Raw genomic sequence first — 121503 nt, forward strand, 5'->3', positions numbered from 1 at the left:
GAAAAACGCCTGGGATAATGTGATAAATGGCTGTAACATGCTTAGGAATGGTCAGATGTAGACCAAAAAAAATCATACTGAAGTCTAAAACAACCAAGTATATCTTTTTAAATTATAGTTTAAAAAAAACTAAACTTCCTGAGTTCACTGAGGGGAAAAAACACTATATTTTGACTGCCATTTTTAAAGATTTTGTTAAATTTGTCCATTCTCAGACAAAGCAAATGTAAAAGTGGGACTTTATATGAGCCAGAATGAAACTTGAGCTTCTCCTGAATCAAATGATGTATGACACCTGATGCCGTCTGCTAAAATAGTGGAGGAAAAAACAAAGTAAGTACAGGAGAGTCAGGTGCCCCTAAATTTGTTCTAGGTCTTTGAGCGTAATGGGAAGGTACCTGCACAATACTTCACGTCAGTTCCTGAAGAGCGATAAAGCATGTAAACATGGGTGTTCAGGTGAATTTAACTGTAAATTCATTGTACCTTTAGATGTAATGTGTCACACCTCTGTAGTCTTTGTCCAAAATGTGTAAAGAAATGTAAGAAAACAAGTCCCTGAAGCTAGCATTTATTGTCATTTTTACATGTAATGTATTAGTTTTTTTAACTCTCAATACTCTCTAAAAATGTTATAAAAAATGTTTGAAAAAACAAGTTTGTGGAGCTTTCACTGAGCGCTAGTTGAGTTGAACAAATATTACGCAATACAAATATGACTTTTTAATATTTTTGGATGGTGTAATGTGTCTCTGCGCCATTTATCCATTCGTCTTTCAACTTCCCCCCCTTTTCTATTCATCTTTTAATCACTTAAGAATTTTATATTTTCAAAATGTTTTTATGTAATGGAGTTTTTTTGTGTTCATAATAGTAGCACACTTGCTTGTCACAAATTTCCTCTTCAGAGACGAGTGAAGTATTTTGGATTTAATTAAATTGATAATTTTGACTCTTGACTTTGATTTTTTTTTACGAAGGTGAGATTCTTGAATGGCTGCTGTTTGTTAAGAAAAAAATTACACAACAATTAATTTGAGGTATAGTGAGGTATTGAAAAACAAAGCACTGATTTGATGTCTTATATCGTAATGTTGAGTTATTGTTCAAAATGGATAGATGGACGTTAAAGCGATTAAATGTCACTTCTTGGAGAAAGGTAACCCAAAGCGACAATATTTAACAATCTGGGGAAGTTGCTTTAAAAAATAAAAATAAAAATTAGAATAAATCTCCAATTTAAGACAAACAGCTGAAGTCCTCTATGTCTGATTACTTTAAACTCACCTAAAAAAAGTCTTTGCAAAAAATTGTGGTTGATTAATGCCGTAAACGCCGACATTTATATATCCAAACAAATCATAATCTAAATTTATCAAGGCCATAGTTGCTGTGATTTCCAACAACAATGTGAGCTTAAGGCTTTGCACAAAGTCTCGCACTGTGCAGCCAGTATCCACTCTGACAGGCCGCATACATTCTCATGGAGCTGCAGCTGCTGGTTTTCCCCCCTGAGCTCTGTAGGTGTCACTCTAACTCTGTGATCTGCCACCTGTTGCTCCGCTGCATTTCTTCAACAGGTTCCTCCGTCTGTACTGAGCTCTCAATCTTATATCCGCAGAGGAAGACATTTGAACTTCGAATTTAGATTAAAAAATGTAAGAAAAAGTCAAGTCTTTTTATCTTGAATGAAAGATAAATGAATGAAAAACAATAGAGCTTGTGTATCTTACAAAACAATCAGTTTTCTTATTATTATGGGAGGTTAAACCAGTCATTCAACACATTTTTTCCTTTAATATTTCCTTTTCTATTCAGCACCTAATGAACCCTTTTTTCTGGCGCTCATGCCAGACTGAACTCTTTATAAGAAGTAAAAAAAATTAAAAAAAAACAGCCACTGTGCGCCCAACAAAACACCAGACACACTGTCAGTGTCTTTTGCCCCGTCTCCTGTAACGGCAGCTACATCACCGTCTCACAGTGATGATGTCAGGAGGGGAAGCCGTCTGCTGAACCCGGCACAAAGTGGCACAGACGGGGCCTGATCGCCGTCTCCGGGTCATGACAGGAGAGGAAGCGGGGTGTCTGGTCATGGTGGGCACACAGTGGCACTGTCTGCAGCTGAACACTGAACACACACACAGACTGGAGTTTACACAGATACATTCACACACACACACACACACACACACACACACACACACACACACACACACACAGTCAGCAGACTCTGGCCTGGCTGGCACAGCAGCTGACAGACTGATACTGATCGAGGCAGCTGTCTGTCTGTCTGTCTGTCGAGATGAGTATTATTTTTTAAAGAGCATAAATTAGCATAAATGTTGTTGTTGCACAAAAATTATCTGATTACCTCTCGCTCTTAAATCATAACTCGCTGTTCGCTCAGTCACCTCGACTTGATTGGTGCTTATTTTCTCTTCAGTAAAACGTCAGAGCTGATTTGTTCTTATCAGTGCAGAACATCATTTGACCTGATTGCAGACACACTCTGATTTCTCCTCAACGTTTGCTTTTAAATGCAATCACACATTCTCACTGTAGCAAAAAATACTAGTACCACACTGAATACAAGTAAAAGTAAAAGTATGTAAGAACCATCAGCACAATTATCTAAAGGATCGAAGTAAAAGAACTCATTATGCAATAAAATGTTCCCTGTTAGTGTTTTACTATTATATCTGATGTTTAAAGTTGAGCTCATTCTAACTCCTTTATACGTTAATTTAATCTAAAACAATGCCTCATATTGGATAAGATCATCATATGTTTGTCATGTCACAGTCCTTGAAGAACTCTAAAAACTCTCTTAAGTCACCGTCTCATAAGAAAAACAGCCCGTTTCCAGCTTTGTGACAATATTTTCCAGCTAATCCGAGAGGGATTTTAAATAATTCACTGAGTTTAAGCGGTAGGAGAATTTTCTCAAGACTTCATACTTCAAGATTTATAAGAAAAAGTCCCATTCAGAATCACTAAATTTGGAGATATATGGTTTTCACTGGGCAGTATGAAAAAATTGTAATCTGAAAAGTAACTAGTAACTAAAGCGGTCAGATAAATGTAGTGGAGTAAAAAAAAAAAATTTGCCTCTGAGATAAGCCTAAAATGTGAATGCTCAAGTACGATACAAGTATCACGAATTTGTACTCGAGTAAATATTAGTTACATTCAATCGCTTCATATTTTCATTTCTGTTTGATCGACAGTGATCTCAAATTTATATCAATTCTTTCCTAGAAATGAGCTCCAAGACGCCAAAGATTCAAATAATTATGTTTCTCAGAGGAGAGTTGGCAGCTGATCATTATGTGAGATTTATTATATAAATGCATAAACAACGAAAGATTTTAAATATGCTTCAAAAAAGGTAGCTGCGGACCCTCGAAGGGCAAAGGTCAAGACCAGGCTGGAACGAGGGCCTTATCTGGTTAGTTTAATAAATAAATGATTAGAGCTCATGTTGCCGCCTCATCTCAGTAAAAGTACTGACAGTACTGAGATGAAGCCGGTCACATCTTCTTCTCACGCTCACGTCTCTCTGTTCAGTTTTTCTCATCCTTCAAGTTCACTCTCCTCTCACAAGGCTACAGTCTCAGTGCAGCACATACCGACTGTGAGAGTGGATGTATTCAGGAATAAAAGGTCCATTTGAAATAAAATTCCTGCCTTTGAATTTGTATTAAATTGCAGTATTATCTGCAGAATGTACTCAAGTATAAGGAGAAAAAAAATAAGCACTCATTTTGTAGTATAGCCAAAATTGTATATTAATTGATTATTATTTCTGGTTCATTAACTGGTAATCAGAATTTGATTGTAGCTATTTTTCCATGAAAGTAAAATTATTTTTATATCACTAATACTTTATATGTGTGTGTATAAGTGTTAGATAATAGGTGAAAAAGGCCCTGGTAAGTCCTTAAAAGATCCTTATTAACATGAATAAAACTATTACGTTTATTACTAGATAATAAGACATTTATAAACACCTATAGGAAACTTTTTAATAGTTTATAGTTAGTTAAACTCAATAAATGTGTTTGTAATGTTTCAATTCTATAAACTGTTAACAAGTTTTCTTATAAACACCTTATAATCTACCAATAAACTTGTTTAATATTTAATTAAAAACACTAATAACTATAGATTTATTAATATAATATTGTTCATATGTATCTTATCAGGACATAAAGAGGACGGAAAAAGGGTGGTTTAATTTACAAGAAACGTACTTTTATAAGCTCATGAATTTTCTTTTTTTGTCGAGTGTTTTTTAATAGGTGAAAATACAGAAAGAGCACAATTGTTCTGTATTTAACACTTTTCATTTTTAAATTAATACTGACGAAAACCAAACAGACCATAAAATGACAAAATAGGACAAAAACAAATTTTAAAAAGCGAGAAAAAGGTAAAAATGTAAGAATTGTACAATGCACAAACCTTTAATATGAGCTCATGTATTTTCTAATTATCTAAATCTGCTATGTAACTAACAAATATAGTATCAAATATATAATACAGAAACATAAAATGGGAGTACAACTACTGAGCTTAAGCACAGCACTTGATTTAATGCAGATATCAGTATTTTTCACCCTGAAAGCATCCAAATCAATTACACTCAATTTATCTGACTTATTTATGTGCAACAGATGATTTTCATGCTGTACAGAGACCGTTGGCTGTCGAAGATTTGCAGCACTGATGGTCATGCTATGAAAATCTTTGCAATAAAGCTGTAAATTCAAGGTTAAAGGTGGAGACGTGATGACACCAGACCTGAAAAAAAATCTGTATTCATCACCAAGGCCACACCCATCCCTCCCCCTCTCTGTTTCTTTCTTTATCTGTCCATCCCGCCATCATACCATCACTCCTCCCTCTTTTATCACATCGCATACACAAACACCTTCTCATTTATGTTCTCTCTCTTCCATCCTTACCTTGCATGTCCTGTTGCTCATCCTCCCTCTGTCCCTCTTTCTGTCTATCCAAAATCCTCGTCCTTTGCTGTTTTCTGCTTTTCTTTTTCCAACTTTTCCCTTCTTAAAAATATGAGAGTTTACAGCTTGTCCTCCCTCGAGATTTCCATCCCTCCCACTCCAGCCCCTCCTCACTTCTTCTCCTCCCACTGTCTCCCAAATCTTCCTATCCATCCCTTTTTTCCCACCTCAGTCTTTATTCACTCTTCATCTTTTTTCCTCCCTCCTCCTCCTCCTCCTCCTCCTCCTCCTCGTCTCTGTGCAGCTGGTGGGGCCCTTCCATTAGTCCTGACATGCAGAGGCACTGATTCTGTAAAGGTCGTGACCCCTCGCAGCGGGCTTCGCCAGGGCTTAGTCCTGCACACTCACACATCTGCGTGCCCCGGGATGCCCGCTGCATGCATAACTCACCCTTTACACAACACACACACACACCAGTATATATACATAGTGACATAAAAATGCACAAACGTGGATATACACACATACACACACACACACAACTCTGGCCCGCTTTCATCATGCTGACAAGACTGAACCCCTCCCTCAATAGCACCAACTGACTGCACAGCTGCTGTGGTTGTAAGTGTGTGTGTGTGTGTGTGAGTGTGTGTGTGTGTGTGTGTGTGAGTCAGATGTGGAGTGGGAGAAATCCTGCTTAATTGGACTGCTGCAGGCTTGGGAAAGACCCACAGTCGCAGTTTTCTCACCCATCTATACCTCTTTTTTCATCAGTCACTGTCGTCCACCTGCGCTCGTATTATCTCGTGTTTATTCTGTGACCACCGCAGCGGTTGTACAGTATAGCTTCAGTGAATGCAGGTGTGCAGGAAGCTGTGTGTCCTTTCACAGGCGCAAATTGTTCACAATATAACTACATTATTACCTTTGTATCAGATGATCTTTGGAGACCGATTTCAACCATGACAGGAAACTTTTTTTTAAAAGCGAACAGATCAAAGCTGCAAATGACCAGAAGAAAAAATACTACAATTAAAAAACACACCCCAGCCTCAGTCTGTTCACCCTGCTGCCGTCTGGCAAAAGAAACAAAAGTATCTGCTGTCGTACCACCAGACTACACAGCAGCTTCACTCCTCAGGCTGTGAGACTCCTCAGTTCATCATCAGCACTTCATTTTCTAAAATAAATGTAGCACAAAGTTTAGTTTTTTAAGCCCTCGTGTTTTAAAAAATGATTCGAAATTTAGCTTGTAACCTTATACAGGGGCACTATGTAGTTTTGGAGAAGAAATTCAAACTCTGAATTTTTTTTTTTTTTTCTATAGCTGAATAAACAAGCTGTTCTCAGAGGAAAATAATGTCCCCAGAACACTGTTTGGAGCAAGGAAGGTGGCAGGGTCCACCACATTTAAGCAAAGTAAAACAGTCTGAAATTGGCTTGTCCTTTAAGGTCAGTTTGTTTATTCAGTTTATTCAGTCATGAAAACAAAGAGAGACTTGTTTGTTTAGTTTGGTTAGGCCTTAAAAAAAATCAGTTAATGAAGATCTTTCTCTTCTGATTAAAATTTCTGCACCAAAAAACTACAGTGTGTACCTATTAAAGTTGTTGAAATTCAACACATTCTGGTAAAATGTTGAACTCTTGTGCATTCAAATTGCCTGTTGTTCAAACTTTTACGTAATTGAGACTTTATGAAACCATATTTTGCATTCCTTGACACTTAAGGATATTAAATGTAATAACCTTTTTAATTAAATCAAAAAATTTCAATGTCCCTTAATAGAGTTAGTACATCTTCTACTGGACATAAAGTAAATAAAAACAATATCATAACTGGTAACACTTTATAACCATCATTAATTTAATTAATTTAATTCAATTATTAATTAATTAAATGGTAAATTTGTAGTAAATGCTTCATAAACCATTTATTAAGCTACATATCAGCTCAATAAATGGTTGGTAAAGCATTTAATTGTTTGTTAACAGGGACATGACTATTAACTAAAGTTTAATGAACTATAAATGTACTAATCATTTATTAATGATGGTTATTATAAAGTGGTTATATTACTATAATTACAAAGTAATTTGTCTGAATTAATTCAGTGTCGATTGTGCGTTAAGTCAGTTATACACTTGGGAAAAGGAAATTATAGTAATACAACATTAAATATTTTCCATGTGCACACATTTTAAATCATCTGTTGGATGTGTGGCACAATTATTTCTATTACGTTCCTTAAAGTGCTTTAACAACAAGTTAGTGTCTGGAGAAGTTATTTTTGTTTATTTAATTTCACGCTAAAGTTGTAATTTTATTCATCTTTTAGACAATCAATAAAGAAAAACCTCTGCATGTTCAAATACTGAATAAGCCACAAAAAGTGATGATGCATCTGATCTGAATGAAACCCAAACATTAACCTCACTAAACACACCTGTAGCCCTTCATAGTTATGTATTACTTTTAACTCTTTTATTCTTATTTTTCTTGTAAGTTGATGATCAGTATTGTACCAATCCAACAAAGCATCATCACACAGCTCTGTAATTGCTTTTTTTATTGATAGCTAACCACCACAATAATGTGAAATGCTGTTCGGTCTGAAAAGGCGATCTGTGGGGGTCTAACATATGTGCACCCATCTGAGTAAAAACCTTCTGCTTAACACATAAAGCTCCTGCTGTTTGTGAATGAAACCTGCAGACTCTGCACTTCCACACTGAAAACATATTTCCCTCCACAGTCTCGCCTCTTCCCGCCCCCCTTTTTCTTTCCTATCGTATGTCTTCATCTCATTTTACCACTGTTTTCCTCCTCTGAACATCTCCCCTTCCTCAGCTTTCCTCTTTCATCTCAGTCATCTCTCCCCTCCTCGTTTACTCCTCTTCCACCCTCACCCTCCATGACTCCCTCCTCCTGCTTCGAGCCCGTCTCTTCTCACTGTAACTGGCAACTTTGCTTCTCTCCCCTTTTGTGGTGGTGACAAAGGGGACCGGTGCCCTCTCGCAGGCTATGTTACAGGCTGTCACATGAGGCGGACACTCTGGGACGGCCCAGCGTTATCTGCTGTGACAACTCAGATTACTTCCACAGCCTCCCATCTGATCAGCACATCCAATTCAATTAGTGGCAATTAGTCCTGGTCCCCCTCCTCCTCCTCCTCCCTCCGCTGCCAACTCCCTCCTCACCCACCCGCTGCGTCTCTCCAAAAAAGCAAAGCTGCAAAGCTTTGAGCAACTCGCTCAACCTGGCAGCCTGGCTGGTGAACAACTTTGGAACGACTTGTAGCTTTCCCCCCCTCTTCATCCTCCAATTACCCCCCTACACACACACACACAATGACTCATTCACACATTCATACTCATACTCACTGCCAGAGCACATATTCAAAGTGACACATCAAATAGAAACCACAGTTTTCTGCACATAAACTCCCACAGATCCAATTCAGGAACCGCACAGGGGGATTTACATGAAAAAATGAGTGTAGAATCACACAAAATTAAAGCAGCCATAATCATTTTTATAATATCAAAGGATCAAATGAATATATCTGATGTGAAGGGTGTCGCTAGTAATGATTTCAAACACATAATTATGAGCTATTTGTAGTTCCTCTCGGCTCTATGGAGCATGTTAGCATCTTTCAGCTTGTTTTGGTTTTCTGGACAGGCAACTAGCTGGTGAACATAGTGGAACAGGGCTGTTCTTTGCTCTTCTTCTAATGAAATAAACTCTCCAGTGATATAACTGCAGGGGCCGGGGGGGCCAGAGCCTCTGATACGAATGTTGGCCATCCCACTGCCCCACCACTCGTAGGATTCTCAGTGGCCCCCTTAGAAACATTTCTGGGGGCGCCCCTGCTCTTGAGAAGCCGCCATTGTTGTTTTCAAACAAACACACTTTTCAAACAACATCACTTCTCCTGCTGGTCGTCGCATCTAAACCAGGCCCATAGCTGCCAGTAGTGGTTTGGCCACAAGTGCATATGTTAGCTTGAAGCCTTGCAAGATGGATCCCATAATCTAGCAAATCCACACCTCGCAATGTAAGTTAGCAGCTAAAGAACCACATGTTTCTCTCTACAGCTGGTGGAGACCAAAAACAGAGCTAAAAGAGAGTGAAGATTGGATTTACATTCACCAGGTGACCAGAAACTCTGCTTCTAAACGCTAAAATGCTAATGTTGCTCCTCATTTTATATGCTGGATGTGTAAATCTACAACTTTCAATTTTTGCATATCAAGTTAAAAGATGGCAACATTGTGATTCCCAATTGTTTTTCTTTGCACCTGAGTGGCCACAAACATCTCTTAATACAGGTTTAAGTGCACGTTATGTCATTTCTTACACTAGACATGTCTCAATCCAAACAATGAAAATAAAATAAGTAGTTTGTTAACGTCGTGACGTAGTGTGGGATCATAGGAGCCGTAGTCTGGATTGTTAAACAGCCACCATTGCAGATGAGGAGTACAATGTAAGTACACAACTCAACAGTCTTTAATTCAGCTCTTGTAGATGTTTTAATGGCGAAATGTTAATGTTATTATACGTTTAAGTCACTCATGTACAGTGTTTCCCACCATTTAAGGATGGGGAAGCCATTATAAAACAAACAAACCCTGGTCATTATCATGCTGGCAGTGACCAGTTCAACCAAAAAAATAATAAATTTAAGAGACCTAATGAGGTAAAATAATGAAAACATTCAGGTTTATCTTGTGACCCTCAGATTGTGATCACTGGTTAAGTGGTTCAATCATAAATACTAAATACTTTAGAGAATGTACGCGCAAATAGTTTGCACCAGTGCCCTCTGGACTGTGGGACCCCTTTGTGAGCCGCCTACCCTTTTTTCACCCGCGCTCACCCCTTTCCTCACCCATCCTCACCCCCCTTACTGCGGGTCCGCGCACACCTGGCCTTCGCAAATTAGGGCCCGGGAAAACCAGCGAGCGGAGAGAAAAGCGGGATGCATGGTGGAGCGAGGGGAAGGGAGGGGAGGGGAAGGGGGCGTTTGGTCGACGGGGTCTTTCAGCATTCCGATGGAGCAAAAAGTTAATGACGGCTCTATTGTGTTGTGAGAAAGCTGGCCGGAGGAGAAGTGTTACAGGGAATCACGGCCTGTGCCAGTGAGCAGTGACAAAAGGGGGCCGGCCATACGCTGCATTGAGTTTTTACCATATTTATATCGCTTACATGGTCGCTTTATGTCGTGCTGAAAAAGTGCACTCACTCATCCTCGCTTCTGCTAACAATGTAAATATATTTGGAGCGGCAAAGCGGCAAATAATGAGAGGACTTTGTTTTCCCTGAGACTAACACAACAAGACAAATGAGTTATTATAAAGGCCTGAATGAGCTCTTGGTGTTTTAGACTCCATAAGTAGAAAATCTTTTAATTTCTTGGAGACTTTTTAATCATATCCAATCACTTTCTCGCTCCTTAACTCCCTCTCTTGCCTCCCTCTTCATAAAAGCCGCCCTAACACGCCCGCCTTCCCTGCAGGCCTTAATGCATGCTGACAGCTTCCCTCCGTAATTGGTGATCACACCCAGATGGATGGTTCCTTAATTTGCTGTTCCCAATAAAGCCAGGCAGCTCAAGGGAAAAAGGGGCAGCAGGGGGAGTTGAGCTGTGGTGATGGTGGAGGTGGTGAGGGGGATCCTTGATTTGTTGGTTATAGATACAAGAGCAGTAAACACCCTAGGCTGCGGGCCCGACAGTTTGACCAGGCTTTTGTTCACACGTCCGTTGAAAAGCGGAGAGGGGCCCCCTGCTCTGCCTCAGCCCCCTCCTCCTCCTCCCTTCCTCTTCCCAAATAATCCCGTTCTGAGCCCCTGCTCCGTCTCTCTCACTAGCTCCCTCTGTTTTCGGTCCGGCCCGGAAACGCGCTGCATGAGCACTGAAGGATGTATGAGTGCATGTGTGTGTGTGTGTGTCTGTGTGTCTGTGTGTGTGTGTGTGTGTGTGTGGGCATCCTGGGTTTGAGCCGAGGGCAGGACGAGGAAATGATCTCTTGTGTGCATGTGTCTTTTCCCTTTTCATTGACTAAACGGATTGCTGGAGTCCGGGTGAATGGAGTCTGAATGGAGGCAAAGAACATAGTGAAGTTCCCGAGGTTATAGGTTACGGTCCGTGCAGGAACCTCGGTTCATGTGTGGTCGTTTTGGCTCTATTAGGGAGGACAAGAATAGGGTAATGGACTGGGTCGAGGTGGAGACCCCCTATTACTAATGAGGGCAACCTGCAGTGACCCCCTGGGTGCAGAGGGTCAAGCTGAGTCTGATGGGATGATCCAAGTGAAGGGTTGAAATCAAGATTTGAACACAAGACATGCACCATTTCAATATGTGATGCCAGCTGCTCTCACTAAATTAAAATACATCCTATTTTGGATCATCATTTAAATGCAGACATGATTAAAGGTACAGTACATACTAAAATACAACCATATTTGACAAGATGGCACATTTGTCTACATTCAAATCTTGTGGCTGAGAATTCATAACTGTATAAGTATGCTGTGGTAAGAAACAAACCAAAATATAAGAGCAAAAGTGCGAGGGATGGATTAATCTGTATGTTTGTCTGCTATAACGTAGCCTAAGCTAGAAATGTTAGCATGCCCAGCTAGTTTTACCTACACTAGAAACTAATTGCTAGGCTACAACTAAAGCCAAAAGGCTACATATCAGGGTTTATTTACTTTATGTAAGTGCCTATGCCCGGCTCCTTGTTTGGTTTTGGGAATTTTTACACACTGTAAAAGTGTTTAGTGCTTCTCCAAGTACACTAGCATCAACAGGGTTGGCTACAATACCGACTAACTAGCTCTGCACTGCAAAACAAGAACAACGTAGCTCCTTAATTGGGCCTACATCTCTTCTGCATGCATCATGACTTATGAAAATGCTAACTTTTTGCCTCACGTTAGCCTCAATCTTTTAGCACGCTAGCGGCATCATGTTGTTAGCTATCAAGTTTGTAATTGAACACTTTATTATACACCTAGATGTTCTTTTAAAACAGCTGTTAAAACGTCTGTCTGACAAAGAGAGTTTCCAGCCAACTTAGCATTATCAAAGCTAGTGTTATTGAATTAGCTTGCTACCGTTGGGATTTCAGCCAGCAAGACCATCAGCTGTGAGGTATAAATTTATAATCTGCCTTTGTTTTCCTCTGTGTGAAATTAGAGACTCAAATTAACTTGAGTTATGAGTGGTAAATATGCCGCTGCTACCTTTATAAACTGCTAATGCTCATGCTGTGTGAGAATCGAGAACAGTAGGGCCTACTTGACAGTTGATTGTTGCTCCTGGAAAAATCTGCCTAGAAGCATGGATAAAAGTATACATAAAGGACACAGTCACATGCTATGGACACAAAATATAGTCCACACATAATGCGGCACAATGACGGGAGCAGATGAAATTCTTAATCAAAACCAGGAACCACAATCATTCAAAATGCTTTAGAAATGAAGCAATGCACGATCAATATCTGACAAAACAGACAGTGAAAGCACACAAATATACCTAGAAAACTTCATTCATACGAGACGAGTGCCCTTAAGCTTTCAATGAGATACTTAAGACTCCAGTATAGCGACAAATGACTAACATTTAGACATACAAGGACATACACACACTTTAGCATTGTCTTACACAAAATCTTAAGTACTGTCTTTGCTCTTTCTTTCTGACTAAATGCTGCAATTCTCACCGCAGATTGCACTCTGCTCATCATCACCTCACCTGTTATATCTAAAAGCATTCTCTCGTGCCGATGAATACTAAATAACATATTCCTTCTGAGTTTCTCTGAAATGCAATTAGCTATTGTCGGTTTTTGAATGCTTCACTGGTGCGGTGAGCCTCGCAGTATGTGATGATAATAGAATATAAGAAGCTTTCTGCACAAAACCTTGCATTCATTAGTCGAGGAAGTACTCTGAATTACTCCTGTTGAGTAAAGGTAGAGGATGAAATTGAAAGAAGCTATGGAGGATTTAAAAGCAGAGTTTTTCCTGACGCATTTTACCTCAAGGTTTCCGGACTGTTTGCCGTGGTTAATGGCGAAAAGATCTTTGCTTCAGCGCCTGTGTTCATTGTGCTCCGGGAGACAAATGAAGGTGCCATCTTGTGTCCTTGAGGTGCTATCACTTTTTAAAAAACCACTGACCTAATCAAGGTAGATAAGCGCAGGAATGGCTGCTCGACAAAAGCAGCGTTTTAACCGAAGGCCGAAGTCAATCTACAGCTCCGTCCACTGATTCACAGCACAATACAAAACACCTCTGGAATGTTTGTGATGCACTTGTTGCTTGTTTCACATAATATCACAGCAGCGCTACCTGAATACAGGCCTAACAGTCAGAAATACTGAAGAAGAGGTAGAAATGTGTCTGGCTCGGGTGATTGGATGCACGGGCAAGACAAGAGAAGATGGAAAGCGTCCTTGAACCCTGCAACAACAGAAAAGTGTTAATCTAAGACTTTGGGTCTTGAAAAGGAGGAAGGGGTAGCAAAAGAGACAGCAGTCTCTCCTCCTGTTGCACCATCGCTCGGATTTATCCTGCAGAAGGGCAAAATACAACATGTAATCTTAACTTTTTTATTTCTTCAGCTGAGCTCCTATTGTATGCAGAGGCAACATTCATTCAGCTCTTTGAAAGGTTTAGAAATTGAAAATGGTAACAGCGCAATGATGTGTTGTGCATGAGTGATTCACAATGCTACAAAATACAACTATGATGGGTCATCCGCCATTCTTTGGTCTAAATGCTTGTTTGTCCACATGTTCAACCTTGATTCTGGTGTTTGCAGATGGGAATGAAAAGGATGCTTTTGAAATATTTTGATCCTGTGTTTGTTTGCACAAAAATGAGCAGACCTTCAGCATGTGTTTTGAAAAATACTCTGGCGATATAAAAGGAGAAGCTTTTTAAGACACTATATAAGATAATTGTGTTGTAAAATACTGAATGTTTTATCTAAAACCCTAATTGAAAAAACGGATATTTCTGAAGAATCAGACTCTCATGATTTGATGTAGAACTGCAACGTAACAACAATGTACTTTACATATTGTATACAGCAGTATAGACATATTTATGTGTAACGTTCGTTCCTGACCTTGGAAGACAAAAGCAAACTCAACATTTAACAGCTCTTCAGTCACCAGAATAAAAAATTGGCATTGTTGATACTGAATTTAGAGAGGTAAATCAGCCATACAGCAGAGTTAACATTATTAAACTTACTAGCTGCTAGTAGACTAACAGCCTTAGTCTTCCTCTGTGTGGAATTAGAGACACAAATTACTGTGGATTTACTGATATTTATGAAGGAAAATCAGGATATCTCTGGCCATGTTTGTGGAAACCACAAGCCAAAACATGATGTTTTCCTGACCCTAACCAAGTGTTTTTTGTGCCTAAACCTCACCAGATCATAAGCACACCACAAACCACACCAGGACCCTGAAACTGAAGCATCTTAATGGGATTCAACCATTTATTTTATTATTTACACCTGTGCTTTTGCTCCTGTAACAAGTCATAGTGTCTTCTATAAAAACAGGCTATAAAACCCAAGAACAATTTACCTTTCAATATTTAATATACTGTAAATGTTTAATGCACACATTTCACCGCCTTCCTTAACACGTTATGTCGTGTTCTTCCAAACAAATTAGCACCTCTTTCATCGTCTCATATCCGTCCTTTTTTAAAAAATTCCTTCGCACCATGTTTCCTCTCTCTCTCTCTCTCTCTCTCCCAGGAAGGTTTTCAGGGTTGGTTTGGTTCTCAGGAATGCAGCTGTGAATCTTTTTCGGCAAGCTTAAGCCCAACTCTTGTGTGAATCGTGTCAAAACAAGCAGACATCACTTAGTCCACGAGAGCTGAGAGGGGCAGGCAGGCTTGGGGCCTCCACTGAGCTGTCCGGGCCCTTAAGGTCACCTGGCAATTAGCCTCTGACCCCGTCCAGCATGTCCCCGCCCAAATTTCTCAGCGTGTCTTTCACTGTCATCTTACACTTCCTCCACGTTTCTCTGCATACTTTTGGACACTTTCACTTCGATGTTGCGGAGTTTTTGGCGTACTGTGACGACCATTTTAGACTTTTCACAATGTAAAGAAAACATCTGTTCATTCAATTTATATTTCTGTTTTGTTTTGTGTCACATGGTTGCTCAATAGCTGAGAAACTTCCTGAACAAAAACCCACTGACTCGTCCATTTTACCTTTTCTCTCATCTTGTTGCCTTCTCCGTCTGCTCAGTCAAACTAATCCAAACCCTCCCTCTCCTCTCCCCTCCCGAATACGCGACCCTTGACCCTGCGCACCTCTTTGAATGTCACATGACCGTGCAGGTGTGGAGGGGTCTCTGCCCCGGCCAACCCCCAATTAGTGACCCTAATTAGTGGAGGGGCCCCCCTGCTGGGCCGCTGAGCTGCTTTATAGGAGGAGGGGGGGAGAAGGAGAGCAGGGGGGAGGAAAGGTGGGGGTGGCAGGACAGTGATGCATTCCTAAAGGTCTGTGGACCCTCCAGAATCACACACAAACACATACGGTGCCTGTTAAAAGAGAAACTGAGAGTTCATTTGTTGATGCACAACAAACAGCTTCAGAGTGCTGATGTGGAATTGATCCGGTGCTCAGTTACACACAGTGAGAAGAGTGGGAAGCATCAGGTTCACATGACATCTCAAGCATCCTCTCATTTATTCAATTCTTCACTTGGTTTTACATTTTTTACTACAATTGTAATTTTGTTACTCTTTGTATATACATTTACTCTTCCCCCTGTAATTACTTTGGTTTGCACTGGTTGTTTTATCTTGTGAGCTGCATCAAGGTCAAATTTAATTGCCCTGTGATAGACAAGGAGTTTTTCTGATTCTAATAACTTCCACATAGGTTTTGTTTTTTTTATGTCAAGACGTAATAGGAAAGGAATTCATGAATGTAGTCACAAAGAGAGTCAAATATGATGATCCTATGATCTAATCCTATGTCCCTGTGTTAAATGTTAACTATCTCAGAAATACCCCCCTAGTTGGCATTTATGAGCTGAATATGAACATTTTATAAATGGTTTATAACACAATTCAAGTCAAGTTGATTTTATTTATACAGCAACAAATCACAAAAAAGTTATGTAATGAGATTTGACACCAACACCAACATGGCTGCCGCCTCGGCAAAAAAAAAAAAAAAAAGTATTAAAAAAGGTAATAAATCACAATAAATCTGTCCATACTGATGGCTGCAGCTATTAAAGGAGAGTTAGTAAGTTCTGTGACTTAGCTGATATACAGGACTGATGAGTTTTGGTGAACTTTAAAAGAGGTGACGTCACTTACATAACTGTTGGGTGTGTAGTCTTTCTAACTGCGTTTAATGACAAATTGCAAATCATGAGTTGAAAAAATAACTTTTAAATTGACAAACATCATGTGTACTTCATGAAACAATTCAAATGGGATAAAAACAAAATATTTGACTCTCTCACCATTCACTACCAGACATAGTTTTTTCTAAATAAGATCCCATGGTTGTCCACCAGAAGTGACTTTGCCCTCCTTTATGACACATTTATTGTCATTCATTATTTGCTTATTAACGACAAAGAGCTACAGTTGTTGACAAATATATTAATAAAGACTTAAAATGCATTTGACTTTCAGTGAAGAAGCAGATTTTAGTTTTTTAATATAGATATTGCAGTTGTCCACTGGCAGGCCCAACTGTTGCAGCATTAATATATATTGTGGTGTCATCGGCATATAATCTAACCTTTTTGCTTTTTGCTATAAACCTGATGTAGTTAATGCAATATAAATGTTACCTACAACTACATATGGGTTTGAATTATATATCGGCACCTTTAGGTTGATGTTATTTGATACTGAGTGATTGTACTGATGATTGCTTAGCATAATGGCTAATGCTAACACTAGCCTACTACTGTATTCCTCTAGTGAAGACGAGCAAGTAATTTTTTGTATTTTATTTTATTCTGTTCAATTTCATTTTATTTGATTATAAAAAAAACAAATATTCAAAGTATTGAGTTTAGAAAAATGTCTTTGTTAATCAAGCAAAAGGTTGTTGATTGTGTATAATTTCTCTGTTTGTAGCATAGTGAACGCTTTGTCTTGCAAGTCTGCTCTTTCCTGATTATTTTCTAATTTTTCCAAATTAGAAAATAGTTTCCAAGAAATAAATGTGTAATTTGAGATTCAATGCAGGTGCAGAATGAAGGTTGTTATACAGTTATTAGAATTTAGTCAGTTGTGTTGAGTTTCTAGGCAAATTTTTATTTCGAAAAGGAATTTACTCAAAATAACTCTGTCTATTGATTATTTAGTTAATATGTAAGTTCATATATACATTTGTTCTTCATATATGTGTAATTGTATACTTGAATTTTCTGCTAGCCTGCGCACCGACTAAAAGACTTATATAAATTGACAATAATTCATAAATTAGTAAAAAAAAAAAAACACTGTCTCAGTTTTCCTCATTATAATCATATTACATTTTAATTCCCAAGAACCTTCCTATAAAATTGTAGTTCAATCAGTCCCTTTCTAGAAAACCTTTAGGAAACAATGTAATGTAATAATGTAAAAGTAATGTAGGTAAAAAAAAATACATATTATTATTATTATTCCATTTTTACTGTGGCCACTGAGTTATACTTTGTACTTAAGGAAAATGCAGCTGCTGCTCGGTATTTCTCTCTCTGTTCTGCTGCACACACAGAGCTAAAGCACAATGTTAAACATTAAGCTGTTATTTTATTGGTTCATATTGCCACCGGTGAGATATTACTAATTAAAACCATCAATAAAATCTCTGTTGCACCTCACTGGAAGCTGTTTACCACCACAGCTTCTTCCTCTGCTGCAGGGCAGTTCCTCCTGTCCATCCCCTCCCTGCTCTCCTCCCCACCTCTAAAACAGGCCACCCATCTGGTCTCCTTTCTGCTGGTCCTCTCGCCTCTTCCTCGCTCAAATAAAGGTGCCAATCACTATAATTGGCACCCTGCAGGTCAATTGTCCCAGCTTGGAGCAGTGCCCCTCGCTGAAGTCTGGACTAACAGAGGGGAAATACAGTATGCAGTGTGTTACCTTTGCAGCTTAGTAAAAGCTACACGACTTGTTCTTTCTCTGCAGATTATTCTTCATTTGACATGTCATTAGTAGAGTTTTGGTAAGAAATCATCAGAGTGTGATTTGACTGACACATTTAAGGTTTGAATCAATGAGCTGAACTGTTTTTTGTCTTTTGAATAATCACTCAGAGAATCACACAGCCAGTTTCAGTCCAGGAAACATGTAGCCTTAACAGGCAAAAGACAAGTTTTTCTGCCTTACCTTATCATAATGAAGTAAATGTTGATTGCACAGTGTAATGACTACAGACACCAACTGCATTCAGATTAGTTCCCTATAAACCTCACTTTTTGTCCTATTCTGTCGTCCACTGGGCATGAAAGCTACTGAAAAATGAAGGTTGGCTGGTGATCCAGTCAAGCAGGCAGCCTGGCACCACTTCTATCTGCTTTTAAATCTCCATTATAGACTAAATGAATGAATAAACTCCCGTTTTTTTGTCCTGTGTTGTTGGTAACGAATGGAAACAGATGAAGATATAACCTCCTTGGCAGAAGTAATAGAATACACTTAAAGTGCCAAAAGTAAAAGGAACTCATAATACAGAATGGCCTTTTTCATAATAATAATAATGATGTATATTGTAATATTGGAAAAAAGACTAATTATTGATACATTTTGGGTATAATCACTTGTTGCAGCTGGTAAAGCTGGAGCTTTTATTACTTTATATACTGCTGGGAGGCTCTATATTCCCCCCAAGGGACAAATTACATCTTGCCTCATCTTAACCTAATAACATTATGATACATCAGAATGTATTTAGTGATTATTTTTTGAGATTTTAATCTTTTAAATCTGCAAAGACGCTTAAGTTATTAATGAATGCAGTAGAGTAAAAAGTACAATATTTACCTCTAGTAATATAGTGGAACAGGAGTGTAAAATAGCAGAAAATGGAAATACAAGTACAGCTACCTCAAAATGGTACTTAGGTACTTGAGTGAATATACTTTGTTACTTCCCACCACAGCTGAGGTAGTACTTTCTGGTGGTCCAGGAGCTTCCAGGAAAGAGTTTGGACTAGAGGCGGTATGTTTTTAAAGGCACAGTTTGAATTAAAAAGTGTGAAGAAATAACAATTATTTTATGACGTCTTTGTATTGTTGCAGAGACATCTACTGAAGTAAGCATGCTAACCAGCTAGCCCCGGCCCGTCCCGGTCCAAAGGTCCTGTCCTAGCGGTGTGAACACAAACACCTTTAGCACTCCGAGCTCACAGTCTGGACCACTAGATGCAAGGCTAACTGAGCTAACTGAGCTAACTATCTAACGGCAGCTACCATTAGCAGTGGTTAGCTGACACTGGTGATTTGCTTAACCCTAGTTTTTTTAAAATATGACTTCAACATCTGGCCAATTCTTACATATTGCACCTTTACTGATGTTTAAAGCATTGTTATACAGATGGCTTTGCATTCTCCCCGTTCTCTTCTTCTTATACAGTATGACCAGTTGAAACAACACAGTCACAACTCTAAAATAAAGAACAAAATGATGACTGTGTTGTCTTTTTTGACTCAGAAGTTCCTCTAAAATGAATATGAAGCCCCAAATCGATATTTGGTCAAAAGTGGCCATCACAAATGTTTAAATTCAAAGCAATTGTATCGGAAGTAAGATCAACAATGGCTTCTCATGGCCGTGCAGATGGTGTCCAGAGCAGACTGACTTTATATGAAGTCTATTAAACTTGTGGTTTAAGTTTAAGTTCTTTGACTAATTTTTCATTCTACTAAATCACTTATTTTATCATGACATTTCAGATTCAGGCAGAATAGCCTGAGTCACTCCACATTTTTGTCAAATATATTCTCATATTTTCATCCAATTAATGCTCCAAGGGCACAGCAATTCAGCCTTTGTGCAGAAACCAAAACAGAATGAAAAGTGCAAGGCATTTAAAGAGATTGCCTCGATAGAAAGACTTGAAAAGGTGAAATGTCCACTGCTTTGATGTTTTCGGGACAAAGACGCCAAGGTTTTTAATAAAGGCAATCCCAAAAACCTTCAGTGTGAATGGAAAGAGATGCAGATGTCAGTAATGTTTGTTGATTTGTTGACTGATTACAAAGACAAAGTCATAATTTCATGAATAATCCTCTGAAAGTAGTTTTTTGACTCATGTTACGCACATTTTTTGTGCTGTTATGAATATTGAAATAGCTTTTTTTCTTGATTAAGTCGAAAAAGATTTTAGTTTTCATGGAAATGAAGAGAACAGAAGACAGGAGGCAAATTACATAGACATATATTTATATGCATATGAATAAAAATACATATACATATTGTACAATATCTTGGCCGAGCGTGAAAACAGCTCTGTCAGCCCAGAAACAGAAGTAAGCCTCTTTAAATAAGTGCAAAATGTTAATGAGACAAAGAATTGTAAAGCATATATAAAGTCTTTTTTTCTGAATCTTCCTTCGACATTTTGTTTTTCCTGTTAAAATCACATGGAGCGGACATGGAGATAACTTGTGCAAAGACCCATTTATATATATTCATATATAAATTTATATATATGTACATAGAGTTTGTTCATCATAAGTAGTAGCTGGTGCCATTAGCTTGACATTAAGTAGCTTTTACTGCTCAAAGAAAAGAAGTTGCGGCCTATGCGGGGCCTTGGCTGTGCATAAAGAAAAAGTAAAACCAAGCAGAGTCTGTTCTTTTTTAAAAAATAAAGGAACATTTCAACATGACCTCAAAAGGACTTTTAGGAAAATCACGATGTGGCTGAGATTGCAGTAAGTGCACGATGTCACAGATTGCACAAAGCAACGCTCAGCAGGAAAGAAAAGAAACTGCCTGAAAATAAAAAGAAGATAAAGAAAGCAAAGGTGAAGAACCAAAGAAAATAGAAAGAAAAGGCTTTGTTTGACTGATGCAAGGCTTTACAAAGCGTCTTTCTGTTGCCTGGAAGAGAAGAGGAATCTCACTTCTTTCACTCAAGCTCTTCACGATACAGTAACTGCATTTACATTACGAAACACCAACGTACAGTGACAGAATATGGAGCCAGTGCTGCCTCTGAGTGTCGAAGGAAATGTGGAGCGTGTCTGCTTTTTAAACATCCGATATTCCTCTGACAAATAACTGAAAATCTGCTCAAATAAAAGAGGTTTAATAGCAGTTTTGCAAGCTCAAAAACCTTCAAGAAAAATGTCACTATCCCAGCTAAAAGAGGCGAATAAAGGCAGTGTTTTGCTTACAACACAGCAGGAAAGCAACAAGACCCTGTTGTGAGAAAAGAGGTTGTGAAAGGGCTTTACACAAGAAGCAAGCTTCCTGACCTCTCAGCTCCATCTCTCTGCTCAATATTTGATGCCGCAGCATGTGAATTATGGATGGTGCTTATAGAAAATAATACAGTGTTCAACAACAGCACAGGTGCGTCGTTGCAAAGAGCCATGAGTGGATGACAGGGGTTTCTGCAGCGCTGCCGGGGTCTGAACACAACAACAACAAATCACCTGCAACCAGCCGGTGCTACACGGGTGCAAAAAGGCCTGGTGAGGGAGTTTTCAGAGGTCAGAACCTCTCGGTGCACTCCACGGGAAATGTATCTGCAGCTGGAAACATGTTCAGCTGCTTCAGACGCAGCCTGGCCTTTACTCGTGAGCAGCTTTTTTAAATTGATGTCATGGGAGTGTCCGTTTTTTTCTCTAATAGATGTCGAGTCACCTTCGGCAAGCGTGAGAGAAAGGAATGGGGAAAACGTTATTAAACCTCACAATGAGACGAAACCCAGAAATGAATAGATACATGGGGAAATAAGAGGCGGAAATGAGAGGCGAGATACAAGTTATGAAAAGGAGTGATAACTCATCTGACACGCGCAAATTGAGGGCAATCTGTGGCGAATTGCAGGTTCTCGCAGGTGTGTTTTGATTTTCTTTGGGCGGCGAGGAAACCTGAACAAATGGCATCATGTGGGGGTGGAGAAAACTACAACAGCTGATGCTTTTTCTTTCCTCCCTCAGCCTGTCCTGCATGAATTTAACATGTGTTTATCAATCAACAACCGCAGAGAGATGTCTCAAAGTGAGCATGTCGGTTAAAATCAATCAATTTAAAATATAGCTGAAAGAGGGGGCTTTATTAAAAAAAAATACGTTTCTAAGAATAAACTGACTCTTGGTAACGCTGCTAACGTTTGGAGGTTTTTCAGTCTGTTCTCAATCATGGATTCAAGAGCAAAAAAGGAGAGGAAATACAGGAGGAAGTGTAAAAACCTACAAACATAAAGTGCTTTCATTGAGGGGCAAGCAGAGGGAATCTTTTCATTTAAGACGGGCCGAGGTGAAGACTAAAAGGTGGGAATATGTCTATCAAACAGGGAAGAGCAAACACAGATTTAAAGAAAAATAAAAATATCATTTAAAAGACTACATTTCACATGTGATGCTGCAGCTTATTGCATCCTAAGTTAAGTTTCCTGTGTAAAAATACATTTGTGATTATGGATATGACCTGATGAAACAGTTTCTTTAGATAAACCATAAAATGACTGACTTAAAATAGGAAGAGGAATAAAAGTATTTGGGGGAAAGAGCAGCAGATTCTACGAGTGTCATTGCTCATTTTCACATTACATTTTCGTCCTAAGTATGGCTGCAACATAACGATTAATTTCGTTGTCGATTAATCTGCCAATTATGTGCACGATTAATCGAGGCCACGATGAAAAGCAGTGAATCGTCACGTTTTAGAAAGCTGGAACCAGACAATGTTTGGTATTTCTGCTTGAAAAATGACCCAAAATATCTCAATAAATCAACGAGTGTTCACAGGTTTAGTAAAAATATATCAAGATTTCTTGTTTTTATGGATACGACCTGATGAAATTGTGATCTTGCAGACACAAAATCAACTTAAAAAAGGGAAGAGAAACGAAAGTATCGGGGTCAAACAGCAGTAGATCCTACGGGTGTCGTGGCTTATCGCATAACATTTTCGTCCTTACTAGGGCTGCAACGGTTTAATTATCGATTATCCGCCAATTATTTTGATAACGTCTATTAATTTGTTGTCATATATTATAAAGAAAACAGGAAATTGTTAAGTTTTAGAAGTTGGAACCAGAAAATGTTTTTTAGGCTTGAAAATGACCCAAAAAAACGTTTAACCGATTATCAAAATTGTTGCAGACTAAGTTTCTACTCATTTAATCAACTAGTTGTCACGGGGCTTGTAAAAATATATAAAGATTTCTTGTGTTTATGGATACGGGCTGATGATTCAGTGATCTTGCAAACCATAAAACAAAGAATAAAAGTATCGGGGTAAAAGAACAGCAGATTCTACAGGTGTCGTGGTGGCTCATCTTCACGTTATATATTCGTCCTAGCTAACGGTTATTTTCATTATCGGTTAATGTTGCAAATAATTTTCAGTCTGTTCAATTTACAGTCATATATGACAAAGAAAAAGAGAAAGTTGTAATGTTCTGGAAGCTGGAAGCAGACAATGTTTGGTATTTCTGCTGAAAAAATGACAAATGACGATTAAACGAAACTGTTGCAGAATCATTTTCTAGTCAACAAATCAATTCGTTGTTGCAGCTCTCGTCCCAAACACACCGAGAGAAAAGAGATGCGAAACAGAAATCTCTGGATCGACTCTGAAGAGCGGAACAACGCTTTCATCTCCGGTCGACACAAATCTGCTTCTGTAAATGAAAAATAGTTCAAAAGCTCGGCCAGATGTTGTTTGAAAACTCTTTTTGAACTCTCTCTCAGAGGTCTGCTCAAAGGGAAACTGTGACATGTGTGAACTAAAGGTTGAAAAGTTAATCCGGGTTCAAAAGGTCACTCCTCTGTTTGACCTTGACTTGCTTCAGTGATCGGAGGACTCAAGTGCGACACCTCCAAAGCTTAATCCACGAACACTTTGGCAGCTTTCTCACACAACTATTCCTCTTTCTATTCTCGTGTTCTTTTATATTAAACTATCGGATCTAGATATGTGATTTTTGCACCATTTCGTCCAGATCCTAACCACATATTATTTCATACACAAACACAACCAAATAAAGAATTTACAAAAACTACTGCTGGACACCAAACAGACTGATATTAAAATGCTACGATTCTTTTTTTTTTTTCAGTGTTTCTTCCATATTGTGAAAGCACATTAACTAAAATCAAACATGGCCACTTGTAACGGGAATATGTACCCAAATGTGTACAAACTGCTGTCTTTGAAATACCACTCAGACGCTGATTCAGTCTGAACTATCCATGTCAAGTATTTTTTTTTTTCCTGAACAGTAAATGAAGGCCTGTATAGAGAGAAAAAGCACACACACAAACTCACTGGACAAAAAAAGTGAAGAGTCACTTAAAACCACTGCGAAGAGAGTGGTGATAAAAACATCTGTCTGTCAGGATCACACAACATACACACACGGCATTTCTGCAAAAATTCACAAGTTTTTTCTTTTTTTATGTGGGAGAGTTTCCGTCACATCACGTCCTTTTCACCATTTGGTGTCAGTGTGCTCGACAGTGCTGTGGCACAAAATGGTGCCGCAAGGAGATCAACCTGGTGTCTTCCTTTTTCACATTTCTTACGATCCAGGATGCTTCATTTCTCCGTCCGCTCGAGTGTCAAACAGGCGGCTGAGTAGAAAAGCTCTTACAAAGTCCCCTGGTGTCCTTAAAGAGTGACACGTTTACTTAAGAAACCGTCTTCTTCCCTCCCAGATCTGCCTCCTTCCTGTCCAGCCGCATGTACGGCTCAAAAGCTGAAGAACCGCACCCGTAGGTGGAGGTCAGTTCATGATGAGCGCCCCCCAGCAGCGGCATGGAGAAGCAGAGGGAGTGTGGCGGTGGGACGCCCAGCCGCGGTGAAGGTGGGGTGCCGCCCAGCGAGGGCAGCGACAGCCCGAAAGTCCCCCCTGGTAGGGAGCTGGGAGGGGTGCTGCTGCTGATGCCTGGAGAGGTGGAGGAGCCTCCACCCGGGCTGCTCAGCAGGGAGCCGTTGTGTCCCGGGTGTGGAGGCCCCAGGAGGGAGTTAGGTGGCGGGACGGGGCCCGATAGGAGGCGGCCCTGCTCCAGGAGGCGCAGGATGTTGCAGGTGGCCAACGACTCATTTGTGGAGGAGGAACGTTTGTCTGAATCCTTGGTGGTGTCCTTCTTCTGTTTGGTCCGGCGGTTCTGGAACCACACCTTCACCTGCAGCAACACAACCAGGAAGAAAGAGTCACATGATCAGTTTTTATCTTTAACACACTTTGTCAGTGTTTAATGAGAAAACTTGGGAACACTGAAAACACTGGGACTGTGGTAGATGCAACATGATGACCATGTACAGCTGGTGCCCTTCTGATTTTTTTTAGCCCCTGCCCCTCAAATATCCTGAGGCCGCCACTGCTAGGGACCAACGACAACCATTAGACAATAATAGTGCATTGATTTGGTTTAGGTGGGCTCAAACGGCGTGGCGTGGTACACTAGAGAAGACCATGAGTGGACATAAGATTTTCAGTTTTACTCCATGATTACTAATAATCGTATCGGCCCTGACAAAACCATACTGTCAGTGCCACACGGCTTCTTCTGCTTACAGTCTTTGAGTTATACACACTGTTTTCTTCTCTTTAATATCATAACGTGTGCAGATCACTCGCTGTGACTCCACCTGATTGTATTATCCTACATCCTCTTTGCATGCCCAAAAGTTAAACGTGTGTGCAGCTGACTTCTTTGTGACCCCATCCATACTGTAGCACGCTCTGTAAGCTCACGGCTTGCGAGCGGTGAGGGCACGCAACACCTTAGCGGTGAACCAGTCATACACGCATAAATCCGTGCAGAAACAAGCAGAGATGCTGTAATCCCCTGGCACCAGCCATTGGATCAACTCTGTGTTGTTTTTCTCTGCACATTTGATCATGGCTGGTCCCACGCACTTTACCTCCTCTCACACTTCACGGCTCTCACGGGCTGGAGGACGTATGGAGGACGGGCGGTGATATCAGAGCGGAGTGGGAATATTAGTGCAGGTAGAAAAATAAACTCCCGTATGTGTGCAAACGTCGAGACATTACACAAATCAAGCTGTTTGCACACACCTAGTTGGATTTACAGGAAAATGAAAGCGAAAAAATACCAAATTAAAGAATTTAAATCAACATCTGCACCATCGTCCCCTCTCACGGCAGAGTTTCGCCACAGGAGCCATCACGCCACCGGCAGCGCATTGAGAAAAGCTCGCTGAACTCTGCCTGTCCTTGTCCGCCATGTTTAATTGATGCTCCGCAGCGCAGCTTTAATGTATAGCGTGTGGAAAAGTTGTGGCTGGGCGGGGCGTTGATTGGAGGGCACGGTGGGGTCACGGCAGATCGCTGCACGGAGAGCCACACATGAAAAATGTATACGAGCCTGACCGAGATTCACTGCAGGCTCACTGCCGTGTGGCATGACGGGCGGTGGGTTATACCGAGTGGGTTTGTCAACTTGTTGTCATCGGGGGGAATGTTAATGAAATGCTCATACAATCTTGTCGTCTGGATAAAAATCGCTCGCGAAATGAAATCGTAAACAGGTTTGTGAATCGTTGAAGTTGAATCGTTGCCCTGTTCATACTTTGCAGAGGAAACATCTGTGGAGAGTAATTTCTTTAACCCAGAAAATGAATTGTGAATTGTGTCTCGTAATGACATTTTTGCCCTTTCTCGACCTTTTCTTACATTACCCTCAAGGTAATTCTCTGGATGTGTGACAATAGTAAGCCTATAAGTCATTACAGTACAAGGTTAACATCTGAAGCACAATACAGACTCAGAGGCCGCTGTGTGAGGCTCATCTGTGGTTCAGAAAACTCGCCAGTTATGAAGCCAATCTGTTGTCTTTATTGTTAAACAACCTCCACTGCTGATGAAAATCTATCTACGCGACTCTGGTAGAAATGTTCATGAACGAGGTGTTACAGTTTAATTCACGTTACATCCTCATTCTCTGACTCTCACCTGGAGGTTGTAGCAACAAGTGAAACGCACTGTTTCCTTCAATACGGTTACAGATTTATCTGGTTTCAACATTGCTGGAAATATTCGGGTAAATATGTTAGTACACAATTCAACAAAATCTATGATTAAGGTCCCGTCATTTCATCCAATTTTTTCTTTCTGTTAAAAATAAATGAATAAACTAAATAAAGATTTATGCCACAAAGCACAAAATACATTTTTAACTAAACTTTACCATTTATCAATTATCCCTGTTTTCTGATGTGACTGACTTAATGAAACATAAGTTTAGAAGGTAACACTGAAGTAAACAAAAAAGATATTTGCAGATTTTTGTTTTATATTTTCTGACATTTTCTGACGAGGTGTATATCTAAAAAACTACAAGCACAGAGTCATTTGTTTCAACACAACTTAAAGATATATCATGTAACATTTCAGCATTAAAATGTCTAAAAAACGACTAGTATTTTATTTTTAAGCAGTTGTGTATTGTATTGTATTGCAGCAACTGATTTCTAACACGTCATACGTGGTTAATAAATACTGTGTAGTTTATCTATAAACATTATTTGAATGATTATAAAGTTGCAATTCATTATTATAAACTTTTACAACTGCTTGATAAATGGTTCACTGTTTGTTAACTGTGAAATAACTACTAACTAAAGTTTTACTAAACTCAGCTGAACAGTCGTCACAAGCGTGTTTATCTCTCCTCTTTATCAAACCTCCTCCATCCTAAAGTTCACCCAACACATCGGAAGTTATTCACACACACGACAGATTTCCCTTCGGCCTCTTCACGGCATTTCGTAGAAATCCAGTTATCTAATCCCTGATAAACTGGGATTGGCAGCAGATGATGTAAAGGAAATTCCTGTAACAGCAGACGTGTGTAATCCTGTGACGGTTAATTCAATGAAACGTTTCACAATCATTTGTTGATTTACACAACAGCCAGACGACACGTGTAAGTAAAATAAAGGATGCAAACGGAGCAGGAAGCTATGTGAGCACACACACATTCACAGAGGTCACATGTGTCCTGAACACGCGACAGTCACACATACGCACACACATTTTGCAGTGAGCCAATCTCTCACATGACCCCGTTCATCAGTAAGACCCACTGTTCTGTCCGTCCAGATCCTCGTCGCTGAGCGGGTGTAAAAAAAAGACAGTTTGGGGCTGATATCGCAAAGATTTTCAGGTTTCAGTTTCACAGACTTCAAATAGCGTCTTAACTTCACTTCAAAGGATCATCAAACACGCTGCGAGTCACTTCTTACAGTTTCATCTCCGCATGCTGCAGAGTTAGAGTCAGACAGGTGTAACAAAGCATCGACTTCTAGGAAAAGACTTTTTCCAGCTAAATCATGAGTCCAGGGGTTCAATATTTATCCGATTATTTCCTGTATTGTCCAACTCTCAAGTTGGCACACCAGCGTAACACTACTCACGACTTTAAAACTACTTTTCTGGTCTCTCCTCTCAGATTTTTGGCAACAAAAACGCACGGATTGTTCTGCAGAAGCTATTCAGAGAAAATATTTACATTTTCTTTGGAGCTGTGACCCGCATCACTGAAGTTTCTACTGAAATGAGACTAAAGTGAGTCTTTCTCAAGCTTACGTATTTCCACTTCTTTTCCTTTATTCACAGTGAAGACATGTTGGCGTCTTGGCGACACTTTTTCCAGAACAAAACCAACGATATTGAACAATTCTGCGCATGTATTGACTGTTTTCTTACTTTCAATGCCAAAGTCAGTAATGCAGCTATTACGGCTTCATTTACTATCAAAGTAAATGACAAAGAAAAGCAGCAAATCCTGACATTTACGAAGCTGGAACCAGCAAATGTTTGACAACTTTGCTTGAAAAATGACTGAAACGATCAATACATTATCAAAATAGTTGGCAGTTAATTTTTCTTTCCATCGACTGATCGATTTCAGCAAGATTGAACAGATAGCAACACTTGGGGTTAGCAGCTCAGGTCGGACGCCAACCCAAAGCACCAGTATCAACTATTTTTCTCCAGGAAGTTTCAGACGCCGAGGACCGCAGTTCAAGTCTGCATTGCGGCATTTGTAAGCGTGACACCTCTGGATTACGGCAGTTTTTGTAGCGACCACAACCGGATATTTTTCACAGGAAGTCGGGCCTTCCCCCAGCCGTGTTTGTGGCAACAGAACTGGATGTTTTGAAGAAGACCTCAGGACATTTCCAGTTGGGTTTATGGCAACCAAAACAGGTACTTTAAGCCAAACGATGATGTTTTCCTAAACCCTAACTAAGTGATTTATATGCCTGAACCTAACCAGAGCATAAGCACAGCGTTGCAGCACAAAGAAACGAAAGTATAAACTTATTCGTGTTTTGAGGCAGTGAACCTCTCTCCATCCTTGCTTGTGAGCGAAAAGATGCAAAAAAATCTGTATTTCAATTGAGTTTATGTCAAAAAAAGGATAAGCAAATGATCACATTCTGTTTTATTTATGATCTGCACATCGTCCCAACTTTATCTGGTTGTATTTCCATCAAGGGCACTTTATTGTTTCAGCATCAACACTTCACACTCTTAACTTTTCCAAAGATCGTCAGTGATTCCTCTGATCTCTCCTCGTCTGTGCACTCTCATAAAAAGGGGTTCATTAGGAGCCAATTTCTGTCCCCCAAGGTACAATCTAGACTCATTTACCCCCTCAGGCTAAATATTGGAGCTCAAGGTAACTATATGTATCCCTTTTTAAAAAGGTTGATTTTTGTTCCCTTAAATTAAGGTACAAACTTACCAGAGTTACAAAGGTACAAACCAGGTACAAATATAAACCGTCTTTTCTGACAGTGCAGCATGTTAACACAGCACCTTTGGCAGCTGACACCAGGCACCGGACTGACAAGGAGCTCGCCCAGTCGGGTGGCATGAGCCAAACGTAGCTGTGTTTATTGTGTGGAGGTAATCAGGCTGGTTGGTGTTAACTAAAGTATCGCTGCACTGCAAAGGCGGGCTCACCAGGGCCAGTGAGATCATAGTTTCAGCTCCTGACCACGACACAAATAATGAGATCGGAGCAGATCCCACAGCTCAGAGAGGAACACTGACACCAGCAAGTCTTACTGTAAACACCCGAAACAGGCACAGAGGCAGGGATAGTGGAGATGGATATAAGAGGGAGACACAGAGGGAGGGAGGGAGGGATAAGCAGCAGAAATTATCTCCATGTAGCTGCTTCTCCTTCCTCCCAGTCTATATTTAGTTGTCTCACACTCTTCCTCTCTTTGATCTCTCTCTCTCTCTTTTACTCATGCGCCAACGTCTGCCAAACATCTACATCCCACAAAAAGCTTTCACTACGGATGAAACTCCCAACCAATCCCTCTCCTTTATCCCCATGCCGCGGGCGTGGCTCCGTCCTGTTCACATCCCAGTCCGCCTATCCATCGCTGGGAATAAAAGCAGGGGAAGAAAAAGCTTGCTGGTGTTTTACAGGGATTTTATTAGAGAGGGGAAATGATGGGAAGAGAAGAAAGCAAAGCTGCCTTTGGTACATCTACACTATTGGATGTAAATCCTTTTTAATGGGATCCAGGGTTCAGAGCTGGGGCAGAGATTACCAAGGGAGATCTGAATCTGCCGTGACCTGCGTTTGCCCCGGCCTCGCCCTCTGGACCCCACCCTGCCTGGACGGGCGAGGCCGAGGCCGAGGCCGAGGCCGAGGCGAGGCCGGAGCAAGATGAGGAGGTTTGGACTGAGGTGAGGGTGGAGAAACCAAGACGGGTGGAGGAATAGGTGTGACGAGAACAACGCAAGAGGCCGACCTGACATATCCATAACATTGTGTTTATAGGCCGTCATCCATTAGATCAATATATAGAGGAAAATAGCGAGCAGTGCTCGTCCTCTTTTTACCGTCTTTTTGATAAATGTCGACGGATTGGACGCACTGACAAGAAAACAAGCTGCCATTTTACAAAAAGTCCAGTTATTTTGTATTTTTATCCCATAAAAACACCCAAATCTACAACATGTCTGTCTCTTAATATATACATATACATATATATATATATATATATATATATATATATATATATATATATATATACATATATATATATATACATATATATATATACATACATATATATTTGTGTTTAGTAAACATTACTCAAACAAGAGGAAACAGTGCATTTGTTGGGGACTATTTTCAGCCTTGGATGAATACACATTTGACGCTCTAGTGAATAAAGAAGAGGGTGTATGTGGAACTGTCTAAAAATAAACAGTGCCCATGTTTATAGTAATGAAGGGAGCATGCCAGACAATGCAGTACTGTGACTCAGTGATGTGTTTTTAATAGTTTTTTAACGTTTCAGTTTTATCTAACACAATCTACGATCAGAAAACATAACATTTTACGAGCCATGCGATTTAAACCAGCTGCTGCTTTTGTTAATTTGAATACATGAACTGTATCTGAGACAGCCAGACTGTGGCTGCTCATGTATTGATAATTGTCAGGTACATTTTTTATGATTTGCAAAGCAGCAGGAGGAGTGGCGGAGATTGTAGGTCTGGATGAAGGTTTTTTTTTACCCTTTTTCACCTTTTTTCTTTACAATTTTTATTAATTTCCACCCATTAGATAGTCGATGGTCTAAAATCTGTCAGTAGTTGTTATTTTTGCTTCACCCTGTAGTCCGACTGGCAGCTTAATTTTTTAAATTGGTGTCTCAGCCTATATAAGTGAATAATATTCATTGTTAAACTTTACAAATTATTAACTTTTATCATCTGTTTGTACTGTTTTTATACAACAGACAGTGTCTCGGTTAAGAAACACAACAATACAAAAAACAGTTACAAGACAACACATAATCACTATATAACAACGTCAGCAACCCGAACAACAATAACTTCAAAACATGAAAACCATACCACAATTACAAGAGTTCGTGAGATTAAGTGTTTAGGTTTTTACATGATGAGCATGATTTCAGCCAGAATTTCTTCTTAAATTTTAAATATTGTTATTGTTTAAAATTAAATTAAATTAAATTAAATTAAATTAAATCAAATTAAATTAAATTAAATGTGCCACTCTCGTAATTAAAGGTTGGTCACAAAAGAAAGAAAACAGCGTAACATTAGAATAAAAAGGTGTAAAGAGGAAAATAGACACAAAAAAAGTGGTTTAAATATGTACATTTTAGGATGTGATCAGTTAAACTGATATATATTTATAATTCAATTTTAGATTTTTTTAAAATTACTTTTTACAGCCCTGCATGGTTTGGCTCTTTTATATACAGTATATCTGATATATCAACGGCCTGATAACCAGGTGTTGTTAAAAGTTCAAGACAAATTATGTTTCCACTTTAATATCAGGTCAGCTGCTAAAAAACATATTAAAACCTCCCTGTTATTTTTCTATATTTGTTACGCGTTTATTTTATTTTGATTTAACCCTCCATATCTGACCGTTCCCGGTAAAAGTTTAATTTTATGGTATTTTTTTTTTTTTATGTTTGGGCATATTAATCACTTTAACTGTGGTTTTAAAATAGTTACTTAGGTAACTTACTTAATTACTCTCTGATAATTAAAAGTAAGGGTGGGAATTTTATTTGTGTGCATGGAAGTGTCAATGTTCCTTATTGTGTGTAGAAAAAAATACCAAAAACAGAAAACATTTAAATATTTAACAGTCACCTCCCTGTGTAAACGTAGGGATGTTTATAAAACTGCCAGGGATTTTTTTAAAAACCTCACACTTTCACATCTGCCATTAAATTCAACTGTCTTAATCGGATCCGCTTTTTATTTTGAAAGTCCCTCCCTTCCCATTTGTCCTGATTCAACTGGAAATACGTCACAATAAGGAAGCAACGATCATCCGTGAAGCGCAGAGGACAGAGAGGAGAGAGGTGGGACGTCACCGGACCAGACGAAGGATGAGGGCAACGAGACGCAAGGCGGGGGGATAAAAAAATGAAAGCATGGGGGGGGTAAAATGTACGCAGGGAGAGATGATCGGGCCGCCATGCATGAATACACAGGCCAGTCGGGCAGAGGTCAGCCAATCAGAGGCCTGCGCTGTGAATCCAGACAGCTGCAAACAGAGCGGCAGGCGGGCAAACTGGGCTAGAGGTAGAAAGGTTAAGCCAGATCAAGATCGAGTGTACAGATCAACCGGGCATCCATATGTGTCCGTTCAATAAATCAGTTCACCTCTGGCCCAACATGCCCCTGTGTCCAGTTTACAAACAAGAAACAGGAGAAAATATGAATAAAACCCGATCTGTTGTTATTATTCCGCCCCTTTTGTCTGATAAATATACATATCCTATACTGCATGCTGTTTTTAATCACCCCTGAGCTCTGCTGACCTAAGCTACAGCCACGGAGAGCATTAACCAAACATCTAAGTGATAAAACAAACCCCTCCCGCCGTCTATAATGCCCATAATGCAAAGTGAAATGCAGGATTGTGGCGATAAAGTCTTTAAGAAGGACGCTTGGTGACTGTCTTTCACACTTTCCGTGACCCCTCCAGCAGCTCGGTGCTCTCGCTGTGACCCGGTTCAGACCCCCTGATCCCAGGCATGTGATGAGCAGCAGCACACAATGAAAACTCTTTTCCGTGGAGGTTGTACCAGGCTGAACTGTACGCCACAGACCAGTGGATACTCAACTATACGTACTGTAACGGACCAATGGCAGCCAATGTGTGTTCAGCTGTATGTGACGGACCAGTGGGCACCATTACTGGAGAAACGAGGAAAATTAACAAGGAAACAATGATTAACTCAACTGTGTGTGACAGATCAATCAGCCTTTTATCAAATCTGTTAGAGATTAAATTAATGACCCTATTTCCAATTATTTACAATTAGAATGATTGTCTTTTATTGTGAAAGTTGGCTACTTTCAGGCCTTCATGCGTTTAGAAATAAGCTTTAAAAAGTTGGATTATTTATCGTTTTATTTTATTTGTGAAAGGTTTAATAGTAAAACAGATTTTTTCGCAATTTCATGTTTTGTACCAAAGTTAGCTCAAAGCTAATTTACATCTGAGGCCGCTTAGTAAGTCACAATTAAAACAAACACCAAAGTCATGTAACGTGTTTTTTCTAAATATATTTTTCAGTTTGTTAAAAATACTGAAATCAAGTAATTTAAAGAGCAAACTTCAAGTCATAAAAAAGTGTCAATCTTAAGCTAAATATGTGCCAACATTAACTTAATGCGATAAGGTTTTTTAACTGTATAATAGCCTCAAGTCTCTCTTGTCAGTCAACCAGTGTCTATGAAGAAGACTGCGCTGTAGTTTACATCTTTTTAATGGAAAATCCAATTCAGTTGACAATTTCTTTTTTTAAATGTTACACTTAAGTGATTTTCTATCCTAATTCTATTCTGTTGGTCTTGTTTTGTTGTTTTGTTGTCTATCATAATATACGGATCATTTTTATTGAATGCTCTTATTGTGAAAAATAGCTACAAGAGCTATTTCACCTCACAAAAAAATAAAACAGATTAAACAACACATTTTAAACAAATCAATGTAACTTTTTGTTTTTTGTTAGAGGAGTCTGCCCGGTCAAATTTAACCTTACGGCGGATCAATAACGGTCCATTTTGGCCCTGATTTAGACGATCAGGTCGAAAATGTGAAAAAACTACAGATATTTTCTGCGTTTCTAATCCAAATTTATCAGGCAGGTGGTGTGAAACTGAAGGAATTTGGACACATGACTATGACTCATAAATCTGTAGTTACTCACTTATATCCGATGGCTTAACACTTCAAAAAACGATTAAATGATTTAAACAACTTCATGGACTTTTATGGGTTCAAACAAGGAACTAATTGTGGCATAAATAAAAATATATTTATAGCAATAATGTATTAAAGGTAATCTACAGTGGCGCGTCCCTCTCTGCAGCAGTCGAGAGGACTGAAACTGGACCCCATGATGTTTGTTTTTTATAAATCCATGTTGACATCAGCGCTGCAGCCCTCCTCACTCTGATGTTTCACGTGAGATAAAACGACCTTCAACATCCATCCTCCTCCTCCCTCCATCGTCCCATCCTTCCTCGCATCCTCTCACTCTACACCCCTCAAAACCAGTCCCACCATCACATCCTACCTGACCCCTAAACCTCGAGGAACCCATCACCTAACCTCGCCCCGAGTAAACCCGATCTGGTGCTCCATCACCGCAGCACATGTCCAGCCAGGTTCAGCCAGGGGTTAACCCCGTCTTATAGAATCGCTGGTAGATATGGCTGCCTAATCCTCCTTAGCGCAAAAGCACTTGGGACTGTTATGAGGCCCACCTCCACGTCTCTCCCCCCTCTTCATCCCTCCACCCGTTCACCGCCCTCTCTCCCCGCCAGGTCCGGATAACAGCCGTTACCTCCCTCCTTCACACACTGTCGTGTTCGAGATGCGCGGCGCTCGTTCGCCAGAGAAGCCAGCAGGCGTTTGAATGTGGTCCATGACTTTTCTTTCATGTCACCCCGCAGTCGCTCCAATCACTGTTGGGTCTTTTTCTTACGCAGAGCTCCCAACAAGGACGTTCAGCTTTTTTGTTCTTTTAGGAATCACATTTGATTCGTTCGGTTGTTCTCACAGCTGCCAGCGAAGATTCAACAATTCAGCTTCCATATTTGAGATTTTCTGAAAGCGCATGACACTCTTATCCTTATATCACACGTCTGATCGTCCTGCTGCTCTTCCTGACACTTCTTCCTTTCTGTTAAAGGTTTTTTGGGGGAGTTTTTCCTCATCCAAAGGACAAAGAGTGTCGTACACTAAACACATAATAAAACCCTTTAAATGGTTCATTTGTAATTCAAGATTTTTACAGTGTTACAAGTGTTGTTGGAAATATTGTTTTACTCCCCTGAAATTATCGAAATTACAGTTATTTTTTCCATAAAATACATTGTTATAGACCTAATACTTAATAAAAAAGGCCCCTGATGCACCAAAGGAATGAATTACACTGTCCATACTGAGGTTTTTGTGTTTTTCACCAGCAAGCAAACAAATGATAAATAAACCAAGGCTACTCTCGCTTCTTTTGCTATCCCACAACCAGCAAAAGAATAAATAAAACACTCAAACCAAATCCTTCACTGTCGAATTAAATAAAATGTGTTTTATAAATATTAACGTCATTTTATGTAAATATCATGTAGAAGCAAGCTGAGAAAACCAGTTGAAAGTGTTGATGTGTGGCTTTCACGTAGTATCTCTAAGAGACTATTATAGTTTAATTTCTTACATTTTCTTCTGTATTTGTGAGTATAAATAGTGAATTATTGAGTGATTATGACTAAAAATGAGCACATTTTTGGATGTGTCCGTCTCATTTTTCATTTCTTTTGGTTTTCTGGCAGCTTTATACCACTTAAGATAGACAACATGACCTGGATGCACTGATTTTAAGAGGGCTGTCACAATATTAGATTTTCACTCCACGATTATTGTGGCCTAAAGAATTCACGATAACGATATTATCATCATATCTATAGAAAATGTTAAAAATATATGTATTGTTTATGTGTTTTTTCTCTTTTTTGGAAAATAAATTACAAAAGTGTGCAAAAAGAATGACACTTTTTCTGTTTTATAATAATCATATTATTAGTATTATTAACACAATATCAATATTTCAATTTAGAATATCACGATTATCGTTATATCGCAACACGTCTAATTATTAACAAATCAAAAAATATAATACATCCAGTAACATCTAATAGTTTTACTTCTGTTATTACTTCTTACTACCAGTACTTTTACTTTCTCTTGTAACAAAGTAGATTAATAAAGACTTTAGCATCAATGTTTTGTGGGAACATTGTGTGGGTTCGTCAGGTGTCTGTAAGCTCCCACGCAGGTAATCTGCCACTTTAATTGCATTACACATTTGTCTGATGAATGACACAAAGTGGCTGCGAGGACGACCTCCGACTACACCGACCGGTCTGGGAAACTTGGGGTCAGACTTGAGGCGCTCGGTGTGTGTGTGTGTGTGTGTGTGTGTGTGTGTGTGTGTGTGTGTGTGTGTGTGCGGTGTGTGTGTGTGTGTGTGTGTGTGTGTGTGTGTGTGATTATGTGTGAAAAGTGAAAACCTCTTGTATCCAATTTTGCTGATTTTCCTGTTTTCACCTCAGTTGAAGGATTACATGCTCCTCCATATGTTTGGAAAATTACACCGTCACACACACACACACACACACACACACACACACACACACACACACACACACACACACACACACACACACACTTACACTTCACTCTGCCAGAAGCTGATGAAACAAGTCAATTCAATCTGTGAGAGTGATTAAGGACAAAGGCAAATACGTCTTAATTGCTATTATGTTCTTCTGATTATCTAATCAGTTGATTAGATAATCAGAGCCTCGCGGGTCTCTTCCTGACCATCAGCCGGTTTTGGACAGAATTTCGGAGGGCGTCTCTCTCGCTTTAGGTCGCCGCAGAGTTCCTTTACAAGCCTGAACACTTTAACTGAAAGCACAAAGGCAGCGAGTGTCCGTCTGTCTGCCTGCGTCCTTTCCTATCTCTTTCTCCATTCGGAGTGTTTGGACAAACCCCGTACTGTGCGGCCGCCTCTCTGCTACATCTGCACAGCTATACGTCATGGCCGGGTCCTCTAGGCCCCAGACAAGTGGCCAGACAGCGTCTGTCTGGGCCGTCATGGAGAACAATACACACAAGGAGTACATTCACTGTACGGAGACACATAAACACAACTTGTCATCCTGTCTCCTCTCGCCTCAGCCGGGGAAACACACATAGACGTACAGCACTTTTTAGAGGAAGAGTTGAATTTTTCTCCCTTTCATTCAACCAAATAAAGTGCAAAATAATCTCCTGTGTCTATTTCCCACTATTGCAACTGTACTATCCTCAGATCATGTGATATAAACGCCTGTAAACGAAACAAATTGCACAAGCCAGGTTTCGTAAGAGGTCACAAAAGGGTCACCTAGTTTTTTTAAGCACCTGCCCACCTCTCTCAAAGATCCTCTACATGACACGTTAAAAAAGAAAGCTTAAAACATACTAAATATCAGCTCCAGGAGGGCTGGTCCATCCCTGACCTCTGACCCCGCTCGGGTATAGAAAGCAGCCACAAGGCAAAAAAAAAAAAACACGAGACAGCAACGAGAAGCATTGTCTAAAAGTGCTAAAGTTCGCCGGAGGCTGTTTGGGAAATCAGTGAATTTGTCCGTGTGTGAGAAAAGACAGCGGGCAGGACATGAGAGGAAGTGTGACGCTGATCTCAGACGACTTGCGCACACACCTGTCGGGAGGTCGGCTGTTGCGCATCGAGGTGAAGCAACTATCCGAGTACGTTAGCTAACATTCAAAAAAAAGTTTACTGCCAAATTTTAAAATCAAAGCTGAACATGTCGAAACTTTAGCGAGTGTTGATATATTCATATAAAATGAACATATCTGTATTCCAACAGCAGGTAAATCCTTTATTTTACTTTCACCTGAGTTGATTCAGATTCAGAAACCAAAACACTTAAAGGTGCACTATGTATTTACTGTATGTATTTTTTATGCCTAAATAAACTGAATAAACAAACTGACCTTAAAGGACGACACACTTTCATACTGTTTTACTTTGTTTATATGTGGCTGACCCTGCCACCTTTCTATCTTCAAACAGTGTTCTGGGACCTTATTTTCCTCTGAGAACAGCTTGAACAGTTATGGAAAAAATAATTATTTCTGAGTTTGTATTATTACCTCAGTAATATTAAAAATGTTATTCTGAGTTTGAATTTCTTCTCCAAAACTACGTATCGCCCCTTTAACTGGACTTTAGCAGCACCTTCACGATCAAACCGCCCTCAGCTCGAGTTGAGCTGCTTCACCTTTCATCATCATCCAGAAAACAGATCTACAACGACCTGATAGCCCCTTAAACAACAGGTCCAAAAATGACATTTTGTTTTAGCTCAACTGTGTGTGAGCTCCAACTCGTCTGAGCCTCGGTGTTAGCATGAAAATGACTCACACACACACACACACACACACACACACACACACACCCGTACTGTACACTCAAATACAAACACACACCTCTAACACACCAGGGCCTGGATAATGAAGTTATGGCTCTGCAGCTACAGGTACAGGACATTTTAACCCAACCACGTACAAACACAGATGGCTACATGCTGTAAATACTCATTGATGCACTTAATTATTTCAGAAATATAAATTTTAAAAGGTATCCATCAGCTTGTGAGCTAATTTTACACAACAAATTCTCATTTTGTTTAAAAATAGTCTATTTTATGTCCTATATTCTTTTTAGTTCCTGCAAAATGCAAGACATTGAATAGTAATTTCACTGCGTGGTACAGTAGGCAGCTTCATCACAGTCATGAATTATTGACATATTTTTTAGGCTACAGCTCGATATTGAAATTTTGTGCGATAAAATCACAATATTTTATATTTTACAGATACTTTGATATCGATATTGTTACATTATTGTAGGGATGATTATTGGTACTTTAACAAGATATTAACATAATGACAGTTTGGATAAATCATCATCAGTAATGTGGATATAATGACTTAGTGGGTAAAGACAAGTATTAGAACGAGTCTGCTAAGTTCAGAAAATGACATCACTTTACTGTAATTCAGCCTTTAAAACCAGGAGAAGACAACACTTTTGCCACATCACAATATAAAAATATACAAAATCTAAGCCAATATAAAGTCTCATATCATGATATGGATATAATATCAATATATTGCCCTGCCCTTTTATGAATAAAGACAATGAATCAATAAAAACCTTCACTTATCAACCTATCACTATATTTAAAACAACAAAATGACAAAAACTGTTTCGTTTTGGGGGTTTCACGTCTGAAAATCGTGTTTTCTTCTCTAAAAAAACAACAACACATTCCCTGATCGGACATTTCCTAAATTCCTGACAGCTAAATATTAACCCATTAGTGTTCACAGCTGATCTTAGCACAAATCCACTGAGATTTTTCAAATTTGAGGCAGCAGTGCACGTTTATCTTTATATTTTTTTGTCAAAAATCAAATGGGCGTTAAACCACCTTTTTGTGAGTGTTTTTTTCAAGATAATCAACAATTTCTACCAATAAAGACAACAAAAATGTTGATTTTGTGATGTATATTCACCTGCCTGCAGCTTCCACAGCTAATTTTGAATGTAGTTGTAAGTCATGAATGGGTTGTGGTTGTTAAAACACATTCAAACAGTCAGCACAAACATCCCACATGAAAGTGGAGTTATCTCCTCAGAAAAACAAATGGAAAATCATTTGCCCACATGTGTGCATTGCTTTGTCAGCTATACATTAAAGATTAAACATGACTCCCATCACTGAGCTCTCTCTCTCTCCCATTTTCTGCGGGATTAAACCAGTTTAACGCGGCCCGGAGACCATTAAATCCATAGCTTCTCCATGGAAGGGCTGCGAACAACAATGGACTGATACAATGGGCAGCGCATACGTCAGCTGCACTCAACTCAGGAGGACTGTGGAAGAGCTTAAAGTGACCACACAGCATGGTGTCCCAAAATCTCCTGAAGTCACACTGCCAAAACCAGTCCCAACAGGCAGGACACGACCAAGAATGTGTAACGCTGGTGTGCAAAGAGGGGAGAAGCTTTCAGAAAGAAGAAGCAGGGAGTAGAAGTGAAGTAAATCTGAACAAAAGAAGAGGAAAAAGCCTCCAAAATGCTCAAATAATAACTTGGAGATACACTTGAGAAGCCAGAAAGAAGCTAAAGATCACACAATATGTTGTGTGTTGTTGTTGGAGCTCTCTCTCTGGTCATTCACAGCAGATTCACACATTAATAAGTCCTAGAAATGCTGCCAAATGTTCCTCTCTCCACATTAAACACAACATACCTTCAAAATAAAAGCATCCGTGAACATGAATCCATGCAGTCCCTCTTTAATCTATAAATCATCCAGGAGCAAAACGACCATAAAGTAACTGAGATGCACCAGAGGCTGTCATTGTTTGTGTGTTTTGTGTACACTCTCTCCCTCTCTCACACACAGACCCTCCCGCTGTTATCCTGGAGCGGGGAGCCACCTGCCGGGATGAAGGGAGACAGAGCTGCGGGCTGGTAACGGACTACTCAGTAACGCGTTACAGCGGCGTGATTACTGGATGCAGGGAGGGTTGTGAGTGTCCCCTCAAGAGACAGACGCGCTTCTAAACACGCCTTTAAGACAGAAACTGGGATTATAGGTGTAATTTGGAGGAAAAGTGTCTCTTCTGATCTGAAGGTGGGACTTTTTTTGCCAATGGACGAAATTAATGATTAATTAAAGTCCATATTAAGAAGTATTGGAGGTTTCTACTAGAAAACGCAGGTTATTTTGCAGAATATCCAACACTAACATGAAGCAGTGGGTCGATTTTTCCACCAGGACCCCGGATAACACCGACTCCACCCAGGTTAAGACGCCTTTACGAGGCCTTTAATAACCCGTTTGCTTATATTTCCTCTTAAATAATGTTTTTGCTGAACGAGCTTTCGTCAGGAAAGAGAGGAACCCGTGCGTCTTCTTGTCCCTTTTATTTTGAAAATACCATACGTCACATCGCCACGATTTAAAAATATCGCGACTTCTGGATACTTTGAAGAAATGTGAGTATTTCTAATAATCATATAATTTATTTACTTCCAGCCACCAAGCCAGCAGTCTTTAAAAATGTTAAATAATAAAATATATGATTTTTGGGGCCTTGTTGCGTTTTGGGTGCGTCCCTGTGTGTGTGTCTGTGTGTGTCTATGTGTGTGTGTTTGTGGGTTTCCAATGTCTGCTGCCTCATTGCGTGATCAGTTTGAATACCTGACCAAACTAATTGGAGTTACAGCATGGGTCAATGACCAAATCCCCAAACATTGTTAAAAAACACTTAACGATCCAGCAGCCTCCCATGTTACTGTAATTAGTATTTGTGTTTTCAGTCAGTGATAAAGGAGGCCTGTCACGTTTACAAAAGGTTCGTAATAAAAGTGTGTGATACTGTTTTAATCCCGGTGTGGCTGAGATAAACTCCTCAAAATGTGGAGGTCAGTTTTGTGCGTGATCTTAAGCGAAGACGAGTGCAATGACGTGACTTTAACATCATTTTCTACTAAAAAACAGATGTAAATCTCCAATTTACAGTTTGTGTTGAATGTGAGATGACAAAAATTTAATAATATGGGGGAAAAGGGACACAGTTTTTGAGGGTATGTCTGTAAATGAGACAGATTTGTTTAGCGCCAGGCGAAAGCTCTGATTTAATGTGATGAAAAAGACTCAATTTCAGCAGGTTACATGTTAATATGTGGATTTAATTTCATTAATATCATCAAAATTAAGGAGGACGTGTTTGTGCTCGAACAAAAACATCGAAAAAAGGCCCAGAACTCGATTTTGTATTTAGATAGATAGATAGATAGATAGATAGATAGATAGATAGATAGATAGATAGATAGATAGATAGATAGAAAAGCTATAATGGAGCTGCTTTCATACCCAGCGGTCTTTAATATGAACATAAAAAATCAAATGACTTCTGTGAAACCTGTGAAAGCCTCGAGCAGCGGACTGAAAACATCAACAAACACAGTAAGTCACCCGAAAACCACCAAACAGCCCAAACAACTCGCTTTTTTAGTAAAAAAAAAAAAAAAAAAAAGAGGGACCTTAAACTTTCAGAGCTTCCATCTTCTTTTTTGTGTGTGTGTGTGTGTGTGTGTGTGTGTGTGTGTGTGTGTGTGTGTGTGTGTGTGTGTGTGTGATCAGCCTTGAATGGCGCCCATTTGCTTAAACATATGCAGGAAGAGGGTGATAATAAAAAAAAACAGACAGAAAGAAAAGAAAGAAAACTCCACTAATGCCAACTAAAAGCCTTTCGATCGCGCTTAAAAGCTGCCTCAATAGCAGCGTAAGCATTAAGAAATTTCACAGCAATGGGTTTAATATTTCACGCCATTACTGCGGGACACTTTTTATTATTTACATTTTGTTCTCACTCTGAAGGTCAGGCAGTTTTCAGACGGGCTCATTCAGCCAATCACCTGCCGCCCCTGCGCCTCCCCAGCAGCAGGAAGCTGAGGCCCTCCCATTAACACCCCTAGTGTCAGCACTAATGAGGGACACAGTGGCCGCTCTGTTCCCAAATCTGCACACACACAATCACACACACCTCCTTCCCCACCACCTTTATGTTTGAGTGCGTTTTTTGTTGCTTATGTTGGCGCACTCCACTGTGATGATGCGTAAAGTTCCTGCAACAAGTGTTTGTTTTTTTTTACGCAGGAAGCGCTTTGAAACCTGCAGCATCCTTGGCTTTATTGCAAAAATAAAACACATAGGCGAAGATTTAGGCATCCTCCTACTTTAGTTGTACGTTTTTGAAGCTTTGGAGACATTACAAGACCCCCTTTTTTATGATAAGTGTGGTCTACGGGGTTAATTACTTATAGGACGATCTGGCGACGCATATCCAACAGGCTCAAGACGTGTTTTACGATCTGTGCTTGAAGAATACGGCAATAAAAGTAAGGAAGTGTAGTCAAGAAGTGTCGGCAGGTTTTCAGTCGGACATAAAACTCAAGAGTTCAGGGGCTAGTCGTCTACAGGCCCACAGAGATGATAAAAAACAACTAGATTTACGCTTTTCACCACCAATGCGCACGTAAACCTACAGTGTGTTGACTTCTTGTTTGTGGAAGAATGCTGGTTTTAGTGGCTTCTGTTGTAATATTGTGTAAAACATTTGTTTTGTAATTTGTTGGCTTAAAAACGGATTAAATGTTGGTCTAGAAACCTTTAAAAAAAACTGCCATCCAGTGTGTTATTATTGCGTAAATATAGTCATACATGGGACAGGAAGACGCATTTTAATAAGAGGATGTGGTGCTGTAAGAGGACATTACAAGAGCTCATAAGCTCCTAGGGAAGATTTTGAATGAAGCGCGCAGGGTCGATGAGTGAGTGCCATGAAATGTCTGCGGTGTTCAGAGGAGCCCCGGATGAGCCGACAGGCCGATCTGCCGGCCAGCAACACATAGGCTCAACAGTTTCTCTCTCCAGCACACGAACACGACGCTGCTGAAGACAAAAATCTGATGATGATGACTGTTGGTGCTGCGCCGGAAGCAAAAACGCGTTTATTTCCTCTTTTTTTTTTAAGGACGTGAACGAATCAGATGCAACCATCCGGCCACGCATGAAGTGTGCTCCTTCTGTCACGCACATGTAGATACAGTGCGCAATTCAATCCAACAGCCCCATGGTGAAAAAAAAACGGCCTTTTTGGGGAGTGCTGATGATGAATTTTGTGTCTGATGTGTCAGAGAGGTCGTGACTCATCTGGTTCTGAGGCTGTGGTGTTGTACTCAGTGTTTGAAATAAAATGTTCATGGACGTGTGCACAAAATTGTACATTTTTTAAATGGACCATGGCTACATAAATTATCATAGCCTCTAGAAAAATACGCAATAAGTGTGCAAATGTAAGGATGGCCTACCAGCTGGAGGTGCCGAGGGGTCAGGCTATATAATGACGTCATAATAAACGGTGCGAGACATTTTTGCATTAATTTGATTGGCCAGGATAACACGTACCTTGATCGTCATTAACAATAATTTACAACAATTTGAGGACGTTTGGCAACACCAACAAATTACAGGTCAAAGCAGCCACATCAGCTACAGTCAACAACAGCAGGAGGAGGAGAGGGAGAGAAAATCCCCCAGACTCCCTTTGTAAAATCCTTCAATTTTGCGAGTTGTCGAGTTAGGAGGAACTTTATAAACTATGTGAAGCGACAAACTGACAAATTCTTAATTATTTGGGCCTTCTTGTAAATTCGGCGTATGTTATAGCCTCGTTTTGGGGGGTTGCTGCATCCCCCTCGGCACCCTTAGCTCCCGCATCCATGTATATACTACTGTAGCTGTGAGGCCATGGGCTTCGTGCTCATTAAGGCCTTTATTGGCGCGCGCTCAAACCTCGAGGGCCTATTTATGATTAATGTGTGACTTTTCCTCTCCTTGAATATATGGAGCATACATCTGAATTAAACAGTCCGCCTCTCTTGTCAGATTGTGAACATTTTCCGGCCTGCGGTGTTTTTTTTGGGGCGGGGCAGCTATTCGACTCCTGGCCTCTGATTGGCCGAGGAGCTAATTAAAGGAGACACCTGTGATGAAGTTATTTTTAATAGTAAGCTCATGTGAAAGGGGGTATTAATAAATAAAACTAATAAATAAACATATAATAGCATTATTATTAAAAAGGAAAAAAGAGAAGCTAAAGCGCTAACAAGCAACCGGTGGCTAGGCTGCTAGCATAGGTTGTTTTTCTAATTTTCCATTTTTTGTTTTTGTTTTTTTTGTTTTATTCTTACATCAGTTCATGACCCAAAACATTTGCACTTTTCTCTCTGGACACAGCACGTCCTCTCACCTGTGTTTCGGAGAGGTTTAGCTGCCTTGCTAGCTCGGTGCGTTCACGGCCCACGACGTACTGGCACCGCTGGAACTCGAGCTCCAGCCGGTACAGCTGCTCGGCCGTGAAGGAGGTCCGTGTGCGCTTGGGCCGGTCCAGGTCGAGGCCTTTCGGCAGCACGATCTCCCGGATTGTGCCTTTGGCGTCTGTCCAGGAAAAAAAAACAACAAAAAACATAAAGTCTCAGAATATTTTTCAAACAAGCTACTAAAACTTTTTTAGTAGTTTTGGGCTGAAATGTATTTTTTTTTTTTTTAAATAAAAGAAATAAAAGAAAAGACAAACACACCATTCTCTGAGGCTAAAGTGAAATAGGCTCACATTGTGCCAAACTTGATGTAATATTCATGAGCACGGCTATGGGCTAATGGCCTTAGAGTGAAAAAAAAAAAATGGATGCATGAGCGTCTGTGCGTAAAAGCAGCTATATGTTTGTTATTTTAAACACGAGACAGCTTATAACAAACCTGAATAAAAGCTTTATTTTCATTATAAAAAAGAACTGTGTGTTGAAAAATAACATATTAAACCAAAACGCTTCTCTGTAATTGTGCTCAAACTCGAGGCTGTCGAGAGAGAGCTCATAATAATAAAGGCAAACACGGCCCTCATCACTATAAGCCTATAATCCATACGCAGCATTTGTATGGGGTGTTTGAGGAAAGGTTAACGGTCTGTTGATTGAGTTTTCTTCCCTCATGAATCAATGTCCACAACTCGAAACGCGTAAATTAGCCTCGGACTGCCTTGCGTCACCGTCAGTAAATTGTGGATGCCGTGCTCCAAAAAATGAAAACGTCTCGTGTTTTCATTGACTGAAAGTCAAATTTAAAAATCCTCAAATTAGCACGAGGGCATGTAGAATTATTTATGGAAGACTTTATCGGAAATAGGGGCTGATGAAATATGCACACGGGGTGAATTCTTGCTCAGTCCTGCCCTAATTTCTCGTTTGACTCTGAAGCACTGAATATCTGTCCTGATTGTTAAACCACAGGTTCATTTTCTCTGCGTGAAGTTTATTTCACTCCGGAACTGGCTGGAAAGCTTTACACTCAACTGTTTACACTACAAATAGTATGTCTGTGCGTCATTACGCATCCACAACAACAACAACAACAACATAGTGTGTGGGTTCTTGGACAAACAGTCATTATATAGTGTATACATGGCGTGTGTCGACCTGTTGGTGCTTTTGTGCATTTTATTTATTTTCTATTTTACGTTTAGTTGAGACGTTTAAAAAATTCAAAAATGTTTGTTTGCAAATTTTTTTTTTTAGGAAAATCTGAACTAATTTAAATAGAAGAAAAACAATATATATATATATATTAAAAATGTAGATTATGGCAATTAAAATAACATAATATTAGATGTCCTGGATGCTGAGGGTCAGTTGTTGCACCCCGCCCTGGACCCAGAAGTCCTCAGGATATTGTCCAAAAGAAAAAAGACAAAAAGAAAAAAAGAAAAATCACAATTCGTTGCTTTAACAATCCTCTAAATCGTTGTATTTCTTGCTACAGTGTCCGAGAATATTTGTTCGTATTTATCGCATTCAGTGGCAGCGCTGGCCAGACACGACCTCCTCTTTGTCCGAGGTTTTGAAGTCATGAAATATGCAATCCAATAAAATATGAAGCCCCTTGAATTAAATATGAAACAAAACTGATTGAGCCATAGTGTTTCTATAGGTAGGCTACCGGCTAAAAAAAAAAACACACACAAGCGAAACACCGAGAGTTCAGACTGAAGTTGAATCATTTAAAGTCAGACTCGAGCAGCAGTTACGTGTTTGTTTTAAAAAAGCGTGGCAATGCAACGTAAACGCATCATTTGGCGTGGATAAAGTCACGCAGGGGAACAGATGACACAAACCAAGTAAACGCATCTTATACGTGCGTCCTGGTCTGTATGAAACACTTTAATCAGGCCTGAACAAGCCTCCATCTTTACGCACGCGTAAAGACAGTGCGTACCAAAGACACGAATATGCAGGCTCGCGGCGGTGTTGGTGCACGTTTACACGTTTTCTCGCAAGACGCAAGTGAAGCTGTGATGGAAAACATTTGCGGGGCGGAGGAGGGAAAACCTTGCGGCTGTACGCAGACCTGCTGACCTCTCGGTGACCCCGCGGCCTCTCTGCAGAAAAAAAAAAAAAAAAAAAACCCGAGCAACCAGACTTCAGAAAACATATCCTCACACTACAGGCGTCGATCGCTCAGTGCGAGCTGTGGGCCTCCAAGACCTCCACCACAAAAAAAACCCGCCTCACACACACACACACCTACACACACACACACACAGCGCTGTCCTGCTGCAGGCCTCTTCCTCCTCTTATAATGGACACTAATAACCAGCGACTGATGCAGCAGAGTAACGACTGTGTGTTTAACTGATTCACAGAGAGACTATGAACACTTTCCAGCTCAGATCTCACAGGAGACACGTCGGGATGTGACCAGAAGCAGGGAAATGGTATTAAAAACGGTGTAATGATCAACAATAAACGTACAAAGAACACGTTTACAGCCTTCTGCTACGACTGATCGGCGCCATGAAGAAGAAGAAGGCTGCTTTGGGTTGATTTATATTATTTATTTATTTATTTGCTCTGTAATCTCTCCCCCCTCTCTCTTCGCCATCTTTCTTCGCCTCCTCCGTCGTTCACCGGGGCCTGTTTAAACTCGGTCGTCGCCACATTAAATCCACTATTCTCCAGCTAAAGAAACTCAGAGGAGACGGCACGAGTCAACCTTTAATATAAAAAAAAAGAGAAATATATACCCACCAGTATTCATAATATCCACAGCTGGGTCCTACAGTCCTACAAGCGAGAAGTGATAGGCCGACATATTGATTCCGTCCACACATAAAAAACAGTTAGGGCCTGCATACCACTGCAAAAGATCCTGCACACAAATATTGAAAGCAAGCTTAAATTTAGCTTTTTCTTTATGGGGTTCTGAATGGGAGGAAATCCTGCTAAATCCTGACTTTTCTCTTATTCGCCTATTAAATACCCTTAATGCGGGGAACTTTAAATGTTCCTCACATAATATATTTTTTATTCTATTTTTTTTTCCCTCACTGAGCTCGTCTATAACAGTCTGTATGTTCAGGCCCGCGCGCTGGATATAATAATAACAAGCATCTTTAATGCGAATAACCTTAAATAACCTCCGAGTCGAGAGCGACAGGCCGATATACATGTGGTCTTTATGTCAGTGTCACTGGCGCTCTGTGCGCGTCCCTGCAACCAAACCACACACATTTTACTCAACTATTTAATTTACTATAATTTGACGTGCAGAAATTAATTAAACAGAAATTGTTTAGGGGTGTTTAGTCTTATAACACAACCACAGAACCCCCTCTACTCAATCAGTCAATAATTTACAATACAGAAGAATAAAAACGCAAATGCTAACAATTTTTTTAAACCCTATTCTGAGTGTTTTTGACTGCTGTGGTTTTCTCTTAATTTGCTGGATTTTTTAAAGAGGTCTGGTGTGGTGGGGAGGCTGCTGGCCTCCTGCAGGAGGGCGTGGACACCCGGCATAATATTGAATTAAATATTATTCTGACGTTCATTAACATAACGTTGGCACACAAAGGCAATCAGCGACCGACAAGTACACACACACACACACACACACACAGCTTTATAGTGGAGAGCTGTGTGTGTGTGTTGTTGTTGTTTTTTTTTCACTATCTGCCTCTTTGTTGATAAAAGCGACACAACAGCCTCGAGGGCTGAATGTCACCTGATTATCGTCAACAGTTTTCATTTTCTCTCTCTGACACACAACCTTCAGCACACACATGTCTAAGCTGACATACAAAGTGATTGTTTTGATTATCGATCCGAGCCGATCAATTCATATATGCTCACATTAAACAGCACGCGGCCAACACAAGCGTTTTATTTCATATGGCAACGTAATGTTTTATTTTAAATTAACCCTCGCGGGTGTGGTCCGGTGTCACATTAATTTGGGCATCACGGAAGTGCTATTGTTGCCCCAGCAGGAGCTGTTATCGCAGCCCACCCCTGCACCTGGGGTGTCGTATTGTTGAGCACTTTGTTTAGAAATTAACTTCCTGTTTCGGACGCGTTTTGACATCATGATAAATATATATTATTATTATTTTATAGCACCAAACACGCAACTCCACATTCAGCTCCTCGTTCAAACACATCTGTTGTTTATTTTAATCTGAACTCGTGTAATTGTTGTGACTCTCTGTTAGAAGTGATTATTCTCTAATTGGGACCATTTTGGATGAAATAACAGCGATGAACTTAAAATGGCCTCAGTTTCCTGGAAACTCTCGCACATTTCCAGTCTGAGAATTTCTGGTTTTTTTGCTTTGCTTCCGTCCACTTACCCCTCACTAATATCCTCCGGCAGTAGTCAGGGTCCACTCCCAAAAGTTTGTCGTGCCCGTCTTCGCTGGAGGACGTCGGGGTGGACGCTGATGTCCCCGGGGTGTCGGTGGAGCTCTGCACCGGGGACCGGCTCCCTATCTCGGCGCGGCACTTTGTCTCCATCCGGTCCGGGCACAGCGGGTTGGGTCCACAGCGGTGGTTCCCATCGCCCATAGTCGTGGCCTGATCAAACATCTACAAGTAAGTTAGACTCTCTGAGATGCTCCCTCCCTCTCCGTCTGTCGCTGCTGCTCACCCTCTTCTTTCTACTTTCTTCTCCTCTTTGCAAGTGTTCTCCAGAGACGAGGAGAGCATGCCCTCCTCTCCCTCCAAATAAAAAAGTAGATCCAGTTACAAAGGAACCATGCGGTCCTGGAACGGGACCGGGGTGCGCTTCAGGTGTCGCGGCATGACGCGCGGTCCGGAGTCCAAACCAAAGAAGAGAGGGGGAGAAAAACTCGGGATCCCTGCTCTAACTATAGTAGCGCAAGAAACGCATGGTGCAAGAGGGCAACCAGATCTATGGAGGAGCGGGGAGGTGCCACAACACTGCTCACCCACGTAGAAATAAAGTAAGAGGCGGGCGGTGCACAAAAAGAGCCCACACAGCAGCGGTCACAGTTCAGCGTGCACAGGCCAGGAGGAAAGTTTCTGCGGGTTTGTCCGAAAAAAGCAGCAGCCTGTTACTTCAGCCCCGGTCTGATCGGCTGCGTCTGCGGATCCGTGATTGGATGTGGTGAGATGGCCACATAAGGGGGTCGGTGGTCTTCTGCTTGTGGAGGGAGCCCACAAGAAAAGAAAACCCTGCAGGAGAGGGGCTGTCGGGAAAATGGGAAATGGTCACATTTGCTCTCAGATAGAGTCTCGAGCACTCTTGTCAGTTTGTATAATTTGCTTCACAGCTGAAACATCACGTCTGAGCGGGGCCGGCTCATACACCCTGCCTACACTACCAGAGGAGAGCTGTTGGTGTGTGGATAATATTTGTGGTGACACGGGCTGCACTTTACAGAGGCAGGAACCCCGCGCGTCACTTCCTGTCCACGCAGGGCTCGTCGCCGATTGGTCCGCGGGCAGGGCACGTTTTGACAAGAGGATGAGCGGCGCTGCAGACCGGGATCAGGGAAGGAGACATGAGACGATGGTTGTGTGCGCTATTCCCGCTCTGCGAACAGCCAAACGCAGCGCCGGACGGGCTTCCCCGCTCAGCAGCGGCGAAACCTCACATTTTCGTCGGGTTTATCGGCCGAAATCTGAGCTGCGATCCCCTAAAATCAGCGCCAAGTAGTAATTTACCAAGAGGGAGAAGCACTTCTGGCCCAGTGAGGCTAAACTTAAAGTAAAAATGCGTCACGATGTCACATCATATGCATCCCAAAATTCCTAATATGAAGAGAGGATCACTATATGCCTATAGGCCGATAAATCGCGGCCGATCTTGACGTTTTATTACATACTGCCTCGCCGCGTCAGCCTATCTGACTGGATCTCAGTTTCTACACACACAGAAAGCCTGAAGTCACGTTTAAATATTCTATTATAGCCATGTTTTCATGTTTAAGGTTTGCTCCGCTAATCCCATTTTTCATTAAAATGCCAGATGTGACCCAGGGTTTATCTTTTCTATCCGAATCAAGAGTCAACATTGTGATTTTGGGGGGCCACGAAAAGAAGATTTTAAATGATGATGTCCGTCTTCGCATGTGTAGACCGATTAATGGAGGCTAATGTTGAATTTTCTATGAATTTTCGGATATTAACGCCAAACGATCTGCTGTGATTTGTGTTTGTTTGTGAACAGAAAGCCTGCCGTCACATTTAAATGTCTGTTTTAAGTGTTTAGGTTATAGATTCTTCATTAAAAACACCTGACGTGGCCCCTAATTCAGATTTTCGTATCTACACGCAGTCTAAATATATATGAATAAGACAAAATTGTGATTTAGGGACCATTGAAAGAAAAATAAATTAAACATGTATGCATAGTCCGTTCTGGCCCTTATGTGTAGGCCACTATTTAAAGAAAAATAAAATAAAGTATAGATTTTTTTATTTAATTTTGGATAATCGTGTCAAATTTGATGTATTAAGGTTTCTATGTAAACGGATAACCTGCAGTCATATTTATATTTATTCCTCAAGTGCTCTTATAAACTCATTCTTCATTAAAATGTAACCCGGAGCTCAGCTTTGTCTTATCTGATCAAAGAATATAAATATGCGTCAGTAAGTAAAAATCGTGATTTGTGAGCCAAAGAAAAACCATTTCACTTGACTCACTCAGAGAGCCCGGTGCGTCATCGTGCCACAAAGAGCCATGAAGCCTAATTTCCATTTTTTTTTATTTCACCTGCGTCCATAAACGCTGTTCAAGAAGCTCATCCAGCAAAAATCCGGATCAAATCTAAAGAAAGTTTTATCAGATTTGTGCGTCAGATCCGCGCAAAACCATCAGGGCTACCTGTGGAAACCCAAAAATGAAGACATCGACCTCCAACAACCCGCGATGTGAAACACAAAACACACAACACGCTTCATAAAACGCGCTTTATTTAAAGCCTGAAAAGGAGCAACGAGTTGAATCTGAACGGAAGTTATTGGATTCAACAGGTGTTCCCGTTATTCTGTCCACCACCTCCTCCTCCTCCTCCTCCTCACGCACAGCCGGCCCTCCAGGCTTTTTTTTTTGTTTTTTGTTGGGGGGAGATGATGTTGCGGCCGTCGCCCCGCACTCCTCCTGCGTGGATCTGCGCGCTGAATGAGCTGTTAACACGCAGACGCACCTCGATCAAGCAGAAGCAGAAAAGTCAGCTTACTATTTGTCTTTTCACGCTCGCAGTCATTCGCTGCATATATGCAGAGACCGTCTCCATCGAGCCAGAGGCCCCATTTTGTGGCGCTGACGGCTGCAGCCTGCAGTTTGTTGTGATTGTGAGATAATTTCACTGGATTCTCCTCTTTACAGGTGAAACATCTTTTCAAAGCAACAACAACAACAACAAAAAATGAAGAGGGGGGGAGAAAAAAAGGGGATTTTTTTTTTTTTGAGCGAGATTATATAATTATAGTTTTGCCATGTGTGTTTTTTCTTATTTTTCTTATCCGAGGGGCCGTAATTACTGCTCACAGCCATGGGTCGTTACTCCTTTCAGCTGGCCTAATCTCACAGAGGATGAATAGAAACTGTCAATCAGACACCGCACTCAGCAGCGAGACAAGAGGGGACTGATTGCTGCTGCTGTGCTGCGACACACACACACACACACACACACACACACACACACACACACACACTTTTCCTTCCTCCCTGTGTTTTCACCCCTCTTCTCTGATGCACAACTAAAAACCCCCTCCAAAAAAAAAGCAGATTTTCTTCCACCATGTTTTACTTTTTCTTCTTCTTCTTCTTCTTCTAAAGACTGCTCACATTTTGATTTCAGTCTATTAAGAAACATTTTACTGTCATTCTGTCATTATAATATTTTAACCATTTTTGACTGCGTGCGTTTGTGCCAAATTGTGCCATTAAGCCTGTTTTGCTGCACTGACTGACACCTCACAGATAAAATAGACATTTTACGCCAATTTTACAAGCAAAGTATTGTTTTGGCACGTTTGGACTTCTATAACATTAGTGGTGTAACGTACAGTTACTCAAGTACTTAAGCAGTATTTACAGCTACTTGTACTCTATGTGAGTATTTCCATTTTTTGGCTACTTTATACTTTTACTCCGCTGCAGCTCAGAGGACAATATTCTACTTTCAGCTTCTCTGCGTTTATTTATTTTATTCAAAAAATACAAACAACAATCATCTTTATCTCTCTCTCTCTATATATATATATATATAGCCTATATATATATATATATATATATATATATATATATATCAATTTGTCATCTATGTTATTTAATTTTTAGATAAATCGAGACGGACTTCTATAAAATCAGCGGTGTAACGCACAGTTACTCAAGTACTTTTAAGCAGTATTTCCAGCTCCTCGTACTTGATTTGAGTATTTCCATTTCCTGCTACTTTACACTATTTCAATCGATAGGCAGATTTATTAAGAACTAATAATTGTTTTGGCCCTTTTCAACTTCCATACAATCTGTAGTGAAACGCAGTATACTTGGTGTACTGACGCAGTATTTCCATTTTCTGCTGCTACATACTTTTACTCCACTACATCTCAGAGGACAATATTCTACTTTAAGCTGCACTACGTTTATTTATTTTGTTCATAAAAATACAAAGAACAGTCATCTTTAACTCTCTGTATAGATACACATTTTGACAAGAGATTGTTTTACACTCGTTTAGAAGTAAGTATTGTTTTGTCAGTTTTGAACTTGTACAGTTACTCAAGTACTTTTAAGCAGTATTTCAAGGTTTTTTAAGTATTTCCATTTTCTGCTACTTTATACTACATAGATTGATTTAGAAGAAAGACTTGATTTGGCGCGATTCAACTTCTATAAAATCAGTAATGTAGTGAAATGCAGTGTACTTATTGTACTGAAGCAGTATTTCCATTTATTGGCTACTTTATACTTTTACTCCACTACATCTCAGAGGACAATATTCTGCTTTAAACTACTCTACATTTATTTATTTTGTTGCTCTCCTGTACACGACAATACAAAGGACACTTATATTTATCTCTCTCTATATAAATGTTTCTATTTTGACATCTGTGTTATTTAATTGTTTAATAAAAGACTGAACTAAGACAGATTTGCACTAATTTAGCTCTTTTGAACTTCTATAAATTAGTGGTATAATGTCCAGTTTCTCAAGTACTGTACTATACTGTCTATATATTTAGCTTGTTGTTTTGTTTGTTGTTCGTCAGTTTCTACTGATTCAGTTGCTATAATCTTCCATTAATATACACAAATATATATATAGGACATTATATAAATATATGTTAGTTATTTAATAAAGAAACAAAAACAATCTGAGGAGTGTAAAAGGATAAAAACTAAATATTAACAGTGAGCTTCTTCTCTCAGGCTGTGAGGCTCCTCAGCTCATCCTCAACATGCCAACATTGTGTTTTTTTGTCTTTCTCTCTCTTGTATGAAGCATAAAGAGACCTGAACTCACATCTCAGTGTTTTAAAATGACCATCACATGAACCTTTAACATTTAAAATAATAGATGAGACATTTACGTTACACCATGGTCAAAATGAGCTTCATCTCCATCAGCTGCAACATTTCAAAATGATGTTTACGCAGATGTTGAAGTCTGGAAATGATCTTTCTGCCTTTTTGATACTTTATTTTGCTGACAATACGTCTTTACTTTTCACCAAAGTAACATTTTAAAAGCAGGACTTTTACTTGGAACATGAATCCTAATGTGGCAACACTACTTTATATTTAAGGAAGAAGGATTTAGATCATTTAGTTGAGTAAAACCAACAAATCATACTCCAAAAATCCAATAAGTAAAAGCTAAAATGCAAAAAATACCTAAAGTAAAAGCACTTGTGTTGCAGAATGGCCCATTTCAGAATCACACACATTATATTATTTGATTATTTAATGTTGCAGCTGGAGCTAATTTCAATTACTTTTAACACAGCATCATTTATTATTTGTTTTAAATGTTTTATATTAATAATCAGAACATGCAAAAAGCTCCTGCCCGACCTCCTGACCCACAGCGTCAGTAATTTGACGAGACTCAAAAATCAACGTTTCTTACAAATGATCGGAGCTTTAAAATAAAAATACTGCGGAGTGCAGACAGACAGCAGCACAACACGGAAACCATCACTGAAGCAGAGCGCTTGAGTCCATTTATTTAGACTTTAATTCGCACATTCTCGTTAATCGTCATGTTATATAATTTATTTAATTATTTGTAGACGAACACTTCAGATCTCTTCTCTCTTCTTGAGGGATGTTTCCTATAAATTAATGTGATGATCGTGTAGTTTTGTGTTTTTTTTATCCCAACGCGATGATCTGAATGAACTTAAAGAGCGCAGTCAGGGGTGAAAACTGGGTTGTTGTTTTTTTCCTGTCAGGACGATGATTAAATCGAAACCCAGTTCGATTTGAATCAGACTTTCTGCCGCACTGGAAACTCCTCTTATTACCGCGCGTAAAAGACGCATATGTCCTGCCTCATGATACTGATCTGCCTCTGAATGCCTACAGGCCAGGAGGAGGAAGGGACAGGAAAAAAAAAAAAAGATTGTTTATTTGCACCACGCACCGACTGCCTCATCTGCTCCCCCTCCCTCCATCCATCCCTCCCTCCCTCCACCCGTGTGTGGCTGGATTGCGGCCTCGTGGAGATGAACCTGATCAATCAGATCAATCAACAGAGATTACTGTAATCCCAGAGGTCAGAGGGAGGGCACCGGGCCACTCAGAGTTCACACATCCCACACAAGCTCCAGACTAAATCTGTGCAGGAATGGCAAACATTTGTGAGCCGCGGTGCGATTCAAACATCCGACACTTTATTCACAAACACATGAATTAAAACACGCAGGTTCGGTTCTGGAGAAGCTTCTGGTTGGTTTTTCTGTGTCAGCGTTTTTTTTAAGGCTTTATAAGAAGCAGCGATGTTAAAAAACGCACCCGAGAACTCATTTATGTGCGTATGTTTAATAGAGGTTAGATGGTTTCGGTGATTATTGATGAAAATGCGCTGTTTGTTTTAGAAAGCAGCTGGAGCCTGAACTGCACACGGGCACGGCTGTGAGGCTGCAGGTGCGTTCACGGAGCTCTGTTTAAACAAAACGTGTGGACGGAAGAGGATGAATCTAAAATACACGCCTGACTTTTTAGCTTTACGCGCCGTTTATTATCTTGATCACCCGCATTAACAACACAGACAGGCCTCGAGTTTAAAACTAAATATGAGTGAGTGAAGTCAAGTCAGAATTTGGGGTCTTTAAGCGCAGTTTGACAGGATAAAATCATGTCTGGCTCCCAGAAGGTGCCAAACTTTTACTTTTGTTTGCAGGCGGTCCCTCGCAGTTTCCCTGCGTGTGAAGAAAAACCAAGAAAGGCCCGAGTGAATTAACGTTGCGCAGTTTATCCGCCCAATAAAGCAGATTACACAGGAAGTGAAAGCAAATATGTAGAATGTGTAATTTCGTTCAAACGAATCCACCAAAACACACCTGTGCCTTTTACGGGAGCGCCGTGCAGAACTGCATTTGATTTTAACGAAATTTAGGCCGTGTTAGAAAAACATGAATTGCTATTAGAAGACAATTAATTCTGAGATGCTACTAAGTGTTGCTAAAAAACTCGGCTTTGTTTTTAAAGCGTGCAGACTGAGTGTGATTATGATAATGAGCCGATCGAGTTGATTAGGAGCGGGAATTCATATTAACTGTCAGTCAGTGAAGCCTCAGTTTGAGAGCGGCCGATAAACACGATTTCTGTGAACAAGATGCCGATTAAAAGATTCAACTGCACGCTTTTAAATCGTATATACACCTGTAAAAAGTAATAAAATTAAAAGTCAATACAAAATATTGCATTAAAAGTGACTATTATTATTATTTCTCTATAATTTTATTTTAATTCTCCTCAAATTAACGCCTTTATAATAATATCTTCTCTCATTTGACCTCCTGCAGATCTCAGAGCTGAGCAACATTTATTACCACACGTGAATCAGTCACGCGCCCGCGCTTTAGTGCGCGTTTACTCCATATGAACCCCTACAAACACCAGCAGGCCTCACACTAACACTGTAATCAACACTCAAACAATTGTTTCGTCGCATCACAGGCTTTTTAAGACGATTTCCCCCAACGCCAGGATTTTAAAAAAAGCATTTGCAGGCTGAATTAACGCACATTAGTCGTTGAATTAAACCGCGCGCACTGTAATAGAGGCTGCGTGTGCGTAAAGAGAGGGAATGTGGGCAAAAAGGCCAAATAACGAGCACAATTATAAACATTTGTTCCTCTTGGCTCCATCGTTAAAAACACACTGCAAGCGAACATCCGACAGGTTTCCTCCCTGATGTCTGAGATCATCCAGGAGGAGCGGGAGACAAACACTTCCCTCAAACTCTCCTTTTTCATTCAGCCACCAGAAACTTTTTAATTTTTATCGTCCAGAAAAACCCACAAATAAACACTGAGTTTTTTTATCCAACTTTTCCATATATGAAGTGTTCATTCTCGTTTCAAACAGTCGTGATTATTAAAGATTTGTTATATAATACTGCACCAGTTTTCTCTCATTTTTTAGAAATTATTTTTGCATAAAAGCTCTGAGTTTTTCTTCCCCGGCCTCAAAGTGTTCAGATATATTCATAATTGTCTTTGTGATGTGGAAGCCAGCTAAAACTAAAACTTCTGTGTAGCCTGCCCTCTCCTGACAGAGTCCCATTCAACTGTTCTGGTTAAGTTTGAGTTCATTGCTGCACTTCATGTGTTATTTATCGGTCCAACAGTCCCAGCTGCTCACCGAGACCTCACAGATTTCATTGATGAGTTGTGTAACTGCTCTAAAGGCATTTTGTAGCTGTAATTTCCAGGGTGAACATAAAGTCTACCTGTATATAAGTGTGTAATGTAATTATTCACATCATTTTATTTCCTCCCTAACCCTAACCCTGCTTTACAAAGATGATGTCCAATACATCCATATTTTAAACTAACTGAAGGCTTAAAGAGGCAAATAAATACACTTAAATGACAACAAATCATTAAGAAATGGTTCATTCATAGTTAATTAAACTTAAGTTGATAGTTATTTCACTGTTAACAAACAATTAAATGTGTTGTAAACCTTTTGTTGAGCAATTGTTTATTGTAAAGTTGCACCTGATGTTTAAAAACCTTTACACCCACTAAACAAATTGTTTACAAAACATTTTGTTTGTTAACAGTGAAACAAATAAATAAACAAACTCTCTTTGTTTTCATAACTGAATAAACAAACTGACCTTAAAGGACAACACACTTTCATACTGTTTTACTTTGTTTATGGCGGACCCTGCCACCTTTCTAGCTTCAAACAGTGTTCTCGACCTTCATTTCCTCTGAGAACAGCTTGTTTATTCAGGAAAAAAATAAATATATTCTGCGTTTGTATTATTATCATATCAATATTTAAACATTACCTCTCTGAGTTTTTTGAATTTCTTTTCCAAAACTACAGAGTGCCCCTTTAATGGTGGTTATTGTAAAGTGTTGCCATGCAAGAACAACAACGTTAAGGGTTAAAGATTAAGAAGGTAACAAGTTTTTTGATTTTTTTAAATGTAGATGTTTTCAGTGCAAATCTTTCTCTAAAACAGCGAAGCAAAGTACTGTTTTATGATAATGGGGGGAAAAAAATCCAGAAATCAGAAGATAAAGTATAAAAGATATGTAGGATTTTCAAAAGAAGTAACACTTCTACTTATTTGTACCTCGATCCGAACAACAGGTTTAGAAAAACGGTTAAACATTAACAGATTCCCAAATGTCAAACCTTTAATATGAAGACGCCGACCACGTTATCGTCACCATCTTGTTGCTGCTGCTCGAAAATACACATCATGTTTATGTGTACATGTGTATAAATAAATATATTGTATGTGTTTGTGTAGCTTGAAGGAATTTACAACGCTAACTTTCATTTCGTTTTGCAACCCCGTGTTGTATGATGACAAATAAATCACCTTGAAGCTTGAATTCTCACATATCCGGGGCTGATTTTCGTCTCCTCACACACCAGTTGGATCCAACATGAAGTGTTTCCAGTAAGTTTGACTGATCATGTTAGTTTTTGCTCTTTAAACAGAACAGATTTGATGCTCTTGAGGTGAAACGACACCACACTCGGACCAGATAATTAACCGAATTAAACCCAAAGTAACGTCACGTTCATCTGAAACGTCGATGTGATTAATTCAAAGTAAAAACCCAAATGTTTTTCCTCTGACATGAAAAGATATTTTGTATAACAGAGCAGCGGTGCAGACTGCCACCAAGTGTTCCTGCCGTGAACTGACATGAGCCGAAAAACGAGTCCCAAAACTCAAACATACACACATTTTTATTCATTTTTGACATTACAAAATACAAATCACACACACGGGGGGGAGCAGATATCAACAAACACACTGCTACATTCTTGAAACAGTAACCTATCGAGCACTTTAGTTTTTTACACTAAGAAGAAACAAACCGGACTTTGACCTTTAATACACGCAAGCAAACATCAAATAAACCTATTTAATCTACACCAACTAGAGAAATTACACACAGAGTCCTTTCCTTTAAGGCTGATGTATTCAGTCGGGTAAAACAAAAACAAAACTGTTGATTCACACGGGAGGAAATGTCAAAGAAGAGGGTGAGATAGGGAGACAGTGCAGCCAGATCGTGGCACTTGCTCTATAAGTACAAATGAGTCAAGCAGAGCTGAGAGAGTGATCACTGATCTCTGATCTGCACTGAGATATAAGACCAATGAGTCAGATACACCTGTATGAAGGAAGCCAATGGAAGAATCAGGATTTAACACTGGAATGACAACAAACAGCTGGATGCTGGTTGTTATGGTCCATGTGGTCGTCTGGTTGGTAAAGTTAGTGTAGATGAGAAACAGGGCGGTACAATGAAAGGCACTTGAGTCGCGTGTGTCTTCTGAAGGCTTCATGAATTCAACCAAAAAGAAACAAATCCCTCCTGAACTCTTCTGGACGGGCTGCAGCAGGTTGTCTCAAAGGAAAAATCCACCCAAAAACGCTTCAATGCAAGATTATTACAACTATCGATCACTCTCATGATTATATTCTTGATTAGGTGATCAGTAGGTTGGTCCGAAAACACTGAAAAAATGTTATTACATGTATTAGTTGTCAAGTGTAAAGTTAATCGCTCACTGTTCTGATAATCGATCAATCGGTACGAGTAACTTTAAGAAAAATAAAAGTAAAAATTCTTTGATTCCAGCTTCTTAAATGTAAATATCTTCTGGTTTCTTTGCTCCTCTTTGACAGTAAACTGAATATCTTTGGGTTGTGGACAAAACAAGACATTTGAGGACGTCTGATTGACATTTTCACCATTTTCTGACATTTTATAGACCGAACAACCGTTAGCAGCCCTATCCCAAAGCTCAAAGTGACGTCTTTAAATGTCTTGTTTCTTCCAAAACCCAAAGATATTACATTTAAAAAGATAGAAAGTGCAGAAAATCCTCACATTTGCAAAGCTGTGATAAGGGAATGTTTGTCTCAAATCATTCATGTATTGTTTCAGTTCAGATTAATACCATCAAAAGCATCTATTGGTTGCATTTATGGTTCAATCAGTTTGGTTGCAGAAAAACATTTCAGCGTTCACAAGGATGGACATTAAACTTCAGATTTTGGTGTCCACTCCTTAGAATATAAGACAAAATGCTTCTTTCGAGATGCGCTAATTAACACAAATGTTCAATAATCACGCAGAGATCCATCACAGAAAAAAAAAGACACAGCTGGAACACATGTTTAGAGGCATTCTGGGAAAGTTCACACATGATATTTGGGATTTCCTTGAAAATACAGAGAAGAACTTCAGTTGTGGCGTTCAGGGCGGGTTGAGGAGAAAATAGGGAAGACAAAAAAGTAAACTACGCCTCATGAAATATTCGGATTTTTCCTTTAAATGGAGAACACTGCAGCAGCACTCCAGAAAAGCCTTCAGACAGGAGGAGCGGTACATACAGTGGTCTGCAGTGCCCCCTGATGGTGACACAGAGGTATTACAGTTCAACTCTTTTCCCTGAATTGTGCACATGTGTATTCCTTCCTATGGATCAACGTCAAGCTGCTTAATGAATGAAAGAGCCCTTGTTTACTCCCTCGGCTTTTAACTCCATGTTTGTACGTCAGGCAAAAAAGAGTGAACTGGAGCAGGAGAGGCGGTGAGAAAGGATCTGAGGCTGCACTGATTCAGAGATTCACAGAGCGCTGCCGCCCTCTAGAGGCTCAGTGAGGGAAACACAACAGGGAAACATCGAGGCGTAATCAGGAGAGCTGGAGGAGTCGAGGAAAGCAGATTGACGAACTGTCCATTCAGTGAGCGTCACAGCGGAGGAATGTTGAAGTCCATCTCCTCTGAATCCACAACCGAACACTGAATCACATGCTGTACAATACGTGGCACTAAATCATCTCTGTGTGTGTGTGTGTGTGTACTGTTTTCTATTCGGGAGAATGGCTGGTGTGTGTGGTATGTGTGTGTGTGACTCGGTAGGTGTACTGTTCTACGATGTGTGTATTTGTGTGTACTGTATGTGGAGCAGGAGCTTGAGCTTCAGTCAAACCCTTGCCAGTCGCTCTGTTCGGAGTCGTACTCCAGCTCCACGCCGATGCAGCGGACGCCCTCCAGCAGCATGGGAGTACCGTGGTGACGATCTGCGGAGCGCAAAGAGAGATGAATCAAAAAATGTAATTACAGAGGGAAATAATAAGTGATGAACATTCACGCGTGGAAAACTACACTGCTGAGCAGCCATTTTGCCTCCAAACTATTTATTTTGATTATATATTTCATCCAAAGTGCTTTTTTATAGGCAGCAGTGGGAATAATGTTTGTACACTACAACCATTAGTGTGTTTACTATCAGGAAATAAAAACTAATGAAAGTAATAAACTGTAATCAATTATTTAGGATCCCTAATTCCTTAAAGGGCTATAAATACGTTTATAGAGCAGGAACAGGCCCCACTCTGAACACACCTATAAAGTGCTTTGCAGTAACAATGAAAAACAGTCAAATGTGGTTAAATGATGAAACAATAAGATAAAAGAAATGACAAATAAAAGAAAGAAGCAGACAGAAAAACAGAGGGGACACTGTTGAGGAAATGGGTAAAATAAAAAGACTGGAAAAATATGAAAAAAGTGGTCAGATACCCCTTTTTCACCACAAAGGGTGATCTGATTTGCAGAAGTGGATAAAAAAACACAACATACAAGAGAATATGGGACATCATCATCATCATCAGCAGCAGCAGCAGCAGCAGCAGCAGCATACAACCAAGGAAAAACAAAATGTTTCTGTTTGTTAAAAAGAGTCAATCCATTGAAGTGGTAACAGTAATAAAGTGCTGCTGAGCAGTGCAGTCAAGCTTTTAAGGCATATTAAGTGCTTTTATGACACATCAAACCTATCGCTCTTTGCTCTGGGGAGGCTGCATCTCCAAACAGATGGGAGAAGAACAAATTCCTCCAAGAGGAGACAGTCAGAGGCGGCCGAGATCGACCTTGCCTTCTGCAAAATTTGTCTTTCGTGAATACCTGCCAAAGAAAGCCGCTGCTTGCCAATTATGTTGCTTGTGTGGACAAGCTTTCAGTTGAGACACGAATAAAGAAGAAAAACATGTTTCTTAAAATCTGTGAGGGTTGAAAATGACGCACATGTTCTGGCTCAACTGAACCAAACTTAGTTGTGTGTTTTCAAATGAGAGGTTACAGTCGAATACTGTCAAAACTGCAGGAATATAATCCATGCACCGGTGCACGGCGTGGGACAAAGAGCTGACTGAGACGGGCAGCGGTCCCCCTCGACCCCCTCCGACCAGGAAGTATCCGGTTACGTGCAGTGGAAGACCCTCCCATGTGGGCCACAGAAACCTCCCATTCACACGTCTTCACTCTCAAAAGCTGCAGAGCGCGACACAAGAAATGATCACTGGCGTTAAAACTATTCACTCTGTGCTGTTACAAGCAGATCAACCTCGTCAGCTCCTGTTCACAGTGACTCCTGAACACCAAATTAGGTAAATAACGAGTTTTACACAAACAAAAAACATTCGTTTTATATCCAGGAACCTTTCACAGTGATCTCAGGGCCGTAAACTGCCTAAATTGCAGTTTAAATGTTATTTTGTGCCTCTCTAATGCACTACTTTGAGCCTTAGTCACTATAAAATTTCCAGACTGCACCTTTAGTCTTCACAAATGCATTGGTGGTTCAGTGGTAGAATTCTCGCCTGCCACGCGGGAGGCCCGGGTTCGATTCCCGGCCAATGCAACACACTTTTTCCCCTCGTCCGTCGTGTACCAGACTGAGAGGAATCGCTGCACAGCTCAACATAAATATTTTCCAGATTTAATAAACCTCCTCACCATCATTAGGCCAACATCTGATGACTCTTTTCAGTATCAATTACTCACTCTGTTATTTTTCAATTAATTGTTTCATCTCTGAGATGTCGATAAATGGCGTAAACGCCCTTTAAAATGTCCAAATTAGCAGCAATCGTTGTTTTGTCCAACAAACAATCCAACACCCAAAAAATAGTTCCTTTACAATGATTTCAAACCTAGAGGAGCTGCAAATACTCACATTTGAGAAGCTGGAACTAGAGAAAATTTGGGTATTTTTGCTCGATGAAAGACTAAAAATGATTAAGCGACGATTGAAATACTTATTTTTTTCCCCGCAAAATAATTGATCTACCGCTTCAGAACTAATAATCACAATTAACACAACCTCAAAGATATTAAGAAGAAGAAATAAGGCTCCAACTAACGATTATTATCATTGACAATTAATCTGTTTATAATTTTCTTGATTAAACGTTTAGGTTTTTTTGGTTAGAAAAATGTCAGCAATGAAATTGGAGAAAAATGTCAGTAAGTGTTTCCAAAAAGCCCAGGATGACGTCCCCGAATGTCTTGTTTCGTCCGCAACCCAAAAATATTCAATTTAATGTGATAGAGGAGTAGACAGAGTGCTTTAACAGCGGTGTATTCAAACCATATTGAACAGCAGCAGTACAATGTCACTGATCTAAACGCAGCACTACAGCTAAGAGTAACAGCAGATGCGGAGGCAGAGCTTAATCTTTTGATCTGGTTGCCAGCCAGACCTCAATTACACACACGTACATCTGGACAGAAGATCAGGCTACGCTTTGTGTGTAAAAATAAAACACAACCACCGTTCATCCTCAAACACACACATGCATGCATGCACACGGGAAATGTACACACTGCTTGTACTATATTTACATACGGAGACGCCCCCTTTACCTAATTCTCCATCTGCTGACACAAATATGTCTTCCCGACACTGATTTAAGACGAGGAAATGCAAATTAATTAAAGGGAGCTTTCCTATGGCAGACAGCAGAACAAGAACCGTCTAAGAGAGCTGTTTTTTTACTGTCTTACACCTGAAAAGAAAAATATTTTTGAAGTGCACTACCAAGGATTTCATGCCTCCGTGGGGTACTGAAAAGATCAGCTGCACACTTTATGTTGCAGAGATTTTAAAACTAATTTTTATCTTGTGTTTTCATTGTAATAATGAACATAAACCACGTTTAGCTTCCAATTTTTAAGGGCTATCGGTGATAAACAACGTGCTGATGAAAGAGCACAGAGTCACCAGCAGGGGGCAGCAGCACACAAGAAGATAGTGACGGTTCTCACTTTAAATCTCAAAGAGGCAGAAATTAGAGACTCCAAGGTGTGCGGAGTCAGCTGTAGTAAACCTAAAGGGCTTCAAAATGCTGATTTTTAAAAAGTGAGATCCAATTAGTGTGAAAGACGTGCCGGTAAAGTGCAACAAAATCCATGTTGACATTAAAATGTGATTTCTCTGTAGACAAGGACAAAAAATCTCTAAAAAAACTATAAAGCAATGCTGAGATAAACAGTCGCTTTATCAATTTAGTTAAGTCATATTTGAAGAAAATATGACAAACGTTCTCTTGTTCCAGCTTTCCACTTGTATATTTAGGTTTTGGACTGTCTGTCACACAAAACAAGCAATTCATATCCATCAAAATATAGATTTTTCACTATTTTTTGACATTTTATAGACCAAGTGATTAACTGAGATAATTAATGTCAGATTAAAGGATGTGGTGTGGTTTTAAAAGGCACAAACATAACTTTGTATCACCATGGTCTCTTCTAAAGACTGTGTGGCTGCTTCAGATTTCACACTGAGCGTTCTTGTCTTTGGTCTCAGCCCTTGGCGTGGGTTAAATCTCCAAAAATGTAATGTATTCATTTGAAGGTTTTACAAGTTACAAGCCATTTAAATTCAGCTAACTGCTAAATTATTCTGTTTTTCTAATAAGGAGTCCCTGGCACTCTGAAGAAATGATAGACGTGATGAGGGATAATGGATCATCTGTTCAGTGCAATCAAAATTTTATGCATTGTGTAACTGAATAAAAGAAAGAAAAATCGGCAAAAGGAACTGCAAATTCACTTTTTTTTTTCATCTACTACTGTTAGGGGAATATGAGGAGTTGGCTCAATTGAGAAAAACAATTAGTGGCGCAGTTTTTTTGAGTTGGGTCCCATTAAACCACTGTTGAAGAAGAGGTGGCGTCATTAAACGAGCGCCGATCACATCTTAAAAGGTGGAAAACATAATGAAAATGTATAAATAGAATTGTAATGCTGCTTTAACATGGGGTTGTGTTAACTGTTTTCATGAAAGGAGTCCATATGAACGCCTCCGTCTTTGAGTATTAATGACTTCAAAGGTGGAAATTTTCTAAAAAGGTCCAAGTTCACGACTTGTGAACATGTGAATCGTGTTTGCTGAAAATTTCAGAAATGGTGGAGGCCTGGAAAGTTCATTTTTCAGTGGATGGTACGTCATTTTATTATAACTGTCGTATAGAGAGTTTCTTTATAATTTTACAGATTTCAGGGGAAATTGACACGATTTCCAACAGCTTCATCTGTTTTATACATTTGCATTTCTTGCTTACTGTTGGTGTCCTCACAATTTAACCACTTGAACACCAAACTTATCATGAACTCTGCTTCCCACTTTGTAACCACAAGCTCACAACTTCCATTTTATGTGTCATTTGTTTGTTTGTTGTTCTATTAATTTGAGGAAGCTAGCAGTCTCTCCATTGCACCACAGATCAGATGTCAAATTCATCTGCTGCTATTTTTCATCCCTTCAGTCGACGCATATTGTCATCATAGTGTTCCACCTCAGCTAAGAGTGAAACATTTTTGCAATATTAAACCTTTTTTTTAATTTATTTCCGTTTCCATTCAGTTTTTCTATACGCTAAGTGAAAGTACGCATGAAAGCAAGAGGTGTGGGAACCCACTCTCAGTGCCCCAACCGTCAAAAGAGATGAGAAAGGGTCATCTACAGGCTGCTGTGTGATGCAATGTGTACTCCACATACAGCCACAGAAACATGAGATTATTATCTTTTATCACACCGGTAAAGTAACCTCACCCATGACTCTGGCGTGAACTTTGACTTTAATACAGACGTCCTCGTTGGTCTCGCTCAGCAGCAGCACCTCCTCGCACAGAACTCCCTCCTGCTGGGCCATGTACTCGCACGTCACCTTCAGACCTCCTGAGAAACACAAACAGAAGGAAAAAAAAGGATAGGATTTCTTACTTTATTGCAGATTTGTTCTTTGTCTCCCTGTGTGAGGCGATGTTATGAATATGGATCAGACTGTAACCAGTGCAGTCAAGAGAAGAAAAAGTCAACATGATGGAAATTACTTTATCAAAGCCAAGAGATGAGTACAACATATGTTAAACACAACTAAACTCACACCAGACACACACACAGCTAGTAACATAAAGGGTGTGACAGTAAGTAAAGGTCAATAACCTGCTTAGGTTACAGGCCTTCAGTGGGCACGACTCCCAGAAACATTAGAGGATAACCTTTAGCCTAAATGAGCAGGTTTAGTGTTGGGAACTTTGCTGTTACTCTTCTGACAAAGTGCTTTTTTTTTTTAGCCGGGTCGGGTTCAAGGCATTTGGGGGGTTTACCACTTTTAACAGCACAACATGTGATAGGAATTCAATAGAAAAACATGAGGTTGAAAGTCAGTTTTGTTTTTATGAATCCTCAGAGACGGATTGCTGAGCTAACACTATCTGAACTGTCTGCGGCTCTAATCCTCGGCCATCTGGTACTCAGAGCAGCCAGAAACAATGACGCTGAGAGTAACTTGCAAAGTATTTCACTCAGGTCTGCCTGCAATAAAAACATACTAAACTTCTTTTTATATATGTCTATTAAAGCCTGAGCGAATGTTTTAACGTATGTAGCTGAGCAAGATCAGATAAAAACTTGTACTGAGGAGGGAATAGATCAAAAGGCAGCATACTTGCATCATAATATTGCAATGCCACATACATTTTGTACAAAGTGTGGGAGGGATTCAAGTCCAAAGTTCAGAGTATCTATATGATCTGTTACAGGGAAACTGGTTTGCAGCCACGTTAACACAAAAACATACAAAACAATGGTGGACGACCAACAAGCATCAGGACATCAGTGGACAGAGCGGGTCAGCAGGAGATCAATTGAGCGTCCAGGTCAAAGTACAACCAAACAATCAAAGCTATCTGTATGTATGAGCAATCTACAGACAACAGCTTTATATTATCTACCGGTGAATATGTGAATGACAGCAGGGATAAACGTAAGAGTCAAACTTTATTGTAGTTATCATATGAATTCTTGAGTTAAAGCCAAAAAATGTGTTTTGTGAGGTCACACTGGACGGATGGTTGCTCTGCTTAACATAATGTAGGCAAAAATGATGTATTGTCTCTTGGATGATTACAAAGGCAATGAAGGCACAAACAGAAAATATCAAGAAATGAGGAAGAAGACACGAATAAGCCTTTGTTCTTGCGGCTAAATCATTAAAACTGCAATCAATAAAAAACACACCATGTTTCAACTATAAGGTCTTCAAAGGCTTTTTAGTGCCTCCTTCCTCGTTTCTGGATATTTTCTTTTTTGGAGTGCCTGGATTGCCTTTTTTATATTGACAACATTGTTGAGCACTGTGCAAAAAACTACAGGTGTGCACAGAGGAGATGGATGCCCCTCTATAAGGGTTAGGTTTGCTGACCAGTCCACGGCCTTGACGTTGGAAAGCTGTTTTAAAGGCCAAACTTCAACTGTGTTTCCACCCAAGGTACCTGGAACATCTAGCCACAGCAACTACTTTTCAAGGAGCTAAAAGGCTCCTTCAGCACGTCGTTCTCTGCTTTCCTCTGTGATCTAAAGATTCGGCAAAGGGGAAATAATCTGCCGACGGCTGTTTTTACATGTCAACCGGCTCTCATCTGTTGTCTGCTGCCTTCTCTGACTCTAAGATGATGTGTTGACTCGAAGCACAATGAACAAAACACAAACTGGTTTATGGCTGCAGTTTTTAAAAAATGGTGGCTAAACTCCCAAAGTACCTGTTCTTTGGAAAGTACTACCCCCCGAGCAGGGACTTTTTGGGGCGTAAAGTAACGTCCCCAGAACTTAAATTAGACTCTGGTCCCTGTGGTGGAAACGCAGAGTTCCTTCAAAGGTCAGTCCCTGAAGAAAGTTCCTGCGTTTTCTTGTCTGTTTGAAATTTTCTGCTCTGCAACTTCTGAATTGTCACACACTGCTGATGTTTAGTTTGTCTCATTCCCTCATGATCTCTTACCCTCCGGTGCTGGTGTGATATCAGTGATCCGGAGGTGTGGACTGGGCACCGGTGCTGGACACACATCCTTCCCCAGTGCTGGGACCTCGGGCAGGGTGAACACTATTTCATACCGGTGCTGCGTCTTTAGGAAGCCAACCTACAGCGAGAGGGAGAGAGGTATTTAGAGAGTAGAGATTTAAACGATTAGGAGGGAAAAACAAGGGCTGTCTTTCTCTCTCCCACAAACTTCGGACTAATCCGACTGTGACTGGGAGAGAGGGATTTAAACAGAGGGGAACAGCTTCTGCTTGGCCTCACATCGCATGGTGTGAGTCTATTACAGCTCAATAAATAAAGGATTATTTTTTTATGAGTAACATGGATAAGTAATTCTCACAAGCACCATAATGTTGGGCTGAGTTTTCCTTGAGGGAAACCTCTCATTGAAACCATTAGTTGTTGCTCCGGTGATCTTAATCCCCGTCATCTTCTGCCAGATTGGCAATTTCAGCCTGACAGGGAAATAAAACTGAATCACCTTCTGGATTTCACCCAAATCTTCCAATAATACTAATCCCATGTGAATAGATTTGTCAGCAATTTAAGAGCTAAATCGTATTTATGGTAACATGACATTCAGAGTTTGTAAAGAAAGAAAACATAGCATAAAAATAGGAAGTTGGTGTGGATTTTCTGTGGTAGCAAAGAACAAGTTCATCTGCAGCTATTTTTGATCATTAATTCACAGTTTATGTAATTTTTCAAGCAACTGCTTAATGTTCTATGATTTCATCTTTTTAAATCTAAGATGTTCTCTGTTTTATATCATTATAAACAGGATATCTTTAGGTTTTGGACTGTTATTATGACAGAAAGGGCAATTTGAAGACGCCGAGCCTGATCTACAATGTCTACTGTCTACTGTTCCATTGAGTAAACCTTCATTGACCATACTCTTACTTACAGCCATCATCTATTATCATTAGGGCTGCCAACTAACAATTAGATTAATTATTTAGTCTATTAAATGTCAAAAATTGTGAAAAATAGTTACCACAACTTCCCTGAGCCCAAAGTGACTTCAAATTGCTTCTTTGTCCAACCAGCAGTCACAAACCCAAAGACTCTTCACTTATTGTCACAAATAACGAAGAAAAGCAGAAAATTGTTGAATTTAAGAAGCTGAAACCATCGAACGTTTCACATTTTTGCTTGAAAAATGACTGAAACAACTAATCGGTTATCAAAGTAGTTGGCGATTGACTTCATTACAATTGATTAACTGATTAATCTACCAATTGTTGCAGCTCCAATTACCATAAATAATTCAATTTTAAAGGGATTTCTAGCGACAAAAACATAGTTCAGGAAATTAACGCCAACCATTTTCACAGTTGATTAAATAGTCACAGTTTTGTCATTTATTAAGCGAAAAAACCAAACATTATCTAGTTCAAGCTTTTATGTGTTGAACGATTAACTGATCAAATAAAAAATATATAAATAGATTGATTGCTAATGAAATCAATGAGATGCATCCCTGTTAAGATAATCTATCAGATTGTACCTGAATTTTCTGACTGACTTGAATTATTTGTTGCATTCATAACTAATGAAACCAAACATAACACTGTCTTATCTCCTGCTTCCAGCACAATTCACACTTTTTCAACTCATACTGCCTGTAAGCAAAAATTTTGAAGCTGACTATGAGGCAGGCAAGTGAGAGAAAGAGAAAGAGAGGGGTAGAGAGATGTAGAGGTAGCAGTCTGGTATATAGCAAAGAGAAAAATTCATGAGGGAATCATCACAGTGTGGAAAAGCCTCACAGAGGAGACAGGTACAGAAAAAAAAGAGAGACAGACAGCGAGAGAGAGAGAAGGAAACCGCAGGGAAGTGCAGGCGAGGAGAGATAAAGCCCAAAGCCCCTCCAGCTAGAGCTGCGAACGGCAGCTTCAGCCCCACATGACCCCCTGGTTAAAGCAATGTGCCGAGCAGAGCCTGCAAACAGCATTAGGTGAGAAAGCAGAGAGGGAGCAGTGAAGGAGCACTGCAGAGAGGAACAATAATCAGTCTTTGAGCGTAGTCCCACGCATGTCCAGAGACTGTGAGCCGTCGCTGAAATATTCATTTAGTTTGGATTTCATGCTGCAGATTTGGACACAAAGAGGCTGTAAAATGATGCAATGACGCAAACCCAAAAGTGATTTGTTACATTTCAGTTTTTAAAGCAGTTTGAAGTGTTTCTGGTTCACGAGTCTAATGAAAGCGGGCACTACTGAGTGGTGACGGTTAGATGCAATCATTTCTAAAGATGGACTATGTGTAACACTGTCTGTTGGGCACACCCAGAGAAACACACGACTCGGCGTTCGTCCAAAACAATGGCGCAATTCTTTTCCTCAACTTGAAGGGGAATACCACACATTTTATGAACTTGAGTGAACTTGAATGCTGCCTAAGACAATTCACCCAGTATTTATTATCATACAACACTTCTTATTATCTAGAAACTGAATGTTCTTGCATGTGAGATATCACTTAGAGGAGAGAGAGGCACGAACGCGAAGATTTATTTATGAGCGCTTTAAATTCTGGTTTACACTGCTGTGGGCAATGCTCGAGTATAAAATTATATTTGGTGCGACTCCATATGCAAACTCAGTAAAGTCATTTTCATTCATTTAGAGTGCTGTCATGCGGCTTAAGCAGATTATCTTACTTGAATTTGAGTCACATCCAGGGCAAACACAACTTGATAACACACCAGAGTTACTGAACTTTCAGAATAATTGTGGCATGTAAACGTATCGGTCTAGCTTCTAAGTGATCTGATTATAAGCAGCACCAAAAAACGTAAATGTGGGAACCAAAGCAGAATGTATCATATCAGCAGGGCTGGTAGTGATAGAAAATAAATTAAATTTGGGGTCAAATTAAAATGGCAAGCTGGCAATCAAGCTTTTGGCCACTTTGAGGCAGTGGAACAAGCTGTAAACACAACATTTACATGCTTTATTGAAGTCCAATTAATAGTTTTCGTGTCCACAAGGGTTCGCTTTAGTATGTGCAATGATAATGTCATTTTCTGCCAACGTCCGCTCTGTGTGTGAACATTGGCGTGCAGCCCACAAATCGTGACCGCACAAACTGTGCACGCTCCAGTTACAAAATAAAATAGCTTGTTCCACTCTCCAGGCCAGTTGGTGGCATATTTGGTAGCTGGTTTGCAAAGACGAAAAAGATGAAATTTGATGATGAAGAAGACGACGACGACAAAGGTGACAAAGATGACAAGGAAGATGACGAAGAAGACGACAAAGGTGACAAAGATGACAAGGAAGATGACGAAGAAGACGACAAAGAGGAAGAATAATAAGATGAAGGGGAAGAAGACCAAGAAAAAGACGCAGAAGAAGACGCAGAAGCAAAAGGAAAAAGAAGACAAAGAAGAGGAAGACGATGAAGAAGACAACAAAGAAGAAGACGAAAAACAAGAAGACGAAGAAGACAAAGAAAAAGAAGACAAAGTATGAAACTAAGAAGACTTGGAAGAAAATTAAGAGGACGAAAAAGAAGACGAACATGAAGAAGAAGTCTTTCAAAGGAATATAGAGACATCCAAATGACATTGAACTTCTAGCAAGAAATCTCAAAAACTCTATTAAGACACAAAAATACCTGCTGCCAAAAATGGAAATGTCTGTGAGAAAGATATGTGAAGGCCAACAGGGAGCTGAAAAGCTAGACAAGCTATGCAGGTGGGATATGAAGCAACGGTAGCATTTGCTTGTGCCCGTATTATGGCTCCAAGTCTGATAATCACTCTACATTTAGCTCTGGTTTGGTCTCTGCTAATCAGTCTGTCGGTCGTTTGCTGCTGAGCAGGTGGTGTACAGTAGGTTACACAGAGTGTGTTTGCAACAACTGCCTACTGCAAAATAGTCGTGGGCCAGAAATTCAAAACGAAGGTGCTTAAAAGGCCCGGTATAGCCGAGAATAACTGCTGAGTCAGGTGATAATTCTCTGGTTGTCACTAGACGCCTCATCCTTCAGAATACACACAGTCATTTGATCCATTATTAACATACAAATATTGATTTGTGGTGCTTTAAACGAAAGATAAACACCAGTTTAGCCTCTTCAATTTCCCTTCTCTTAATTAAAAGCAACGTTTCCTGTTTCCTGCAACCACACAGCCTTGTAGTCATTAACCCTTAACGTGGTTACTCGAAGTAATACAATCACAGCTAATCGGAGCATCTCGGCCGGCTGGGCTGAATAAAGTTCAGAAACACTGGCTCGGCTGTCCTGTGAAACACATAATAATTTGAATTAAAAAATGTGTGGCATCTGCAGGCACAGCTCCGACAGCTGCTCATTTCCATACCCTGCTTCACCGTCATTATCAGAAACAGGAAGATACACGCTGTAAAATTAACAAGGATTATGTGTTGCTGTCTACGAGCGCCCGCCTGCTGCATGGACATACAGAACTTGTGAAATCCAAATAACATTCATGAAAAATGGTATTCATACAGCTGTTGTCTGCATACCGCTCCCATCCCACACACTCCCACCTCATCCTAGGTCTGTCTGCGAGGATCGCCAACACCCCCCCCCCCCGGCCATTTCCATAGCAACACCACCACCCTCGGCTCCACGATGAGCTACGACGGCGAGCTGAGAGTATCCTGTGCCCACTCTCGAGCACGCTTAAAGAGCTCTGAGATGCACACACACACACTCACTCACACTCAGGCTGTTCTGTGACTGTGAACAGCCAAGTTTGTAGTCCATGTCACACACACACACACACACATGCACGCAAACACACAGCTTTTAAGCAAATTGATTTGGCTGTGACTTAGTTTCAAAGCTTGGAAAGGCTTAGTTACAGTGAGCGTGGACAGAACTTTCCTCTGGGATTTTTTTCGGTATAACTGAGAAATAGCAGAAGAAGAGGCCTGACCTTAAAGTCTTCTGAATTAAAGCAGAAAACACCATCCAAGTTAAGTGTGCTTGTATCTTCAACCTGATAAAGTCATATTCACGCTTAAATCTGTCACAAACCCCCAGAAAATAGGAAGAAAGGCATGCCCGATTATTGAATTTATCAACCGCAGTGAGAAGGTCAGGCTCAGTGAAACAGCGAGAGGAATCACTCAGTAAAAATTGATATGAGCGATTCTAGGACTTTATCCAGCAGCAGGCAGGAACTCTTTCAGAAAGCCACTCTAAAAACATTAGCTACTTGAGATGCACTTGATTTTGTGCGCCTGCCACTTGAACAGAAAAAAATCGATGGCTTGTTAGATAAATCATGTGGTTGGGCCTTTGCCTGAGTGCACGTCTTTTCTCGAACATTTAAATCAGTGCTTGTGAACTGCTTTCACATTAGGGGCTATTGTTCATCTGTAGACAATGATCTCATTGTTACACTCTTTAGTGTCCAAAACTGCAGCCACTCGACATTGGCACTCAGTAGTAATGTTTATTAATGTTTCTCATTGTTACCATCTTAGATTAGCACAGTGGATCTCAAACTTTTCTCTGTTTTTATATGCCCATAGAGCATTAACGGGCCAGAAACAAGACAACTGTACTCACTCATAGATGAATGAATGAATGAATTTTAGTTAAACGCGATAGCACCGTCAAACTCATGTTTGTTTATCTTCCCTACGTAAATCATATGTACTCTATCCCCCCTTCACTGGCTTTGTGCCCCCTAGGTTGAGAACCACTGGTTTAGCCTGTTAGCATGCTGACATTTGATAATGAGCCCTGAGGCTGAGGGAAATGTCATTAGGTTTGAAGTAATTTGGTCGTGAACCAACATATTGGTAAATACTAACCTGATGATGGTGCCAGTAAAAATGAAAGGATAACCAAAATTGATGAAATTAAATAAATGTCTAACAATTTCACTGCAATCCATCCAATAGTTGTAGAGATGTAGAGTAGATGTTGAAATATTTCACTGGATAAGAAGGCATTTTTAACTGCTGGAGGCACTAACAGGAAAGGTCGGATTCATCCTCTGGAGACAATGAATGTCTGTACCGTATTTCATCTTTCTGGATCAAAATGTTGGGCAGACAGAGAGAGATACACCAGCATTGTTATCCACAGAGACGTGTCGCTAGCTTAGATATAAACTGCACTATCTGACAGATTTAAGAATTTTTTTAGGTAAGTCTGAAGTCTCGAGAGGCAGTGTGGGAATGTGAAGCCAAAACACATAATCTTTCATTCCCCGGGCTCAAATCCAGCCTCATGTTTCTCCCCATATTTTCACTAATAATAATGTAACAATGGTGAAGAGTGAATTATTGCAACAATACCAATTCAAAGACATAAAGCTATGAAGAACTGCTAGGTAGGATTAAAGAGCTGTAAAGAATGCCTCGGAAATAAACGAGCTATGTTTTAATTGTGCAATTAAACAGAAGAGGTTTCATCTGTGCCGCCCTTCATTAGCATCACCATCATCAGCAGCTTCACAATAATGAAGTCTGCACAGACTAAACAAGTCGATAATGGTCACTGATTGTCAGCTTCAGACACGGTTACATTTTTTCCACTCGCTCTTATTATTATTACAGTTTTAGAAGTTTTGGAGCCTCTGGCACCTTCTGTTCCCGCTGCTTGGCTCCTAAGTTGAGCTCCTCCAGGGTTTAGAGCTGACAGCAGAGAACAGATGAGAAGTCTGATATCATTGTTCTGTGGCTTTATAGCCAACAGAGGAGATTAACAGAGATGAGAAAGGACTATAATCTTCTCCTGGATGTTTCGCAGATAAAACCCTATCGATGCTTGTAGAGACTGAGGGGACTGCTCCGTGATATCCAAGAGTTACCTTCTAATATTATATCCACCAACAACATGGCACGCAGGGGAGTCCAACCCGAATTATGACCAATTATCAGACTTTTAGATACAGTGGGCTATAAAGATACGAGACTAGAGTTTCCCTATTTGTCATACAGTCTGTCATCGCATGTTTGAGTCCATAAAGATATTATTAACCTGGCAGGACATTAAACTTGGTCTTGGATTACGTTGTCTGCTGTACATGGTGTCCGTGAAGCAGATGGAGACTGAATAATGGCGGCAGCCTGGGCAGCAAACTACTGCAGACTATTTTGGATCAGCATGTGACGATGCCAGATCATGATCTTTTTCAGAAGTGCCTCCAAACGTTTTTCAGCATTTCCGCACAACTCCCTGAAACTAAAATTGATTCATGCCAGATCATCATCATATGCAACATTTGCAAGTACAGCCGCATATTTCTGGTTACACTTGACTAAAAGGCTCGACAACCATCAGATCAACGTCATTGATTTGCAGTTCATCGAAAGTTACGGCTGTAGATTTGGGACAATCATAAACAGCTTAAATGTTTATTTGGGCTAGATACAAATTTCTTTATAAAAACCACATTATACCTTATAAGAGGGGAACAAACCACTTAAAGCCTTTTGAAGAGAAAAATCCTCAATGCCAGAGATGCTGGTTGTATGACACATATCCTGCCCCTCCCCCATGAAAGCCAATCATCTGCTTTATCACAGCCTAACCGGGAGACATATCAGCTCATCGTGTTGTTGCACTGACGCAAACGCAAAGTTGAGATTCACCTTAGCGTCAGATTTTATTTGACTAATATCTCAGTGGTCTTATAATTAACACTTTAATTATGACCCTAAATTTGGTAATATCTTGACTTACATGCCAGCACAACTTGTCTAAGTTTTCACAATCCTGCTTTTAGACTAAAGCAGTGGTGCCTGAATTGACCGTTACCATCATTATTGGATTTACAAATCTTATTTTCTGTGTAATCACATCAAGCAAACGACGGGAACGGAAGACAAACAGGATACAGAATTATTTATCTCAGCCTTTATCAGTCAGACAGAAGCGTTAAGCCCTCGCTGCCGTTAGCCTGTCAGTGGACTGACTGTAAGATGTGACAGTGCTGCGATTCAAGATAACACTGATGGTAAGAGGTTGGAGCAGGATTGTCTTTCTTGTGTCTTTGTTAAGACAGAATAAAATCGAATGGCTATGAAGTGTCAGTCTATTGCACACCTTGACCATGAAGTTGCCATCATCCTCCGGAGTCACCATGACGACGGAGTCATGCAGCTTTTCGTCAAAGTGAACGTGTGATGAGGCTCCGGCAGCGGGGGGCTCTTCCGAGAAGCGCACGCCTCCTGCCTTCGCACAACCTGAGTGAGAGGGAAGAGGAGAGAGCGGCTGAAGGTCGAACATTAACAAACACACCGAATCCCTTTAAAGGAGGAGAAGAGGCATTAAACTGTGGAGGTCGACTCCTTTCACCGACATAGTGGAGTGTGCAGCAGAGCGCTTTACAAAAGCAGCCACTTAAACCTTCTTCGGGTTTGAGCCGTCTGAATATTTTCTTGTTGTTTTGTGTTAAGTGTTTTCAGTGATGTTATCAAATTTGAATTTGAAGACTATATGATGCAGACCTGTTGTGCTTTCTAGCTAACAGGGGCAGTTACAGGTCACCTGCAGGCTTATTTCAGCATTAAAAGATTTAGGCGAGAAAAATATATAAATAATTCAGTGGGTTCAAACTCCTATAGATTAATGCCAGAAGTACTTACAGAGCAAGAAATCAGCTTATAACCTTTCAAAAGAGCCCAAAACCATGCCTGTACTCCAAATGGTTCAACAACAGCTTTGGATTGGTTCTAGGATAATTTTACATTCATGTCCAGGAATAACAACAGGTTAGTAAAATCTGGATAAAAGTATTTCTAACACCTCATTTACTTGAAAAATATGGTGTTATTTTTGAGAATAAAAGGATTTAACAGTAAGTCTTGAGGTATTTGGTGCAATCTCCTTTTGTATTTATGATGCCATATCTCAAAATAACAAAGACATACAAAGATAACAATCAAGTGGAATTGGGGACAAGGCTTTGGAGATCCACCACCCGGTGATTGGGACACTCCAACGTAAATGGTTTAAAATGGCTTCCAAATATCTGTCTATTATAGAGGACACCGTGTATGAAAGGGTTAAATACCAGTGATTGTAGTCCCCCGCTGATATGGAGTTTCCTAACGTATAAATATTTACAAATAAAAAAATAATTGGCAGCAAATACAGACCACTGGCAGTTCTAATAGCGTTTGAACCCTTGAGATAAACAATATAAAGATTGCCTTATAAATAATTTGTTTATTAAGATGATCTTAGACTTCTAGCAAATACATTGGCAAGCAATCTTACCTTTACAATAAAAATTGCAAAATGGTCTATGCCAGTCTCCGTGCGACCTCAGTGTCAAAATAAAAGGAGTTAAAGAGGTTTATTCTTTCAAGCTAAACATATTATTCCCCTTTAGGTTTGAGGGCTCTCCTATGACAGTGAGGCACACTGATATTTATTGTTTTCCGGCCCAGATATTTATTTATTCCCAGTGCGAATAATGGAAACTCTCCAAATAAACCCCCTCCTCTCAAAAAACAGTAACTCTCTATGACAACAAACAGTCTGTCTGAAGTTTTGCTCGAAGGGCTTCGGGTCGTGATTATAGAGCATCAATTTCCCAGACCTTAAAGGAGAGTGAAACATGTGCAGAAGCTCAACAACAAGACGTAGACGAGTGTTACGAAGAATACATTGTCCTGCTCTGGTGTATTTACACGACCTTTTAAATGTTTATCAAATATTCTTTTAATAGAAGCCACTGGGACTCATCCATCACTTAAATTTGGAGACCATTTCCCGGAGAAGCCGGCTACTGCAGTCTGTTTGTGTGCAAATTGGACGATGAGATTACCATATCCAGCATCACCATGTCTACTTCCTGGGCACCATGTGTCTTATTACCATCTTTCCAATTATTCTAGATTTATTCAAAAACTTCAAAGGTTCTTCAAACAGCAGTATGACGCCATGCTGTAGCTTTGTTTTGGAGCCAATTTTACTAACTGCCAACTCTATCAAGTACTGTGTGACAACAAAGCATAGATATGTGTTTTAAGCTCTGATTTAAGCACCTAGTCACCTAAAATGAAAATGCGCTTAACTCTTGAAGTAGGTCTTTTGGCTCTACTTGTCAGGCATGGGTGTATTTATGCCCAGACTCATAGGGTGTGAGAGCGAACACATGGGGCCATTTTCACCAGCACAATAAACAGGTATCTGGAGTCAACATTATTAATTCAGTGAGATAGATGCTGGCTTAATTAGGCTGGTGCACAGCAATCACGGCTGCAGATGGAGGATTTTACATTTTCTCATCTTTAAACTGGACTTAACCATGTTTTTAAAGCTTTCGTAGTGTACACAACTAGTTTAAGATAAAGCAAAACTGAAGATATAACCTATGTTAAAGTTACAATTACTTTAAATACAAACTTACTAAGAATTTAAATCAAACGTTATGCCTATTATCTCTTATCTCTTAAAGGTGTAACGTGTGACATGAAGAAAATGGAGTGGAAGCACTGCTCCGTCTTTTCTGGTGGTCTGAAGCTAATTTTCCCTGTTGTTATAAGTGCACGGAGCATTATCGAGACAAAAATAGGACTAATAATGTATGGTGAAAAATAAGAGATATCATTGGAGATCGCAGAGGTTCCCATAGGAATGAATGGACTTACAGATGTACAAAGGCATGGACATAGCATGAAAAATGTTTTTAAAAAATGACCTCATCTGTGTCGGTGTTTTTAACAATGATGACAACAACTATCAAGATTCCTCTCTACTTCTATGTCTTTTGTTTTGACTGTCTGGATTGAGACCCATAGCAGCAGAAAGTATATACGGTGTGTTAAATAAAGATCCATCCCGGACGTTTTCTTTTTCAAATCTTTACTCTGGTTGTTGGGGAAATTCAGCCATATATACTGTACCTTTGAAATAAAGTTTTCAGAGACTTTAACTCCTATTTAAACTTTAATCAAGTTCTCTTGCCAGCCAGACAGTTGGGGAGATTTCATTCTTTTATGTCTATTTCCAAAAAAGCTTTAAGCTGGAATACGCCTCTGCTTTTCTTTGAAAAATATTGGCAGGCATTTCTCCCTCGTCATATCTGGACCAGCAAATATTCCTTTAAGCAAAACAAGATTTTTGTCAAAAGAGGATAATTTGACTTTCTCTGCCGAGCCATGACAGGCCAACATGAGGTGAAACTGGTGCCACATGTTGCCGTGAAGCCTGGTGATAATGTAACATTTATCCTGAGGATCAATCCGGTGGAAACATAATTAATTTTTCATACCAAAACAACCAGTTTCATATACATTTGTGTTGTTCCTGAAGACCTGTACACTTGCTCCAATGTATTTAAATGAATTCATATGCTGACTTACAGTATGTCCCTGCATTACATGTAGCACAGGCCATTGCTGTCCCTCTTGGGCCCGGTTCCATTAAACTTTTATACAGACTCATATTAGAGATTAGAAATCCGTGCTATCGGCAATCTGGGTCACAATAATGAGTTCAGTGGTTACATAATGTTTCATATGTGCAGGATCACTGCGTTCGAATAGAAAGTGGAAATGAGACACAGGGGGGTGTTATATTAAAATGATATGTAATATCTAAAGCTCTCAACAAGAGATAGCGCAGAACACCTTGCAATATTAACAATATCCCAGAGTGGACCTTCTGATCCCACATATATGAAAGATGTCACCTGAACTAAAGCAGGCTCTATGTCTTATTCCTGTGATATTAGACAGCGCAATTTCCCAAGTCTTTTCCAAATACAGATGAGGGTTAACAAAAGTCAGGGTAGGTTGATATCCTTTAAATGAGTTTTTTTATCTGACGCCGTGCCTTCATGGAAAATTCATATATTAATGTGAGAAATTATAAATGGGTCATTTTAAAAAGTGATATCAAATAATAAAAGTTAATGCTGATAATGAAGTATGTTAACACATGTACTTGATTTAGGGTTGAGTGTTTGAGGGCTGTATTATGTAGAGTATAGGTGTATGTGTTAACGACCTGGGGACAGTTTAATGACCGTTTTCCCCAAATTAAGGCTCAATGGATGGAAACACTCAAAATTTGATTTATTTTATTATTTGATTTTAGGTGTGACTGTTTAACATTACATGGTTGTATTTTTTTAATTATTTCTATACCGACGCCAAGGCCATTTTAGAATGTACTTATATGTATATGAATGTACTTAATATTGCTATATTTGATTCAATTTTCTAAATACACCAGGATATTTAGGAATGCATTTTGTTATGCTGTTGTTTATATGATTGTATACTTAAATTGTCTCCTATGTGACTATCATATTTTTATGTCATTACCATTTTCCAGTATTATACCAGTATTATATAGATCTGGTTGTAATGTTGTACTTTGTTTAATTGGCGTTCAAACAGTGTTAAACTGATGCGTACATTGCATTTTTTTTTTATAGTGTATTATGTTATAACAGCGAATAAATGCACAAATGTTGCAGTGGTGAAAGATTAAGATAATTAATCAGTCAGTTTACAGGTTAATGTAATAATTTATTTATTCGAAGTAAATATGTGAAACAATTTTCTGCTTTTCTGTTTTATATGGTTGTAAATGTCATATCTTTTTTACTATTTTCTGATATTTTAGAGTCTAAAGGGTTAACTGAATTATCACAGAATCAATCAAAAGATTAATAATTGAAAAAGGTATTTTCATCAGCTACAATTTAAAAGTTACACAATGAGAATAATTTTCATCTTGCATGCTGGAAAATCGTTTTTACAGCTCAACGATGTATCCTGCCTGCCAAAGTTTGGCACGATCAAAGCTGAGAATGTGTGAGAGACCGCTCTGATTACAAAAGTTACACCACAGCTGAGCTTTCATGCCGCACTTCACAAACATCAGATCTAAAAGCACAGAACCACTCACTTTTTGACTGTGCACCCTTAAATTTGGTACACAAGTATGAATAGTACTGGTGTTATTTTCTGCACTGTGTTTTCTACACCACCTAACTATTTTCTGGAAAGTCCGCTGCCCTCAGTGAACCTCACATCGCACATGCAGCACCATTCACAATGACTGGCACCGTGGAAAGAAAAGCAGCATCCACAAAAATAATTAGTGTAGCAGCTCAAAGTGGATGTGGAGCTTCTGACTCATGGACTACGAGATGTTGTGAGTTCATGCTGGGTTACAGTGAATGATTAAGTTCCTTATTAAGTGTAAACACTTAATAAGGAAAAGGTGATAAAGATGAACTTCATTATTAAACCTGCTGAGTTTTAAATGGGACCTGCTCTGTTTTTGTAATCTTTTCCTGGTTTTCGTTTATGGCCAACTGTGAGACAGTGGCCATAACAAAAATTTTAAACATTTATCACCACAAAAAACATTCAACATCACACATGAATGAAAGCATTCGCTGCATGATGGGTGCATTTTTTGGGACCAAGCTTGATATCAAATCCCACTACGGGACCTGTTATTTAAGGTCACTAATCCTGCTGCTATAAGACGCTTTTTGCAGGAAGCCTAGAAGTTGATACAATAGGGCTCCATGACTGTAATTACATTCACACACTGAGCTTAATAATGGCAAGCTTTCATCCAATAAGCCAGTCTATTAGCAGTTAGAGGTTAAAGGGCGCGTTATACCCTCTGGAGTTTGGAAAGCATAAAGAAAGGGGGCTTTCATTTTCAATGAGTCCAACTGAACTGTCTCTCCAACGTGAGAAATGATTCATTCAAGAAATGTGACAGCTGTGAAGACAAACCCATCAGAGGAATAAGTGTTAGACTCATTATTCAGCTCTGCTAATTTATTGTGTTTCCTTAAAAGGGGAGAAACGTTTCAGAAGCTGGACATGGCAGTGATGTGGTGTGTGTATTTACAAGGATTACAATCAAACATGGCTCAAAAAATACAGTAGAATCACACACTTCAGTGCTTTTGTGCAGACCAGCCATGATCAGCTGGTTAATTTCAGACATTGGACATAAGATAATTGAAAAACAATATGTCTGTATTGATCTGTAATGTTCTTTCACTGCTGTTAAATCACCAAATTTCAACATTTTTATTATACTAACTAAAAACTAATCCCACAAAGGTTGTTTTGGCAGTTACACTTTCTCAGCCACTTATTATGTCCTTTTTAGTCATTAACTTTCAAAGGCAACAATGTCAACACTGCTGCTGAATTAAATGACCCGCTTTATGGCCATTCCCTTTATAATGGCTGACTGAGTCTTTCCAAGAAAGAGCCGCTGGTTGTGGATTAAATCCCCCTTCAAAGTTGCTGCTGTGCTCAATGTTCCTCAAAACAAAAAACACAGAAATTTCCCGGATAACGTCACAGTGCTTTAGGTTAATATGTTATCAGTTTGAATTGGTTTAACTTCTTTTGTCAAGGTGCCAATCACAGCAATTGCCCCATAATTGCCGAAGTTTATTCAAAATTCAATCATAATAAAAGAGGCAATTCAATGAAGCTACAAATGATGTTATTTGTTTTTGAAAAAAGGTCGTCTTAAGCTCTAGCTCATTGTTAATGCTGCCTAGAACTGAGTTTTAAACCCTGTGGCCGAATGCGTCTTACTGGATGCACCTTGAGTCCTTTTTAACCTCCCTACTTTTATGTGCACACCGGTACCTTTGACTTTTCATCAAAGAACCGGATATTTTCTAACATTCTGTTTTGAGTTGATGATTAAAGCCATGTAAAGAGTTTCATGTATTACATAAAGACAAGCAGGTCTTTGGAAAATGAATACAGCTTTTACATCCATTACCCTCTACATCCAAAATAACTCATAACTCCTGGGTGTAAGTAGCCCAAATGTTCCAAGTTTGTCACGTTGCATACTGCAGTGAGTACTACAGCTCTGCTCATCCTGTCCTGGCCTCAGGAGTCCTCTTGGCACAACCTCATTAATTACTTGCTTTGAAAAAGACTCTACTCACAGCCTCAAGTCAAGAGCAATACATATGAACCTTGTTAAAAAGATTTTAAAAGCAGCACAAGCTGGATCACCAAGAACTTTACAACATTAATGTACTATTCTTTAATGCTTGTGGCACCTGAAAATGCTACCACGTCATTTAACCGCCTCCACATCTCTCATCTCCATTGTCGTCACGGTGGTTATTAAATTGTGGGGCAGCTGGCAGCTATCTGGCACAAGAAACCAGATCTTACACCGGCTTGACTGCTTTATATCAGTCCTTACTCCTTCAGCTCTGACCTTTTGTCTTTTTAAGTCAAATTTGCGTTTGATTCATTTTGCACATACAGCATATGAACAGTAGGCATGAACAATATGCAAAAAAAACAAACATTTTGTGATTATTTTGACATTCAGATTGTAACATGCGTCACAATTTTCGTTGAAATGGTAATTTTTGCATTTATTTTCACTGAAACATAAAAAACATGTTGGTGATGGGATTTTTGCTGGCCAGACAAGCATGTTCCCTGCATCTGGAAGATATGATTTGTAGGCCAGAGCATCTCTGCAGCACCACAATGATTCATTTATAATGATATATTCTGACCTTTACCTCTATCAAGAAATTGCAGCTCTAGGATTTGGATATTGCACCTGGCCATGTTGTGAATTTGATAATATTACAATCATCAAAGCAGCAGTAGAGCTCTGATCCAAGCCTCAGTGTCAGGCTCATTATCACAATACTGAGATCTGTGGCCTTTCCGATGGGTCGTATAATCTCAGACAAAGCCGGCGCAGGAACACACTTACAGACGTTTACCCTCTCAGTGGTAGCAGACCCATTACTACACAGATGCATGCGCACACACAAATTAATATGTACGCGTGCACGCACACACACGGCCCACTAAACTGGCTTATTTCAGATTAATCTCTATCTACTTCTGTCTCTCCTCTAATCTGTCTGTCTGTATGTCTGCCTCTGCGCTGCTGAATACTACAGAGCTCTGTTAGCCTATCAGTCATCTCTGAACTCTTCCTCTCTTACCGCGGTGTCAGTACGCTCCAAATAAAAACGGCAGGACCAAAAAGAGGTACCACATCTGGTTTCAATCAATGCCGCTGGATTTTTCCACTCCTCCCTGGTACACCATCAACTGCAATTGATCAGCTGTTGTGTGACGACCAGCATGTTGTGACCACCGTGAATCACAAGCTATTCCAGCTGGTTAGCACATTAATTAACAAACACACTAGGGACTCGAGCATTTATAAAAACACAAATTCAATTATGTTTTAGGTTCACTGCTTGGCAGCCTTGGTTTAGATTGCACTAATCCATCTCTGCCTATCCTTCTCATTGCTGATTCTTCAGAGCCAGAGACTTGCTTGCTGCTACTGCCGCATTTCCACTGCATGGTACAACTTGGCTCGCTTGGAACCATCCTTTTTTGGCTCCCATTGGTAAAAGATGTGGATAGTACCTGCTACGTTTTTGTAACAACTAGCTCGGTAAAGAGCCGATGTAAAGATTCAGTAAAGTATGATCAGCTCAGAACCCCGCTTACATTTAGGGGGCACTATCTGAAGTGGAAAATTAATCAAGAAAAGTACTTGATATGAAAATCGTGTCGAAACAAGTCAAGCTGTACCATTCAGTCGATGACAACACCCATAGAGTACGATCGTGTGTGTTGCAAGTGTTTGCAAAGAAAGTTTAAGGCAACAGAGTTAGTTTCATCTGCTGTCTGAGCGCTGACAACCACATTAGTGTTTTAAAAATGCTGTTTCTCCTGTTCACATTCAAAGTAATGACAATCTTTCAGCTCATCCACCTGGGAGAGTGTTTGTGCTAACATTTTTCTGCATTAGTGAAGAAAAGGTTAAATATTGTGGCTCTTCAGAGATCCTTGCCTATTGTTAAATTGTTCCAAGGAAACAAGAACAAAGCCAGAGACTACACAACAAAAGCCAGGGAGCTCTTATTTGTAAAATACTTTTATTCTCCCAAAGGTAGCAACACATTCTTACCTCTCTCTGTAAAAAATGAAACAAGCCCTCTTCCTGTGACATTTCGGTCCATCCCAGGTACAGGAAAATTGCAAAATGCCGTCAACAGGAAGTCAATACAGAGGCTCCCTTTACACTGCCCTTCATACGATGACCTTATCAAAAAGAACAGAACCTGCATAGTGGTCCTTGAACACAACAAGTACCTGTACTCCACGGGGGAGGAGATGAAGCATATTCATGGTTGTGATAAAAACGCATGATGAGTCATTTACAGCTCTGTGGCAGGTCTTATTCCCATCCATTTTTATTGAGCCCTTCCTGCTTTTGAGGAAATAAATTTGCTTGCCTTCACAAAAATCTGTCATAAAGCTGTCGACATCGACTCAACACACCCTGTTCCCAAGAAACCCAACCGAGAGGACAAATCAATTGTGAATTTAAATTTAATTGATTTACCTTCCTGGACTGCCTCCAGGATGTCTTACCGATAAAAAAAAGGAAAAAAAGGCTCATTTGTGGCTCTCAATCACAGGGGAAAGATTAACTTGCAGTAGGTTATAGGATATATAAAACATTATTAACACTTCCAGTCTTATATACAGGAAGCACTACATTGTCGCATTGAGCTATACATGATATTTATATCACAATTGTGGATAAAGTGTTGTGTAAAATCAAATGTAAGAGAGCACCTATGGAACAATTAAACACACAGTATGAAATTCCTGAAGCGAGGGGTCTCTCAATCCAAACAATGAAAACAAAAGATGGAGCAGTGTTTCCCACACATATCCTTTAATTGATTTTAATCAGCTAATTAATAAGCTACCTCCTAACGTCGCTTGCCTGCTGCTACAACAACGGAATAGCCGAACGACAAAGAAATCAGATAACATTGCTGGGAGAGAAACGAAACACACCCGCTACAAGCTCACAGCCTTTCTGTTGGGAAACACTATGGAGTTTTACGACATTGTGACGTAACGTAGGATCATGGGAGTTATCTTTATTGTTAAACAACCACTGTTGATGAAAATCTGAGGTGATCAGGCAGGAATCTCCGTGGATGAGGTAATGTCTTAGAGATTTATTTATGTTACGTTTGGTCCTGTTCATCCAAATCCACGATTCAATTTGATTTTTCGATTTAAACATCTGTGTTTCAGCACTAATGACTACGCCATTGTTAGACTATCACATCTGGATTTGTTAAGATCAACAGATTGTTGGTTTTGAGCTCCAACAACTGTCATTTACATTTTGAAATTCGCAGAGATAAAAACAAAGAAGAACAGCTTGACTTTTGCAGATTAGGGTGAGACGAGTACAAGTGATACTCACAGAAATAACCCCCCTTTAGGGATTTATTAATGAACAACAAAAATAGAAATTCAGTTTCTCAAATCTTTCCCAAGTAAACCCTCTTCCCAACAAATCAACAAAGGATCTATGAAAAAGAAAATAAACCCAAAACATCAGCTGCTAATCTTCGCATTCCCATCTTCTAATTTAATGTTTCCCAGTACGTTATAGCGACGGGCGACCAAATAAAAACATTATCTTTATTTCTCTTCAACATTGTTGGAAACATTCGGGACAATGTGAGTACACAATTCATAAAATGAATAATCTAACAAATGATAGTTGTTTTAAAACATACTAATGCTGAAATGTTACATATTATATCTTTAAATGGAATATGAGACAGAGTATGAGTAATCTGAAAAATAGGAACAGTAGACTGGTTTTCTTTCTGTTACCAGACTTGACTGGTAAGGACTTCCTCTGTTCGTCCCTCACTTGCCCTCAAATAAATGCATGCAATTAATTATGCAGCCTGTTGAAACATGATTGATTAATTTAAAAAAAACGTCAGATTAAATCCTGAGAAAGTCGATTAGCCCAGACTGGCTACATCTTAAATATTAACCACTATCCTGTTTTCTTCAAAGCAGCATCTGCAATTTAAAATGTTTCCACAGTTTCCAAAAGCATCAGAAAAATCACCACAACGACTTAAAGTACCTTTAAATATTAAAAGACTTCACAGGTATTAAAACAGGTCAATGAATACAATAATAACTCACTTTTCTTAGCAGCAGCCATGTCACAGGAATTGGTCCAGCACAGTCACACTTGGACACACACTGTCACAGCCTAGTCATCTCAGCAGTGTGACCTCAGAACGACCCTGCAAAACAAGTTAGGATAAAAGAAACAATGAGAGCAGCATTTAGTTTTATATAGAGAGCGGAGGAGAGAAGGTGACAGAAAACAATAGGCGATGATTAGATCAACTGAACAGCCCTGGAAGATAAGGAGGAAGGTTGTAGCTGAGAGTGGAATAAAAAGGGGAAATAGCGGCTCGTCACAGTCAGCTTCCCTGGGTGTTTTTCTTTATAAATCATGACCGCAGGTTAGCCTGTGTTTCAGATGCAAGCACAGCTGTGCAGTACTAGTCAAGCCAGGAGTATCAGCGACTCCCGACCGAGGCTTCAATTAAAGGAAAACAACAAAACAGTCTAAGAGGATTAGCCGGGGACTGAAGCTGCTGTATGTGGGCTTTGCACAGATGGAAAAGGTTCATCATGTCTCTGGGAGGTGCTTAATATAAATATAGATATAAAGAAAAGACACATTATAGGGCATAATAACAATGTAATGGCAGAACATAAGTGAAAGGGATCGCAGTTGGCAGGTCTATGTAATCTTCTGCTGTAATAATACTCAAGAGCAGCCTTTAATTTCAGGCTGGAGTTCAGTGTCTCCAAAGCTGTGATTTTACATATTATTAAAAACCAGGTGAGAGCTGTACATGAACACAACACTCACTCATTACATCACTACACAACCACCGCTTATGTTTAAAAAGTGCGATGTTGTTGGTACAATACTGCTGATCGTGGCAGGATATCTGTAAAAGTGGAGCAAGTGAAAAACCAGGAAGTTAGCTAAGTCCTTACAAACTAAATCCTTAGCTGATTCCCCGCAAGAGTTGGAGCAGCAACTCTATTATTATGTCAACTGGTGCTTTGTGAAAATCAGCTCGAGGGCCATCTTTAACTAATCAGGCAGCACTGATAGCACCAGCGCCGCTACCGCTACTATTTTTTACACAGAATATATACATAAATGCACATTTAAGCCACAAATCCAGAAGACGCTGTAACAGCTGTTAGATATTCGATATTGTGTAAAAATATTGCACATGGCGGGTAAATATCGCGATATTCAATAATATCTAATATCGACCCAAGCCTAGTATACATCAGTACCAATATATCTACGAAGTCACCAAAAGACCAAACTTGATATGCATGTTTGGAAGGGCCAAGTTTAAAAAAAAAACAATTGCACTGCAATGATTAGTCGACAAAAAATATCAAACATTTGACAGCTTCTTAAATGTCAGGATGTGCTGTTTTCTTTGTCCTTGAGGACAGTAGATTTAGACCACTGGTTGGACGAAAGAAGCAAAATTAAGAATCTAAGAATTAAGGAAATTTGGGCTTGGAAAAATTGTGATTTTTGACATTTTTGACCCAAATTACTGGCTGGTAAATCAGCAACTAGTCCCTTTTTTTGTGTGTTTTCATTGCTTCCACTCATTGGCTTTGTTAGCCCTCCTCAAGAGCATAAAGATTCTCACACACATACAGACTCGGCACATGTTTTCACTTCATGGTCAAGATTTATTGACTTTTTATTTCAATAGAGGACTTGAAGGATTTTTTCCTTCAAGATCAAAACTAAGTTTTCTCAACAAACACTGTGAATATAACGAATGTTCACTGTTGTGACTTGAGCCAAAACAGCAACCTGAACCAAAGCTGAAGATTCTTTCTCACAGTCTTTATGCCAACAAAGCTAATTCCTGATCTCAGAACAGATAGTTGAAAGATCAGACTCATGTATATCTTATTTCAATCTTATTCCTTCAATCTTATATATCAACAACAAGGTGATGCTTCACTGAAAAAAAACAGCCTAGGAAATGTTCTTGTTCAAAACTACCCACTGCACAAAGTCTGTCCTTGTTCTTAGATTTCTGCCATTTCTTTTAGTTGGTGGTAATTCAGTTAAATTGCTCCTTTTACACATTTTCTAACAGGAACCACTCACATTTACAAGAACAGTGACACCAAGAATCACTTGTGGTTTGCACTTCCTTCTTTTAAAAGCTCAGAGGCTGGGAACAGGTTTTTGCTTTGCTTGCTGCAACTCGGGAGGAAGGGGTGACACATCATGGAAGAGAAAGCTTTCAATGCCACATCCACTGAGAACAGTTTGGAATCAGAGGATGATCTAGTTTTTACAGTCTGTAATGTCGATGCCGTTTCGGGCTCCTAAATGGGTCGCTATGATTAGAAAAACCACTGATGGGATTCAAACATATATGTCTCCACCTGTGAGAGCAGCAGTGCGACACGTTAAGTGTCTCTGATTGGATGGTAGCTGTGCAAAAACTTTGCAAGCTTACAGGTGTTTATGTACATGATTTAGCACAGTCATGACCATCCTTTATAGACTGTATTGTTTTTGGGTGAAACGTAGGAATGCAGCAACATCATTAAAAAGGAATCCAATGGGGAAAGATACACAAGCAGTCAGACAGTTGGACAGGCTTTGAACAAACTCCCAGGTTACACTCGTAACAACCACTTCTTTGTTCAACTTATTCCTCCCACACCTGTGCACAGTCTTCCTGAGCAGTGACGGATTATTACAGACATCACAGGTTCACTCACTTTACCTCCAAATACAGATCTAGCTTCACTGTTGGCTTGCTTACAAATCAGTCAAATCATCTGACTGCTTGTGTGTCTTGCCCTGTCAGACTTTAATGTCACAATGCTTCCAAAAAGATACAGAAATATAACCCCTGTTGTTCAAGAACAGGTTTATCTTGTGAATCTGTAGTTATCTCTTTAAGTTTATTTGATTCAGCCATCATAAAAAAAAAAGGTACCTAGTAAAGCTAGTGTAGCCTTGTGCAACTGGGTTATTGATTTTGAACATACAAACATATACCAAAGTGTTTATATGAGGGTTTTCTTACGTGGTCAAACCCGCTAAAAATATACAATTGAGTCCCTTTTGTTGAGTTTGCCTTTCTATTGTTTTTGTTTTCGGTGTGCCGCGTTCGACTTCATAAACTTTACTTCAAAGTGTCATAGCATCGCTAAGGAAAAGGGGCAAAAATTAGTGTGTCCACCCAGGTGTCATGTTTCCATCACAACAAATCAGAGCTACAGCCAATAAATAACCACAACTACCAAGTCAATTAACAGGAATGATTGTGCCCATTCCCAATGAAGACAAAGGCCAGGTGTTAGTGGATGTTAGTGGGTAATGGATTGATGCACAGGGTGAATTGGTGTGTCAACCAGGACAGCTGTGACCAAATTTGATGGTTTGTGTGGTTAAAGATACTCTACCACACAGATGTATAGCCCAATTTACAATAACCTTCAAAGGGTGTGAGCATTGAACTTCATTTACCCCCTTATTTAAATTCTGAAGCCAAGCTTTGTCAGATGACAGCTCTCCCTCAGCCCTGTGTCACAGTTGACAAATTAAAATAGCAGATGCCACAGAGAGCAGCAACAGGTAGCCATCTCCTGCTCTGAATTCATACTTGTTATTCTGGGAAAGTGATTTAATCTCCTCCATGTGGAACGGGCACACGCTGGGAGTGACAGAAAACATAACATTCACTGTGAGGTTAACATCTCACTATAACGTTAACAAAATATATACCCGTGGGTTTTACCTTTGTTCTTTATTGCACCAGTCAGTGCTCTCTTACTAGAGCTTAAACAATCAGGCATTAATGTAATAGTTCACAGCAAATCGATTAATTGTTCCAGCTACATTATTTTTTTCATCTTTTGTAATGGTAAGCTGAACATCTGTGAGGTTCAGATTGTAGGTCAGAAAAAAGAAGCAATTTAAATAAGTTAACTTGAGCTTTAAGAACTGGTGATGGGCATTTTCATCATCTTCTGGCATTTTTGGACACTAAACAGTCAATCGAGGTGAGAAAACAATCTGCAGACCATTTAAAATGATAGTCATTAGTTGCAGCCTGAAATCAGTATAAAGTTGATGTCACCATGACATTGTTATCCCTGTATATACACTCAAGTTACACTGAATCTGTGGACAATGACTGACTGGACTGCTTCTTTATTCCTGTACAAAACCTACCATATAAGCTACATCATTAGTTGTATGTCTATTTACAACGTCTGACCCTTTGCTACACCTTCTGCACATCTCGCTAAACCTGGTGCTGTCTAATCCAACAGCCCTTCAATAAATCCTAGCTGAATGCAGGTTATAACGATTTATTTTTTGTTGAAACTGATTCAGGGAGACGCTGATTCAGTTTTAAGGTCATTTGGAAGCTGTGGTTTGTGGTGCTGTTTGATAATATGATGTTATACTGAGAAGTGTTTGTTATCTTTTGACCTCCCCAGTTATATAAGTGAGGGTAGACTAGACTGGTAGTGTGAGTGTGGGATCAATCAACCATTATCAAAAGCATTAGTAGTCACAATAGTAGCATATTATAATGCCTTATTGTACTCATTTCTTTCATTTGCATTAGTTTAGGCAATTTAAAAGGCATGTGACGCCTTTTAATGTGACTTAAAGGGGCAATATGTAGTTATGGAGAAGAAATTCAAACTCAGAATTTTAATATTTACAATATTAATAAGGTAATAACACAAACAAACTGAATAAACAAGCTATTCTCAGATCAAAATAAGGTCCACAGACAACTGTTTGAAGCTAGGAAGGTGGCAGGGTCCGCCACATATAAACAAAGTAAAACAGTATGAAACTGTGTTGTCCTTTAAGGCCAGTTTGTTTATTCAGTCATGAAAACAAAGAGAGTTTGTTTAGTTTAGCTTGTTTAGACATAAAATGTCTACCCCAAAACTACATAGTGCACCTTTAAGTAGCATTAATAATAACTACGGTTTGACAGTGTTTTGACACACATATAACACAGCATGCAGACACAATTAACAACATTAATATTAGTTGGTGTCAGAGCAACATAAACATGAGTCTACATGTTAGCTGGCCTTCCTGAACGATGACTCCGTCCTCGCTGGGTGCGTGTGAATAAAGTTCCCGTCAACTGTCAACGCGCATTTCTTTTGTTTTGTTTTCCGTCGGTGCTTACCTTACTTTATCCACGGGGGCTGAAACTCGGGCACCGAACTGGACAGACAACCGATAACCGTGTGTGAAAGTGTTGTTTGGTTACAGGGAGTCCAGCTAGTACAACCAGCAGCAGCAGCAGCACCAGCAGCTCAGGATACAAGCCGACGCCTCCACTCCCCTCTTCTCTTCTCTCCGCGACACTTTCTCTATCGGACAATTTCCGCATTTGATCACGTGGTTCGCTCGGGGCTCCTCGTGTGTCGCTTACAACCCTGTGTTTTTTTTTCTTTCTTTCCCACAAATGGTTAAATATAATAAACGCTCACCCGAGACACCTGAGCCGCTCCCCTCGACTCTCCGTGTCGCTGACAAGTGAAGCCCGGAGCCGGTTGTGAAGCCTCTCTCTCTCTCTCTCCCTCTCTCTCTCTCTCTCCCTCTCTCTCTCTCTCTCTCTCTCCACCATGGCGGCATTGTAGTGCGAAGGCGCCATCTTGTGGCAGGTTACCCACATAGCACAGGTTCCATTAAAATGTGCACTTTGTGTAATAGACTACATTAAAACCAGTTCATCCCAAACTTTTGCCATCTATTATTGTGTGAAATCCAGAGTGAAAACCTTATTGTTTTTATTGTATTTTTATTTAACTTTTATGTTATTTGTTTTTTTTAACTGCATTTCTATATTGATTAATGTCCTTTGTTCTGCTCTTTTTAAAAGTGTTGTTTTGGATTTGAATGTACTAATGTGAAATTACTTGTTCTTACCTTTGTTAACTGTTTTTTGTTTTTGTTTTTACTTTTCTGTACAGCACCCTGAATCTACTTCTGTGTATGAAACGTGCTTTACAGTACGAATAACAATAAATAGGCCCAATTACTTAAGTACAATGTGAAGGTTTTTGACTTGAATATTTCACACTTTCTGACTTTATAATTCTACTCTTCTCAATTTCAAAGGGAATTATTGTGCCCTTTTCCACCATTACACGTATCTGACAGCTTAGTAACAACTTAGTATGTCGACAAAACTAACATTATGTTTTTTTCTTGGTACAGAATACACACTGACCAACAGCATAGGACACATTTATGCACGAGTAACAGTGATTATCACTTTTCTGTTTCATTTGGTGAGTTACGTAATGTTTGGCGTACAGTCCTGGCGTGGAGATTATCAATAGGCTACGTCACAGATCGTGCGTAGCGGTTCGTTACTCATAAATAACTAAAATACAATAAATAAAACAATGCAAAACAAGACGCATGCAAACTGTGAGATGTTACACTTGTTATGGACAGACAGAGATAACTACTTTAATTGAAAACCTAAATCTTTGTGATTTGGACAAAGTTACGACATTTGCGCATCTTGTTTATCTTACCCAGCAGCACGCGCTCTCCTCCGCCCCCTCCCCCATCATTCCCGGATGGAGGAGAAGGTGATGCGAGCAGGTGGCTGAGCATCTCTGAATCAGGTGTGTAGAAGTCTCTCTAGTTTCGTTAAACTTTGTTAAAACTTTGTCTCGTTTAAACACGAAGGATTAATGTATGTATCGGGTAAGATTTCGACTCGGACAAGGCATTTCACTCGGCTTTATTTGATTAATTGGATGCGCCCCCGGAGGCCAAACACCGAGCACCGAAGCACATCGAGGCGAAGTTAGCTAGCTAACGCTAACGCTAGCTAACGTCACGCACGTCTCCAAGGTAAGAATTCGTCTAAATTTTAATGGCTGGTTAGTTTGTGTCAGAAAATAAAACACGTTTTGTTCGGTGAAATGTCATTGTTTATGTAGGAGTAATTACTGCGTGCGTCATTGCTTGTGAGTGAAAAAGGCTAGCGTGAATGTCTGCGAACATGGCGGCGCTAGCTTAGCGCGTTCACAATAATTAGCGTTAAGCAGGTGTTAATAACTTCGGTTTTAACAGCAGGTATTACCAAGAGTTTATTATTGTAAGCTGTAAATTTGGGTGGGTCTTGTGTTTATATGTGGTGTGTAAAGAAGCACTTGTTAAACTTTGAGTGAAAGGAGGCAGAGTTGGTAGTTGAAACTTATGCAAGGTCAGGTCAACACATGGTTGTTGTCGCAGCCATTTTGAGTCTTAGTGAAGGCTTACTAGGCAATGATACAGCTTTACTGTCTTTCACTAAACAAGAATGTAAGATAAATTCTGTATCCTTTTTGACATGGCAAAAGCAACTTTTGTGCATTATTTCATGTGGCATTTTTTAAATTTTTCCTGGGCATACCTTTGTAACAGTAGACAGTTAATCGACAGTATGTAAAAAAAATTATATAATTTCTTATGACTTTATCTTTTATAAAACAAATATTTGAGCTACTTCAGTGTCAAGAGGTTCAGGCTGCTTAGTAGACTTATGATCTGGTCAAGTCTCATGTATGACTAGGCTATGGTAATTCTGCACATATCACACAACCTCGTACTTGTTAAAATAATCTTATTACCATCACCAAATTCAAGCCTGAAAAAGCATAGTAGCTCACTGCCAACCATTACACTAAAGCTCAGCAATATCTAACCTATTTTCTGAGCTTTTTCTGGACAGTTATACACAGAACACAACTCGTAAAAATAGCCATGCAACCGATGTACCTGTAATAGTAGGGACTAGGGATAGACCGATTATCGGCCGGGCCGATTATCGGCGCCAATATTCGCCATTTTGAAGCATATCGGCATCGGCCTTTTTTTTAATCCGACGGCTGATAAGATATCAATTTAAAACTGGGTTATTTTGGCTCTGATGCAGCTGCGCCTCTCTGTCTGCTGTCACTACTCTGTCTCCAGCATTGTCCCACCCACAGCACCATCTGATTGGTTACACGCAGAGCCACGGCACAGGTAACAGCCAATCAGCAGTGAAAGCTGTGCATGCACAGTGCTCACGTGAGTTGTAGAGTTTCGCTAAAGTCTGCTGAGCGTGTAGAGCCAAGCGACCGGTGGGCTAACGTTACGCTAATGCTAATCAGCCTTCACCTCAACGTGCTTCCCTGCAATAAAACTGGACTGAATTGAGTTCATCAGGTTTTTACTCTCTCTCGCACACACGCACAGACTTCTACTATCACGGACTATTTCCATATCGATATTATCAGCAACCTTGTTTCGAGTGATTAACACGCACGTCTGGAGGGACCGCGAGCGAGCAGAGCTGCCGCTTATGTTTATATAACGTTAATGGGCTCACAGTCATGTTACTAGTAGTGGTTGAGTGTAGAGGACTGGGATGTTTATTACAATTTCGGGCGAGTCTGCTGCCTTAACTTACCTTCGAAACCAAGCCCCCAGGAACAGCCCCGGTTCCGTTCGGCAAAACTTTTTTCTCCTCTCCGCTCGCAGTCCCTCCAGACGTGCTTGTTAATCACTCGAAACAAGGTTGCTGATCATATCGATATGGAAATAGTCCGTGATAGTAACGTAGCCCGCCGGTAGCCCCACCGGTCCGCTTCCTCCTTCTGGCTCTGGACGCTCAGCAGACTGTAGCGAAACTGTACAACTCTACAGTAACTACTGACGTTACTGTGAGGCCCAATACGTTAGCGGCAGCTGTCTGTTCCTATGATAAACACTGATTATTAAAGTGAAGATGCTGCAGGCTATTTAGTGTTTTTAACGGATTAATCACTTGAAACAAGGTTGCTGATAATATTGATAGGGAAATAGTCAGTGATCAAAGTAAGAAGTGTGTGTGTGTGTGTGTGTGTGTGTGTGTGTGTGTGTGAGTAAAATTCAGTTAGTTTTATTGCAGGGAAGCACGTTGAGGGGATGGCTAGAGAATTAAGAAAACTAAATAAAAGTTAATTAATAAAGAAGTGTGTGTGTGTGTGTGTGTGTGTGTGTGTGTGTGTGCCACATGAGAAGCTGCAGAAACTGACAGCAAAGCACCGGGCAATAATGGCTGTTTAACTACCAAGTTATTTTACTCTACCTTTTTTGTGTGTTGATTGAGAGATCCCAAGCAGCAGAAAATGACATATTGTTAGATGAAGTGTGTCCTGAAGCTGTCTTTGACAGTTTCTTGTAGAGAGGAGCAGGATATTGCTGTTCAAGACTTAAGACATAATATAACTGCATCAAGGCCAATATTTTCCCTTTTACTGCAAATTAATATCGGCTCCAAATATCGGTTATCGGCCTCCTTGACTACTAATAATCGGTATCGGTATCGGCCCTGAAAAAACCATATCGGTCTATCTCTAGTAGGGACTAAAGCATTCACACGGTCACGTTTTTACTTCTTAAGAGTAAAGTGGAATGCAGAATCAAGTGGTATAGTAGGCTGCAATTTATCCAGTAACGCTGTAAAACCAGGGACGTGCCTGTTTTTAAACCCAACCCCCAACTTTGCAATCTGTAGCCCGGCTAGCTCAGTCGGTAGAGCATGAGACTCTTAATCTCAGGGTCGTGGGTTCGAGCCCCACGTTGGGCGCATATCTTTTTCTTGTGTCTTCATTTTTCAAACTTTCCTGACCTTTCTAATGGGAGAGCCACTGCCACCACTTGAGACTATTTACTGAACATATTTGGGGCATTCGTTGGTAACCTGAAAGGTTTGTTAACTTTATCCCAGTCAGCAACTTCTTCCTGTAGTCCATATATGATGTGTTTCCACGTATATGGTGTCTTACAAGCAGTTGTGTTTTGTAAAGGACCACTTAAAATTGTCACAAGTGAGCCTCTGATATGCAATGTGTGATATGTTAGCAAAAGCGATACGTTGTGTCTGTCATAAATCAAAACAGTCGTCCCTGGGTGGGCTCGAACCACCAACCTTTCGGTTAACAGCCGAACGCGCTAACCGATTGCGCCACAGAGACCACATGACCCAGGGTTATGGTCCCAAAGTATACGTAGGCACAGTCTAACCGGTACAACTGACGTTTTGTCTCAAGTCATCGGAACCATACATGTGTCTAGCAAAGATAAAAGTGTATATTGTTGGCCCTGCTACAAAGCAGGGGGTGGAGAAGCACTGTGCCACTCAAATGAGAAAAGCTGGTAGACCTTAAAGGTAAGTCCACTAACTCATGGGCTGAGCCTGCTCACTTAAACATTAGGCGGAAAACTAAACACAGGAGCTTGGCTTGGGTCACAATTACTTCTTTGTTTCTTTTTTTAGTGTGCTTCGGATCGGGTCGTTTTTTCTGACACCATGCAGTCAGTGTGTGGACCTCCGCCCTGTAGGCTGTTTCGTTGTTGGATATTAGGTCCACTATGGTTGTGTCGTCAGCAAATATGATAATTGTGTTTGAGTTATGGGAGGGAGTACAGTCAAAGTTAGAGAGACAGTAGAGGAGTTGACTGAGGGCGCAGCCTTGGGACGCACCGGTGTTGAAGATTGAGGAAGAGGGGATTTGATTGACCCACCTGACATGCTTAAAACGTTGAATGCTGAGCTCTAATCAACAAACAGCATCCTGACATAGGCGTTAAAACCTTCCAGATGAGTGAAAGCTATGTGAAGTGCAAGTCAGTTTGCATCCTCTGTGGGTGTGTTTGCCTTGTAGGCAAGTTGATGTTGGTCCAGATTGGAGGGAATGAAGGCCTTTTTTGTTAAACGTGATGGAATTCATGATAGTTTGCTCTGAAGCTAAGTATAGCTGATAATATACTTAGTTGTTCAGTCTCAAATTACAGATTTACTTTTTAGGTGCCCACTCACACACAATGCTATTTGCATACATGGACTCTTACATGAGTCTATACTCTATCTACCATGCTAGCCCCACAGCCCGGCTAGCTCAGTCGGTAGAGCATGAGACTCTTAATCTCAGGGTCGTGGGTTCGAGCCCCACGTTGGGCGATGTTCCTTTTTGTGGAGTACCTTCAATTGTCATGCAACTGACTTCACTCAAGGTGTGTGTTCAGCTAGTGGAAAACCTGAAGGGGACTAGTCTAAAGTAAAGAGTGCTTTTCCTTAACATTGTGCTGGCTGTTAGCAGGCAATATGTTCATGACTAGGGACAGGTGCCCACATAAATGGCAGATGCATTGATAAAAATGTGAAACACAAAGTTAAATTCTAAATTTAGTACAAGGTGACATGGCATGACTTAGTATTAGGCGATTAGAAAACCTGAACAGGAGTACTCTAAAGTAAAGAATGCTTTCCCTTGACATTGTGCTGGATGTAAGCAGACAGTATGCTTACGACCAGGGACAGGTGTCTACATGAATTACTTGAGTATTGACAGGATAAAAGCAAAAGGTATGCGCCCAACGTGGGGCTCGAACCCACGACCCTGAGATTAAGAGTCTCATGCTCTACCGACTGAGCTAGCCGGGCTACATACTGCCCCTCCCCCACACCATAATCACTTAAAGTTACTAGCTAGCTGGGCTGGCCCCGTTCATTTCCCATCCCCCATTGCTCCAGAGCACACAGAGAAAGAATCTGAACAGTGCAGTGTTGCACAACCTTGTCTCTGTGGCGCAATCGGTTAGCGCGTTCGGCTGTTAACCGAAAGGTTGGTGGTTCGAGCCCACCCAGGGACGAGAAATCTTTTCTTCCTGGTGCAGTTTTGCCTTACAACAAAGTCCAAATACCATGTCCTCCTTTCCCCCATTGAAAAATGCTTTCCTTTGATGGAAAATGAGACAGCGTCAGTGAAGAATGAGACTGGTCTCTAGGTTGTTAATGACAACTCAAATTCTGAAGTTCTGAAGTGCTTTGGAGTTCTTTTTAAGAGACAACACCAGTACCATTTATTTTAGAGTTGGTAATCCATGTCCTTGTGATTTATATATTTCAGAATCTACCAGGTGTCAATAAGGAAAGATCAAGCTGCAGAGCCTGTAGTTCTTCTGACTGCTGAAAGCATACATAATTTCACACACCCTATCTTTCCTGCCTCTCCCCCTCCCCCACAGTCCCTATTGTTTACATAAAGGGTGCTTCAGCTAAGGTATGTCTTCTTTATGCTATTGTTAAGGGAGTTCTTCCTAAGAGACAACACCAGTGCCATTTATTTTAGAGTTGGTTATCCATGTCCTTGTGAGTTATATATTTCAGAAACTACCAGGTGTCAATAAGGAAAGATCAAGTTGCAGAGCCTGTAGGTCTTCCAACTGCTGAGAGCATATGTAGTTTCAGACACCCTCTTTTTCCTGCCTCCCCCGTCCCTATTGTTTACATAAAGGGTTCTTTGGCCGTGGTATGTCTTCTTTATGCTTTTGTCAAGGGAGTAAATGAAAAGTGACGTCCCTGGGTGGGCTCGAACCACCAACCTTTCGGTTAACAGCCGAACGCGCTAACCGATTGCGCCAAAGCTGGGGAAGAATAGTCTGTTAGGGGGGGGGGAGAAAAGGAAGAAGGGGGAAGAAGGGGGGGAGAAGAAAAGAGAGGAAAAAGAGAGAAAAAGGGAAAAAATGAGATGATAACAAAATGATTTAGCCCCCATTCTCACTCCTGCTGCATTTAAAATACTGTATATTTCGTTAGTGTTTTTAAATGCAGTAAAATTTGTTTTCTTTTTTTTTTAAATGAGGAGAAAGCCATGTTCACAGGAGTGCCGGTTCAAGTCCCGGCCTTGGCAGGATTAAGTTGTATAATATGCACATTAAAAGTCTTGTAGTCTTGTTGCCCTTGTAAACTTAAGTTTATTGAAGACAATACTATTAAGACTTTCACAATGAAGAATGAATAGAACTGAGACAATATTAATATTAATTAAAAACATTATTAATAACATAAGAAGTCACCTTGGCCTCTGGCAAACTGTGATGGCCATTTTTCACAAATATCTGACAAATATCAACAACTAGTTGGTTGAAAAAAGATTTTTCACACAAAACATAACCCCTTTTGTTTTTATTTTAAAACAGATTAGTCACGTTTTAGAAATACTCACAGATGGATGTCTTTCATGTTTCCCAGTTTCCCAAGTAAAGAATAAAAGGCTTCAGAAGCATTACGTACAGTATAATGAGTGTGAGGACGCTTGTTAGTGCGTTTAGGCTTTTTTCTCTCTTGTGGGTTCATTTGTTGAATCCAGACCTGAGTCTGATAGTTCCCCCTCGCTCTAACCTGCCTGCTTTCACACTTGTTTACTGTTTTTGTGATCTCGGGTACATTTACACAGTGGTTTCATTATCGCGGTGCAGGTGTTTACCACCGGGACGTGATGTCAGCGCCTTATTTGACGTATGCAGGGAAAAATATACAGAATAATCTACCAGTGAGTGGAGCCAGATGTGCATGACTGAGGTGAATCCAGCTAACTGTACAGGCTTCAATGAACAAAAGAGGACACAATCTTATACCCTCTGCTGAGGAAGATTACAACAAGAGTGTTAGTCATGAAATTCGGCTTGCTTCCTATTTTTTTCTTGTTTTGTTGCTAAAAATTGCAAAAAGACAGGTTTTTAGGTCAACCACCTTCATATTTGTACTCAAACATGCAGGGACAGATTTGTTGGTACCTGGAAACAAGAAAACAAGTGACATACATAAAATACATATTATCACCATATAAGGTTTATGGCAGACTTATCAGCAATCAGCCATCTGACGCATGTAAGTCAACCTCTCCTTTTAGCTCTGTTTTGGTTTCTGCATGTTCACCAAAAAAAGACAATTAACCATCCTGATGTCATACCAAAAAGTCATCATTTAGGATTGTGTTTAATTTTTTCCAACCACTGCTCCTTTGGAAGAGCCTCTACAGAGGGGCAGTATACTGTGCCTTTGTACTGGCTGTGTCCGGTCTCTGCAATTCGGAACTGCCCGCATTTCTTGCACGTGTTGTGCTGCACTTTGCGGGTCAGTTTTCGGACAGGAGCAGGAGCAGGGGCAGAGGAGAGGGTGACACCCAGGGCCTGTGGAACAGTGAAAAGGACAGGGCCATGTGACATCATGGGACCCAGCATTGTCAGTTGAGGGCCCGGGACTGGAGCAGGGAACAGCTGACGCTGCGGACGCAGGTTTACAGCTGCCTGTGTTGCACCTGAAGGCGGAACTTTCCTCTTCAGCCGTGCCTGGCCAACAGTGCTGCCAGGCAGGTGGTACTGATGAGCTGGGCCTGGCAAAGGGGGTGCAGACGGAGGGCGCACATTAGCGGGGAGGAGAGGGCTAGCTGCTACGGACAAGCGGCTAGGCAAATCCAGCCCCTGCATGACCACTGCGGTGTCCTGCCTTTTCACCCTTCTGTTATGCCACTGCACTAGGGTGGTGTGACTCACATCCACCAGCTGCAGGTTAGTTTCGGTCATAACTGTCCCACTGGCCAGGATGCGCCGCCTAACTTTCCTGTAGTCCTCCAGGATGAGATCCCATCTAGAGACTGTGTCACCCCCTTTCTTCCTGGGACTACGGTGGATGGCACAGAGCCTGATGAAGATCATTTCCAGCAGGCGGCAGCAATCTGGCCACTGGGCAATTGGGGCAGGGGTGGTCAGAGCATGCCTCTTCACACTCTCCACCCCTGGAGTGAACTCCTGTCTCTTTTTAGGAGAACGGAACCTCCCTGTGTCCAGCCTGCTTTGATGCCTGGCAGCGAACACCACCCTCTGCTTGTCGTAGTCCAGCAGGTTCTGCCAAAGAGCAACAATATTGCTCACCTAAGCAGAGGGAACAAAACAGCACATTAGAAGACAAAAACGTGCAAGTGGGAACATGCATGACAAGACATAGAGGAAATGGAGCAAAACAATAAAAGCTCCTGACCTGCTGGTTTGAGAGGACAAGGGAATGTTGGTTCCTCAGCTCAACAAGACACTCTGCCAAGCAATCGACCCTATCCAAGCCTGGCACACCAGAGTCATCCACAGCCTGCAATATGAAACAAGAAAAAAAATGAAATGTGCAACACAATCTGAGGACAGTAAAGTGGGATAGAGTGGTTTTATTTCTTTACACTTTATAATGTATTTACATACCTCAGACTCGTCAGGTGACGCTGAATCCTGGGAGGAGGCAGCAACCAGGGAGGAGGTGGCAGGCTGCTGGGTGGCAGGAACATGGGTAGGGGCAGGAGGCTGTGACGTGGCAGCAACATGGGTATGGGCAGCAGGCTGTGAGGTGGCAGCAACATGGGTAGGGGCAGCAGGCTGTGAGGTGGCAGCAACCAGGGAGGAGGTGGCAGGCTGCTGGGTGGCAGGAACATGGGTAGGGGCAGCAGGCTGTGACGTGGCAGCAACATGGGAGGAGGCAGCAACCAGAGAGGATGTGATGGGCTGTGAGGAGGCAGCAGCCAGCGAGGAAGCAGGAGGTACTGAGGAGGGACAGGAGGAGAAACTTGGACCATCAAGGAGACTTGACACAAGGTCATGTGTTTGATCCTCCTCAAAGCCCTCATCTTCTTCTTCTTCGCCCTCATCCACATCTTCCAGCATGGCTTCTGTCTCCTCAGAGTCAGGCTGAAATTTCAGGGGCTGTCCAGTCTGACTAAGGAGGTAGTCAACACCAAGCAGCTCTCCTATGAAAAAGAACAGAAAAATGTGCACATGCATTACAAGTTGTACTATGTATTATATAAATACCATTTCATTTTAAAATCAGACCCAGAAACTACAACTATTATGTAGCCAGATTATAATTAGACATACCAGTGTATTTGGCAGGTGGCCTGAAGGTTGGCACAAATGCACGGCCAAACACCTTCAAGCTGTTGGTGTTGACACAGTGGGCCACATCCCCGGCGTATGTGAGGAGAGATGATGACCTGGTGGTCACCGCCGCAGTCCCCCGATCCTGGTTCCACCTGTTCAGGCCTTCCAGGAGGTACAGCTGGAAGTTCAGTGTGTTTGCACTGGTTCCTGGGGATCATCAAAATATTTATGCCAATGAAAAAAGGTTTGCTTTTCAATCTTCAGAAAACATTCATTATTTAAAATATCAAACATAGAAGAGAACCAACCTGGAATGAACCTGTTCAGGTGGCAGTGAAAGGATTCTAGGGATGTGGACCCTCTGGCACAGCGGTACCTGGTCAAAATGATCCCTCCCTTTGTGGTGGTGCCAGCCTCGGTGTATAGCTGCACACCTGGCACATCCTGGATGCACCTGACGTGGCGTTTCTGCACACGCCAGATGTGCTCCATTCGGACCTGGTCCAGCAGCGGCACCCCCATGAGGTCTCTGCCATTTGCGCCACCCAGGGTTTGGAGCAGTTGTTCGATGAGGGTGATGGTGGTTTCCTCGCCCCGTGTCGTTCTGCGACAGTATTGGCTCAGCTCTGCCTTGCTGATCCGTGTGTCCACCAGGCGATCAGTGATATCAGGCACACCCTCCTGCCTTAGCTCCCATCGCTTTGCCTGCCGCAACAGAGCGAGGTCCCCAGCATCCCACTCGAAAACACATGCAGACAGACTGCCCATGAAGGTGGGGTAGAGGGGATGAGCATCTGTGGTGCAGCCGACAGCCAGCCTCCTCATGAAGTGCCAGATGTCAAGTCTTATGTGGAGGTCTGGCCACTCTGCAAACCTGGTCTGCAGCTTGCTCATCCCCTCACTCACACAGCAGCCACAGTCCACATATAGCAGCACAGGGGGTGGAACAGCTGCCTGGCGGTACCGCTGCATGATCCCAGACACCATGGCGTTCAGTCCAGGTCCCTCCTGCACGGACAGGACACTGGTCAGGATCTGGCCGACCTGGTTGCCAAGCGAGGTCACCCAGAGAGCTGTCCCCTTGCCGTGGCCGGCCAGCTTCTTTGTGATCTGGAATTAGACAACAGGAATACTTAAGATTACACATTCTTTTAAATTGTTTAAAGGCAGGGAGTGTATATAGATTTATTACACAGCACACATGTATAATAGCTGCTGATGTAATGTTATCACTCATAAGAATGTTAATGTGTATGAGTATATATTAGATGCATGGAAATCTATTACACAAGTATTTATTACCTTTTTGGTTGAGTCCATCTTTAAGATGGAGCCAAATGTGGAGGTGATGCAGGCCTTAATGTGGTCCAGGCGAGAGAGGATGTCCCTGTTGTACACAGTAAGCAGCCAGCGACTGGAGGGGATGTCGATGGGCTCCGGAGGCTCCTGGCAGACCACTGGGAAGAGGCTTGGTTGATCCACAAAGTCAGCACACTCCCCAAGATAGTGTGCCAACCGGCTCAGCCATTCCTCCCCATGGTTCTCCTTCAGCTGCTTCACCAGTCGTGCTGGACTGTTGCCCAGGGTCCGGTCCCGAAGCAGCCGAATGACACGAATGTCACAAGCATACCTGGAATGTATATTTCATTTCATTAATTGGTTTATTAAAGAAGTGACAGTGTACAATAAATGTACTGGACGAGATAAAGCACAATGTTAATTGCTATATTTTCCCTGGACATGCACATTTAACAATATAAAAAGATAATTCCACATATTACATATACTTGGCCAGTATGCATACATTCAGACCTTAATGACAACATGACTCTCAGCTTTCAACAACATTTTAACATAGTAGTTTAAAACTAATTAGGGATAGCTTTGATGATCTTGTTTGTCTTATTTCACCATGATCTGTTAGAATAAATTAACAGCTAAACCATACAATATCTTATATCTTATTTCAAATACTGATCATACGAAAAAAATTCGAGGCTCAGTAAAATCTGTCCTTTCAAAATAGTGTCATGTGTTTAGTTAAAACAGTTTGGTTGATGGTAGGTGATTGTATTATTATTGGATAGGCACGTGAGCAGGAGCTGGCTCAAGACAGATGTGGTAATATCATAGTACATGTATATCATAGCTACACCCCTATTAAAGTTATTCTGAACTATTTAGAATTTATTGAAATAAGTTTGATTTTGTCTTTTAAATTTAATTAATTTGTTTTTATTGTTGCACTTATTAGTTACATGTTTATTGAAGGGTAATTTCAGTGGTGTATGAGGTTTCAAAATCTGCTTTACTCACTTTTGGGTCAGGATCAGCCGGAACATCTTCTGGTGTGGCAAGTCAAGCTGGTCACGGACAGTCTGACTGGTTGACAGATAGTTCAGAGAACATACAGTGCATCTGAGTGTCTCTGTCACCATCAGGTAGTACCTGTCGATGTCCAGGACCTTCCGAGCCCTCTTGTGGACACCGTAGCCTGTCAGCTGCTTTCCACAAGCTGGGCAGGACACCCTCACCTTCCACAGGTGATAGGGCATCCATACCATCAGCCGATGGGTAAAGAAGCGGTCGGGTGTCGGTGTCTGGTGGTAGATGAGGGCAGGGACAGGGGGCTCGTACCACAGCTTCAAATCTGGCCGTAGTTTGCCGGTCTGAAAGAGTGTGTTAGCAATCCATCTCTGGTCCTGCACAGGGATGGTCTTGCTCATTTCACCCGGCAACCAGAATGAAGCTGCAGCTCCAGAAGCAGCTGCTTGAGCTCCTCCAGACTCATCCTGTTATAAACACATAAGAATGCCATTGTTGCATAAATAAAGGACACACAAAATGACTACAACAGAGGCAAACCAATGAATAAAGGCTAAACTCACAGAGGCCGGTGCCTGGCTGGTGTGCACAGCAGGGCTGGGGGTCCTCACAGAGGCTGTAGAGTGGGTCTTCACAGTGGATGGAGCGCTAGGAGTCCTCACAGAGGCTGTAGAGGGGGTCATCAAAGAGGATGGAGTGGGGCTAGGGGTCCTCACAGAGGCTGTAGAGGGGGTCATCAAAGAGGATGGAGTGGGGCTAGGGGTCCTCAGAGGGGATGGAGGAGAAGGAGAAGGGCTGGGAGTCCTTCTGGACACTAAATTTGGCTTTGCTGAGGCCGACTGTTTTCCACCAAATCGGGATTTAGTGAACTGGAAGGAGAAACAATAACGACAAGTTAATTTTATGATGCGATGCATAAAAACAATTCATACAAGACATTAATTACTGCAACAATATTCACCAATGCTAAACTTGGAGGGGGGCGCAGGAAAGACCGCTGGGCTACATTATCACCAAGGGCTGACACTGAGGCCACAGGCTGCTGGACCGCACCAGGGGCTGGGACTGAGGCCACAGGCTGGGCATCAGCAGGAGGAAGAGGAGTGGCAGGCTGCTAAAACAACAGCATTATGACATGTGCTGTAACAGCAACAGCATAACAGCAATGTAAACAGATATGCGAGATGTAATTTTTCTAATGCTCACCTTAACAGTGTGAAATCCACAACTACAGGCCATGGACCCTCCAAAGAGGGTGGTCTGTCCACGGGCCTGCATGGGGCATTTCTCAATCTGAAACAATCAGAATTGTATTCAGCCTGGAGTGAGACACTTTCTGCACCATCAGAATGACTATTTCTCATCTAGTGATATGCATGGTCATGAGTAAAAGGTGGATATTTTGCTGTACTTTACCTTCTGGTAGAGATCGTGCCATTTGCGCTGCCTGGGGGCTGGTCTGTTGCCGCCTCCAGCAGGCCAGACCCCAGAGCTGGCAAATTTCTTTAATCTCACCATCCACTCCCCCTCTCCCATTGCCTTGTGGCTCTTTGGGTTAGAACTCATCTGAAGACAACATGGAAATAAAAACAGCAGTTACAACTATGAATCACAGCATAAATATAGTGTGCTGAACAAGTGCGCAAGTGCTGTGAAATTCCCATCTCTGTGCAATTACCACATTTACAGGCTTTATTTTTTGATTAATGCTACACAGCATCTTATCTTTATATTACAAAGATGTGCTCACTTGTCCTGTGCAATTATCCAACCATGGCCATATCTATCAGTGAGAGGTGTATATCATGTATACATTTATTTATTTTGATTTTATGTATCAATGAATTAATCAATCACTCTTTTCCTCTAGTTTTGACTCTTGAGATGCTATAACAAGTTACTGGTGTAGGATCAATAGAGGTCACGTTATCTTGTCGTTTTTGCATTCAGATACTGTACTGACATGACTATACTGTATCTGCTGACATAAACGGCTTTCATACGTAAGCTTCAGGTTGGCTGATAAGGTCCGTCATTTCTTGAAAGTAGTTTCAATTCATTCATAAACTAAGCAGCTAGATGACCGGTTAACATGTACAGTAGGCTAAATCAGTATACTGTACATGTGTACTAAGCAGCAGAACAAATGAACACCGAACGTGAACAGGTATACACGGAATGGGATCATGTAATAATAATACACTGTGCTACTGAAGCACATACACACTGGCGTAACGTAACGCTACCAATACAAAGAGCAGTAATAATATGGAAACGTACAGTTACAGTAGCCGTAAGACTGACGTTAGCTAACGTTAATGTTGGTTATCTAAACTTAGCCACCGCTAGAAAGACGTGAAACAGGTCATCAGCGAATTGAAATGTTGAGCTAAATGATACGTTACTTGAATCAGAATATTCGGAATATTATAACGATATAAATATATAGTTATACACGAGTGTCTCCATTCATTGTAACGCTATTACACGTAGTAACGTTAGCGACGGCTAGCTACGATGACTGAAGTTGCTGGAAAACGTCATGACTCGCCAACGAAATCATAGAATTAGCCGGTGTGACGAATGGAAATATAACATTGATGACCATTCGGTCAGAAAATAACAAAAAACAAATGAATGTACTTACTGTCAGATGCAAGTTTTCGTTCGCTTCGAGACGGAGACGTAAGCGGGTCAATGTCGTTCAAAAAAAGCAACGTGACCAGTAAGAAGCGACGTGATTGGCCCCTCTCCAATGTGACGCCGAAGCGTGATTGGTCTCCGTCCAATCTGACATTGGACAGCGACGACCCTGATTGGCCTCCGTCCAATCTTGACATTGGAGGGGGAGTCTCGTGATTGGATGCTGAGACCGACTCTCCTGAGCCAAGTAGCGCCACAGAGACTGGTGACACTGAGTTGTGGAGGTTGTGTTAATAGCATTGCTCAATGTGAAATCTTCTGAGCTATATTTGTTACTCTTAAGTATCTGATACAACACCAAATCTGTCGAAACTATCGTGAATCCCACAACCATCAGTGCAACAAAGCGATTGGCTAATATGCTTCCCAGTCCGACTGCTATGATTGGCTTTTGTGGGGAAGGAACGGGGATATGTCTCATACAACTGCCATCTCTGGCGTTATGAACGTCTCCATTCTGTGGAAGCTGACTTGTGTAGAAGCTGACTTGTGTAGAAGCTAATGGTGCTGTCATGGACAGAGATCAGAGATTCCCCAAGGTCCTGATGTGAACAGAGATTTCTCAAGATCTAGGTCACAGGTCATCAGAAGCTATTGGGTGCACCTGTGATGTCTGGCCAGCGACAAAGTCACAACCGACCAAAGCCTAATCGTTATGAAGGTGCCCAGAATTGAGGAAGACGAGGATTTGGCAAAGTTGCACCCTGGTGTGTTTTCATCTTGTGTAGTCACAAGCACTATGGCAAAGAAGAATGTCGATGGCACTCGTATCGTTGATGTCAGGGATCACGCTGTGGTTGATTTGTCTGAGACATTTTTGTGTGATACTGACTTTGATATGTCTTCCGAGATCACATCACCTGTCGGTGAGAGTGAGCATGTTGATGCTGATGGGGATGTCGGGGATGGCACTACAGTCAGTCTCTCTGAGACAATTTTGTGTTAAATGACTCTGTTACATGCTCCCCCTCTGCTGGCCAGGATGTGCCACTGTGGCTGATGCTTGGCCTCCTGCCTTTCCAGGTGATAGCTGTCTGGCTGATTAGGAATAACCAGTAAGAGGGGGTAGGGCACTAGGCTTTGTCTCTCACTCTCTCTATTCCACCTGACCAGAGAAGCAGTCAGTCAGCCTGGAGGTTGGCTGTGGTATTATCTTTTGTTTTATATTTATCTGATGGGTGCGGTAGTCTAGTTTTCGTGGCTTTGTTTCAATTAGGTTTAGTTGTTTCTTTGAGTCAGGGTAGAGGGTTAGCCCCCAGATCTGACGGCCCTGGTGGGTTGGTCTGGGAGGCTGCCCTTCTTTTGTTTATTTTGGCCGGCCCATCACTTTCAAGCATGACAGTGAACAAGGTCGATTGAACTTTTTAAAATTATTTTCAATGAAGAAAAAAATGGTCTCAGGGCAGAATTTCTGTTTTTCTGTTTTAAGGCAACATAGATGGAAAAAAGGGAGTCAACTGTCTCCTCTGGTCTCAGGGCAGAAGTTGTTTTGTAGGATTTTCCTCATGGTTGTTTAGTCTCATCTGGTCCCAGGGCAGAGACCATTATTTCTCACAATTTTGTCTGAGGGCAGGTGAATCCCTCCTGGTCTCAGGGCAGAAGTTGTATTTTTCTGTTTTAAGGCAACGTAGTTGGACAAAAGGGAGTCAACTGTCTCCTCTGGTCTCAGGGCAGAAGTTGTCTGAGGGCAGGTGAATCTCTCCTGGTCTCAGGGCAGAAGTTGTCTGAGGGCAGGTGAATCCCTCCTGGTCTCAGGGCAGAAGTTGTCTGAGGGCAGGTGAATCTCTCCTGGTCTCAGGGCAGAAGTTGTCTGAGGGCAGGTGAATCCCTCCTGGTCTCAGGGCAGAAGTCGTATTTTTCTGTTTTAAGGCAACATAGTTGGAAAGAAGGGAGTCAATTGTCTCCTCTGGTCTCAGGGCAGAAGTTGTCTGAGGGCAGGTGAATCTCTCCTGGTCTCAGGGCAGAAGTTGTCTGAGGGCAGGTGAATCCCTCCTGGTCTCAGGGCAGAAGTTGTATTTTTCTGTTTTAGGGCAACATAGTTGGACAAAAGGGAGTCAACTGTCTCCTCTGGTCTCAGGGCAGAAGTTGTCTGAGGGCAGGTGAATCTCTCCTGGTCTCAGGGCAGAAGTTGTATTTTTCTGTTTTAAGGCAACATAGTTGGAAAGAAGGGAGTCAACTGTCTCCTCTGGTCTCAGGGCAGAAGTTGTCTGAGGGCAGGTGAATCTCTCCTGGTCTCAGGGCAGAAGTTGTATTTTTCTGTTTTAAGGCAACATAGTTGGACAAAAGGGAGTCAACTGTCTCCTCTGGTCTCAGGGCAGAAGTTGTCTGAGGGCAGGTGAATCTCTCCTGGTCTCAGGGCAGAAGTTGTATTTTTCTGTTTTAAGGCAACATAGTTGGAAAGAAGGGAGTCAACTGTCTCCTCTGGTCTCAGGGCAGAAGTTGTCTGAGGGCAGGTGAATCTCTCCTGGTCTCAGGGCAGAAGTTGTATTTTTCTGTTTTAAGGCAACATAGTTGGACAAAAGGGAGTCAACTGTCTCCTCTGGTCTCAGGGCAGAAGTTGTCTGAGGGCAGGTGAATCTCTCCTGGTCTCAGGGCAGAAGTTGTATTTTTCTGTTTTAAGGCAACATAGTTGGAAAGAAGGGAGTCAACTGTCTCCTCTGGTCTCAGGGCAGAAGTTGTCTGAGGGCAGGTGAATCTCTCCTGGTCTCAGGGCAGAAGTTGTCTGAGGGCAGGTGAATCCCTCCTGGTCTCAGGGCAGAAGTTGTCTGAGGGCAGGTGAATCTCTCTTAAAACAGGTGAATCTCTCCTGGTCTCAGGGCAGAAGTTGTCTGAGGGCAGGTGAATCCCTCCTGGTCTCAGGGCAGAAGTTGTATTTTTCTGTTTTAGGGCAACATAGTTGGACAAAAGGGAGTCAACTGTCTCCTCTGGTCTCAGGGCAGAAGTTGTCTGAGGGCAGGTGAATCTCTCCTGGTCTCAGGGCAGAAGTTGTATTTTTCTGTTTTAAGGCAACATAGTTGGAAAGAAGGGAGTCAACTGTCTCCTCTGGTCTCAGGGCAGAAGTCGTCTGAGGGCAGGTGAATCTCTCCTGGTCTCAGGGCAGAAGTTGTCTGAAGGCAGGTGAATCCCTCCTGGTCTCAGGGCAGAAGTTGTATTTTTCTGTTTTAAGGCAACATAGTTGGACAAAAGGGAGTCAACTGTCTCCTCTGGTCTCAGGGCAGAAGTTGTCTGAGGGCAGATGAATCTCTCCTGGTCTCAGGGCAGAAGTTGTATTTTTCTGTTTTAAGGCAACATAGTTGGAAAGAAGGGAGTCAACTGTCTCCTCTGGTCTCAGGGCAGAAGTTGTCTGAGGGCAGGTGAATCTCTCCTGGTCTCAGGGCAGAAGTTGTCTGAGGGCAGGTGAATCTCTCCTGCTCTCAGGACAGAAGTGGTAAGTGGTATTATCTTTTGTTTTATATTTATCTGATGGGTGCGGTAGTCTAGTTTTCGTGGCTTTGTTTCAATTAGGTTTAGTTGTTTCTTTGAGTCAGGGTAGAGGGTTAGCCCCCAGATCTGACGGCCCTGGTGGGTTGGTCTGGGAGGCTGCCCTTCTTTTGTTTATTTTGGCCGGCCCATCACTTTCAAGCATGACAGTGAACAAGGTCGATTGAACTTTTTAAAATTATTTTCAATGAAGAAAAAAATGGTCTCAGGGCAGAATTTCTGTTTTTCTGTTTTAAGGCAACATAGATGGAAAAAAGGGAGTCAACTGTCTCCTCTGGTCTCAGGGCAGAAGTTGTTTTGTAGGATTTTCCTCATGGTTGTTTAGTCTCATCTGGTCCCAGGGCAGAGACCATTATTTCTCACAATTTTGTCTGAGGGCAGGTGAATCCCTCCTGGTCTCAGGGCAGAAGTTGTATTTTTCTGTTTTAAGGCAACGTAGTTGGACAAAAGGGAGTCAACTGTCTCCTCTGGTCTCAGGGCAGAAGTTGTCTGAGGGCAGGTGAATCTCTCCTGGTCTCAGGGCAGAAGTTGTCTGAGGGCAGGTGAATCCCTCCTGGTCTCAGGGCAGAAGTTGTCTGAGGGCAGGTGAATCTCTCCTGGTCTCAGGGCAGAAGTTGTCTGAGGGCAGGTGAATCCCTCCTGGTCTCAGGGCAGAAGTTGTATTTTTCTGTTTTAAGGCAACATAGTTGGAAAGAAGGAAGTCAACTGTCTCCTCTGGTCTCAGGGCAGAAGTTGTCTGAGGGCAGGTGAATCCCTCCTGGTCTCAGGGCAGAAGTTGTATTTTTCTGTTTTAAGGCAACATAGTTGGACAAAAGGGAGTCAACTGTCTCCTCTGGTCTCAGGGCAGAAGTTGTCTGAGGGCAGGTGAATCCCTCCTGGTCTCAGGGCAGAAGTTGTCTGAGGGCAGGTGAATCTCTCCTGGTCTCAGGGCAGAAGTTGTATTTTTCTGTTTTAAGGCAACATAGTTGGACAAAAGGGAGTCAACTGTCTCCTCTGGTCTCAGGGCAGAAGTTGTCTGAGGGCAGGTGAATCCCTCCTGGTCTCAGGGCAGAAGTTGTATTTTTCTGTTTTTAGGCAACATAGTTGGAAAGAAGGGAGTCAACTGTCTCCTCTGGTCTCAGGGCAGAAGTTGTCTGAGGGCAGGTGACTCTCTCCTGGTCTCAGGGCAGAAGTTGTCTGAGGGCAGGTGAATCTCTCCTGGTCTCAGGGCAGAAGTTGTCTGAGGGCAGGTGAATCCCTCCTGGTCTCAGGGCAGAAGTTGTATTTTTCTGTTTTAAGGCAACGTAGTTGGACAAAAGGGAGTCAACTGTCTCCTCTGGTCTCAGGGCAGAAGTTGTCTGAGGGCAGGTGAATCCCTCCTGGTCTCAGGGCAGAAGTTGTCTGAGGGCAGGTGAATCTCTCCTGGTCTCAGGGCAGAAGTTGTCTGAGGGCAGGTGAATCCCTCCTGGTCTCAGGGCAGAAGTTGTATTTTTCTGTTTTAAGGCAACATAGTTGGAAAGAAGGGAGTCAACTGTCTCCTCTGGTCTCAGGGCAGAAGTTGTCTGAGGGCAGGTGAATCCCTCCTGGTCTCAGGGCAGAAGTTGTATTTTTCTGTTTTAAGGCAACATAGTTGGACAAAAGGGAGTCAACTGTCTCCTCTGGTCTCAGGGCAGAAGTTGTCTGAGGGCAGGTGAATCCCTCCTGGTCTCAGGGCAGAAGTTGTCTGAGGGCAGGTGAATCTCTCCTGGTCTCAGGGCAGAAGTTGTATTTTTCTGTTTTAAGGCAACATAGTTGGAAAGAAGGGAGTCAACTGTCTCCTCTGGTCTCAGGGCAGAAGTTGTCTGAGGGCAGGTGAATCTCTCCTGGTCTCAGGGCAGAAGTTGTCTGAGGGCAGGTGAATCTCTCCTGGTCTCAGGGCAGAAGTTGTCTGAGGGCAGGTGAATCCCTCCTGGTCTCAGGGCAGAAGTTGTATTTTTCTGTTTTAAGGCAACATAGTTGGACAAAAGGGAGTCAACTGTCTCCTCTGGTCTCAGGGCAGAAGTTGTCTGAGGGCAGGTGAATCCCTCCTGGTCTCAGGGCAGAAGTTGTCTGAGGGCAGGTGAATCCCTCCTGGTCTCAGGGCAGAAGTTGTCTGAGGGCAGGTGAATCTCTCCTGGTCTCAGGGCAGAAGTCGTATTTTTCTGTTTTAAGGCAACATAGTTGGAAAGAAGGGAGTCAACTGTCTCCTCTGGTCTCAGGGCAGAAGTTGTCTGAGGGCAGGTGAATCTCTCCTGGTCTCAGGGCAGAAGTTGTATTTTTCTGTTTTAAGGCAACATAGTTGGACAAAAGGGAGTCAACTGTCTCCTCTGGTCTCAGGGCAGAAGTTGTCTGAGGGCAGGTGAATCTCTCCTGGTCTCAGGGCAGAAGTTGTATTTTTCTATTTTAAGGCAACATAGTTGGAAAGAAGGGAGTCAACTGTCTCCTCTGGTCTCAGGGCAGAAGTTGTCTGAGGGCAGGTGAATCTCTCCTGGTCTCAGGGCAGAAGTTGTCTGAGGGCAGGTGAATCCCTCCTGGTCTCAGGGCAGAAGTTGTCTGAGGGCAGGTGAATCTCTCCTGGTCTCAGGGCAGAAGTTGTCTGAGGGCAGGTGAATCCCTCCTGGTCTCAGGGCAGAAGTCGTATTTTTCTGTTTTAAGGCAACATAGTTGGAAAGAAGGGAGTCAATTGTCTCCTCTGGTCTCAGGGCAGAAGTTGTCTGAGGGCAGGTGAATCTCTCCTGGTCTCAGGGCAGAAGTTGTCTGAGGGCAGGTGAATCCCTCCTGGTCTCAGGGCAGAAGTTGTATTTTTCTGTTTTAGGGCAACATAGTTGGACAAAAGGGAGTCAACTGTCTCCTCTGGTCTCAGGGCAGAAGTTGTCTGAGGGCAGGTGAATCTCTCCTGGTCTCAGGGCAGAAGTTGTATTTTTCTGTTTTAAGGCAACATAGTTGGACAAAAGGGAGTCAACTGTCTCCTCTGGTCTCAGGGCAGAAGTCGTCTGAGGGCAGGTGAATCTCTCCTGGTCTCAGGGCACTAGGCTTTGTCTCTCACTCTCTCTATTCCACCTGACCAGAGAAGCAGTCAGTCAGCCTGGAGGTTGGCTGTGGTATTATCTTTTGTTTTATATTTATCTGATGGGTGCGGTAGTCTAGTTTTCGTGGCTTTGTTTCAATTAGGTTTAGTTGTTTCTTTGAGTCAGGGTAGAGGGTTAGCCCCCAGATCTGACGGCCCTGGTGGGTTGGTCTGGGAGGATGCCCTTCTTTTGTTTATTTTGGCCTGCCCATCACTTTCAAGCATGACAGTGAACAAGGTCGATTGAACTTTTTAAAATTATTTTCAATGAAGAAAAAAATGGTCTCAGGGCAGAATTTCTGTTTTTCTGTTTTAAGGCAACATAGATGGAAAAAAGGGAGTCAACTGTCTCCTCTGGTCTCAGGGCAGAAGTTGTTTTGTAGGATTTTCCTCATGGTTGTTTAGTCTCATCTGGTCCCAGGGCAGAGACCATTATTTCTCACAATTTTGTCTGAGGGCAGGTGAATCCCTCCTGGTCTCAGGGCAGAAGTTGTATTTTTCTGTTTTAAGGCAACGTAGTTGGACAAAAGGGAGTCAACTGTCTCCTCTGGTCTCAGGGCAGAAGTTGTCTGAGGGCAGGTGAATCTCTCCTGGTCTCAGGGCAGAAGTTGTCTGAGGGCAGGTGAATCCCTCCTGGTCTCAGGGCAGAAGTTGTCTGAGGGCAGGTGAATCTCTCCTGGTCTCAGGGCAGAAGTTGTCTGAGGGCAGGTGAATCCCTCCTGGTCTCAGGGCAGAAGTTGTATTTTTCTGTTTTAGGGCAACATAGTTGGACAAAAGGGAGTCAACTGTCTCCTCTGGTCTCAGGGCAGAAGTTGTCTGAGGGCAGGTGAATCTCTCCTGGTCTCAGGGCAGAAGTTGTATTTTTCTGTTTTAAGGCAACATAGTTGGAAAGAAGGGAGTCAACTGTCTCCTCTGGTCTCAGGGCAGAAGTCGTCTGAGGGCAGGTGAATCTCTCCTGGTCTCAGGGCAGAAGTTGTCTGAGGGCAGGTGAATCCCTCCTGGTCTCAGGGCAGAAGTTGTATTTTTCTGTTTTAAGGCAACATAGTTGGACAAAAGGGAGTCAACTGTCTCCTCTGGTCTCAGGGCAGAAGTTGTCTGAGGGCAGATGAATCTCTCCTGGTCTCAGGGCAGAAGTTGTATTTTTCTGTTTTAAGGCAACATAGTTGGAAAGAAGGGAGTCAACTGTCTCCTCTGGTCTCAGGGCAGAAGTTGTCTGAGGGCAGGTGAATCTCTCCTGGTCTCAGGGCAGAAGTTGTCTGAGGGCAGGTGAATCTCTCCTGGTCTCAGGGCAGAAGTTGTCTGAGGGCAGGTGAATCTCTCCTGCTCTCAGGACAGAAGTTGTCTGAGGGCAGGTGAATCCCTCCTGGTCTCAGGGCAGAAGTCGTATTTTTCTGTTTTAAGGCAACATAGTTAGAAAGAAGGGAGTCAACTGTCTCCTCTGGTCTCAGGGCAGAAGTTGTCTGAGGGCAGGTGAATCTCTCCTGGTCTCAGGGCAGAAGTTGTCTGAGGGCAGGTGAATCTCTCCTGGTCTCAGGGCAGAAGTTGTCTGAGGGCAGGTGAATCTCTCCTGGTCTCAGGGCAGAAGTCGTATTTTTCTGTTTTAAGGCAACGTAGTTGGACAATTCTCATTATTGGAGTTTTAAGACTTTTTAAAGCTGCTGTTCATGTTCAACATTGTCACTGTTCACCCACTTCATTCTGCTACATTATGAAATTACATACATTGCACTATATATTGCTTAATATTGTAAGTGAATGGAATACAAATATATATATATTAAAGCTAAACATTTAAAGAATATCAAAGCCATGCAAAATAATGATTTTATCCTAACCTTCCAGAGCTTTGATAATAAAGGTGTGGATAAATCACCACTTCTTCATGAGAAATATAACACTTAACACTTGAAAATAGTTCCACATAGTAAGGTAGTTCATATTACATCTTTAATCAGCATCATAAACTACGGATATCTGACAAAATCGGCCTCTAACCAAAAGGAATGTAATAAAAGTCAGATGGTGTAACCGGTTACACCATTTGACATTTCAATTTAAATTAAATTTAACAGGCATTATGATGGACACCTATGTAAGCACATGGCCTTAGATTTTAAACACATTTTTTAAAATAAATACTTATTTTTACAATTATTATGAATGATAAATGTTTTTCTGGGGTCATACTATTTGACATGTAACCCTAAGCACACCTGACCACACCCTAAAAATGTCAAATTATCAAGATTTCAAAGAGTTACTAACCTCATCATGCAGCAGTTAGGCTAATCAGGGGTCCTTCTCTGTGATATAATTTCCTGTCACATGGTCTTCTTGCACAAATTAACAAAATGGCTCCTTGAATGTTGGTTACACGACCTTGACACTTTAGGAAGTTGACTTGACAGACACAATTCCCCAAATTAATTATAATATTCAGAACAATGGTGTTCCATTTATTTTATTCATTATTAAACAACACAAATGTAAGATTATGCCAAACTAGTTGATAGGTGAAATTCTCAATAAAACACCCTTTTTTGAACAAGTTAAACTATTTAGTACGAAGTTTTTATGGTTACATCTCATTGACATTTTTGCCATTATCCCCTGAATATTCTCTGAGAATTGATTAAATCCAGAAATTTTAGATGAGGTCTTCAAAAAGAGAATGTATGCAAGTAATTTGTACGTTTATTTTCAAATTTTAACCTTTTTTTAAATTCAACTGAACCATAATATGTAATGATGTCGGGGATTGCACTACAGTCAGTCTCTCTGAGACAATTTTGTGTTAAATGACTCTGTTACATGCTCCCCCTCTGCTGGCCAGGATGTGCCACTGTGGCTGATGCTTGGCCTCCTGCCTTTCCAGGTGATAGCTGTCTGGCTGATTAGGAATAACCAATAAGAGAGGGTAGGGCACTAGGCTTTGTCTCTCACTCTCTCCATTCCACCTGACCAGAGAAGCAATCAGTCAGCCTGGAGGTTGGCTGTGGTATTATCTTTTGTTTTATATTTATCTGATGGGTGCGGTAGTCTAGTTTTCGTGGCTTTGTTTCAATTAGGTTTAGTTGTTTCTTTGAGTCAGGGTAGAGGGTTAGCCCCCAGATCTGACGGCCCTGGTGGGTTGGTCTGGGAGGCTGCCCTTCTTTTGTTTATTTTGGCCGGCCCATCAGTTTCAAGCATGACAGTGAACAAGGTCAATTGAACTTTTTAAAATTATTTTCAATGAAGAAAAAAATGGTCTCAGGGCAGAATTCGTGTTTTTCTGTTTTAAGGCAACGTAGTTGGAAAAAAGAAGTCAACTGTCTCCTCTGGTCTCAGGGCAGAAGTTGTTTTGTAGGATTTTCCTCATGGTTGTTTAGTCTCATCTGGTCCCAGGGCAGAGACCATTGTTTCCCACAATTTTCAAATTTTAACCTTTTTTTTAAATTCAACTGAACCATAAGAACACAAAAAAAGTTGCGTCACGTCTAGGGATGTAACGGTTACCGGTGTCACGGTAAACCACGGTAACATTCCCGACGATGAAGGTTACCGTTTATGTTTTAATTACCATGGTAACCGCCGCGGTCGATAACCACGGTGTGGAAAACTCGCGAGATACTTTATCCAAGTCTCCCTACGCAGGCGCAGCGTGCAACGTGCGCTTGTTATGTAGTGAAGAAGACATGGCGGAGGGAGGACGTGATAGTAGCGGCCCTCAAGGCATTTTTCCGCCTTCAAAGAGAACCAAATCTGAAGTCTGGGCGTATTTTGGTTATTATAAGAATGCTCAGGGACAGCTGGTCGACGATGGCAGCCGTATCTGCAGGAGCTGCAAGAAGAAAGTTGTTGCGAGGGGCGGCAACACATCCAATTTACTTACTCATTTGCGCGACCATCGCCCTCAACTGTTCAGCGAATGCAAGGTAAATTAACCTTAAGCTCAGGTGAATGATGTGTGTATGTCGAGTTTTCTCTGTCTAATTTGCTGTTGTCACTAATGCAAACTGACCAGATAGTGGTATAACTGAACGAAGTTGATCCGTGATTTGGCACGTTATCTGAAACGCTTATTAATTGTAGATTTCACTTTTTAAAGTTGACCTAATAATTCCCCAAATATTGATGCAGAGCTGCTGTGAGGAGGATTTGAGACAAACACGTACTGGGTGGACTGAGTTAGTGAATGCAAACTGACTGAGATGACTGACTTTCATCTCAGCTCCGTTCACCGGAGCAGCGTCTACCTGTGGCTCAGCAGCCATTTGACCAATCAGATTGACCGAGTCCATTGACAACAGACGAGCAAGCAGACAGAGACAGACAGCCAATATATATAGAAGTAATATCAGAAATATATAATACTTGTGGATTATTTGTAGAATAGACTATATATAAAGAATAATCTGAAATGGTGAATATAACAAGTGTCTAGATAGAGATAAGAGCCAAAATAGTGTTCATAATTAATTCAACAATAATCCTTTTTGTTTTGATCTAAAAAATTATCCAACCTGTTTCTCACAAAAGTGACATGATCTAGATTGTGAGTTTTGTGATCTGTTGGTTGCACCCTTAGTATTAAGTAACAATGACAGTAATAATTAATAATGACATTTTCTATTCATTTTTTTCACAGAGAGGGTCTGCTACTGCCAGTACATCTCATTCTACCTCTGTAACACAGACATTACAGGACGCGTTTCAAAAACAGGCTGCTTATACCCTAAGCCTTTTAATATATAATAAATCTATTTAAATATAAATCTTGGTGAAATTATTTCAATTTATCAGTGTATCAGTGTTTTTTCAACATTTTGAAGACATTTTAAAAATACCGCGGTATACCGATAACCGTGATAATTTTGGTCACTATTACCGTGGTGTGAAATTTTCATACCGTTACATCCCTAGTCACGTCATTGACCCTAATATGTATTCAAAAACTAGAACTAAACTAAAAACTAGATTATTAATTATTAGAGCATTGCATTGAAGCTCACCATGTTTTGCACCCTGCTCCACCTAGTGTGTAATTAAAAATTCACCATAAGAATGAATAGAACTGAGACAATATTAATGTTAAAATTGCAAATCTATGATTTGGTCTTTGGCTTCTGAACTGGTGAAACAAAAACACTAATAAGAAGTCACCTTGGCCTGTGGCAAACTGTGATGGCCATTTTTCACTAATTTCTGATAATACTGTATTTTTAACTCCAATTATTTGACAGTTACTAGTTAGTTTTTCAGAGGCTTTTTTTTAAAGCAGATGAATCAAGTTTTAGAAATACTTGTCAGTAAAAAAGATGCAATTCAACATCCTCCAAATGCAAATTAGGGCTACAGAACATGGTAGAAAGATAAGTTATTACAATTTCAATATGATTCACAAGCAGTATGAATTTAGGAACAAGAGGTACAGCACACTGTACATAAGGTAGACATTATGATGTAATACCAAAAAGTCATAATCATTTAGGATTTTGTTTAATGTTCTCCAACGACTGCTCCTTTTGAAGAGCCTCTACAGAGGGGCAGTAAACTATTCCTTTGTACTGGCTGTGTCCAGTCTCTGCAATTCGTAACTGCCCACATTTCTTGCATGTGTTGTGCTGCACTTTGCGGGTCA

General features: G+C 40.9%; 2 protein-coding genes and 7 non-coding genes across 9 annotated transcripts; 4 read left to right on the top strand and 5 right to left on the bottom strand.

The window, feature by feature from the left end:
• Positions 1–24813: 24813 nt before the first annotated feature.
• On the bottom strand, positions 24814–50375 carry vax2 (ventral anterior homeobox 2). Its single transcript, XM_073475676.1, has 3 exons — positions 50141–50375; positions 45707–45894; positions 24814–25354 (listed from the first exon to the last, which is right to left on the bottom strand). Exons 1-3 carry the CDS (start codon positions 50373–50375, stop codon positions 24857–24859), a joined length of 921 nt encoding a protein of 306 aa, XP_073331777.1. The 3' UTR covers positions 24814–24856.
• Positions 50376–60198: 9823 nt separating this feature from the next.
• adisspb (adipose secreted signaling protein b) lies at positions 60199–94153 on the bottom strand. The gene is made up of 6 exons (XM_073475301.1): positions 93759–94153; positions 88648–88751; positions 77699–77838; positions 69617–69755; positions 67390–67515; positions 60199–62569 (listed from the first exon to the last, which is right to left on the bottom strand). Exons 2-6 carry the CDS (start codon positions 88664–88666, stop codon positions 62469–62471), a joined length of 525 nt encoding a protein of 174 aa, XP_073331402.1. The 5' UTR covers positions 88667–88751; positions 93759–94153; the 3' UTR covers positions 60199–62468.
• trnag-gcc (transfer RNA glycine (anticodon GCC)) lies at positions 64121–64191 on the top strand. The gene has a single exon. It is a non-coding gene; the product is annotated as a tRNA-Gly (tRNA).
• A 3966-nt stretch (positions 94154–98119) lies between the features above and the next one.
• On the top strand, positions 98120–98192 carry trnak-cuu (transfer RNA lysine (anticodon CUU)). Its single transcript has one exon. It is a non-coding gene; the product is annotated as a tRNA-Lys (tRNA).
• Positions 98193–98506: 314 nt separating this feature from the next.
• On the bottom strand, positions 98507–98580 carry trnan-guu (transfer RNA asparagine (anticodon GUU)). Its single transcript has one exon. It is a non-coding gene; the product is annotated as a tRNA-Asn (tRNA).
• Positions 98581–99493: 913 nt separating this feature from the next.
• On the top strand, positions 99494–99566 carry trnak-cuu (transfer RNA lysine (anticodon CUU)). The gene has a single exon. It is a non-coding gene; the product is annotated as a tRNA-Lys (tRNA).
• A 410-nt stretch (positions 99567–99976) lies between these two features.
• On the bottom strand, positions 99977–100049 carry trnak-cuu (transfer RNA lysine (anticodon CUU)). The gene has a single exon. It is a non-coding gene; the product is annotated as a tRNA-Lys (tRNA).
• A 135-nt stretch (positions 100050–100184) lies between these two features.
• trnan-guu (transfer RNA asparagine (anticodon GUU)) lies at positions 100185–100258 on the top strand. Its single transcript has one exon. It is a non-coding gene; the product is annotated as a tRNA-Asn (tRNA).
• Positions 100259–100962: 704 nt separating this feature from the next.
• trnan-guu (transfer RNA asparagine (anticodon GUU)) lies at positions 100963–101033 on the bottom strand. Its single transcript has one exon. It is a non-coding gene; the product is annotated as a tRNA-Asn (tRNA).
• Between the last annotated feature and the right edge of the window lie 20470 nt (positions 101034–121503).

This window comes from Pagrus major, chromosome 10 (assembly GCF_040436345.1).
Source record: "Pagrus major chromosome 10, Pma_NU_1.0".
Classification (NCBI taxonomy): Eukaryota; Metazoa; Chordata; class Actinopteri; order Spariformes; family Sparidae; genus Pagrus; species Pagrus major.

Coding starts and splice junctions, on each gene's coding strand:
- vax2 (XM_073475676.1), bottom strand. CDS start 50,375: ATGTTTGATCAGGCCACGACTATGGGCGATGGGAACCACCGCTGTGGA. Junction 45,895..50,140: donor CCGGAGGATATTAGTGAGGG/GTAAGTGGACGG, acceptor TTTCCTGGACAG/ACGCCAAAGGCACAATCCGG. Junction 25,355..45,706: donor TAAACCTCTCCGAAACACAG/GTGAGAGGACGT, acceptor GTGTTGCTGCAG/GTGAAGGTGTGGTTCCAGAA.
- adisspb (XM_073475301.1), bottom strand. Junction 67,516..69,616: donor TATCACACCAGCACCGGAGG/GTAAGAGATCAT, acceptor TGTGTTTCTCAG/GAGGTCTGAAGGTGACGTGC. Junction 62,570..67,389: donor AGTTCACGCCAGAGTCATGG/GTGAGGTTACTT, acceptor TGCGCTCCGCAG/ATCGTCACCACGGTACTCCC.